The sequence below is a fragment of the Rhinolophus sinicus genome, linkage group LG02 (assembly GCF_036562045.2).
Source record: "Rhinolophus sinicus isolate RSC01 linkage group LG02, ASM3656204v1, whole genome shotgun sequence".
Lineage (NCBI taxonomy): Eukaryota > Metazoa > Chordata > Mammalia > Chiroptera > Rhinolophidae > Rhinolophus > Rhinolophus sinicus.
Window position 1 is genome coordinate 77,363,040 of NC_133752.1, and position 121,896 is coordinate 77,484,935.

Below are 121,896 nucleotides of genomic sequence, written 5' to 3' on the forward strand. Positions count from 1 at the left end.
TAAGAGTTGTATTTGTAGTGACCTGTGAATCACTCCTGGCTTGGCCCAGAGGTCAAATGGAAATACCAACTGTAAAATGCAATTGTTTAAGAGAACTAGGCCACATTTTATGATAGTTTTATAAGAATTCGGCTTTGATTTTTAACATGATCTTCATCTATCCAGGGAAAATAAATCAAGTGGTGTTCTTTATGTTTACTATGCTCTGTATTCTGTATTTATTATAAATATAGCATAGGCTATCTGCTGTTATTTACAATGAAATAGATAGAAACATGAATTAATATTTTTTTAAAATGGTTGGGGCAGTAGAGATGTGATCATTTGATGATCTTCAAAATAACCTAAAAATTCCAGTAAAACTTAATAAAAAATGATGGTGGGCCAGATTTGGCCTGCAAGTCATATTTTCTATACTCTTATTGCACAGTAACTTTATAGAAGTTTGGAAAAATGGAAGCGATACATCTAAACTTTCTTGACTTCCGAAAGCTGAACTTGATACTTGTCCATATCCTCATTTTTCCAGAATCTAGCATGGCTGTCACCTGACAATGTCTCGAGATCACTTTTCAGCTACTGAAACTGATCATTTCTTTTGTACAAACTATAGACCAGAAGAAGTCCAGAAGAGGTCAATTGGTAGCCTCCAATTTTTGCTTTGTTTCTTCTTTCCCTGTGTTGATCCCTATCCACCATCTCGCTACCCCACTGTTGCAGAGAATAGAAATTCAATACCGGAGCCTACATGTGTGTCTGATACACCAGCAGAGAGGAATGTACATCAAATGGATCCATTTTATTAAAATAAGTAAGATATAAATTAAGCTGTGCTTTAAAGTCTGCCACTCTGAAATATGAGGGAAAACCTCTCTGAAAATTTGCAGGAATAATATCTGGAAAATCATAATGGATCCTGAGTAGTAATAGTTCTTGGGACGAATCTAGCACATTTTATGTCTTTCATATATAAAAATGCACGAAAATATGCATTACTCTGTGCAGGTTCCCTAAGATTGGTAAACAGAATTTGGGGCCCACCAGCTGTGTTTCCACTAAGTAAAATTTCATTCTTTTCATACACAAGGATTTCTAGCTGTAAATCATTGACAGTATAATACGATTGCCTTATCACATGAATCATCAGCTTCATTTAATTAAACTCAAATCATAGAATAGTAAGAGTCAGCCAAGCATTTCTGTCCTTGTACCATCATTCATCCCTTGAAGCTCCTGACCTGAAGTGAGAAGTACAGGCAGTCAAACATCTCTTAAGGTTTACAATTACTTTTTATTTTCCTGCAGAAAAAAATTCCAAGTCTTTCTACATATACAGTGCACCTTATAGAAACCTAAAAAGAATTGTAAAAGATGATGTTGTCTAAGATTTAAAATTCCCTTGTCAAGAGCATCCAGAACAAAATGTTACTGCTGTCACAGAACTCTGAATATCTTGATTCTGCCTGACTTTTTTTTTTTTCCTTTTATTATTGAGGAAAAATCACAAGGCAATATAAGTATCTTTTTCTGACATGAAACTTACCTGTTTCATATGTATTTCTGAAATTGGCACTAATTTTGTGCATCACAAAAAGGGATACGTTTATTCAGGAGGAAAAGATTAGGTAGCTGTGGCATGATAAAATTTAATTCTGACTTCTATAATAATTGTAATAACTAATTTTAGTAGCTATCATATATTGAGTAACTTGTATATAACAGTGTTTGATATTTATCTGCAATAAAAAAAAAAAATCATGTGAGAGTACATTATCCAGATTTTACAAGTAAAGCTTCTGAGAATCCAAGTGTTAAATTGACTCGTTAAAAGCCATATAGCGAACTGTCAATGTCATATTTTAATACCAGATCTGTTTAGTTTAAAAGTATTCCACCTGCATATTTTTTATTTTTGTTTTTTCCTCCCATTTCATGCTTGGTTTGCCAGACTGGGGAGGAAAAAGAATCCCCCTTGGGCTTAACTTTTAAAGTCAAGGCCTCTCAGATTTAACTTTTTGAATCAGTCTATCTGAGTTAGACAAGGAAAGGAAAGGAAAGGGAAGGGAAGGGAAGGGAAGGGAAGGAAGGAAGGAAGGAAGGAAGGAAGGAAGGAAGGAAGGAAGGAAGGAAGGAAGGAAGGAAGGAAGGAAGGAAGGAAGGAAGGAAGGAAGGAAGGAAGGAAGGAAGGAAGGAAGGGAAGGAAGAGGAAGGGAAAATTTTGCTTATTTATTTCTATTTCTCAAAATCCCCATGTTTCTTAGACTGTCTACTAAGTAATCAACCTTTTAATTGCATATTATCTTAAAGAGTTCTCTTATTTTTTGAAAATTATTCGACACCTGGATGAAAGTTCTGCGTCTAACTTGAACAAGTGTTTTTATTAAAAATGTTTTAAATAAACTTTGAATACCCCTAGATTGAGTGCCCATAGAAATAAATGCAAAGTAATAAAGGACAAATAAAAGGGGGGGGAAACACATATTCAAGGTAGAAAATAATTGCATAGATCAAAAAACAATGTCAGCATTGCAGAACTGTAGAAATGTGTATTGTGATATATGAACATAACAAGAGAATTTAAGAATCATACCGATCACATTTATTTTTCTCTACTACACCCTTTTAGAGCAATGTTTAATGCATATATTCATACTGACTTTGGAATTATATCCCTGGCGCTGACAAACACTCTTTCCTACATAGGGAGATTATCTGAACCCTCATTTATCACAAGGTTCCACAGAGAATCTGGAGACCCATGAGTTGATCGGATATCACTTGGGCAGCATACATGCAGATTACAAGTATTTCTGTATGAACAGCACAGTTCTTTTTTTACTTCCCCATAGTTAAGTCTGAACGGAACTGAGAAAGCAACAGAATGGGTTTCAAATTTGCTTAACCAATATTTTCTGACAGTAAATTTTAAAGCACCAGAATGAGTTATTTAGAGATGCAATGAAATCCTTTTCCTCTTGAGAAATATAAGAGCAACACATTCTTGTCCAGATATATTTGAAAAACATCTACTAAGAGACAAAATGTTGGATTAGTGTCCTTTCTCCATTTTTAACATAGGATTTCTTCTTTAATAATTAATTTTTAAAATGCAGCATATCTAAATAGCCATTTTTAAATCTTGTTTCAATTTTTGTATTCAATTTTACATATAAGCTTTGTACTCAAGGCTAGATAACAATGTTGTGATTTCATGAATTTCACTAAAAGTGTTTAAGTCATCTTCAGAACTTTCTTGACTCTGTTTTGAAACAAAGTAGAATATAAATAAATATGTTAATAAAAAAGGAATATCCTTCTTTGGTCAATTTGGTTCATTTTAACTGGTGTTAGACATGTTTCTACATAAAGAGCTTGAAACTAGTGAAAGCTTTGAAGAAAACTTTTAAATACATGATACTTATGGATTTGTCACTATTTTGAACTGTAGTTATTTATGTTTAGTGGCCTTGATGGTACATTAAATTTGGTAGAACAGAAGAACATCTCAAAAGAATCTTGGAAACACGGTTTGGTTCAAACTTTTATCATTACTATGGGGCACAATTTCCTTTTCTATAATCGTACAGAAAATGTACTTTCACTGACTCAGTGATTGTCATCCTTTAACTAGTTGGCAAACAATAAAGCAAAGGAGGGAAAGATGAAGTGATTAGAAGAAAACTGAATTTAAATCTCTTAACCTACCAAAAGTTTGTCTGTGCAAATTATTAGAGAAGTCTTAATCTTTTCTGTCAATCCTTCCAATGTGAGAAGATAGCCAAACATAACTAACAAAAAAAGAAGCCATGGGATCTGAAGGGAGATATCCAGAGGTGTGCTCTGAACAAAGATCACACTGTTTGGTTTTCTAAAACAGAGTTATATATGGAAGCTCTCTCTGGCCCTGGTGTATTGTGCAAACTACAAGAGCCTCTTCCTTTGGCTCCCAGTATAACCTTGGTAGTTAGGCAAGAAGAGTTAAGAAAAGAAAAAGCCTGGTAAAACCAACATTCCCTCCCAAAGGGAGCATTGGCTCCAAATGTATGATTTATTCTACTCCTGATACAGCACCACCTGGTGGAACGATGGCCTAAATGAGTCTTAGATCAGTCCTCTAATAAGTGAAGAGAAGGAACAGGGTTTTTTAAGTTTCCATAAAGCTAAGAAGCCAGTAATCTCTGTTAATCCCAAAGTCAACCAGGGACACTGATATTCTCTTCAAGACATAACAAGACTGTACATTCGAGGACCTCTTCTTCAACATTTTACTCTTCTTGTTGATTTCTATGTTTTCAACTGGGAATAATAAAGTACACAATTCAGATCAACATTTTATGAATATCTACTTGAATTTACCCACAAAAAACAAAAACACTAACAGAAATAAGCCTAAAAGCGAATACTTTAATTATGCATTCAGATTGCAAATGATTATATCAGATATTGGTGTTATGAACATAGAAAGAAAATATTAGAGACTTTGCTCCTCAGTTGTATTTTAACTATTAAGTAAAACCTATTTGTGTCACAGTGAATCCTGTGCTTACTGATATATTTTTCAGGAAATAGCCAGGAGGAAAGTTCTCCATCCATTTTCAGTCATTGTTATTAATCCCATCATAAAATGATAGCTGTAGTTAGTATCCAAAATGGACTCCTAATGACCCATATCTCTAATATTCATACTGTTATATAGTCCCCTCCCTACTTTAATTCTGGTACTATGTACCGAATAAAATGTAGTAAAAGTGGCTTCTAAAGGAAAGTCGTAAGAAATCTTGAAGTTTCTGTCTGGCTGTCTTAGAAAGTTTACTGGGTGAAGCTGGTGACTTTACATGAAGTTTGACTATCCTGGACTGTCATGCTGTGAGAAAGTCAAAGCCAGTCATGTGGAGATGCAATATGGAAAGAAAGAGATTCTAGCTCGTCTCCAGATATTCCCTCAATTCCTGCTTAGGTGCCAGGTTTGTGAGTGAAGAAGCCATCTGGACACCCAGCACAGTTATACCTTCAGATGACTCCAGCATAAGCCTGTGGTTTCTGACTAAAACCACATGTTAACCCTGAATGAGAATTGCCCACGTAGATCTAATCAACCCACAGAACCATACCAAACGGCCATATAATATATATATATATATATATATATATATATATATATATATATATATTTAAGCCAGTTTTTTTTTTTTTCTGTAGTCTGTTGTATAGCAACATAAATAGAAATCATTTTCATGCTTAATTAGAAAAAACCTTGAAGAATGTGTCCTTTATTGGTTATAATATGCAATTAGAATTTATAGATACTTTGTTTGAGTTGTCCAAGAAAATTTAAGAATGTAACCAAATTTGACACAAGTTAAGAAAATAAATAAATACATAGGTTATGCTATCCAGGACTTTGGATATTATGACCTTGTTATGTACTAAAATGTGTACTGCTCCCCAGCCCCTGACTTAATTTCATAGGTTGAAGCCTTAATCCTCAGAACGTGAGAGCCTTTAGATTAGTGATTTTGTTAAAATGAAACCATGAGGATGGTTCTTAATCCAATCCAACTGGTGTCTTTATAAGAAGAAGAAATGCAGACAAACTGGGAGACACTATAGATGCCCATGCACAAGGGAAATACCACATGAAGACCAAACAAGAAAGCAGCCACCTGCAAACCAAGAAGACAGAGGCCTTAAAAGAAACCAATCCTGACAATGCTTTGATCTTGGACTTCCAGCTTCCATATTGGTGAGAAAGTAAATTTCTGTTGTTTAAGCCACCCGGCTTATGGTATTTTACTTTGGCAGCCCTAACTGACTAATACAAACAAGAAGAGTTAAGAGTTAGAATATTTTCACAGCTGATTAGAGGAGTTTACCTGACTACAGTCTCCAAGTTTCACGAGTGTCCTACTCCTGACCTGTATCAACTTGCACAGCCCTGGCCAGTAGGGGAATCCAGGTTCTACCTTGTCTGTAATGGTTTTGGTTTGAGATGTTCCATCAGTTCTAAGATCTCCTTGACACATTTTGAATAAATCTCCTGTCCTGTTAATCTGATTTGATTTCTGCAGTTTGCAACCAAGAACACCAAGAGAAATCTATGGTTGCATAGTGATATTTAGATAAATCACAGTAAACCTCAAGGAGTAAGGGAGTTCTCCAAAATACGCCTGCCATGTCCTTCCAGCAGGAAATGTATGTGGTTACAAAAACTCGCAAATGGAAGAAGAAAAGCATTACATTTAGTAATAATATGGGAGAGTGCAAATTTAATATAGTGAGATATTTAGTGCTACAAAATAATAACAATAATTGTAGCAATAGAAAGAATTATTATTACATTAAACAAGGAGTAGCTGCTAAGTGCATATTAATGGATCTTTGAGTAATAAACTATATGAGAGATCTTACCAAGTTCATTGTTTTAGGAGTACACTAATGACATCCTCTAGGGAAGGAGAAAGACAAATCTGTGTTTGTATTGTGACTACATTATCTAATAGATGTGGCCTTTAATAAGTTATTTCCCTCATCTACAAAGTGGGGATAACGTCTTTTATAGAGAATTATTCTAAAGACTTACAGAGAAAGAAATATATATATATGTCAAATATTAGCCATGAGATCCAACTAGCACATATTTTCAGTCCATATCTCTTTCAGAGGTGGGGAGACAATGTGGTTAACTTACCAAAAAAACTAAATTTAGTCTCTTCTGGATGCAAACAATCCCTCAATATAAAACCATCTCTTTGGGACAAATATTCAGTCAATTTAAAGTTAACTACCTAACATGGATAACTCTTAACTGATTACCCGTCTTCTCTCTGCGTACATTAGATAAACCTGGATACAAGTGAGCACGTAGGTGATCTCTTGGCAGCAGCAATGGGGCAGTTGGTGCTTATGCTGATGTTTGTACTCACTCGTCTACTGTCTTCAAATCCTTAGTCCTCAAGAAATGTATTATCTCCTATGTGGTCACTGTGCACATCCTCTGCTGCTGCTGTTGGCTGATGGTTTCCCCTGGGTGGAACTTGAGAGAACAGCTTTCTATAAATTATCAGGACCTAATGGTCTGATCCCCAACATCACTGACCGTAGTCGCAGCCCAGCAGTCTACTCCATTGTATTCTCTATCCATTTCTGTCCAGGCTATCGTCACCTTCCCCTCATCACAACAACCCTACACCAGGCAAGCTGGTGCCAGCCTACATTTCTTATTCCTCTACAAAGAGCAAGAGCAAACCTCTATACCTTTCACGCCACAAAGTACCAAGGAGAAGCAGTGGAGGCTGAGAGATGGTGGAGTGCTATCGTAAACCCTCTTTGCAATTGGACACAACATGCTTCCTTTCCTCCTCCATAATGTCCCTGGTGGAATAAGTGCACCTTTGGAAGTGATCTATACAACCTGAGTTCAAAATAGGTGATCTCAAGAAGCATGAAAAACATTTCTGCTTTTGACTGCCCTTCACTCCCTACTTATCTCTGTTTTTTCTATCATTCAACCCTCTTGAAATTCAACTGCAAATTGGGTGAACAGGAAGAATCGAAGGACTCCTTGCCCTTCTCTCTATCTTGTCTTCTTTCTCTCAAGGTCTCAAAAGTGCTCTTTGTTTTCTCCTGCAGTGTGTGAGAATTTCCTTCTGTCTCATCTTGACTCTTCTCTTCAATGAGGCTTAGTCATTATAAAAATGAGAACATGTTTGAAATTCAAAAATCCTTTGTGCCTCTACACAAGGCCTGTAATTTGAGGTCATTATCTTGCTTTGCACACACGCATAGACACACACAAGCACATGCACTATATTTCTTACAAGTTAACAGCTGGTCATTGTTCTTTTCCTCCCCTGTGCATTTCTACTATAACAATTCTAGTTGCTTGTCAGGCGTTGGAGGCCTCGGCTGAAATGGAAATGAAATTTTTATGTGGAAAATAGAGGGAGAGAATCATATTGACGTAATTTTAAAGATGTCATTCTGTTAGATGAATAGAGGATATGTTTATAATTGAAACTGTATCTTCAATTAATTCTTCTATTCAATGACAGAAAATATATCTGCTGAGCTTTTACTATATGCAGTCACTGTGTTAGTAGTTGGAAGATGTAACGGAAATAGTCTCTGGCCTCACAGGTAAGACAGTCATAGAACAAGTAATTACTTATGTGATAACGATCACAAAATGGGAAATTTAAGGTTCTATGGCACATCTCACAGGAAATATCTCAGTTTTTTCTGTTTGTTTTTTTTTCCTCCTAAGTGACTTTTTCTTTAATACTCAGGTAGACCTAACTAAAATTTAAGTTTATTAGCATACATTAATTTTGAAATAATTGAACATTTCTTTTAAAATTCTGTTGAAATCTATATATTTTAATTTTATTTTTACTTTTATTGCAAAGTCAATATAAAAATAATGACATGTAGGCATTTCTCTCAAAACTAGCAAACTGTTTTATTAATGAAAAATAGTTCATTATCTGAAGAAAACCTTAAAATAAAATTTTATTTATGTAGCTGAGTAGAAATAAGGAACAAAGACTATTTAAGGAAGGACTCCTCTGAATTAAACAAGACACACATTAAAATGGATTCAGTAAGTTTATTGTGATAAATGTCTATATTTGCATTTTTATTAACACTGCCATTTAGAGTGGTAGTAATTAGTCCTATGCATTAAGGAATACCTGATTTGCAGATTTATATCCCACCAACTCTATGATTTCTTTACCTTCGGACAAAGTAAAAAATCTGGTTGCATTGCAAAAGTGTTCTCCAAGGACAAAAATAAGCTGAGAAATGAGAGGACCAAGGCATCTCTCCTCATTCAGAACAAAAAAGTTCTTGTGTTCCAAGCTGTCCTTTGTCTAACACCATGCAAATGGAGCAAACATATAATGATGAGGTAGATTATAAGACCATAGTCTACTATGCTCCATCACCTCTACTTGACTGACAATGCAACAGTATGATAAATAATATCAAAGGACAGAAATAATTTTATGCCTCATTTGTTTGATTATAGGATTCTGAGTCCCAAAGTGCCCTAGCTCTCCAGCACACAGAAAGCGTTCTAGTTTAACTTTGATGTAATATTTAAAATATGTGGGACTTTAGTGGTATTGAAAACATTTCTATCAAGTTGAAATGTATACGTATTACTCAGAAAAAGAAGAATTCCAGCTGCCATTTACTAAGTGCTCATACTATGCAAGGCTTTATGCTGAGCATATGTATACATTATTTCATGGAAACATCACCAAACTTATGAGGAATGATCATAACCATGTTTTTCTAATAAATAAAGAGAATTTTCAAACATTAAAGGAATTGCTGAATATCACAATTAAGTTAATAAGTAGTGAAATCTCTCTGATTTCCAAGTACATGCACTTAACTGCTGATTTTCCTACACACACTTTGATTGTTGAGGCCATACTTCATTGGAAATGCTCCTTGTTTGTTCAAATTACTTCCATGTTCACCATCTTATTAAATTGCCATCAAAATTAAGTGAGCTTAGGGAGAGCAGGTATTTTATTCTCATTTATATAGATAAGAAACTTCAGAATCAAGAATTTATATATATTATCCACAATCATATAATTTATTAAGTGGTAGCAGCTAGACAAACTCTGGTTTTCTAGATCAAAATCTAGTGCTCCTAATCTAATGCTCCTCACTTCTTTGTTTGTTTATTTGACTTTGCTTCCAACACGCCCTCTTTGGTTAGAGGAGAGAACTTCCCCAATCTAAAGGCAGTCCCTGAAGCAGACTTCCAGATTTTGAGCCAGGGCACTTTTCTTTTTTCTGTTTTCTTTTCTTTTCTTTTTTCTTTTTCTTTCTTTTCTTTCCTATTCCTTTCTTCTCTTCTCTTCTCTTCTCTTCTCTTCTCTTCTCTTCTCTTCTCTTCTCTTCTCTTCTCTTCTTTCTTTTCCTTCCTTCCTTCCTTCTTTCCTTCCTTCCTTCCTTCCTTCCTTCCTTCCTTCCTTCCTTCCTTCCTTCCTTATTGCTTGTTTTTTTTTGTTTGTTTTTTTTCTTAGTAGGATAATTCTCAATTGTTCTGAACATATTTTAAGCTCTTAAGAATGCACTAAAAATAAGGGGGCATTGGAAGGAGTTATAGAAGACAAAGCACTGTCATAGAGACATCCCTAAAGAGCAGCTTTATCCTCCACCTGTGGAAACCTTTCCTGGGACTTTGTCTCACTTTTTAGGGTACTGGTCCTGCAGTAAGAGAGGTGACCTAGTCGCCTCAATCTAAACAAAAAGGGTCTTTGAGTAGGTGACGACACTGATAGCAGCATTCAGCAAGTACTCAAACTTCCTGATTCACCACCATACACCCAATTCCTAGCACAGTCCATGGCACAACGTAGGAGCCTGACTGAGAGGCAAATAGCACAACTGGTAACAGCGCTGAGACCAAGCTGCAGAACAAACTTAAGGGAGATCAATCCATTGTAAGATGGCCAGGCACCGAAGATTCATGTTTGGGGTGATTACTCAAGAGATGTTATTTACTTTTTGGGGTTCACTGAGCATGTAACTCTACCCACAAACTCCACCACTCTAGTCCATGATTTCTTTCTTAGTCACATTCCTGGAAGGCACTTTTTGGAAAACCAACCTTGGAATAGGAAGAGAAATGGCGTGGGAAGATGCTCCTGACTCCGGGAACATACATTTATTTATTTATTTGTTTGTTTGTTTGTTTGTTTGTTTTACCTGGAAGTGTTTACTGGAATAAGGACAGATGCTTGTGAGCAGACAGATGGTTTAAGATCTTTCCCCACTTAATACTGACTGACCCTGGTTTGATCTCACCTTTCCAGGAAGGATCAGTGCAAGTGAGCAGCCTCAAAAAGGTTTGGATGGGTGGAGAGCCTGTACTGACTAGATACGAGGATAAGCAAATATGCAGGCACCCCACGCCAGTTATAAGGGTTAATGAAAAACTGAGGATGTTTTCAGTAGGAGCTGATAAATCATTGATATTGAAAGAGGTTTCAGTGACACAGTAAAACATATATTATTTTTACTCCAAATGGAGTAAACTAGCCATATTCCTTAGTAAATTGAAGATGATGATGATAGTAACAACAGAAAAACTATTAAAATCCTGTAACTATTAATCTTTTAAATTAGCATGTTGTTTTTCCATTTCTAGATATGAATATGAAAATTGCAACTGGCTATGAATCGCTGTATCATATCAATGTTATAAGCAACCTCAGTGCCATTTTGTGGTTTTGACCTGATGACAATTTTATTTCAGTGGCTAAACATAAATGTGTTTCTTCATTGAAGTTTTCTTCTTAACGTAAAACTGTTTTGACTTATTATAACAGATAATGAAGAAAATATAAACATTTAGTAAATTGGCTTTTGACATTTTTATGAAACACTAGCAATCATTTTTGGTGACTTTTTAAACTATAAATATATATTTTTCCTTACAGTCTGAAGCAAAAAGAAAGTAAAAGTTGACATCTATTAACTAGTTTTTTTGTACAATGAAATGTTTCTGTATGTGAGGCATCTTGACGAAATCAAACTAAAACTTAACAGTCTTAGCAATTGGCTAAAAACATTTTTAACTAAAATATTTTATTTGATATAGGAACATTTGTGACAACATGGATGGATCTTGAGAGTGTAATGCTGAGCGAAATAAGTCAGACAGAAAAAGCAGAGAACCATGTGATTTCACTGATATGTGGTATATAAACCAAAAACAACAAAAGAACAAGACAAACAAATGAGAAACAGAAACTCATAGACACAGATAATAGTTTAGTGGTCGCCAGAGGGTAAGGGTGGTGGGGGATTGGGGGTGGGAGATGAGGGTAAGGGGGATCGAATATATGGTTATGGAAGGAGAACTGACTCTGGGTGATGAACACACAATGGGATTTATAGATGATGTAATACAGAATTGTACACCTGAAATCTATGTAATTTTACTAACAATTGTCACCCCAATAAATTTAATAAAATAAAATTTTAAAAAAATAAAATAAAACATTTTATTTGATTTTGACCAAAGATAACTTTTTCAATATATATCAGTTATAAAAACAAAAACTGATTCACTTATAACCAAACTCAATATTCACATCATGTGTTAAAAAATGATTTAATTTAAAAGTATGTAGTAAATGTACTGGTTCCATTTATATTGTTGAAGTCACCAAACTGCCATGGCCTTTACTATAGTTAATAGAATTTGTTTATTTTTGTTTTTATTTTGTAAATGACTTTTCAGGAACTAAGTTGTCTTCGTTCTGTTTCTTAGTAGTGTTTTGGTTGTAATTATAAACACACTCAAAATAAATATTTAAATTATCATTTAAACACACTTTGTTTAAAAGTCTTCAAAATAGATATATTTAATTTGGTGAAAAAACACTCAAAGAATTTAGTAAAATGTTGCTTTACTGTTTAGACAGTATCACTATATTGATGTTTATAATTCAGAGACCAATAAGAGCTAGGCATTTATTGTGGGGTATTTTAAACATAAATGCTGGACATTTATAAGAACTAGATGTAGATGTATGTAAACAGAACCATACACTTTTAAAAAGGAAAGGAGTGTCCTTTACTGTCTTGACTGAAAATCAGTGCTGTTAAGGAAGCACCCTCAGAAGCCAGATGGCCTGCATTTGAAGCCTGACTTTTCTAATTTTATTATTATTATTTTATTTTTTTTTTTTTTGGAGAATATACTTAGTCTTTCTATGCCTATTTCCTCATGTGTAAAGTAGCAGTATTTAACTCCTATGACTATTATGAGAACTAAGTAAATTAAATATTAAACCCTTAGATATCACTGGAAATCATATGTTAGGTTAAACCATGTGAAATTGTCATTTTATAACTGAAAATGATTGCGTATCAGCAATATTATACATCCCAACCTAGTATTACTATTATCATCTGCGTTGCTAGCTACTATTCATTAAGATTCAGGGCAATGATCACTTACTTCCTCCCAGAGCTTTCTCTAACCACTTACCCTCTCCATTTCATGACTAAATTCAGTTCCATATCTCTCTTTTCTGCTACCACAGTATGGGGTATATATCTCCATTAAACATTAAATTTTCATGATTATACTTTTTTAATTCTGTAGCTCTATTTTTATTACTTATTTCATTATTTTAACAAATCAAAATTATATTGGAAGTGTCAGTACCAATAGAGCACAGATTTTTTTTTTTTCCTCACGTTGCCATATGTTTCACAACCACCCTGTTGAGCCCCCAGCCCAGTTGGTAGGCTTCTCACTGTACACTCAGGGACTGCCTATGAAGCCACTTGAGATGCAGGGACATGGCAAAAAAGCAGCACAAGCACCTGTTCTAAATGGAGAGAAAGAGAAAATGGAAATTGATACCACCCTTAGAACTGTCTGCACAACAATCCACCAGAATGAATTCACTATTTTCAAAAAGTAATTTTCCGTATGTAAAATTATGGCGATGGTAGTCATAGGGGATTTGATGCAAGTAGAGGGAGCTCCGATTTCTCATACAGATTTATTGTTATATAGTGAAAGATAAACACAGCAATCCTACAGACTTCTAATCTCGAAGATTACATGCATTCTACTCTTAAAAGCAGAAAAAAATGAAAGAACAAAAGGACACAAGGAAAAAAGACAAAGAGAAGGCAGATGGAAGGAAGGAAGGAAAGAAGGAAAGAAGGGGGAAAGGGAAAAGGGAAAAGGGAAAAGGGAAAAAGTAAATGTAAAATTAGCACTAGAAAAAATTGTTTTTTGTTTGTTTGTTTTTTGTTTTTTAACCATATGTGCATTTATCTCACCATAATATAGTACCATGGCCAGTGATTAGACACTTGAGTCATTAAGAACTTAGTTTGAATTTTGTCTTGACCATTTATTGTCTACTTCTCTATATCTCAGTTTTCTCACCTATAAAATAGGGATTATAATTATAGTGTCTGCTTCATAGTTATGAAGAGTAAATAAAGTAATGCACATAAATGACTTAATGCAATGTCTGAAATGTAGTAATAGCTCAGTACAAATATATTACCATTACTGTGTGAAAGAGGCAGTACATTTCACAATTACATACGCAGTGTATATTTCTTTTACAATAAAACAATCTTGAATAAGAGTATTTTAAGAGACTATTATTCAAAGGAGATTTCAAAATGGTGGTTTTTAAAAGTCCTAACAATTACTTTAACTTATTTTATTATGTACAATAGTACTTATTTTAGAAAATGTAAACATCAATAATTTAAATTCAGATTTGGTGAACAACTCTTGAGGTACTATGCAACTTCATGTATAAGCCCATCAATAGGAGCCTAAACAAGAAATGTCTTTATTTCTCTCTTGCCTAATCATATAAGAAATCCAATACTGATATGGAAGCACTGCAGTGAGAGATCCAGTTTCCTTCAACTTCATGTTCTGTCTTTCAAAGGATGTTGTTCTATCCATTTGTTAGTAAAGATAAGCTATTTTATATCAACAAAATAACTCGTAAGTCCCAGATGCTTGATGTAAGAAGGGTGTTGTCTACTCTCTGTGTAGCATACCATCAGCAAAGGGCTCTGCTCTACAAAGCTCTCAGGGATGTGGGATAATAGAGATTCTACCACCTTGTAGCATCATCAAACGGAATATGAAGTTTTCCTTGTCACTGTGACAGAGGAAGAAAGAGACTGCAGACTGGTGCCTGGGCTTCTCCTTGCCTAAGCCAGGAAGTGATATAGGTCACTTTAACTTATAGAAGTAGTCATTTGGCCTCACCTAATAGTCATTGGCCTGGGATATGTTGGAGATTAATACAATATTTGGCAAACATTACTATCTGTCACAGCCTACATTTCTAAAATAGCTTAGTACCATAGCCTCATTTCAGCCAGAGGGGAGAGATACAGAAGAAAGTATAGGGTAGTTTCCTGGCCTTCAAAGACAAGATCTTGAAGGTGTGCATATGTGTATACTTCTATTCACAAGCCACGGACCAAACTTAATGAGGTGGCTATGCCTACTTCAAGGAAAACTGAAGAATATGGTCTTTATTCTTAGAACCATGCATCTTGCTAATATTTAACTGTTCTGTTACTTAGAAAAGGAGGAGAGAATGAATATTTAAGTTAAAAATTCAGGCTCAGCCACAAACTTGCAGACAAAATTATATCGTAAGGTCAGTTCATTTTAAGGAAATATTTGAATTCTGGGTTCTGATATAAATAAAAATTCAGAATTCAAAGAAATATTAAAGTATTTCCTATGTGTCACCAAAACAATTATTTTAAAATCAATAGGCAGTCTACTGATGTATTGAAATACCGTCTTTCCTTTTACTTACAAAGAATTTTTTCAGAATTACCTGAGTAGTCTGCAGGCTTCCAATGACAAGAAGTCTTGTAGAATGTCAGTGAACTAAGGTTGAATACAGATTAAAGAATGAAGAAACACAGACTTATGGTTCATTGTTATATCTTTCTTTGCAGTTAAACAAGGAGAAACAAGTCATCCATTAACATTGCTCAGCAGAGTTTTGATGGCTTCTTTTCTCTCTCAAGAAAGGCCGAATTATTTAAAAGATACCTGTTTGACAGTTCCAAGAACTAATATTCCAGTCCTAAAATTATATCAAAATCAATTTAAGGGAGACAGTCGCCGGTTGCTTTCTTCTTTTGACATTATTATTATTTTTTTTAAAAGACAAGATAAGCATTGCCAAAATCCCTATGCCCAGTAGAAATTCATTCCTATATATAATTTTCAAAAACTTCTTATTATTGGCCATGTAAGGATTGCATACAAGCTAATTGGTGGAAATGATTTTATTATGCTGACCCTTACAACCTGAAAGAGTATTTCAGGTAGTGAATATGTCCTGCAGTGAATCCACCTAGTTATCAAAGACAGCTGTTGTTTCCTGTCTTTGCAGACTGACAACTATTTTGCAGACTGATTTGTCATAGATCGACTTCCTTCAGAATGCCACCTATCATCAACAATTGCAAAAATCAGACATTAGTTAATAAAAATGTTATTATAATTCTAAGGCAAAGTATAGAAATAGAGAATTATTACCCCTGTGTGGTACTTAATTTATGTAACTCTCTAGGTTTGCTCAGCCATCACTTTCTGCCATATGCATGTGATGAACTGCTAAGAAGATCATCTGGAATCATTTTCATGTTGATCAATTTAACCTTTTTGGGGATGATGTCCCTCTGAGCTCCCATGCCACCTTGTTGTTAGTCCCATGTCCTCATGGAAATCCACCTGCTTCAGCAGCCAGACCCTCAGGCTGGGGCTCCTGGTTCACCATGTTGTTCATTGATATGACTGTGCAGCACTTCACCTCACACATTTAGCTATGGGAGTTACCTTCTATGATGGGTTCTCCTATTGTCTGTGAGACATGAGGCACCACTGAAACTTTTGGAGGCTGCTTTGAGATCAGCTTCCAGAGGATGCCTAGTAAGACAGAATGGTAAAACCTAGAACTCTGTGTGTAGGTAACTTTATGGCATGAACTTGGCTATTGGGAGATAAGAAACAGAGCAACTTAATACAACACAGTGGTTCTCTCAGATGTCCCTCTCACTGAACAATTGGTTGTTTTCTTTATATAGCTACAGCCAGCTCAGAAATATACTTCCTTGTGTGGGGTCTTTCTCTATCCTCAGCTCATTTTCTCTGACTTCTATTTTCCTGAGATTTCACTCACCCATAAAATATTAGCATTTAAGTTTTCACTTCAGGGTCTGAATTTTAGAGAACCATGGTAAAAATATGCATAACTTCAATAGTCTTAATGGAGTCAAGAGTAACTATATTTCTCCCTCCTTGATTCTTCCTACATCCTTTTTCTTTCCTCCTATATTTCTTTTATGGCTATTTTTGTTCATTTCTTAAGATTTTATAAGCAGTCTTTAGGGTATTCTATGAAACTGGCAAAAGCCAAAAATAGTTTACATATATTTGGAAGAAATATAAGTTATGCTGTTTTTTTGTTTTCCTTAAAATGGAGTTAGTATCTTAAACAATCTCCAAATTAACATATATTATTAGTCTCGATATAAAAACGCATCTGGAGATAATTAGGGAGAGTTTCTGTCAAACTGTAGGATATTGCTTTGAGGAAAACTTTGGTTATGTGGTCTTGGTAAACATGATAATTTATAATTATTGTAATTAACACATTAATCTGTTTTGGGATTTTAAAAAATTGTTTTTGATCACATGAATTTAGCTATAAATGTATAAAATTTAATTTTCAATGCTGAAAAGATTTCAGTATTCTCCTAGTCATAACTTTATTATGTAAGGCAATTAATTCTCGGAGAGATCAAGTGACTTTTGGAGACACACGCTTCCTAAATTCAAAGACTCAACTAAGATCAAGGTCTTCTGAATCAAGACCCAAATCATGTAAGTCACTTGTAGTCATCTTGCCAGTGTCTCAGCTTTAGTGTTCTCTCTACTTTGAAGTTTTGAAACTAGAACTAGAAGGGAAAAATTAAAAAAATAAACAATGAAAAAATCTAAGTGACTGAACACTAGACTTTGAAACACCTTGGTAGTGTGACAGATTTTATTTATTTCTCCCTTTAGAGAAATGGCCCATAAACTGTTTCATAACTATGTACTGAAAAAGAAAGGGCTATGGATTCTAAATTATTTAAACTTGTCTTTCCCAAGGCATGCTTTAAACCATAGAGAATGAGGCTATTGGCAGTACTGAATATTTTCAGACTTAGAGTCTTCTAGAATATTTTAGAAAAGTATTCATTTTTAACCCATGCTAACATGCTGAGTGATAGATGGTTTTCAACAAATCTGCCATGTATAGATAATAAATCACAATTAGAAAAACTACCAAGTCCTGTTTGTTAGGCTAGTGCATGTTCTCTAGCTATAGAGCATGCACAGTAGCCATATTTTTATCTAATTTAATTTTGCTTATTTTTTCTTTAGAAAACTAAATTTTCTTTTTTGTATTTGAAAAATAAATCATAGTAAAGATGTGAAAAACAGAGAATATAATTAAGTAAAAAGATGAAAATAAATACTAATGTCACAACCCAGAATTAACCAATTTTAAAACTGTGTAGTTTATCTTTTGAGACATTTTTCTGTTCAGATATATTAATAATTTTTACAAATATGGGATATAAATACAATTTTTATCCTGATTTTTCCTTTAATATATATAGAATACATATCTCCACGTCTGAATATTCTTCCATACATTTATGCTCAGTGTTTCAAAAATATTCCACTATGTAGTTCACACCAAAATAGAAGTAGAAAAGGAAAAATAAAATATAAATACTAAAAAATTAGGAACTAAGCACCAGGCTTTGAAAATTCTTGTTAACCTGCCAGATTTTATTCCTTTTCATTGTATGGACCAAAAAAAAAAAAAGTTTAATTGGTTTTCTTTCTTTTTTGATTTGTCAAAAGATGTATACATTTATAAAGTCTTCTTATATATCAGTCTTTTTAAAAAATAATAACAATAACAGCAGCTAATATTGATTTTATGCTTATTGAGGGCGAGACCCATAACACTCATGACACTCAGATATTTTTATTATCTTTACAGAAAAACAGCAGTTAAAGTCACTTGCTACCTGGTACAATGGTTCAGATTATTTTTTTTCAGATGATGTATTTTTCCTGCCTTAAAAATTTTGATTCAAGTCAGGTTTAATATATACATCTGTATGTATATACAGATATATATAGAGATATATACAACTATATGTATATATATATTTATATACATATGTTTGTGTATATATGTTTTATATATTTATATGCATATTCATACATATTTTATATATTTATATATGTATACACACACACACACATATATATATATATATCATACATAACATACTATATATAAAAAAATCCACCCCTTTTAAGTATATAATTTGAGAGATATTTACAAATGTATAGGGGTCATATCAACAACACCATATCAATATGTAGAACATTTCCATCACCCAAAAATGTTCCCTGTCCCAGTCTAAAGTGAATTAGAACTCCAGGCAATCATTGAGAGGCTATCTCCATAGTTATGCATTTTCAAAATGCCATATAAATTGAATTACACAGTATGTAGTCTTTTGTGTTTGCCATTTTTACTTAACATAAAGCAGTCATCACTCATATCATTGCACATATCAGTATTTTATTCCTTTACATTACGTATATTCCACAGTATGGATGTTCCACATTTTACTTATGCACTTAATTTTTCATGGGCAGTTTGTTTTCAGATTTTGGTGATTATTAATAAAGTTGCTATTTTTCACACTTTAAAATAATAATTACAAAAGAGGTATGTTGAAAACTCCAACTGTAATAGTGAAATTGTTTATTTCTTATTTCAATTTTTATTTCATATATTTTTAATTCTTATTATTAATATTAGATATTAAGGATTATTTTGCCTTTTTGATAAACTGACACTTTTATCACTATGTAACATCCCTCTTTACCATGACTATTCCTTGTTCTAAAGCCTGCTTTATCTGATAATAACATAACCACCCTGGCTTTATTTTTCATGGTACATCTTTTCCATTCATTTTACTTTTAACTTATCAATGTATTCATATTTTAAATTAATTTCTTCTGTACAGTAAAATTTCTTCTGTGCAGTGTTGCTTTTTCAGCCAATCTGACAATCAATGCCTTTTAATGGGAACATTTAGACAATGTATGTATTTAAATATTTCATCTTGCAATTTGTTTTTATTTGCCCTATCATTCCACTCTTTTTCCTCATCTCATGTCTTCTTTTTGGTTATTTGATGAAATTTTTGTTCCATTTTATCTCTACTATTGGTTTATTATTTATACATTTTAACTTATTTTAGAGTACATTTGTGTAATAAAACATACTTAACTTATTATAGTCTATCTTAAAATAATATTATACCATTTCCTGAATAGAATAAAAAGCCTACAGCAGTATGTTTCTACTTTTTCCCTCAAATCCTTTTGCTGATAATTTCAGTTTTATGAGTACATAGCCTATAAACCTCACAATACTTTAATATTTTTCTTTAAGTAGTAAATTATATTTTTAGAAGATTAAGAATAATCAAAATTCTTTATATTTGTACTTATTTTTACTATTGTCAGCACTCTTCATTTTTGTGTTTGTGTGTATATCCAAATTTCCACTTAGTTATCATTTTCATCGGCCTGAAGTAATTCCTTTAACATATTTTTTAGTGCAGTTATGCTGGCAATAGTCTCTTACTGTTATTTTGTCTGATTTTTGAAGTCTCTGATTATTGATTTCTGTATTGAGAATGTATTTCTTTCTTCAATATTTTATATATATTTCTGGCTTGCATAGTTTCTGAAGTCTCCAATAATTCTTTTTTCCTCACTAATACATTTTTCTTTTTTCTGGCTTTATTCAAAATTTTCTCTTTTTCTTTGATTTTAAGCACTTTGATTATGATATATCTAAATGTGTCTTTTTTTAAATTTTTATCAAATTTATTGGAGTGACATTGGTTAATAAAAATTATGTAATTTTCAAGTGTACAATTCTATAATGCATCATCTATATATCACATTGTGTGTTCACCACCCAGAGTCAGTTCTCTTTCCATCACCATATATTTGACCTCTTTTAGTAATTCTAATAGACCTCTTTTCAAGCTCACTTATTTTTCTCTTTTGCTCTGTCCAGTCTTCTCATATGTCCATTGAAGAAATTCTTAACCTTTGTCATCAATAACTGGATCCATAATACTCCAAGAAAAATGTTTGTTTATGAGACAAAAATCAGGCAAATATTAACACCTATAAACATGAGAAAAAAATACTTTTCATCATATTTAAGTTTGCCCCAGTGTTTTTGGTAGATTTGTTTTATGAGTCAGAAAATTCTCTATGTCAGTTTAATCTCTTTTAGCCCCTTTACATGAAGAAGGTAAACTGTGTTTTGAGAAACCAAGTTCTTCTACACTCTCTATTAAAAAATAATGATCAATTCTTAATTATAACCAAGAAACCTTATAAATTTTATTTTCTCCTAATGAAACATTATAAATTTTGAAACAGCAATAGATATACATGAAATTTAAAAATTCACAAAAATGTTTTGAAAAAAATGTACATATTATTGTAAAGCAAGGTACTAAAGTGTACTTATGTTTACACATACGCAGAAGAAAATTTTTTGGTTTTCAAAATAACTACTTATTGGACAATAATGAGGTTACAGTTATTATAGCAGGTATAACCAAAGATACCCAGATAAGAATAAAGTAGAAAAACAAATTGCAGTAATCTTTAAACATGACCCAAACCTACCTGAAAATTCTGTAAAACACATTGCACAAGCACGTACTCTATTAATCATCAGTTATGATATCATTACATTACATATGCGTATTCTCTAGAAAACTTCCCTTACAAGAGGACTAGAGTGAGAGTGAAAAAAGTAAATCATGTCTTAGTATAATTTTTTTTAATCTCAGAAACCCCATGAAACATTCTTAGTGATACCCAGGGGTGTATGGACCACACTTTGAAAACCACTGTCTTACTGTTGCATTTTCACTGTTCTGTAATTTTATGATTTTTAAAACCCAATTCCTGGTTACCATTATTTATGCTGACTTGTCTCGGCTAAAATAGCTGAAAGGATTTTGCTTGATTGATATCAGTCCAGGAGATCACTGTGAAGGGGAGCACACTTTTTGCTTTGCTTCCTCAGAATACAGGCATTGTGTTTGGTTATCTATCAATTGGGATTTGTTGGATTTAGGTCATACGGAGATTGCATGCACGTGCTACATTGTCAAAGTTAATCTGCAAATTTTCCTTCGCTCAACTTTCTCATAGACCCCATGACTGAGTAATTCAAAACGGCAAAAATTGTTCTGGGAAAATTAAGATCTGGTATCCAGTGGTATCAGTATTTCAACTCTACAATTTAATTTATTTTATTTCTATAAGCCTCAGTTTATCCCTTTGTGATGTGGGAATAATAATACCACATTTGAAAAGATATGTTTGAGTTCAATGTGCTAGTATTTTAAGTGTTTCATAATTTTCAAAACATTCAATGTTAAAATGGTTAGTTAATGATTTTTGCTCACTTTTATTAAGAATTCCACATCTTGATCAATAATGTAAAATAAATAAAAATATTCATTAGAAGTTAATTAAACTTTTTACTTAAATACATCATACTAATAAAATCAAACAGTTGATTAGTTGAAATTAAATCACATAAGCACAACTTCACAGTGAAGGCATTCATTAACTCAGTAAACACTTCTTATGCACCTCCTAAAAGCCTACCACATATTTTTCTTAATTTGATCATTGTGCACATGGTACAGAAAAACCTCTTTAGAGATATGGGTTACAGTCAAATATTTTACTTTTAGCTACATGAGCTTTTTACATACTAAGTTTAAGAGATATATTTTGTAAAAAATAAGTCTTCTTTTAAGAACTGTATATGTAACAAATATGAATAAATTATTTCCCCCATGGAAACAACGACAATTGCTAATTTTACATTTTTACCATATGGCTAACATTGTGCTAAGAACTCGAACATGCACTATTTCACTTATTCCTCAAGCAACTCAATTATACATCATAATTCTCTCTTTTTTTTTATAGATAAGGCTATTTAGTCTCAAAAAAGTTATTTTTCCACAAATCAGACATTTAGAGATCTAGAATCTGTTAGAATTTGCATACAATTACAGAACTCATATCACTCTATAACTCAAGCTCTTAGTTATACACAGCTTCTAATTAATAATAGTAATACTGATATTATCTCTTGTCAGTCAAGATCTACTACCTTTGGAATTATTCATACCACCTCCTCCTCTCTCAACATTTATGAATAGGATTTGATAGTATAATACTTAAAGAGTTGTAGATAAAGCAAATAAATCCTTAGGTTAATTTAGTGAAAAATAATTAAAATTATTGGTACTGCACTAATTTTACAATCTGGTTTTACTGCCAAAAAGGAATTTTAATCAACACAAAAACAATATTTCAGAGAGGGCCTTTTATTTTGCTTTAAATACGTTTATACCAATAGCTAAAAAAGGCAGTGACCTATTCTTACCTTTAAATACGCAGTCCTAAAATTTGAGTATACTGGATGGTTTCAAGATGTTTTTCATTGCTGTGAAACAGAGGACTCATCACTCTTTATCTCAATAGAAAAATGTATCTTAGTTTCCTTTATTAGTAAGGAGTAGTCCTTTATCTTTGGAGAATTTGAGCCAATCTGGTATAAGCAAAAAAGGGAAATTTTTTGGCTCATGTAACTGAGAAGTACAGAGGTAGGGCTGCCTTCAGCTACAGCTTGAAGGACTGGCATAAATAATAACATCCTCAGCATCTGTTTTCTCCCTACCAGTTGGATCAATTTGACTTCATGTTTTGGTTCTGCTCTCCAACAGGCTCAGGGGAAAAAAAAGAAAAAGAAAAGATTTAAGAAGCCATTCTTTCAGCTTCAGTTGCCTTAGGAAGAGGCACTGTTCTCTCCCATAGGATTCACAGGGAACTCTCCATATGTCTCATTGGTTTATATTGGATACCAACCTAAACAGAAGAATGTGGCAGGAGAATACAAGGTCAAGGTGACATGATCCACCTGTATCCGAGGTCAGGTTCTTCAGAAGCTGACCCTGAGACAATGATCCCTCTGTAGGTGACTAATGCAGTTTTCCTAGGAGAAACCAGAAAGGGGGACAGGGATGGGAGGAAACCAAGCAAGGGTGTGATTTTAGGCATAGTCCAGAAAAGGGTGTGTTTCAAGCACTGTCGAGAAAAAGAAGTCGTCAACATTTTTCCTGACGGGAAATCTGGTTTATAATGTACTTCTACACTTTTCAGTTACTGCACATGGATAAACTGCAGACCTGTACATGAGGGTAGGGTATATTTAGGGTCCTGAGGACAGTCTTTGCAAGGAGTCTTAAATACAGGCCACTGGAAACGAATGCAAGGGGAACGTGGGCAGAAGCACACAGAGACCAAAAGGATTGGAGTAAGAGTTTTTGCTCAAAATCTTAAAGTCAAGTGTTAGCTAGCGATCTCACCCTAATGAAAACCCAGGTGCAACTACCAGAATATGGGTGAAATGAGTGCCGTGTGGCACAAAGCAAGAGATGCCCACTGCATTCTCCCAATTAAATGTTAGGAACAAATCAAAATACATATTTAGTAAAATATTGGTTAATTGGTTAATATTGGAAATGTTGGTTTTATATTTTGAAGGGTAGTATTAGTATTAGTATATTAAGCACCTGATACGAAGTGGAATGAGAATAAGATTTAGGAAGCAGTTCTGGTTTTAATCTGTCATTTAGAGTGCACATTTGGACAAATTAATTAACCTTTCTGAGCCGCAAGTTCTTTACCCACAAAGTGAGAATTAAAGTAAGACCTCCATCACTAGTTGCAATGAAGAGCAAATGAGACAATAAAGGCAAAAGATGTTTTGTGACTGTAATACTGCTCAGAATGTTAATGGATCCACCTTGCCTATTAGTGTATCAACTTCTGAAGGCCAACAACTTATCCTCTTCTACTATTCTCAGTGTTTCAGTGTTTAACCTAATACCTACACTTAACTTACACTCGTTGGAGATTTAATAAGAAAATATGTATTTGGCAGGCAAATTTTTTACTTTTGTGGCCATATGCTCATGGCATGATTGTTCTATAAAAAAAGTGTTTTGATAGAAATATAATAAACTATCTCAGATTTATTGAGGCTGTCTTATACACAAGGAAAAGAAACAAAGACTATGAGGCAAGCTTTTTTTGCCTTCCCTGTCCTAAAGCTGTATAACGTTTTATTTTATTGAGCAGGAATTAGCTAAGCATAAATTCCGAACATTAGAAATACATAGCAGTATTTGTTGTCAGTATAGTCTGCTTCCTTCAGAAAACTATGTGTCTGGAATAAAACTATTTGTGCTTTTCAGGATCAAAAGTGTTATCAAATTTTTCTTAAGGAGGAGTGGGGTAGGGAGAATGAGAGAGAGAAAATTATAAGTAGAGGAGATTCAGAACGTAATTATCTAAACTTAGAACCAGGCTACCTTGAGTTATTATTTTCCTTCTGTGTTAAATTTCCTCATCTCTTAAAAGGGATAACAGTAGTATTTCTCTCATAAGTTGTGGTAAGGATTGTTTTAATTCTTTTTTTTAATTAAAATTTATTGGGGTGACAATGACTAGTACAATTACATAAGTTTCAGGTGTACAATTCTGTAATACATAAGCTATATGTCACATTGTGTGTTCATCCCCCAGAGTCAGTTCTCCTTCCATCACCATGTATTTGACCCCATTTACCCTCATCTACCCCTCCACCTTACTAGTAACCACTAAACTATTGTTTGGGTCTATGAGTTTTTGTTTCTTTATTTGTTTGTCTCGTTCCTTTGTTGTTTTCAGTTTTATGTCCCACATATCAGTGAAATCATGTGGTTCTCGACTTTTTCTGTATGACCTATTTCGCTTAGCATAATAATCTCCAGATCCATCCATGTTACTGATTGTTTTAATTCATATAAAACATTTTATTAATGTATATGCCTTGTTTTACACTAATATGTTTATTGTTAAACTAAAATTACCAATGGACAAAAAGCACTCAGGACATTGTAGAGCATCTGTGAGTATTAACTGCAGAATAAATTAGTTTCTGTAGGACAAATGCAAATTAAAAATAAAAGGCTTAATACTCTGTTTAAAAAAAAGGGAAGAGATTTTTCTCTACTCACTTTTCTTAGACCATTTACTTTAGAAAATTTGTAATTGTAAGTTCTTCCTCTATCTCTTTGAAAGTATATAAATCCTTTTACAAGCTAATGAAGCCATTTGTTGGCCCAGGGATGTTTTTGTCAAGGATTGGGGAGCCATCTGATTGAAATGAAAGCATCCAATGAAAATAAGATCTCTATCTCCCAGTTTCTGTGGGATGATAGGAGCCTAACTTCTATGGCTTGAAGTTATGGAGTTGCCTCCTGTCATAGGGATATGAAAAATGATGTTTCCCTTTGAATAATGCCAATTAATTTACACAGATTGTCCCCCAGTTACCAGGTGACTCTAGGATGAACACTGTGTGACCTATGATTCTGTCAAATCCTCTTACTTGAAGACTACATATCGTTCATCTTGAGAACATGTGTGCAGGGCTTGTATCTGCTTGGTTATATAAAGTGGCAAGATTTCTTTGGCTTTGCAAGGTGTTAGCAGATAGCCTGTGATGCACACCACATTTTGATTTAATGCTTACGCAATAATAACCCATTTTCTTTCTGCGCTACACTTATAGAGAAATCTTTTGGATTGACAGAGATATCGTGTGCAATTACATTTTGCCAAAACACCTTTTCCTTTATACGTGGGCCAATATATACTACAGAGAGAGGAAGAGTGGCAACTGGAAAGAAGTTCTTGATTTCTTTTATAGTCACACTTTGGTAATACGTTTTTCTCTCTGTACATAGAGCAGAAGTCATGAAACCTTAACAAATGTAGGGTTTAGATTGACAATCTTCAAGTGTTGACAAAGAACTAAATCCATTGACAAATAACTAAATCCAAATCACGTGTTGTGCTGTTAAAAATGAAGATTTGGGACCCAGGGCCCTCGTACTATTGACCTTCAACAACCCATCCTATGGAGAAGTAATTTAACTGCTGTAAATTTCAGTTTAATCTTCAATAAAATGGGGATAACAATGCCTACTTCACTGGGTTGCTATGCTTCCTTTACTTTTTGATGTAATATGTTATTCTGTTTTCACTGATGTGTTGTGGATTTGCTGTCCCTCTCATTATTCTTTTGTTTCATAATAATCTGTGATTATCACCAAACTTTTTGGTTCCATTAAGGACATCTGTCTGCAATTTGATTGTGATTGTGACTAGATCAGGTAACCCCCAAACTGTTGATAATAATAATAAAAAAGATCAAAGGGATTTAATAGTTTTGAACTATCAATTTACAGAAAATGAAACCCCAATGGCTAAAACTATATATGAAAAGACAATTAACTCTTCTAGTAAACAGAAATGGCATATTAAGCCCACAATAATAAACCCTGAATCAGACTAGCAAACATAGATGCATATCAAGGGTTTAGTATTAGGTGACAAAATAATAACCTGAATGAATTTGTGGGAAAGAAAACTGACGACTATTTTGGAGAGTAAATTAGGACATGATAAAATTTAACATGCGTATGTAGCATGACCCAGCAAATCCACTCCAGAGAATTTTGCAGAATGTTTACTACGGTATTGTTTATAGAAGCAGAGGTATTTCTAATGAGAACAGTAAAATAAAATGTAGTTAATATATACTATAGAATGGGATGCAGCAGGAACAGTTTGAGGCAAAAAATAAATAACATTTATACACTAATGTTGACGGACCTTAAAAATATAGTGTCAAGTAATAAATTAGGACATGGAACTAGATCTACAGCAAAATCATATATACATAGAGGCAGCATAAATAAAAAGCTGGTTAAAATTTACAGATTCTGGAGCCAAGACTGTGTCTGGGTATAACTTCTTGCTAGCTGCGTGACCTTGGAAAAAAATCACGTAAACTCTCTGTGCCTCAGTTCCCTCATCTGTAAATGGAGAAAATAATACTACCTACACAGTAACATTGTTGTAAGAATTAAATGAGCCTCTATATGAAAACCACTTTGAAAGTGCCTGGCTCACATTAAGAGATGAATGATTCTTAGAAATGTTTGTTATTTATTTTAAAATGTATTTAAAACATTTACATACACCTGAAATACTGTGTATTTTTAAAAGATCTATATATTTCTCTGAAGATGAATAAAAGTGAGAATCTATTTAAAGGTAGGATGAGTATAAAATAAAATGTAGTAAATAAAGAAAATATACAAAATATGAAAAAGAGCTTGTAGTAATTGATGATGATAGAGTCCCATGAATGGAAGAGCATAATAACTAAACTATCTTTGGTTGTAATCTAAACAAAACTGATCCATTATATGCTATTTTAACTTGGACTGTATTCAGGCTTTTTCAGGACAACCTGGCATAGTAAGTTGGAATACAAGTTTTGTACAAATCCTTAACAACAAAATTCACATTTGGTTATGTATATAGAGAACTATATCTTAAAACCTTATAGGAAATCATATAAAATGACTCCCTTAAAATTCAGTATTCCTCAATCTCATCACGACCATATATACAAATAAAACTCTGATTGCAAACTAAATTATTCTCTGCGTTATAGAAAGGGAAAGGGAAATTGAGTTTGCCCTGCTAGAGTGGAAGCATCTACCATGTTTTAATAGCTTTAAGCCTAAACCCCTATAAACATGTCTGACACTTAGAAGATTCTCAATGCTATTTTAAAATTAATCAACAACTACTATAAGCAGATATATTTACTCCTCCCTCACTAGTGTGTTTTGTTTGCTATTTAAGACCTCGTTCTCTCCTAGGAATCCAATAGTCACCACTTCACAGATAAGAACCGTAATCATAATGCTTGGTGATCTCACGCTCTCCATGCCTGTGCTGAGTTGCCCAGTGAATGAAGCCTGGCAGATGTGCGTGCTTTACCTTTCTGTCCCCAGGTGAATGAAAATGATTCTGGTAGCATATTAGAAGACTTTAGATGCTATAGATTCAGTCAGCATTTTGTTTTCTGTTTTAAGCCCGTTATGGAAAAAGAATAAATTGAGGCCTCAGGCCTGGTTGAGTTTCTCCCCATTCCCTCCTCTGCACAGCGGGCAAAGTCAGTGTGACAAAGTTTCTGGAATAACATTTCAATTTTGCGTCATTTCATCCTCAACTTGTCAGGAGCTATAACAACTTGATAAACCCTTATCAGCCTCTTCTTTGTGGTTTAGAAGAACCTACTAGCTAGGACCTCAGTGGGGTTCAATCTCGCCATCCCCTCATTTATACTGCGAGACTCTTATGGCGACCATCACCTCCCACACCAGTGCCCTTAGATATTTAGTCGATGTGAATCAGACCAAACCTTATTTCACATTGGTTGGTGCAGGGGTTCTTGTTCCTTGTCTTACCAGTTTCTCAAATCCTGGCCATGTCAATTCCCAAGCCCCTCCCCTCTTCCTCCAGGCCAGATTCCCACGCTGATCTGCGACTGGGTGTCTGCAAGCTAACATGATAAATGGTGAAAATGTGTTTGCTAAAGTTTTATTTCCAATTATCAAAGATTAGCAACCCTAACAGAACTTTTCTTGTTAATTAAAACAGAACATATGCCAATGAATATGTTCATCTTGATTTGTAATTTTAATAAGCAGTGTTATTTTTCTCTAATGACAGGTATCACTGTCCCCAGTATTTGAAGGAGAGAGAAAACTTTAGAAAGTCTTTTCATTAAAAGTCACTGCAATAATACAAGATAATAAAATGTTGTTTTGTACTGTGTAAAATATGTCAACGTGAGCAATCTCTTTATCGCCTCTTACTCTTAATGCATTTATTAAAAATTTTAAAAAATGGTTTTGTAATTACCTTACTGCATAAATCTGACTTAGTAATTAAATTTACCACATGTGCCTTCAATATGTATCAGTTACTAACTATGGAATGATAGCATATGGAATGATGAAAATACAGTATCAGTGGTAGGTTTTAACATTGGAATGTTATATCAATATGAACAGAAAGTGTTATGGGCATATCTTAAATTCTGTCACAGTAGAGAGTAGCACCACCAACCCTTATGAATTGCTATGAGAATTAAACTTGGCACATGTTAAGTGCTCAATACATGTTACATATGATTATCAATATGTACTATGGTGCCATGTAATGTGTAAAAGAAAATACTCAGCACAGGTTTTTGTTAAAATATGACAGCAAAAGAAGTGTAATGTAATAGTAACTGTATTCATTTGGGAATTACATTGTTGATAACAGTAGAGGAGAATATTTGCAGCTTCCTATGGGTTTTCCATGAAGCTGGCTGATCTAAACAGTTCTGTTTATCTGGGAAGACACTACTTGAGGTTTTAGAGCTGACATTTCAGAGCAAGATCTTCTTCTGACATGTCCTGTGTAGATGTTACCACTGGTCATAAAACGCAATGTCCATCACATCATGCTATGGAGAAAAAGAAATGACACATTGTTTCCTACATTGAATACTTTAATACAGTTCACCTTTTAATTCAAAACCAAAGTCAGCATTTTCAGTAATCAGGACAGATTTTGCTTCCATGTTGGTTTGTTTGTTTCCTTTCAACAGAAAGCTGTAAATAGTATATTTTGTACTGATATTAATTATATAGCCTTTGTTTCATAAACACAAATTCAAGCTGGAAGTTTTATTTTATGCATTCCTTTGTTTATTTAATGTGCATTATAAATTATTCTGCCACCATATGATTTAATAAATCATATTGTTTGGTGTTTATATAGTACTTGCTATCTCAAGATTGAAAATCATTTCTCAGGTAACTCATGAGAAGTCAGAGAATCTCCATGAAATATTACACCCAATAGTTATGAATCATGACATTTCAAAAAAAAAAAAAATACCCAGTTGTTATCTTTGAATTCCATTCTCTTTTTATTAAATTTATTGGGTTGACATTGGTTAATAAAATTATATAGGTTTCAAGTGTACAATTATATAATGCATCATCTGTATATTGCATTGTGTGTTTACCACCCAAACTAAAATCTCCTTCTGCCAGCATGTTTTAGGCCCACTTTACTCTTTCCTCCCCCCCACCCCCTTTCCCTTTGGTAACCAATAAACTGTTGTCTGTCTATGAGTTTTTGTTCGTCTTTTGTTCATTTGTTGCTTTCAGTTTTATATCACACATGTGAGTGAAATCATATGTTCTCAAATTTTTCTGTCTGACTTATTTCACTTAGAATGATAATCTCAAGATCCAACCATGTTGTCATAAGTTACAGTATTTTATCTTTTCTTATGTCTGAGTAATATTCCATTGTATATATGTACCACATCTTTTTTTAATTAAAGTTTATTGGGGTGACAATTGTTAGTAAAGTTACATAGATTTCAGGTGTACAATTCTGTATTACATCTTCTTTATCTAATCATATGTTGAAAGACACTTTGGTTGTTTCCAGGTATTGGCCACTGTGAATAATGCTGAAATGAGCATAGGGGTGCATATATCTTTATGGATAAATGTTTTCTGATTTTTGGGGTAGATACCCAGGAGAAGGATTGCTGGAGCATATGGTAATTCTATTTTTAATTTTTTGAGAAACCTGCATACTGTTATCCACAAGGGCTGTATAAATTTCCATTCCCATTAACAGTGTATAAGGGTTCCTTTTCCCCTACAACCTCTCCAACACTTATTATTCTCTTGTTGATAATAGATATTCTAACAGGTGTGAGGTTGTATCTCATTGTGGATTTGATTTTCATTTCCACAATAGCTATTAAAGTTGAGCATGTTGTCACATATCTATTGGCCATTTGTAAGTCTTCTTGGGAGAAGTGTCTGTTCAGGTCCTCTGCCCATTTTTTAAATGTGTGGGTTTTGTTGTTGTTGTTGTTTGTTTGTTTGTTTGTTTGTTTGAGTTGTACAAGTTCTTTATAATTTTTGGATATTATCCCCTTATCAGAGGTTTTCTCTTTGTTTTGCTGATAACTTCTTTTGCTGTGTAGAAGCTTTCTAATTTGATATAGTCCCATTCATTTATTTTTTGCTTTTACTTCTCTTGCCTTTGAGGTCAAATTCTTAAAATCCTCTCTAACACCGAGGTTCATAAGTTTAGTACCTATGTTTTCTTTTAAGCAATTTATTGTTATAGGTCTTACATTTAGGCCTTTAATCCATTTTGAGTTAATGTTAGTATATGATGACAGATAGGAGTCTGATTTCATTCTTTTGCACATGGCTTTCCAATTCACCCAGCACCATTTATTGAAGTTTTCTTTTCTCCAGTGTATGGTTTTGGCTCCTTTGTTCAAAAGTGTCTGCCCATGTATATGTGGTTTTATTTCTGGGTTCTCAATTCTATTCCATTAGTGTGTGTGTATGTTTTTCTGCCAATACCATGTTGTTTTGATTATTGTCACTATATAGCATAATTTGAAGTCAGGGAGTGTGATACTTCAGTCTTGTTCTTTTTTCTCAGGACTGCTTTTGCTATTTGGAGGTCTTTGTAATTCCATACAAATCTGATGATTTGTTGTTGTTGCTCTATTTAAAAGAAAAATGTCATTCAGATTTTGATGGGGATTGCATTAAATATGTATATTATTTTGGGTAATATGACCATTTTAACTGTGTTGATTCATCCACTTCATAGATATGAAATATCTTTCCATTTCTTTGTGTCTTTTTCAATTTCATTTAGAATACCTTATGCTTTTCAGTGTATATGTCCTCCACATCCTTCATTAAGTTTATTCCTAGGTATTTTACTATTTTTATTGCGATGGCTAAAGAAATTGTTTGGTTTTTTTTTTTTTTTCATTTCTTTTCCTGACATTTTATTGTTAGCATGTAGGAATGCAATGAATTTTTGTACATTGATTTTGTATCCTGTAACTTTACTATATTCATTTATTGTTTCTGATAATTGTTTGGTGGAGTCTAGGGTTTTCTGTATAAACAATCATGTCACCTAGACTGAATCACGAAGAACTGGAAAATCTAAATAGACCAATCAACTGTAAGGAAATTGAAAAAGTATTTACTGAGCATAACTTGCATTAGCTTGTGCGATAAATACTGACATTAAAAAGTAAGTAAAAAAAGTGAGTAAGTCATCCCTAAATCCATAAATCTTGAAGCTATTCGGGTGACAAGCATAAGAACAAATATAGAAAATGTCATCTTGGAAGCATGTGCCAATTATGTGTAAGAAAACTCATCTTGGAAGTGTGTGCCACTTGCAATGACAGTACAGTGGAAGTCAACCTGAAGAATTAGGGAAGGTTTCCCAGAGATGGTGGTCTATGAATAGGATTTCACCAGGTTGAAGAAAAAGCAGAGGAACAAAGTCACTAATCACGTGGCACTTTAGAGGAACAGTAGGGGATTCTAAAAACTGGAACCAGTGTGCTATAGGGGCAATAAATGAGGCTGGGGTCATGAATACACTAAGACTGTCTGTCTGGAATTGTAGGTGATTCAAGTGAGATTAAACAGATGGGGTAGTGGGAAGAGCATTAGACTGAAAAGGAGAAAAATTAATTTCCAGTTTTGACTTTGTTTTATAGGCGGATATTATGAGTCCTTTATGGGCTAGACACTGCTAATTGCAGAGGTTACAGCAATTGGGAAGAACTAATAAAAACCCTTCCCAATAGAACTACTCACAGTCTAGTGGATAAATATGCATTTAAAAGTATTTACAATGCATATCATAGTTATTAAGTGGTATTTGGTGTGTGTGCGCACGAGTGCGCACGTGCACGCAGGGAACTAAGCAATATGGAGGAGGCATTAACAGCATTCGAGTTCTGACCTGTAGTCTTGTAGGCGTTAGAAGCACAGAGAAGGTGGAAGTCCATGCAGAGCAAGAGCTGAGCACTTACAAAACCAAAGGCAGGCAAGAACATGCTGAGGTCAGTATAGCTAGAGGATAATGCTTGAGAAAGAGAGGTGAACAGAGTTCAAGCTGGAATTTAGAAACTGCCAGGTCAGTCAGACTTTCAATGGAAATTAAAGGGTTATTTTAAGGCAATGGGGAGCCTTGGGGATTTTTAGGCATAAAGAGTGCATTTTTCAATGAGTACTCACTTCCTAACATGGAGAGTGGATTGAAGAAGGCAACTGCAAAGGCAATACCACCACTTAGGTTGGTGTTATAGGAAGCAAGGGAAGAAATGGTGGCAGCCTCGAGTTGCGAGGGTCAGCAGAAATTCAAAAGTCAATTTCACTTAACCTCTCTGAGTCTCAGTTTCATCATTCAGCAAATAAATATGTTGGGCTAGAAGGACTCAGGTTAGCTTTCTGATGAAAAATTCAATCCAGAGTGTTCAGCTCATGAACTGCAATGAAAGGAGTATCCCATCGTCCCTATTGGCATTCAGAGAGCAATGCAATGAAAATCTGACTTAACACATAGCTATGAGGGATGAGGCTGGGTGAGTCTGAAAGAGAATGATTAAAAGCAGCCACAGGAGGAAGAAAAGGAAAGCTAATAAAGTGAAATGCCGGCTGGGAACTGCTCCACACAGTCTCATTTGTGAAGATTCCTAGGGGAAACAAACAAACTAGAATGACATGAAAACTTCATCAGAAAACCTCAAACCACACAAAAATTGTCTTCTTCCCGGTTTATGCACACATTTCATACCAAACGGATTTCATTTAGCTTTGCGGAATGTTTTCTCCTTAGCCCAGGAACCTTTCATCGGAGCAAAAAGACCTGTTACCCTACCTACAGAGGGTACCTTTCTCAAGGTTGATTGTTCAGCTCTGCTCTATGTGCTTGCAGTTTAACAAGGAGTGGAGATGAAAAGGATAGGTGTTTGGCTTTCCCATGTTACTGCAAAGAAAATCAGAACCAGGTTCCTGACATTTTTAGTGGAAAAGAAAAGGAACTGGATAAGACTCCACCCCCAACTCTGTCCTTTCCCCCACAAAGAGCCAATACAATTTTGTTTCTACCTGTTTGTCAGAATATCTTCAGTCCAGTGACCTAATGGGCCAGCGACCTGTTTGGACATTCCTCTTTCATATTCTGCCCTGTTCATATTTACTGGAGTTATGATTAGATACATAAACTTAAACTTCAAAGGCATTTTAAGAATCATAGATTCCAACATCGTCATCTTGCTGCTAAAGCAAATGAATTGTAAGTCTATGGACTTCTCTGCCTTCTCAGCCCTGTCTGAAACAGGACTAAATAAGTAGGAAAAAAGTGCCACTTACCAAGTCTCACAATATACATCAAGTGTCCTTCCAGTGCATCAGTCCTTCTATTACCAAGGTGGAATCACCTATTCTACCAATCTGAATTTAATATAAGGAAATGCAAAGTTATTCCTATTTGTGACATTTTCTAGTTCACATGATAGTGTTGTCCTCAATTTAGCCTGTGTGGTAGGGTGAAATTGTTGATGAAAATTAATTCAGAAAAGCATCTGTTTTTACAAACATTATAGGTGCTCTCAACTCTTCATTCTCTACACCACATAATACTTAATCTATATTCCTTTTATGGCTCCTCTAACAGTGTCTACTCATATATCTCATTATATGTTCCCCTTCTTTTTATTCTATAAGCATCTTTGTGAAAAAACTCATGTATTCTTCATTATTGTATTCTAAGCTTCTAACAGTTTGCCTGACAAATAGAAAGGGCTGAGCGAATATTTGCAAAGAGAGTTAAATACTTCTCATAAAACTGCAAAGACAGTGTTGCCTATATTAAATAAAGGCAATATAAAAGTTATGCAAAATTACATATATCAATTAATTAATGTTTAGAATTCTTAATTTTAGAGTTTCTGTGTTTATTTACAGCTGAGAGAAATTTGAAAGAATGATTTATGCACTTTTTAATATGTTCTCAATTTCTTTATATAAAACCAGGAGGGAAGACAAATAGCGAAAAAAGCTGAATCACTAATTTGTGTATTCTATCATTTATAAATTAAGGCATTATGTAGTTTTAAGAAATATTGACTGGAACTGGTTCCTCATACCTAAAAACAGAAACTATATGTCTATCTAGGATATGCAAAGAGTTTTAATTTGTATAAGACAATAATGAGCATAGTCTTTAGCAATAATTATATAGACTAACTTCAATTTCTACAGTTCCAACTATCCTTTATTCGTTCAAGGCTGAAATACTTTTCAACAGCAGAGGTGGATGTGTAGTGAATGCAGCTCTTAGACATAGGTATATAATAACATTCGTCGTATTGTAATTCCGAGTATTCTTACACTGAAATCATTACTGTTACATAAGGAAAGACAAATGCTTCAGGATTGAGGAGGCAGCTATTTTTCTGTCTCCTGAATGTTGTGTTAAAAAGAAGTTTTGTATAATGATTTTTAAGCCACAGTCTAGGGCTGCCTAACATGCATTGAACCACTCAAGAACACTTTCTGTAGTAACAATCTAGAAGAGCATTTTTTAAAATGTATCTTGTATAATACCAGTTTGATTGAATTTCCTTTTTTAAAAGGGGCAAAGAATTATGTGAAGAAATAGTTTAGGGAACCAGTCTATACAGGCTGCTTTAATGTCAGACGTCTCAGGAGCCTTAAAATGCTATCATGCGTCTTCTATCTCCACTAGATGATAGAAAACACAGTATTTTCCAAACTTAGTGACTATGAAATCTTTATTCATCCTTAAAGCATCTTGTGAAAGTAGTGTTCTGTTCAACACACTTGCAAAAATCTCATTCATGTCAACAGGAACAGAAGGGAAAATAATAGTCCATGAATTGGGAAAACTGATGTATCTGACATTTTCTAAAAAACTGTTGCTTTCTATTGACAAAGCTAATGCCAACTAAGTACAATGAGAGTTTTCCTTCTCCCATTCTGTATTTATTTATCTTTTCTCCCATAGTAAGAATCCTGACTCCCAACAATATCACTGTGCTTACTTACGTGTTCAGTCCTACAATACACTTAACTCCTACCTCTACATTATGAAAGGATATAGGAACAAGAGAGCTCCTGTCAAAGTGAGCACACTTTGCAGCTATATCCTATTTCCTAAACATTGTTCCCTTTAAAGGCAAAACATAGATACTTAGAAAAATGGCTGATTCCAAGGAAAGTAAAGATAATTCTGAAATATATTATTGTGGTACAAAATACTAGTCATTCGGAAATGAGCTGTCTTGTACAAATGACAGAACCAGTTTGACAAATATCACACGGACCACACATGGGAAAGGCAATCTTCAAAATAAATAATGACAGTTGTTAATTAAAACACAACAAATATTTTTAATAAGTGTTGGGAAGAGCAGGGATATGCAGCAGGACAAACTATATGAAGAACGAAAAAGCAGCTTACACGATCAAGTTAACATAGGGAGTATTTTCTTGTAACATTAAAAATAACAGGAAAATAACATTTGTTATATTATGTACAGTATGCTAAATATTTTAAGAGTATGAACAACTCCATTATAGTTTTCAAAATGATTATTTTATTTTTACCCAAGTATGCTATAAAAACACATGAGGAGAGATCTGGTCAATAAAATTAAACACACACACACACACACACACACACACACAAAATAGCAAACATAAAAGAATTAATGAGTTGCATAATAACACCAAAAATCAAGCCAACAAATCAATTCATGGGGAAGGAAAAGTTTTTCCTTACAGTAGAATGCCCACTCATAATTGCCTTAAGAATGACGGAGTTAGAAAAAAGATCAACATTCCACAAACAATGTAATAATAATAAATTCAGGCAAGAATGATCTTTTATAGAGTTTTTCTTTTTTTCTACACTACCTATGGCTTAATACTTTGTAAGTAAAACCATGAAAAATAATTATAAAGTGTACCCTACACTAATATAAGAATAAGGTTTTATAGAAAAGTTCCATTGAAAGTCTGAATGTAATGCTGCTTGTCTTCTTTTTCTTTTTCTTTTTTCCAAACTATTTTGAATTTAGTGTTGTGACAGTATTCTTAGCAACATTTTGACCTATTATCTAAGTTGGGTAGCTTATTCTCCATTTATGTCTCTAGTCTTCAGAGTCATTAACTTTCTTTTCTTGAATTGTAATGTACCATATGTTCTTTTCCAATTTTCTTTTTTGTATCATTTCAGCAAATTGCTGATAATATCAAAGTATAAAATTGATTATTTTATCTACATACTCTGTCTTTTCTTTTTTTATAGTTGTTTTGTTATTTAGAAATAGTGTTATTTCACAATTTGGTGAAAATTAAGGAAAATAAAGAAATGCATAAGAAACAATAGGAATCTGATAAAAATTCTTAATGGCTGTTTTCTGAATTTATCAATTGTTTTTCCCAAGTTGAAGATATTTTTCATAATACTGCCTAAAAGGATCATGTATTTTTCACATTCTAAAATAATTCATAACATTTTACCTGACTTTGTCATAATAACTAACAAGATTGTAAGTTTTCTAATTAATGGACTTTGTTACATTCTTTTCATATATCTTCTTCCTTTCTGAGTTTCTGGCAAGGTACAAGTATGCTTTATAAGCCTTAAAAGGAGATTATTTTGATTTGGGATTAAAAACTAAGTTAGTTTTAGAAATAGAAAAGCATTTGGCAATTTTTGGAATCATATATATATACATATATACATATGTGTATGTGTGTGTGTGTGTGTGTGTGTGTGTGTGTATCCCGGGCTTATAAGGCATACTTGTACCTTTCCAGAAAATGGAATGATGTGATTCAAACCTTGGTGTAGTCAAGCATCCTCTCATAATGAACATCTGTCTCACCACTACTTAAAAATCTGATTTGAATAGTATTCCATTGTGTATATATACCACATCTTCTTTATCCAATCATCTATCAACACAGTGGTATACTGTTCTGCTATAAGAAAAGATGCAATAATACTATTTGCGACAGTATGGATAGATCTTGAGATTATTATGCTAAGTGAAATAAGTCAGACAGAAAAGGTAGAGAACCATATGATTTCATTGATATATGGTATATAAAGCTGAAAACAACAAAAGAACAAGACAAACAAATGAAGGAACAAAAATTCATAGACATAGATAATAGTTTAGTGGTTACCAGAGGATAAGAGGGGAAAGGCGTGGTAGATGAGGATAAAGGACATCAAATATATGGTGATGGAAAGAGAACTGATTCTGGGTGGTGAACACACAATGTGATATATAGATGATGTATTACAGAATTGTACACCTGAAATCTATGTAACTTTACTTACAATTGTCACCTCAATAACCTTTAATTTTTTTAAAAAAGAAAGTGAACATAGTGAGAAAAATCTAATTTGAGATAGTTTTGATGTTGCAGACATAAACTAACAAGTTAAAAATACAAAGAAATTAAACAATTTATTTCAGTATGCTAAAATTGCTAGATCATTCCCTGATTTACCAAATTGCCTTTGGTTCCCTGAAATAGGAATGCCAGCAATCAAGATATTAGAAAATAGATTCTATAGTACTAGTACTAGAACAGGTTATAAAAACCATTTAACCTACATAGAGAACATCATGTACTTATAGATCATCACTAGTATTATGTAATAAAATCATTAAGAGATATCACCGCTTTAAGGAAGTCCTCCATGGGGAAAACATGGAAAATCTGATTAGCAAACATTTTCTGTCAAAGTCAACTGAATACGATTTAGTCCTCCTTTAAAAAAATAGTGCAAATTGTTCTGTACTTCATGATTTAATAATCACAGCAAATACTGTGTAAATTTAGGACCTTGAAATATGAATGCATATATCCATGTTCAAATGATATAGGTAGGAGATATTTATGCCAGTTAGCTTGACAAGGTATTGCAAGAACAAGTTAGTCTTCCTCTAAATGACCCCAAAGTAGTTTCTGGCAAGGGAGAAATATAAATGATAATATTAAATTTCACTGAGGTGGGATTTGAAAATATCTGAATTTCTGAAAGATCAGAATCATTTGGAAATCATTAAAAGACAGTCAGCTTTTACAAAGAACATAAAATATGAAGTCATTTTAAAACATGTTTCCACTTAAGGATAGTATATCTGGGACTCCTTATTGATTAGATCACAATTATTAGATTAGACAACCAAGTTCTGGAAAAAGTAAGGACCAAGAGCTATGCTTTATTTATTTTTGCATATTGGATGGCTAATCCTGAGCCTGATATATAACATGGAACATAATGAAAGTTTTTTGCATATGTGGTTGAATGAATGGCCGAATCAATGAGAATGTTTGAGTTTATTTCACTTGAACAAAGTATGTCACAAATTACTTTTCCCTATAATATTAATTTTACATAAAGGTAAACTTTAGCCTCATATATTGACTTGCTAAGAAAATTAGATGGGGCTTCATCTGTAAAAATGAATACTGAAAGAGCATACTTTCGAAAGGATTTGTTTAATACCAGTTCTATTTTTTAATACAATAGTTATATCCATTCAAAATCTTATATAAAAATACCTGTAATTCTTTAATAGAAAATTTATACAAAGAATCTGAGATTAATCATTTAGTTTGTTCAAACTTGTCACCAAAAGCCATGGAGAAAAGCCAAGCAGAGTAAGGGATTATAAATTACAGTTAAAGGAGAGAAGAGGTTGTTATTTTATGTAGGTTAGGTATCTTTGATAGGTCGATATTTGAACAGAGACCTCAATAAAAGGAAGAGGCTTTTTTATGAAGATATCTGAAGGAGGCCTTTCTAGGCAGAAGGAACAGCAAGTACAAAGTGTGACCTGGAGTGTGTGCCTGAGCACACTGCAAGGAAACTAGAGTTGCCTGAGGTGGGAAAAATGAGGAAGGGAGTGGAAGTAGATAAAGTCTGGAGGGCTGTGCCAAGTCATATCATATAACCTTGTAGGCTGTTTTAAGGATTTTGGATTTTTATTTGAAAGAGATGGTAAGCCATTCAAACATCACAAGCAAATGATGGGAATTATCTGATTTCCATACATTTCAAAAGGTTCTCTCTGACTGTGATGTGGAGAAAGGAGGAAACAAATGAAGAGTCTATTAAATTAGGCAAGATATGATGGTAGCTTGTTCTCATGTTGAGATCTTTGGCAGTGCTAGGAAGTAGCCATAAACTTGATATGTATTTTAGAAAGAGTCAACAAGATCTGTGCTTAAATCAGGGCAAACAACAAGGTATTTAGCCTGAGCAACCACCTAGAAAGATGAAATTATCTTTTATTAATGTGGAAAAGACTAAAGGAGGAGCCTTCCCTTTTCATCTCTCAATAACTTTAGTGTCTTTGCCCATTTGCTTCCTTACTGCCCACCAAGCCTAATGACCTCACATATTCCTTTATCCCTCAGATATTAAAGGGCATTTGTTCTTGTGAGCCCAGTCCCTTCTTTCAGCAAGAACCCTTTCTTTTCTTCCTCACATCCCACAGAGCTAGATTATCTGGACTGGCCAAAATAAGAGCTCACTAATCAGAAAACACTGGTGTTGTGGCAGAAGGAACTCTGGAATTAGACCTAAAAGAGCTCAAAACCTTGGTCTTAATTTACTATTTCTTTAACTTTCAGAAAATAGCTACCTGGTTTCTTAACTGTCTAATGAGGCTAGTGATACTCTTTAGCTACCTCTTAACATTATGAAGCTCAAATGAAAGTTTCCCAACTCAGAGTGTTTAAAGTCAGACTTAGACTGACAAGGTTTTTTGTTTGTTTGTTTTTGTTTTTTTTCTCTGTTCAAAATTATCTTCCTAGATTGTAGACACAGTTCTCACAAGTTGCTCTTAGCCAGTGATTGAGCATAGGGAGGATGCTAGTGTAGGCTCCTTCTTAGGATTCCTTTAACAGGTGAATTAGCTTGAGGACTCCCCATTGGCCTGGCCAAACCTTTTCTGTAATTGTGTGCTGCCATCCAAAAATCCTCCACCCAGTTCTTTCTCCTTCCCCGTCTCCTTCACAGGTGTCAGGCCTGTGGTACGTCACCGTCTCAGGTTCTCCCTGTTTTCTCTGGCTCTGTTCCCTTCATCCTCCTCTGACATTACCCCTGATAAATGTCTTGCATATCTGATCCCCTGTTGGCTTTCTCCTTCTTGGAGAACCCAACTATCCTACTGCACATTTACATGTGCTGCTCCACCACTGCACATGCACCGAGGGAATTCCCTTAGAGGATGAGCTCTAGTATTCACTTCAAGAAGTTTACATTAAAAGAATGGATAAAATATTTCTATAGTTTTGGATTCAGTAACAGAAAAAAAAATATTAGCCTTCTGGTGAGATGAGGTCTTCTTGCTGTTCCTCTCAGTAACATCAACTGTACTTAAAATTGCTTGATAGTTTTTAATTTTGAAAGTTGGGTCTTATGATTCCAATTGTTTCTACACTAGTTCTTAAGACTAATAGCTATCGTGCTGCATCTGGAAGAAGTTCCTGAAACCAAAATGAGTACCAGTTTTTCATGTATCGGAAGGAATTTTGATTCAGATATTTAGAATGAGATTCAAACTAGTGGGACTGTATCCAATTGTGCTGGAACTGGTAAATGGTAAACTCTAGTGTGATTGGATATGGTAGATGGATAGTGGTCTGTTTTACTCTAACTGTACATTTTTTTCCCTGATTTTTATGAAAAATCTGGGTATAATAAATGTCAAATGATTACCTTTAGTAGAAGTATAGTCAGGGTTTCCTAAACAAACAAAACAACAACAACAAAAAACCACTTTAAAACTTAAAAGTAGTTAATATAACTTTGGATAAATGTCCATCTAAATTCAGTGTTCAACATGTAGAGAATATTTTTTTATGTTGAGAAAAACTGAAAATTAAACATAATCAGTGGAAAGATGGTAGAGGCAAAACAGAGAAATGTTGAGTCCAGAGTGTCTGTTTACTTGCTTGCTTGTCTGTTTTTGGTGGTTTGTGACCATTAAAAATGGTTGCTGAAGAAATTATATTTAGACTGCAATCAATTTGAATAAGAATTCAAACGAAAGCAAGATTCCTCAAGCACTTTGTGATTACCACAATTGATTATTTCTATTTTTTACAGTTTATTAGAAAACTTTAAGTTTGTCATTACTTGTTATTTTTATAATTTTTTAAAAGTTTTTTTTTGTTAGTAGCTGTTCTCATCAATCCTGGGGGCAATTGGCTTCAATTTACTACTTTGTTAATATACTTTCAAAATGATAGTATATTTATGTTTGTGGAATTTCAGTAATTTGGATATAAAATATTATTCTGAAGCAGTAACATTTGGAAAAATAATCCATGATTATGTTTCACATTGAAAGCCACAAATGCTAATGTTTATTTATTTTGCTTTTTATAGAGGTAACCACATTTCTCTTATCATTCTCCATACCAAACCATGAATGAAGGAAACACACACACACACACACACACACACACACACACGCACACACAGTGTATTTAGTCAGGTAATCTAAGTTCAAGTCTTGCTCTGCCATTTACCAACAACATGCCCTGAACAGATAATTCTAGTACCGCAACCTTTAGTACCTTATTTTAGAATAACTACCTCATAGGGAGACTGCAGGAATTAAATGGAATATTGTATCAAGCATTTCCACTATCTAAGCATACATTGACAATTTTCTTCCCTGACATGAATCCATTTCCAACTTTTGCCCTCCTTGCTAGCCAGGGATTTTTCAAATAATATAATTAAAGCATCCTAAAATAATTTAATACGATTTTCAAGTTGACTGTGAATAAAATGTTCTCCATGAGATTTTCTTGTGGGAAAATAAAATTAAAGAGGAAGTTTGTATAAGATTAGAAGACTGTATTATTTGACTGAATTTTAATTCCATACATTTTCTTTTTTCTAGTTGATAATGATAGCATTAAACACTGTCCATTTGCCTGATTAAATATATATTGCATTCCCTACTTTTTTAAAAGGACTTTTTTTTTACATTTGTTGTACTGTAATTATGGTATAATTATGACTTTCTCATTTAAACCATTATTTCAATGATTCTTTTAAGTAATACTTATTAATTTCTTGTTGTGTGATAGCTATTTTGGCCCCTGACTTTCTGAAGTTTATAACAAAAAGGGCATATAATCAATCAATCAACATGTATGGATATATTTATAAAAATTACTGTTTATCATAAGGGCTATAAAGTGAATAAATGGGGCACAGATCAGTCAGACAGAATAGAGAATCATTGTGGAGGTCCACATTTTTAGAGTAGTCAGAGGATGCCTCCTTAGATTACAATTAAGCTTAGATATAGAATAGAAGTAAGGGCCTAGAAAGCAAATTGTAAGGGAAAGAATAGTCTAAGCAAAAATAATAAATTATGCCAAGGTTCTTGGCTGTGAACATTTCAGGTGCTTCGAAATAGCACTAGACAAACTTGTAAGTCCTTGCTAGTGCAGAACTTTCTAGGAAATAAGAAATTGAATAAATTTGTATTAATAAAAAAACAAACAAACCTTAGACTTCCCTGTAGAGAATAGATTACAGTGAATAAGCGTGGAAGTGGAGGTAGGTATTAATTCAATTTAGGAATTCAGGAAAAATAATGAAGATGGTATTCACTAGCTCCCAATGGAGCTAGAGAGAAAAAATCCTGAAGGTAGAAACACCAGGTCTGTAATATGTATGTGTTTTCCCAGAATATTGAAACATACAGTAATTTAAATGCTTACTTAGAATACATACTTTTCAGTTTGCTACCCTTTCTACCGATCCCCCCAGTCTTGGGTAGGTTGCTTCAGAAATTGTATGTTTAGAAAACCTACTTGGCCTAGAAGACACTTAAATCAAGGGATAAATACATACCCCTGCATTTGTGTAGGTCACATTTATTCAGAAAAATTGGAGGGATGATACAGTGTAAATATGTAGATTATGGCATTACTAATCACTAAAGAATCCTGGGTTCCATCACTCAGAGATCCTTAACTTTTAAATGAGAAAAGTTGCAGTAGTTACTGTTACTGCTTAAAAAAACCCAAAAGATACTGCATGAAGCAAGCATGTTAATTTCTTCACAGTGTTTGTAGATTAATAATTCCCATATGGTACAATGGGAATGGTTTGTCTGAATTCCACCATGTCTGGGGTCTCAGCAGAGAAGATTAGAAGGTTAGGAATGATCTGGTTCCTGAGGATTGAAATTATCTGGGGTTATCTTCACTCACATGTTGAATAGTTTGATACTGGTTGTCAGCTGGGACCTTAGCTGGCCTAATGTCTAGAATACTTGCATATTATCTCTCCATGAGATTTCTTTGCATAGAATATGTTGAGCTTCCTCACAGCATACTGGCTAGGTTGCAGGAACAAGTGCCTCAAGAGAACCAGGCAAAACTTGTGTTACTTTTTATGATGTAACATTGGAGTGCTCATATTACTTCTACTAAAGTCACAAGCTTTCCCAGGTTATCAGGTTATAATGTAAGTCTTATCCTTCAATTGGCGGAAGGTCAAAATTATATTGTAAAAAGTCCATGTGTTGGGAAATGTTATAACCATTTCTGGAAAACACAATCTGTGCAACTGGTTCAGTAAATAACAAAACTCTGGAATTAGGATTTGATTCATACACTTTCTTTCAGAGAGCCAGCCACACATTTACTTCATTGAATGCATCACTTTAGTTTAATGTTATTTTAATTTTCATCTTGATAGTTTAAGGAAAGCAGGTCATGGTTGAAAACTACGCCATTTAAAGACCATTAGGAAACATACATTTTCCAGAATAGTAGAAAAGGCGTTTCAACTTATTAGCTTTTCCTATGATGAATCACAAAATTAATCAGCTTTACACTAGGCAGTCGGCATGGCTCAATAAATTAATCAATGAACTAAGGCTTGAGCATATGCTATACACCCTGTACTCCCCCCAAGATATTTTAAGCTCATTAAAATAGTTCAAAGCAGATGCACATCCAATATTTTTAATGCAACAGTGAAATCCATAAGAGAAATATTATTTTTGCAAACCCTTTGGAAGTTCTCACAATATTCTTACACACATTCTTGGCTGTCTACTTTCCTCTCTGTTCAACTAATCTGTCATGTTATATTGAACACTAGCTCTGTAAAAGCTGAGGAAACCTGCAATACAATTGCCTCTTCACAATCGTGTATTTATTGTCAAAGGTTAAGAAAGTGATAAATATTGAATCATGACATGCATGTAGATGGATATCAGTGCATTCTTCCTTTACCATAGTGCTCAACATCATAGAATATGAAATAGAAGGGTGATGAGATTCACATTCAACTAGGCATACACGTCTGTCAGTAATAATCTGCAGCAGGAAGGTCACTGTGCTAAGTGTTTGCCTCTATTTGCTTTCTTTAATGCTTGCAATAAGCCTGCACGGTGTCTTAAAGAATAATGTTTGTTTGTTTGTTTGTTTTATCCATAAACACAAGAAATTCTGAGGTCTAAGGCTCAAGAGGGAACTTGGCAATGGTATAATGATTCTTATTCTTCCCATACATTGACTTTTGAACCTCAAGGTCTTGTATCTGAATTCCAGGAAAATGGGGAAGGCTAACAGCTGACTGGCCTAAAGATTGCGCACATCGGCCTAGTATATTTCTTAAGAAGAAAAACAAAAGCTTGCTAGAAATAACATGCAGGACTTCCTTATCTTTAATTAAGGAGAAATGCATCACTAGATCTCCCTTAAATTATGAGACATTGGAAGACAAATACATGTTTATTTATTTATTTATTTTGCCTCTATAATAGAGAAAGGCTAGGGGGAAGAAAGGGGCTACACATACATTTTTTTAAAGCACTCCAGTGTCTGCCGAACATCCTAGAGTCAGTGAATTTATTGTCATCCATATTTTACAGTCGAGATAAGTGTGGCTTGGAGGAGTGAAGTAGATTTCCCAAGTCCATATGGAGATGGGCTAAAAAACTGACATCTGAAATCAGAATTACATTTTCATACAATGCTGCTTCCTAAGACAGTCCTGGGTCAAAAAGTCATTATTTCAAGAAATCTCCCTTTGATAAGCCTTTTCTTTCACATAAATATCAGCGACACACATAAATAATTTTGGAGCAGCTACAGGATGCTAATTGTTTCCATAAAATTTATCTTTGTTAAATTCTTTAAAGTATATGTTAGCCCAAACTTCAGATTAGAAAAAAATCCACCAAGGCTTATAAGTTTAAGTAATTTGTCTATGGCCACAGGGAGAGCTAGGATTTGATTCGAATTCTTCATGATTTCTAGCTGTTTCCTGTTTTTACTACACGAGGCTTATAATTTTTCTAAATATAATGGCTGTTCCTGATGCTACCCATCTATACCCAGTCTGCAAAGAGGAGTTTAGAAGTAATTACAGTTGATCCTTGAACAGCGTGAGGGTTGGAAGCACCAACCAACACGCAGTTGAAAATCTGTATATATAAATTTTGACTTTCCAGAAACTCAGTCATCCCTCGGTATCCGTGGGGGATTGGTTCCAGGATCTCCTTGGTTGCTCAAATCCACAGATACTCAAGCCCCTTACATAAAATGTCATAAAACAAAGCATACAGTCTGCCCTCCGCATCTGCAAATTCTTAAAAGCAGACTGAAACTACTGTTTTGGATTTGTATTTGACTGAATTTGAAACAGTGAAAACCAGGGATAAGGAGGGCCAACTCTATATTTATTGAAAAAAAATATGCATTTAACTGGACCTGTGCAGTTCAAACCCATGTTGTTCAAGGTTCAACTGTTTATAGCTATAGAGATATAGAGATAGAGATGATAGAGACAGAGATAGAGATAGAAGCAGAGATACAGATAGAGATACAGAGATAGTGATAGAGATGTAATTGTGGAAAGAAACACATAACAAAAGTTATCATCTTATCCATTTTGAAGTGTACAGTGCAGTTGTGTTAACTATATTTACATTATTGTGCAAGAGATCTCTAGAACTTGCAAAAACTGAAACTCTGTACCCATTGAATGACTCCGCATTTCTTCCTCCTCCCAGCCCTTGGCACTAAAATTCTGCTCTCTGTTTCTGAGTTTGACTACTTTAGATACCTCAGATAAGTGGAGTCTGTAGTATTTGTCTTTATATGACTGGCTTCTTTTACTGATAATATTGCCCTCAATTTTCATCCGTGTTGTAGCATGTGACAGAATAGAAAAAATCAATATACACTATTTTCCTCTAGTTTATAAAAATTATTGAAGTTAGAAACTATGTCATATTCATTGTTGTAATCCTAGCAACACAGAAAGAGCTAGGAAGGCCCACATTTTATCTTTCTTGGCCCAGCTACTTTTCCTTCATTGAAATTGTCAAGAAAAAGAAGTGTGTGATAGAGACCAAAAAAAAAAATTACACTAAACTGGTACTTTGGCAACAAATGCCAATTTTTAAACTTCTAGTAAACTAGTCCTTTTGCTCTTAAAACAAGCATCACTCTAGAAATTTACTGCACCAATATGCCAAAATTTTAGCTGCCAGTATCAGCCAGAGAGGCAGAGAAGCTCCTGTGATGAATAAATCAACTTGCCAATGTTTCCTGGTGCAGCGTGGTGATTAACCCTGCGATGAGATGCAGAGCTCAGAGCTGCCAGGGGCTGCTTCTAGCTCTTGTTTTCCATGTAGGGAGAAAGTAACCATAGGACCTTAAAGTGCATTAAATGTAATTAATTCTGAATCTCCTGGCAGTTTCCTCAAACATTTTTCTGGGTATTTTCTGTTTCCTTCCAAATCTCTCCACCCTTCTGCTCTCTGTGTCTCAGACCACTGACCTGTATAGATCAGATCAAAGCCTCCTCTTGCTCTTTGGCTTCCAGGTAGGGTTTGCCAGTGGAGAGCACTGCGGAAGATCAGCGAAAGAAGGGAAGCAATGTCACTGAGGTATTTATTCCATAGGTTCCTTTCAGCAGGGTTGCCACAAGTTGCCTGTGTCCTTCAACTGAAGGTCACAGTGCCTGATAAATTTCGTTTGGCCCACAGCTGATTTTTTCTAGCTTCCCATGACCTCTCTTTCTTCATTTGGTCCTCTAGCATCAGGTCTCACTTCTGGAATTAGTTTAAGGATTCTGGAAGATACTTGGGGGCTTTACTATGTCCCATACTTTTGTAAAGTGTCATTCTATCAAATCCTTCTCAAATTACACAACTGAATATCCCATCATTCTCCTGGGCCCATGACTAAAAAACACATCAAATACACTAGAAGGTAAAAATTTTTTTTTCTTACTTTCCTTAATCATCCTTGAGGAGACAAAGTCAGGGAAAAGGAGAGGAATTATATGAGCTACATAAATAGTGAAAAAGAAATTATAATATTCCTTAAAACCCAGAATTTATATTGTAAACAGCATTTATCAGCAAAAAGCTTGAGTTTGAGATGTGTTATGTTGTATAAGTCATGCAGACTATCTGGCTCATTGTTTTCTTGTTTGTCAAATTGAGTTGCTTGCTATTGATTCTAAATGGAGTTGCTTACTATTGATTCCTCTTATGCTTTGCTACTTATCAGCTGAGATTATTAATAAAAAAGTGCTTGTATAGTTAAACAGTATGCTAAATGTTAATTATTCATATTAATGTGAAGTGAGGTTTTCATTGTTTCTAAAAAGATAAGCCTGAGTGAAGAATTGAAATCTTAGCACCGTAATTTGAAGGTTAGAAGCTAGAAGAAAATTAAAAATGAAAAATCTAATCTTAGAATAAGAAAATTATAGTAATGTACTTGAATCCGTATTCAAAGATTTGATTTATGGTAAGTGTTCAGTGTATCATTACAAAAGTTACCTATTGCATAGTATTATCTTAAAGAAGTTTTCCTATTTTAGTCAGAGTGTGCAGTTCTTAACAAACTACTTTTTGTGGCCATTAGAAATGTTAATTTTAATAATTGAAGTGCATATCCTGAGATGAAGAGGGAAAGCACATGAGTAATGTGCAAGATAAATTAAATATATTCCAAAGAAATTATTCATAAAGGGCTGCTTGGATTTTAATACTGTGAACAATGTTAAAAGTAAGATTTTATGTTGACACAAACAGGTTTAATGAGGAAACATGCTTAAGGTTGTCCCAAAGAGAAAAGTATTGCAATTATTTTAATATTTGCATTTATCACTTTTCTTTTACTTAACACTTATGTCAATTTTAGTGATAACAGCAATATTCTCTCTAGATTAATCTACTTTATTTACAAAAACGTTGAAATAATTATGAATCATGTATTTTAATTAATGTAACAGCTTTATAATATTTTTTACAGATTCTAAAAAAGAGAAAATAGTGTTGACTAATGTCTCTTTGAGAGAAATTAAGACTATAAAACACAGTGAAGAGCAATTACTTGTATTATTTCCGATAAAACTTTTCACCCAAGATATTTTTCTCTTAAAATTAAAGTAAAAAAAAATTTAAAAGTGGGTTCTAAAAAATGTGGTGCCTCTTTAAGTGGCACAGTAGCTATTTCAAAACAGGTGTCAGCAAACTTTTTCTAGAAAGTGCCAGAGAGTAAAATATCCAGACTTTATGGGCCACTTAATTTCTGTTGCACCAACTAGGTCTACCATTATAGTGCAAAAGCAGCCACAGACATATATAAGGGAATGAGTGCAGCTGTGTTCTGAGAACCACTGCTGTGGCCATAGTTTGTTAGTCCTCTTTGTAAAAAGCCAATAGTCTGTATTATATTTGATTGGCTAGCAGGAGTAATTGTTCAGAACATTTTAAGTATATGTTTAAAATGTTTCAGATGAAATTAAGTTAACATTGGAAAGAAGGAGATAACAAAGATTATGCTTTTACTGAATGACATACCTTTACATAGAATTGAATGGGTTGTTTATTAGGTCATTTACCAAAATAGCATTGAACCTGAAGAAAAATTTGTGTGTGTGTGTGTGTGTGTGTGTGTGCACTGTGCTATGGCAGAAAAGGGAGAACAGAATGGATAATGCAAAATATATCCTCTTTCCTGATTTTCTGGCTTTTAATTTTCCTTCTCTAACTGTCTGCTCAAAGGAAATAAGACATTTTATAATACAAGATTTTGAAATGGCTCAAGTATTAACCCTAGCTAATATTAACCCTGCCTTCATTGACTCATCTGGGGGAGACTATCTGCTAATTCAGATTAGGACAAAATCACAGATTTTTAGAATAATCCAGAAATTCACAGTCTTTGAGGTGAAAATCATACATAAACGTTAACTGTCTTTACCTAACCTTTTATAGTTTATTTTATTTTCAGGACTCTCAATCAAAGAGAAACTTAAATTTATTTTCTTAATTGGAAAAATGTGAAGTAACATCGATTAGAAATGTACTTTGATGCTAAAGTTATGATTACATACTCTAAAAGAATAAAGGGGCATAGCTATATAAAAACTATAAAAAAGACACATTTTAAGAGAGTGTAACCCTCTATTTTGTAACAAGTTACTGAGTTTATTTGCAGTTAGAATCATGAATGTACAGAATACTTTGAAACTTTGAGATACCTTTGCCACACACTCACAAAATGCTCCCCAAAATGATGAAGCAGAAGCAGACAATAAAAGCCATTACAATCACAAGGCATAAAACTTTATTTTATAAAGTGACGACATACATTTAATGGACGCAAACAACTGTTACAACACTGATTTACTGAGATCCAAACTATTTCTATTTAGGTCAACCATGTCGTAAAAGTTTGTTAATTAGTCCTTTCTGCTTAACTGCAATACAGTTATCAAAGTCTCTCATCTTACCTATTCACAGATTAAAATTTTCCAGGTACATTTCATTGTCCAACAGTAAAAACTAATTTATTTTGAGACAAATATTTGAGAAATTGTTTGAGAATCTGAAAACATCTGAGAATCAGATATCAACTTCCTGCTTTTGCTGGGTTTCACAGCAGCCTATTTCTATTCACAGTTGTCTTCCCTTCCACTCTTTGTCCAAACACATTATTATGATTTTTGTCTCAGAAAGAAGAGAAAGTCATTTGAAGAGAATGCCCTTTTAATAAGAAAAAAATATATATTAAAAATAATCATCTGGTGTATTATTTGTACTTCAGGAGGTCATTTGTTTTCTCCATCTCTAATATGGGAAAAACAGATCAATAGAAAAACATAAGCATTTGATTAAAATGTTCAAAGTAGCAGCAAACAAGACTGCAATATATCTAGAATTTCCTTATAGTGTTTTAGTGTCTATTTACACACAAATACTATTCATTATAGAATCCCCTCTCCCCTTAGGCTCAGTTAAGGTTGCCTGTTAATCACACCTTCATGTAGGTCACTTTTTTATTCAGGGGTTATCTTCCCCCTTCTCCACTGAACTTCTATCACCAGAGTACTGCCCTTCCTCCTCTCTCACCTCATGTGTTATAGCAGCTTCCTAACTGAATTTTCTTACTCCAAACATGACACACCAATAAGAGGAAACTTCTGCAGTATTTATAATGGCTCTCCTATACTCAAGTGTCTTTGTGAACGCTTCATGAGCCTCTGGAAGTTTATATTCTTGCCTCTCCACCATAGGGCTCAACCTATCTCTCTATCTTCATCTTTGACTATCGCTGTATGAATATGAACTTTCAATTAAAATAGAATTTTTATTTGAACCCATGCTTCTGTTTCTTTATCCAAGCTGTTTACTGAACTGGAAACTATGATCTCTGTTAACCTCACCTACTGACATATTCAATTCTCAAACTCCCATCTCTAAACACATATTCTCCAAGAAACTTTCACAGAGTTATCTTCCCTCCCTTAAATTGTTTAACTAATCCTCCAATTGTATTGCATGCTCCTCGAGAGTTCATTTTTATATATTCCCTATTGTATCTAAATCAGTACCTTCCTTATACATAGAAAGTGCTGCATAAATATTTGAATTAGGTTATGTTACTTTCACAATGCAAACACAAAAACGGCAGAACATTTACTAGAGGAATGTGGTCAATAGTGTTTGAAAAACCCATAAGGAATGTTTTTGAGGGAGACTTTGTAATGGTTTGTGATTTGACAGTGACCTGTCAGGCGCTCCCCAGCAGTGAAAACAATGCAGTACCAAGTATGCCTTGATTTCATATGGTATGAGATTGAGGAGTTTATAAATTTGGTGAGGTAAAGAAAAAAAGTTTGGTCAGAAATTAGTTCCAAGTATTTTTGGTGAGACAAATGCTAAATCATTAAATGTCTATTGGATCATTTCAACTCCAGGGCTATGATCAACAAAATAATTGCAAATGTGGTATCCCACTACATAAAATTTTGCAAGAGTGAAAATTGGCAATGGTATAGAAATTTTATGTATGTATTTACTCATTCATTATGTGTTTATGCAATTATTGGTACATAATTTAAATTGTACTTAAACAAATAATCCTATCTACCTCATGTTGTATAATCTAAGTACAAAATACATTTCGTCACAATACATTGCTTTGGAATACTTCACATTTTACAATTATGGGCCCTTTCATGTGAAAGTGCTACCAACCATTCTTTTTGATCCTGACTTGTTGGCAAACAATGCAGCCCTAGATTTTGGCCTTGCTCTTAAGCAAAATATATATATTTTTCATGACTATTTATGTCAGAATATGAGAACACTAAAGAAAAAAAATTCTGATGATTGTCTTTCTATTTATACACATTTACTGTGCCTTACCCTAGAGTTAATAAGTTTTTAAAACTCCTCAACAAAATCTATGTCTTTAATTTAAAATGTGTCTAATGAATTATCTACTACCTACTTATTTTAAACCTTTACTGAATGAATTTACTGAAGAATTTTTGCCCTTTCCCTACTGAATTCTCAGATAATCTACGGTTTTATTTATTTATTTTTTCAGAAACTACTTGATATTTTAGGAATTAATTTCATGTGAACCTAAAATTACTAGGCAATTCAAGGATAAATTATTACCATGCAATTGTACATTCCAAAGACTAACATTGTGCTAGTCATAATATTCCTTCATGGAACTTCTAGATCCTGGTCTCTTATTTAGAGGATGGGTGTATATGAATCATTTTCCAAATTATTCTAAATCCTTTTGCTTCAATTATCCTTCCCATCCTTCATGTTCATTATTTGGTTAGTGTTAAAAACATTTAGAATAGCTAGGAAACACAAATTTCAGAATCCAATAAATTAAGACATAATTCACTGGAGAAAGAGGAGGACAGAACTGCACACACGCACACACACACACACACACACACACACACACACACACGCGGTGCCAAAAAAAGTATACTCATTCTAAGAAAGGAAAAATCTGTATTAAAATTATGCTGATGATAACCACTTTGAGCATCTATTGTTATCAGTATATATTGAGTATTACAATTTTAATACAGTTTTTATATATATATATATATATCTCCAGATGGCAAAACTTCTTTAGAGAAAAACAGGAATTAGAATGTGTTCCTTTTGCAAATCAACTTCACTTGATTTCTCGTAAAAAGAGTCAAACTGCACTTTCACCTTTTTATTCTCATTTTTAGAAATAATAATATTTGTACACCTTTATTTCTGACCTACATGTTTAAATAAAACTGCTCAAAATACCACTGGCTTTGAAAACAAAGTTGTTGTTTTGATGGTATATACAATGAATTCATATAGAAAAACATATATTTTTATTAATTTTATTTGCACTTGTAAATATTGCCAACACTTAAAGCCAAGTTAATGGACCACCATTGAGAACATCCAAGCTATTTCTATTAAGCATTTTTAAGTATTTTAAAATATAGTCATGCTCAGAGAGACTTGAAAAAAATCTAAGAATTTACACTGTCCCCATGATAACATCTTAAAACATGAAAATGTTTTAGTAAACATTATAGTAAAGTGTTTTATTCTTCATGGGTACTTCATTTTTCATTTATCCCTAAATGAATGTTCACCTTAAGAATGGCCATCAATACTCAGTGTTATAAAAATGACTGCATGAATAATTTGTAAGTTAATATATTACAAGGCCAAAGTTTAATTTGGCTCTCCATTCAAAAAAAGCAGTGTCGGTGGATATTCTGTCATTGTTGTTCAATTTATGATTACTTTTTTCAAAGGTTTCTAAGCAAAGTGAAAAATTCAGACATAGCTGGGAACACACAATGAAATACATTTAGATTTTCTAAAACTGCATATTCTAAAAACAGGTTTAACCATGCTAAAGCCTCACTCATATGTTTACTAACTATGAAAGTAATTATTGTATTAAAAGCTAGAGTGTCAAATGCACAGGTCATAGCTTCTTCCACATGAGATAGGCCTTGATCATAAAACTTCATCCTAATCGTTGCTCTGGGCAATGGAAACATTTTTTTCTTTTTTTTTTTTTTAAATTTAACCTGCAAGATGACTCTGGAGATTTTCCAGGAAATTAGGTGATGGTGAATTAATATGAAGTTCATATAAACAATTGATATGCCAAACTAGTTACAGGAATATAATGATTCAAGCATAAATTTAAGTCTCTTAACAAACGACACATTTTGGAAAACATTACCAATAGTCAAACTATAGTGAAACTTTCAAAGCTCCTGGCTCCACAAATTTAGAGAACCCCCACACTCAATGTTCATCAGAAATGCCTCTTAACAGAACGCCACCATGACTTTTGAGCCTGCTCTCATTTCCTAGGAAAAAGAACATCGGAACAATTTATAATGAAGTTGTAAAACTGGCAGGGTCTAAACTTAGGAAATGGAAAAGCAATATATGACAAATGTTTAACAGTGTGTTTCCAGAATATTTCTAGGCTGAACAATGTTAATAGTTCATATTAAGACCGCATCCTCAATATGAACTATTATTCAATTTGCTAGGTAATAATTCTTTAACCACAAAGCACTTTTCCTCAAATGCTTTTGTTAACTTGAGAAATGTGACACTTCTGTAGAGCATAAAGAAAAAAATCAATTCTCTCTGTATTTAATTTCAGTGCTGGTAGAGCCAACTATTTCAGTGTTAAGCTCTTCATACTACATACATAATTTTTATGGAGCAGAGAATAAAATGGTTACATGTACCATCCTTATTTCTTTCACCTTGTATTTAAAAGAAATTACTTTGATGGTTTCTATCATAGTTTGTAAATCATCAAAACTAAATATAACTGGAGTTCTATTTAATATTGTGTCAGGCAATGGACTTGATTAAAACACAAATAAAAACTGTCCTTTTAGTAAGGTAAAAATAGGTCTTTTCTTCATTAATTAATAAAGAATTTAAAAATAAATCAATTTCTTCTTGAGAGTAAAATATCTTGGAAGTCAATCCCAGGAAAGCATGGCTTTATGTTTCCATCTATTTCTATTGTAATCAGGGCATCCAAGTAAAGAGCAAGAAAAAAATCAAATTAACAATATTTTCTAGGCAAAAATTTACTACATGAATAGTAGTGATTGTATCAGGGTCTCAATACAAATAATGATAGACTATATTGAAATAAAATATATCTTTAAATTATTCCAGTTTTAATACGTGAATCAAGGAATTTAAAAGTTCAAAATCCTAATGTGATATAAGTAAAATAAATAAAATTCAAGTAAAATATATAGTAGTACTTTTAGTATACTGAATTTTACACCTAATCTGTTTTACATAAAGTTAAGTAAATTAATATGAAAGCTGCTACTTTACTTACCTATGAAAGCCTTAAAATGGTTACCATACTATTCACATTTTAACCATTGGATTTTCTGCATTTTAAATTTAAACTTCCTGTTACCAAAGTGCAGTAGATTATACTGAATTTAGTTAAACTTATGATTTTTTCCTAGTGAATAGAACTTATAAGTAAAGATAGCCAACCCAATAAACCAGATTGAACAGGGCAAAAGCTGTTGGGAAAAATATTCGAGAATAGGAATCAATTTTGGCAATGCGTATGTGTATCCTTCCTTCCCTCCATGATCCCGTTTTGCAGTCTTCAAAGCAGCAGAAGAAACTGGCACAATCTTTGCCCTCCAAACACTGATACCCATAATCATCTTCTCCTTGAGGCAGAGAAATGCTATTCATTGGAATCAGAGTGGATCCCGGATGGAGTCCAAGGGATATCTGAGTAAAATAATGAATGAGAAAGAAAACAGCATACCAAAGATCAATTTGTCCCCTCAAGGCAAACTCTAAAAGAGTGATAAACAGAAAAAATAATCTTGGGTCTAAAAATCAAAGAGGTATTCAACCCAAATGTTTTTTTTTTTTTTTTTTACATTATAATTTACTTTGTAACATATAATATCATTTTATAATCCAAAGGTCATGCAGAAAAAAACTTCCCTCAAAAATGAAACATGTTTTATACCTTTAGAAAGATGATCCACTAAAATATTGTCAATCATGAATCTAATTCTAAAACAAAAATAAACTGTATATTTCTATGATGTTTTACATTAAACATTTACAATGCCATAAGTATGTTTGCTATTGTTATATTATGTAATTTATTTATTTTTTTTAGTAATAATGAGAACAAATAGCAAAGATGACATTTTGATAATGCAAAAAAACTTTGAGAAGCCATAAATGAATAAAAAAGATATGATGGGGTTTGTAGTTGTGGCTAAGATCAAGGTATTATATTTGGGAGAGAGAATATGCAGGAGTTTAAAACTCAGGTTTCACAACAACTCATTCTACCAATGTCGCTATCCTCATAGATGGAATTACATTAGCACTTACCTATTGTGATGTCTGTGATCAGTAAATTTTGTAACCACATAAAATGATCAGTGCTCCAGCTTACCCAGTAATAATAGCTACTATTATTATCAGGATGATTTGAGACACATATCAAATAAACTTTTTTATGACACCAGATTCTACTTAAATAATAAAAATAATTTTTTACAATATAAAAAATAATCAAGCAAAGCCAGGATACCATGTAACTTTAACGCAATCACTTAGGAGTCGGACAGGCTTGGTCAGAAATTCCAGCTCTGCCCAGTATAGTTGTGTAAGCTTGAACAGGAAATATGACAGCTCTTCTGCCTCTGTGTCTTTTGCTGTACAAAAGTCACAGTAACAATACATGGACCTGTTTGATGATTAAATGAGATGATGCACATAAAGCACCAAGCAAAATATTTGAACCATATTAAGTATTCAGCTGCCAATAGGCAATACTTATTGTTGATGTTATTGTCATTGCTAGTGTTGATTCCTGAAGAGGATATATCACAATTGGCTATAAAGTTTGTGTTAAAATAAGCAGCAACAAAATAACAAAAACTTGGACCACAACAAAAAATGTTACCAGAAAAAAAAAAAAAAAAAGTTACCAGGAAAAGAAAAAAAAACACAAAAAACCTTGAATAAAAAAATGGCAAGTAAAAAATGAATGAAGATTGCAGTTCTAGTAACTCTTCATCCTTCAGAACTTCTGCTTATTTCAGGGGTTATCTGAAGATATGACTTTACAACTTATTATAATCAGTGGTTTTATTATCAAAACAGTAAATACAGTGATTAAAATTGTTTTAATCTGATCTTAAATTCTTTCTAATGAAAATGTTTATAATTTTAACCCTAAATTTTGAAATAAATATAATTCAAAGCCATAAAAATTAAATACCGTATGGAAAATGTTTTAAATATTAAACAAAGAAAAATGAGAACATCTAAAATTTGGACTTATTTTTAAATACATTTTATTTCTAAAGAGGAATGTAGAATCCAAACCACAAAATATTAAACATTCAGTAGAAGCAAAAAGAAGAAAATAATCACATTTTGTGATATTTCAAAAAGATAAATGCATCACACGAGTCATAACATCCATATTAGAAAGAAAACGTGCAGCCTGAAGATAAGGAGTAATGCCCTAAACACAAATAAATTCACGACTCCACTGGCTTAGATGTATCAAAAAGCAGAGGCAGTATACTATTAAATGTTAATGATAGACTTTTGAGATTGACACTTGGGGTTACTTTACTAGACTCCTGAGTTTTAGTGGAGCAATAAAATTATGTACAAAATGAGAAAGTTGGTATTAATTTCCTTGTCACTTATACTTAAATTCCATAGTTCAAATGCTCATCAGAAAAGTGATTAAAATACAAGTTTGTTTGTTGGAAATTTCAAGGTTATATGGAATAAAACACATTCCATATTCTACTCAGAACTGCCATAAATGGAAAGCCAATGTGTTTGTCCGAAGATATCAACTCTGCATAACAGAAAAGATTAAACATTAAAGTACATAAAAATTGCAATTGGTTCATTTTTAAAAAGTGGACTAATTTCTGGTGCTCAAAATCATGGAGAACTTCTATTAAAGTGACAGTTTAAATTGGCAACTTTCCAGTTGCCTGCTACCACCCCCAAAACACCACAAATTCATAAATTGAAAGAAACTATACTTTAATGAATGATAAATGTGAATGGAAATAGACTTTATATGTACTGAGAAAAATAGTCAAAGAGCTGACACAGTATCAGTAAAATATTTGGACTGATAGACTAGTGACTTGGAAACCAGTATGACACTATACACATTCCAAACCGTATTCATCTGAAGTGCAACTATATTACCCATCTTGCAACTTTTCAAGTAAAGATCCTGCTACCCCTCAAAATAGCAAGCATTGAAAAAATAAATCAGTTTAAGTGACATAAAAAGAATCATCAATATTAAATAGGATTGTCTTTTAATTTAAATGATAGTTTAGAGAATATACCATATTTTGTAATTTCAAAAAGTCACTAAGAATATAGCAGAACTTAACATTTTAAAAAATCGATTCCATTCTCTGTATTACATATTCATATGTATCTGGTTGTATATTAAATACTATATTACATTTAATAATATAGTTAATATACAAAATATATTTTAAGTACCAAGACATACTAATATCAAATAAATACTATTAAATAGTAAATAAAACATGTATGTACAAATTATGTTTATATATTTATTTATATAATCTTATAACTGTATGTCATATACTAATATCATTAATGCTATTAAATATTAGTAATGTAAATTGACAAAATATTAGATCATGTTATTGATATTAGATAATACTAATATTACTATTATTAAATTTCCTATTTAAAAAGTTGCAAGTGAAGCTGCCAACCTAAGCATAAGTTTTCTCCACTCTATTTTCACAAAATCCTATAAGTACTAGTCAGGATTTCAAAAATTTAAAAATGCACATTAGTGTCAAAAACAGATAATGAGGTGGCTCTTCATGATGTTGAGCCACCATTTAGAAGAATTTGTGATGCGTTATTAAAAGACAAAGAACAGATGGAAATAGGCCAATGGAAAAAGTAGACCAAAGGAAGCCACATTTCAGGAGAGGCTCAGAAATAGGTACATGAGTGTGAGAGTTGTTCTTCCCATCAAAGCTTCAGAGAGACTCACTGTAACGTAGGAAGACTGGGAATGATAAAAGGGATGAAAAGCACGGCATTAGTCCATCTCCAGAACAGCTGCCCTGTCTAAAGTACTGCTCATCTACCATACATGCAGAGAAATAGAGATGATGACAGGTTGGTGTTTGCTGAGGCTTAGAACTCCATAACTTCTAAAAATAAAAATTTTAAACAAACAAACAAACAAATAAATAAATAACCTCATGCCACCCAGAGGAGGATTAGTGCTCCTGAAGTTGGTATTGGGATGTCCTAGGAATAGTTTCATCATTATGTAGTGTATGGGTGTATATTTGAAAGCAAACAGATGCCATGCTCCCCATACACACAAATGAAAGTGAAATCTGACAGTTGCAAACTTAACAGTTATGTGCCAAGCTTGCAGGTGTCTATTGGACAAAAATTTCCAAGAACTCTCAATGTAAACCAAGAAAAAATAATGATGATGAACAGTTCGAATTACTGATTCCAATAATCCAGGAAATGTAAGAGAACATTAAACTTTCTAATTAGTTCACTCAGAAATACTTGAAGAGCTATTGTGTCCATTTAATTCCAAAAGGTGGAAGAACAGTTAGAAAATAAGAGTTCTCAGAAAATCAAGTTATTGTAATTAAGAAACTCTAAAGCATTGTAAAATACAATCTTGAGGAAATTGACCACAATATGTAGAAAAATATGTATCTCAATGAAAAATATGATAAAAAGAAAATCTGGAATACATGTATAACTAACCTAGGAAGTTTAAAATTCATCTAATAATAGTTTTAGAGAAGAAAACAGAAATCAACTGGAATAAAGAATGAAGAAAATTCTCAGTTATAAAAGATAAGAATATTAAGCAACAAGGAAATGACTGAGGTCAAAAAACAGAAATTACACTGATCCTTAAAAATCTTTTTATACCATGGACAAATAGATGATGATGAAAATGTCAAGATATATATATATATATATATATATATATATATATATATATATATATATATATATGTATGTATATATGTGTATATGTGTATATGTATATATGTATATGTCTATATGTATACATATGTATATATGACACAAAAGAAATGTCATATTCTCATTAGAATTAGTCATAATATGACAGAATAATGAATTAAGAAGTAGAAATTTAAGTGTACTATTTTTTAAAAAAATAAATTTTATTGAGGTGACAATTTTAGCAAAGTTACATAGATTTAAGGTGTACAATTCTGTAATACATCATCTATATATCACATTGTGTGTTCATCACCCAGAGTCAGTTCTCCTTCCATCACCATATATTTGATCCCCTTTACCCTCATCTACCACCCCCCTCTCTCCTTATCCTCTGGTAACCACTAAACTGTTGTCTTAAAATAACCAATACAATAGCTATTAAAGGTAAGCTAAAATATTGAAGATGAGGATAGGAAGGAGACAATGAGAAAGCTATAGTTTTCTATCATTTATACAAAAGAGTTATAAATACTTTGAAATTTGGTACTTCAATAATTACCTGATTAGCAAGAATATATGGCTGAACACAGAACCAGGCAGGGAGTCAGATTTGATTACTGATTCCAGTTTTTCATTTAAAGTGTCATTCAGTAGTAAATAGAGCTCATGAGTCACATAACTGAAGAGAAATAAAAGCCTATAGAACTTTATTGTGGGAGGCTCTAAAGAAAATATTTTTTTGTACCCAGGTACTCAATCATAATACGTCAAATTTAACTTTTGATATTTGAAATTTAGTGCTTCAAAGCCCGCATTTACATTTTATTCCTTATTTTTCATCTTTAGTATTTTGCTTCCTGGGTTTGATGCTAAGTTTTAAATACTCAACATAGAGATTTTTTTCTTAAATAATTATTCTAGAACAGTATTTAGAACATGGGTGCCCTTACATATTTGGTGAATGAATGATTAAATAAGCCATAATTTTAAAGTTTTTACTCCATGTTTTAGCTTCCTGAGTAAATGTGACATGTACTCATGGGGTTGAGCGTGCATGATCTGAAGTCAAACTGATTAGCTGTGGCCACTTGTTGGTTGAGTATTATCCATAGGTGTTATAATAATATTACCTACAGTATACATCGTTTGGATGAAATTAGAGAATCCATGTGAGATTGCACACTGCTTGGCTTTCATTCACTATTTCCAAAAGTAAAATTTTCAAGGCAGTAATTGAACATAGGTATGGATGAGTAAATGATGAAATGGAAAATCCAGAGAGCATGCTTGGCTTTGATTAAAGGAACATAGCAGAAAACCGGCATTTTTCTTTACCTAGAATTTAGCAAATAGATATTAAAGTTGAAATCATTGCCCTTTGATGGTTTGTCCATTTAGGGGTCATAGTATGCCCTATGAATAAGTTCAAATAATGTCAACTTGAGAAAATCACAGGCTAGTCTATAATATAAGTTTTCAGATATGTATTGGCAGCAATGTGCTCTGCTGAAAACAAATTCACAAGGATTTTCTTCTTGGAATATAACATGAGAGTAAAATATAATTTATAAGTATGACAAAGTTTTATAAAGAAACTAATGAAAAATGCAGGGAGGCAGAAGAAGCATTAAATCTTAGAACGTACAAAGTCAGGAGATAATATGGGAAACTCTATGCCTCATTATATACACACTATGGTAGGATATATGCTTGCCAACCTTGCATAGCTATTTTATACAGTGCTCATTTATTTGGGTATATTGGAACAAATATGCTTTGAAAACATTTTCTGGAGTCAGCAACGAATTGCCTTTTTTATTAATATTGGAGAAACACATGTTTACTTTTCTGAGTTCTATGAGAACAAGAAATATAAAGGAAGGATTACAAGCTGGAGCTCTGGCACCAAAAAAGACATGAGTTTGGGTCTTAGATCCTTTACTTCCTAAGGCTGTCCTGGTACGAATTACTGAACTTGTACTCTCATATGATCATAAATGAAATCACACGGGTGAAATACTTAGAGGAGTGCCTGGCATACTCAGAAAGTGTTAGATATTATTTTAAGGTTTTATAATTGCCATTATAACAAGATATTATACTCTATCACCCAAAACTTATGTATTTTAGAATCAATTATAATATATCAACTAGATATAATATAAGTTAAGGTAGATATATGATTGGTAAGGGGGTAAAATAGTACAATTATACAGAAAGCAAACAGAACTTTATAGCTACAACTTTCAAACAAGCTGAATACTAATATTAAAGAGGAATCTTTACTTTAAAATTTAAATTAATTTTCTGGGCCACATGTTACTAGAATTCCAAATCCTCATACAAACATAGAATCTCTTTAAAGAGTGATCCTAAATAATGTTTTAGGTATAAGAAACTACCACTTGGGGAAAATTCACAGCATACAAAACCACTCTTTAGAAAGATTATCTAAGAGTTTTTTCTGTAGGAAAATATAAACACACTTTGCTTAGTGGGCAATGTTAGGTACTCCAGTTTCATCATAATTTGATTTATCTCTTGTCAGGGTACTTCAAGCATCCGTATTAGTCTAAGCAACTATGACATGAGTATTCAAAAGAGCTCACCTCCTCTCATGACCACATCAAAATTACAACTAAACTACAGAACAACCATCATTGAGAATCACCTGAAGTCTAGCTGAACAGAAGTTCTAATAACTAAGGATATACAGAAGAAGCCAAGTCAAGACTGGTGAGAGGGGTGAAGGTGCTGACAGGGCTGGTGCCACACCCTCATGCAGTAGTTAAAAACAGGGAGGTATATCTCAGATGCTGAGGTCTCCCCTGAGGAGTGAGGAGTCACAGCCCCACATCAGGCTCCCTAACCCAGATTTCCATGGTAGGAAGGGAAGTCCCCACAGCTTCAGGCTGTGAAAATCAGTGGAGATTGTGGCTGAATGAGATGGCGGACAGTTGGAGTCCCAGGTGCCTCTCTTAAAGGGCCTGCACCTGGATTCCCTCGCTGATGGACTCACTAGCTCTGAGCTCCAATGCTGGGGCAGCAGCTTGAAAGGCACCAGGCACATAAGGGGAAGAAATGAATTGTCTGGCTTCAAGACAAGGACTGGGGGGGGGCTGCTTTCTCCTAGACAGAAGTGCTGGCAGAAGCCATTGTTTTTCCTCCTCCAACCCAGTGGACAGACGCAAATGGAAGCCACATCTTAGTCTCCATTAACCTGGCTAACAACATTTACCCCACCCTTGTGATTCCCTGAGACCCAGCCTCACACACATTTTGGGCCCACCCAAGCTGCTTCCAGTGGCTTTTCCTTAAAAATGGCCTGTCTTGACTCATACTGTGGCATTTCCTAAAATCTCTCAAACGTTCACAAACCCCAAACATGCATTATTTAACTTCAGTGCACCCTGCATCTCTTGCTAAGTAGTCCCAAGACTAGCACTAGTAGCAGCCAGCCTCAGTTTGCAGCTTAGCCTCTCCCCGGCACCTCCAAGCCCAGCACAAGTGGCACCCCTCTGTAGATCACTCTTTAGCTCATATCAAGTGGTGCGGGACAGGACAGAGGTAGCAAATGACCTTGGCTTGCAAAAGACCCTTCCCAAAAGGCTCAAGAAACAACACACCTGGTGGCCAGCTTCAGACCACACCAGAGAACCACCCAACTTTCTCCATTAGTAACACACTCAAATGGCAGACTGGGCATGCACCAGAGCCCCATTAAAGTGAATCATGCTCCATAGGATCAGCCCCTACACAGCACCTCCTCCACTTTAGTCACCACCAGTACTTACAACCAATCTGCCTGAGTATCAATCCCTCCTATTGATGTGCAAAGAGCAACCAAAGATCAAATACAACAGAAGGGCACATACAACACACACAAGGGACATATTTGCAAAACCCAGCTCAGGTGACCAGAGAGACAGTGCCACTGGGCCCCACAGGATAAATACTCATAAGGCTACTCTACTAAAACTGAGAGACATTGTAGATCTACCTGATACATAAAAACAGAAACTGGGAGGCAGCCAAAATTGGGAAACAAAGAAAGATGTCCCAAATGAAATAACAAAGCTCCAGAAAAAGCACTAAACAAAATGGAGACAAGCAATCTACCAGATGCAGAGTTCGAAACACTGCATATAAGGATGCTCAGTGATCTCAGGGAGAACTTCAAAAAAGAGATAGGCAACATAAAAATGGAAATAGAAAACATAAAACAGAACCATGTTAGAAATGAAGAATACAATAACTGAAATAAAGACTACATTAGAGGGAATAGATAGTGGAATATATGAAGCAGAGGATCAAATCAGTAATTTGGAAGATAAAGTAGCAGAAAACACACAATTAGAATAACAACAAGAAAAAAAAATCCCCCAAAAAAGAATAGTTTAAGGTGCCTCTCGGACAATATCAAGCATAACAACATTCGTATCATAGGTCTGCCTTCTCCAGAAGGAGAAGAGAAAGAGCAAGGAATTGAAAAACTACTTGAAGAAATAATGATAGAAAACTTCCCTAACCTGGCAAAGGAAATAGACATACAAACTCTGGAAGCACAGATAGTCCCAAAGAAGATAAACCCAAAGAGGCCCACAACAAGACACATCATAATTAAAATGGTGAAGTTTAAAGACAAAAAGAGAATCATAAAAGCAGCAAGAGAAAAAGCAGGTAGTTACCTATAAGGGAGCTCTCACAAGACTATCAGTTGATTTTTCAACAGAAACTTTGCAGGCCAGACGGGATTGGCACAAAATATTCAAAGTGATGAAAAGCAAGGACCTACAACCAAAATTACTCTACCCAGCAAAACTATCATTCAGAATTGAAGGACAGATAAAGAGCTTCCCAGACAAGAAAAAGCTAAAGGAGTTCATCACCATCAAACCAGAAAAGTTAGAGACTTTTTTAAGAAGAAGAAAAAAAGGATCAAATTATGAATAAAATGGCAATAACTAAATATCTATGAATAATTACTTTCAATGTAAATGGATTAAATGCTCCAATTAAAAGACATAGGGTGGCTGAATGAATAAGAAAGCAAGACCCTTACATATGCTGTCCATGAGAAACTCATTTCAGATTAAAAGACACATACAGACTGAAATAAAAATGATGAAAAAAATATTTCATGAAAATGGAAATAAAAGAAAAAAGTTGAGATAGAAATACTACTACCAGACAAAATACACTAAAACAAGGCTATAACAAGAAACAAAGAAAGACCCAATAATTCCACTTCTAGGTATTTATTTGAACAAAACACAAAATACTAATTTGAAAAGACATATGCATCCATATGTTCATTGCAACATTACTTACAATAGCCGAGCTATGGAAGCAACCTAAATGTCCATCAATAGATGAATGAATAAAGAAGTGGTATATAATATATACCATTAACATTACTTAGCCAGAGGGGGGAAAAAAAGAAGAAAAATGCAATCTTGCTATCTGCAACAACATTGATGGACCTAGAGGGTAATATGCTGAGTAAAATAAGTCAGACAAAGATAAATACTATATAATTTTGCTTATATGTGGAATCTAGACAAAAAAAAAAAAACACAAAAAAAAACAGAAACAAAATAATAGAGAACATTTTGATGGTGCCAGATGGGAGGGGGCTTGGAGGGGTGAGTGACAGGGGAAGGAGTTAAGAAGTACAGATCAGTAGTTACAAAATAGTCACGGGATGTAAATATAGCATAAGAAATATACTCAATAATATTGCAATAAGTATGTATGATATCAGACAGGTACCAGATTTATCGAATTGATCCCTTTATAAGCTATATAAAGATCTAATCACTATGTTGTACCCCTGAAACTAACATAATGACGTCAACTGTAATTTGAACATACAAAATAAATATATTAAAAAGAAAAAGAAGTGTCCCTAATAGTAAATTGCTATTTATAAAATAGAAATTTTTTAACATACCGTTGCCTTGTCTTTCAGCTTCCTGTCTCTAGCAGTCTTTGTTTTTTTGTTGCTGGTAAAATAATGCAAGGTGCCATATTCCATCAAGGCTGCAAACACGAAAATGAAACAAACAGAAACAAAGAGATCCATCGCTGTTACGTAAGAAACCTTAGGCAATGACTTACGGGCGATTGTACTCAGAGTTGTCATGGTCAGAACTGTAGTAATACCTGTGGAGGGAGGGAAATAATAAAAAATGAAAAATAACAGATCATTTTTATTATTTCATCTCATTTGGCAATATTGTGGGCGGAAATAAACAATGGAAACAAAAGGGTATGATAACTGATTAACAGGAAAAAAAAAAGAAATACTGGTAACCACAGCTCTTCGTGCCTGTGTTTTAATCATCTAAATTCTGTGGACTACAAGTAGTTGACTCTCCGTACCCATTCTTCCCTTCCTCCATAGTGACAGACTATACAATTTTCAGTGGGCACGAGGCTGCCTGGAAGAACAGCTTTCTTTGCCACCTTTTCTCAGCTATGTGTGGACACAGGCTGAGATCTAGCCAACGAGAATTAAGTCAAGGGTATAAGCAACATCCAAATGATCACATTAAAAATGGGTAAAGGGAGTCAAAATGTACAAACTTCTGGTTATAAGATAAATAGGTTATGGGGATGTGATGTACAGCATAGTGATTATAGTTTACAATGCTGTATTGTATATTTGAAAGTTGCTAAAAGAGTAGATCTTAAAAGTTCTAATCACAAGAAGAAAGATTTTTGTTAACTACATATGGTGATGGATGTTAACTAGACTTATTGTGGTGATCACTTAACAATATATATAAATATTGAATCATTATGTTGTATACCTAAAACTAATATAATTTATATGTCCTTTGTGTTTCATTTTTTTTAAAAGATGGCATTAAAGAGACAGGAAATGCCCTTCTTTCTCTCTTCCTCACAGTTTTCTACTCGAATACACTGGCCAGAGCACCAGCAACCATCTTAGAATATTAAGAGATCGTGAAAATTAAAATTACCCACAACACAGCAGAAAGATCAAAGAAGACTGAGTACCTCACATTGCAATTACCCTTTGATTACCTATCTCTAAACTTTTTATATGAAAAAACAAATACTCTTCTACCAGTGATTTAATCTACAGTGATTTGAGTTTTTTTTTTGCCATAACCAGTTAACATTAATGCAACTAGTAGAGTGTTTTCTGATACGATAACTTGAATTAAACCTATATGTTAATTTCAAAGTTTAAGTAAAAAATACAGGCAAAATTACATCAAGGGGATGCTTTAAAAGCATGGAGTAAATCTTCATATTTTGAAGAATTCAGCAAACACAATTGGATATCACCCTGGGTCCCAGCCCTACATATGTATCTTCGGGGATGTCTGTTTTTCTTTACCCCATGACCTTTTGTGGTTGTTACAACTGCTAGTCTTAGGGCCCCTACCTCACAGCTGCACATGCTATTAATCTCTTCTTACTTAAACTGGCCTAATTCTCATTAACATTTATGATTGAAAAAACATTAAAGATGACACAGGTATGATGGATTGGGAGTCATAGAGGGAAAATTAGGTTCAAATTCTGACTCATCCATCTCTTAGCTCTGTGACTTAGGGAACTTTCTTAATCCTCTATGCCTCTCATCTAAAAAAACTGTCACAGTAGTGTTTTGTACTTGTAATAAATTTATACAAAGATATTTATTTTATTTAGTTTTCCTTATTTAGTATTCCTTACTTAGAATACTGACTTTAAATATTTCTTCCTTTCGAACATTAGCATTATAAAGCTATAATTTCCCCTTTAAACAATACTTTAGCTGTATTTTACAAATACTTATATATTATTTATTAAAATTCAGTTTGAAATAGTTTCTAATTTCCTTTTTGACCCAAGAGTTGTCTAAAACATCATGCTTAAATTTCCAAATATGAGGCCTTTATTATCTATATTATTTTTATTATTTTTTTATTTACTTCCATTTTGGTCAGAAAATATGTTTTGGAAAAAATTAGTCTTTTGAGTTTTATTGAGGTCTTGGTTAATGTTCCATGTACAATTAAAAATATAGTGTAGTCTATAGTTAGCTGTAGGGTTCTATGAATATCAATCTGGACTGGTAGTTGATAATTTCATTCAGATTTTCTACATCATGATTTATTTTAATGTAATTGTTCTATCAATGAGTAAGAAAGGGTGTTAAAATGTCCAAGTATGGTTACAGATTTTTTCTCCTTTTATTCCTGACAGTTTTTGCTTCAACAATTTTTAAATCAAAATTTTATTTAAAAGGCTTTGCATATGGTAAGTGCTAAATAGTTTCAATTAATATAAGTCTTTCCTCTTCTTCACTTTATGTACTTTTTCTTTGGTAACTTATTAAATTACAACATTCCCATAGTCAGACAAAGGTAGATTTCCAAATGTATTCCTGATTTCCATAATTATGTCCCATCCCTACTAAAAAAAATGTATCTTAAAACCTATCTAAAGTGTGCCTTGATTTCATTATCAATTATTACATTAAATTTTACTTTATTAAACTATTACATTTCTATTCACAAAGAAACAAAAACTACAGTAAAATTTAGTTTTCAGACATTTATTTTTATAGTTTACTAATTATTACCACAGTAGTCAGCTTAAAAAAAAAAAAAAAAAAAGATAGTGGATTTCCTATTAAAACATCTCTGAGTCCATGATAAGAAAAATGTAAGCTATTAGGAAGATTCATTGGTATTTCCTCCATGGCTTTCTCTACTCAAAATGCTATAATAATTTCTGATCACATTTGGAAGAAAACTCCAAGTCCTTAATATGACCTACTAAAACTTATATAATCTTACTGGCTCCTCTCTAATCACATTTTTTACCACTTCTCAGTCAGCTCTAGCCACAGTTACCCTCTTTCCAAACTTCAAGCTTGGCATGGCAAGGAAGATCCCACTTCAGAACCTTGAGTCTCTCCTTCCCTGGACTGTCTTTCTACCAGACATCCACCAAGCAGCTCCCACACTCCCTAGGTCTCCGCTGCCGCCTCAGAGAAGTCTGCTGGACTCCACAAAATAAAGTAGCAAATATTATATCCATCCACATCCCCTGCCATTCTCTAGCCATTTATTTTGCTTTCTCCTTTATTACTGACATTTCATTATATGTGTTTTATATTTGTACAGTAGCTGTATACCCCACTAAAACATAAATGCCATGAACATGAAGATTTTATAACTATTGTTCACTATTAATGCTGAAGCCCCTAGAACATTGCCTGTTTCATAAAAAGCACTTGATAAATGTTTGTTAAAATACAATGTTGATTATATTCCCCATACTGTATTTCATATCCCTGTGACTATGTTGTGACTACTAATTTGTGCTTTCTAATCCTTTCACCTTCTCCCCCATCCTCCGCCCCTCCCATCTAGCAACCATCCGTTTTTTTTTCCTATATCTCTGAGTCTATTTCTGTTTTGCTTGCTCATTTATTCTGTTCTTTAGATTCCACCTATAAGTGAGATCGTATGGTATTTGTCTTTCTCATTGACGTATTTCACTTAGCATGATATTCTCTAGGTCCATCCATGTTGTTGCAAATGGTAAGATTTCATTCTTTTGTATGACTGAGTAATACTCCATTGTACATCGGGGGATCACTTCATAGACTGTGTAGATGCCTGACCACTGTGCTATATACCTGAAGCTGAAGTAGAATAATATTGGATGTCAACTATAAATAAATAAATAAATAAATAAATAAATAAATAAATACACACACACACACACACACACACACACACACAGTCACGGGATATAAAGTACAGCATAGGGAATATAGTCAATGGTATTGTAACAGCTACATAAGATGTCAGAGGAGTATTAGATTGGGGGGCATTCACTTTGTAAGGAGTGTAAATGTCTAACTATTACGTTGCTTTGTACACTTGTAACTAATTTTTAAAAATGCAATGTTGAATAAATGAGATCAGGAAATTGTCCTTGATATCTATCTATCTATCTATCTATCTATCTATCTATCTATCTATCATCTATCATCTATCGAAAAATATATGAATACTTTCAAAAATAAACCTTGATCTTCCAACTACATAGGACCCACACTTATTAGAGATGTTCTTCAAGTTAGATCTGGCTATCACTTATCTTTACAGTTGATATGCTAATATTAAAAAATGTGAATTCATGCAAAAACACAATTCCACAATTGGCTCTTCCCTTTCATGACACTATGGCATACTGTTTTTGGCTTCATACAAACCTAACAGTAGAAATAATCCACTCAAATTCTCTGGAAAAAAAAAAACCCTGACAATAACATTTGAAAACAAAAATATACTTTTTCAATCATATTCAAATTACATATAATCTAAAACTATTTCCCTTGGCACAAAAAGTAATTTGAAATAATAATAATTGTTTAAATAGGAAACAAAACTCGGGTACGAGTGCATTTTATCCACTGGCTATGTCTACACTTTTGTTTAGACTCCCAAGGGAACTACATTTCCAAGTATAGAGCTAGTTGTCTTAGGCTTTCTCTTGCCACTTTTATGTGATTTGCAGTTTACTGTATTTATTAACTGGAGTTATTCACCAGATATCATAGAAATCACATGAAAACCTCTTTGCTATTGAAAAAAGAAATGGCCCTAACTTTCTTTATGTTTTGTAAAATGTAATTATGAGTAACGTGATTCATGTCATCTTGCACTAATCTTGGGAATAAATCGATTGATCAATAAGTTGTCTTAATAGTTCAGTACATGAATGTAAGTTATTATCTTTTAAACAAATCTATAGTAATTAGATACATTTTCTTATATGATTTTGATTATTGCAATAGATTGCTAAAGAAAGAAAATAAAAGTATTTTATCAAGTATGAATTACAAATTACCATTTTAATCAGTGTTATTGAACAGGCAACTCTCAAAATATTCACAGACTAATTACACACTTTATAGATTACAGAAGTCTAGAAGCTTCTGGTTCCTTTCAGCGACCTGCCCTTTAGAACAGCTGACTGTTCATTAGCACCATTGTAAGAGCAAGGCACTTCAAAGCCTTCTAAACACACACCAGTCAATAAATGCTGGCTATTAGTGTTTCAGCTGAAAAACAATAAAATCTTGATTAAAAAGTGATTGGAGATGTTGCCTACATTAAGATTCGGGGATTATGTATGATTTTCAAGCGTTAATTTTTGCTGTGTATTTATGCTTTCCTTGACCTCTATGAGCAGGAAAAATAAAAATATTTTCTGAAATGTCAACTTATTTACACTTCTTCTATTTCCTACTTGTTTTTCACACATTTATTTCAACATCATATTGCACTAAAGTATCTGTTCATCTTTGATTGTAATGTAGAGGAATATTCTAATATATTCAACTATAAACTTTTACCACATTAAAATATTTGTAAAAGTCCCATGATACATGGCATCATATAATATGTCATACCTAGTGAGGTTCTTGCAGGTACTGCATCTTTATTGATCCAGAAAGACACCCAAGAAAGAACAACTGTCAGAATACAAGGAATGTAGGTCTGAATAGTGAAATATCCCATTCGTCTGCTCAGGTCAAAAAAGATTGTCATGATAACATAATCCCCTGGAAGAAAAAGAAAGGTTTTACTTTGGCTATAACAATATAAGTATAGAGTCCAACCAATAGATTTACATATACATGTCATTTAATGTTAACATCATTCATTACTTTGTGTTTCCTTCTTACCAGAGATTGTGTGAGAAATTTCAGTTGAATTCCGTAACCCTACAAATGCAAACTGATATAATCTCCAATATTTAGGATCAGCCACTTCTACAGAAGGCTGTTTCCACTTATACTCAATTTCATTTTTAGGGTATCCATCTAGATAAAAAATTCAGATAAAATACATAGATTACAAGATCCAAATCTGTTACTTTTGCAATACCAACATTATCCAAAGACAATTTAAAAAAAAAAAAAATCTTCATTTCTGTATTCTAATATATGTCAAATATAGAATATACTGCATAAAATACATGTGTATAGTTTAAGAATAATCACATAATGATCAAATAATGATAATTCATGTAACTGCACTTAAATCAGGAAATAGAACCTTGCTAGCAGCCAGGAAAACTCATGTGTCCACTCTCATATAGTAGTTCCTCTCCCAACCAGAGGTAACCTGATTTCTCTGATAATTTTTCCCTTGGTTTCCTGTTATAGATTTTCTGATATAAATTTCTGAAAAACATAGCTTTATTCAGTTAGTTTTCTTGTGTTTTTTTTTAACTGTACTTGATAGCTGCTACACAGGATGAATTACTTTATATTTTATTCTTTTAATATCATATTATATATAATAGAAATCCCTGCTGTTCTATTTTAGCTATAGCAAATATGTTGCATTGTAAAACTGTACTAAAATTTATTTATCTGTTTTATTGTTGTAGACACTTGTAATGTTTCCTGTTGGCTATTACTAACATTGCTGCTACCGTAGTATCATTATTTTGCATGCCTCACAAAAACGCATATATGCAAAGCTTTCTCTTAGATATATATCTAGATATAGAACAACTAGGTCATGGGTTACATATAATTTCCATTTTATGATATAGTGACAATATTTTTTTTCCCATAAAACATATACCAATTTTTCTCACCAGCCAGAGTGTGAAAGTGTATGTGGATCCATTGTCTCATTAACTTTGATGTGGACAGTCTTCTTTATTTTTACCGGTCTATAGGGTATATTTTACTTCATATTTTCCTGATTATGAAGGAAACCTAGCAATTTTTTTCATGTTTTTATTAGATTCTTGGGTTTCTTCATTAGATAATTGCTTGTTCAACTGCCCATGATTTTATTGGGTTTTGTCTTCTTTTTATTCCTTCCCTTTTGTCTAACTTCTTTATATATTCTGAATGCTAACTTTTTGTTAGTTATTTGTATTGAAAATGTCTTTGCCTTCTTTGTAGCTGTCAAAAATGGAGGTACATTCACTCAGAAAGGATATATTTTTGTCTCTGCCACATGTCAGGAAAATCCACAAGGGCTTTTTGGGCCAATCAAGTGAAGAAAAATTGGGTTGTAAATCCATGTGAGAGTGGGATTGTTATTACATCCTCTCAAGGAGTTTTTCACCTTGGTATGCTCATTGCATAAACAGTTTTCCTTTTAGACTTTAGTGGTTGTACAGTGCGTGTGTGGTAGTGGGCAGAGCGGGAGGGTGGGGGGAACAGAGCATCTTCATGTTACCTTAGGTGCCCAATCTTTTGTAACCCAACTATAGGTAGAGATTATGTTCTATTACATTTCCAATCCACAATACTGTCAAAATCAAAACTCAAATTTACCTTGCTTGAGCAAATGTTTTCAGGTCAAAATTGGCTACAGACTTTCTTATCTTTCTGGCTTCGATTTTTTGTGTGGATTTTTGTGGCTGACAATTCCTTCCTAGTGATCATTAATGTGTTTTTGAGGCAATTTCAATAATATAAAGTTTGAAGTTGTTTTCAACCGAAGGGTTGGTCTACCATATGACAGGAACAAAACTCACTATCAACTTGAAACATTTCTGAAACATTGCATCATTTTGCACCAGGATACCCTCATCAGCCATGCAGTGAAGAGCTGTCACTCTCTGCAGGCCTGTTTAAAAATCCATTCTCTCTCCTCTTTCCATCTTTTTCTCGCTTATTCTTAAGAGCTCTATCCATCTTGCTTTTCCACATTGCTTTATTCCCGGTAATTATCATTATAGAGGGAATATAGTCATAATACATAGACGTGTAAGCACAAACGAAAACAATGAGCTAGTTACTTTACACAAAATCTCATGATATTGATTTCTAAAGTGGGGGCTGTAATAAAATCTTTCAAATATATTTGTCGTGAAATATTAGATGTAGAAGGCTTAATTCTCTACTGGACCCATTAGAGAATTCCTGAAAAATACATTATGTTTATGTCAGCAACCCAATTGCATTTTGGATAGATGATTAATTCCCAATAATGGCAATCAAAGCCAAAGAAATAGCACAAAAATAATTTAGGCATGGTACCTACAGTAGAACATAATAATTGTTAGCATCTTCAAATATGTACATATCAACTATCGCTTGTGCGTTTGGATTAACCAAGTCTTTGCTGTGATTTGGCTATTTTATTCACTGAGAAGCTAATATTAGAAAATCAAAGCAGTGAGGTATACAATCATGAATTAGAAAGGACATTTTAATGAGCCAAAAATCATTAAGAAAAGTCAAGAAAGTCATTAATAAAAGCAACAACAGATATTTGAGAACTTCATAAGTGAGGAAGCAAGATAATACTTATGAATACTTATAATCTACTGTGAAAGATTCTAGAATGTGCTATATTTAAAACATCAGATTTCAAAAGAAGGAAAATGGTATTAGCCAATTTGTGGATATACGCAATAACATTTTAAGAAGTCATTTTACATGTTTTCAACTTGCTCAATTACATGTTATCTAGAAAAACATTTTAAATAAAAATATACATGAGGATAAATATTTTAGTAAATATGAAATAAAATTGATATTGATATATTGATATTCTAATTATTTCCTTGGAACAAAACACTAGGTTTTTGTATCCAAATTATTTAGCTCTAATCATTTCTCTATTTCATTCTTCCTTTGAAAAAAGTAAATTTATTTCTACCTTGGCTTTTCCAACTCCTTAAAGTCTTTGTAATTATTTTCTATTCATGTAGTAAATGACAAACCAATCCTTGAAACATATTTTAAAATCCAATGTAACAAAGTTAAACCTTGCCTTAGGAAGATAAAATATGAATCAACTTTTTATTCATGGCAATGCAAAAGCATTTTAACAGAAACCTATCTCAAGTACTCTTTAACTAATCAAAATACAAAAAGGACACTTGGATAAAACCAAAATTCACAAAGAATGGAATAATAAAATATGTACATTCATTAAGCATTTATTGTCACTTTTTAATTTAAAAGAAACAAATATGGCATTTGTAATTATTTTATCTAATTGTTGAAACATATCCACATTTCTGAAAATTGTATAAATTGTATTTTATCTCATTTCATTTTACTTTTTTTTTTTAAATAAACAGGGTCTGTGGCTAAAACTCTATGAAATTATCAAGTATTTAATCACTTACAGCTTGAAAATTCTAGTGGACAGGAATGTTCATCCATTGGAAAGTTATGAAGCTGAAGATAACATTCTGCATTAATTGTCAATCTATTTGGATGGAAAAATAAATGTTAAAAACATGACAAATAATATCAAGCATTGAAAATCTTTTCTCTAATTTTCTAATTTAGAGAAATAGTTTCTCTAATTTTCAAATCATTATGTAGGCCAATGGTTTAGTCTACATAATGGACTTTGCTATATTAGAAAATAATAATTCTAAAATCTCAGTCTTAAGTGGTAATATTATTACATTTATAAATGAGTGAGAAAATTCTAACATTTTCCTCTCCAGCCAACTAAGTGAACTCTGTGTACATTTAGTAGAATCTCTGTTTACAGTTCCAACTTTGTACTTCAGAAGCTCAACAAACACACATGTGCATGTACACACACATACAGCAGAGGGTACATGATTAAGTATGGCCATTGTTTTCTCTTAATTTATCATGAACATCTTTCCATTAAGGATTACTCTTAATAAGCAGATGTGTTCAAGACAATGTATTAAATATACTTGAATGTTACACATCAACATTCATTTAATCCTTCTATAAGGATGTTTTACTACATTATTGAAAACCACAGTGTTACTTTGAGCTTAAGCAAGTGTTTCCAAAATATTGCACCATTTTATTTGGATTTTAGAGTATGAAACCAGGTCCATGTTTCTTACTTTGCAACTTTCAAAAGGGGAAATGTTATGAGTCGATCAAATGTTAGTATGAAAAATAAATTAAAGCAACAACATTTTTTTAAAAAATAGTACTACCTTAGAGTATATAGAACTCGTCCATCATTCCAAATTCGAAGTAGACGATTGGGAGTTGTTATCCAATGAGCATCAGATTTTCTTGAGTTTCTGAAGAAAGTGTCAGGAATCCAAATTTTTCCAACCATGTTACTGTTAAGCATAAGCACTTTCATGGTACTATTGAATTTTAAACGACTATCAAACCAGGTTTGAGCAAAAATTATATCAATCGTGTATTCCTAAAAGATAAAAAGAAGAGTAATAACTCATAATAATAAAGCCACTATTTTAGTTGCTTTCTTTAAACATTTGAATTTTTATATTATAAAGTTTCTGTAAGTAGATGGCACTTAAAGTCTCTCTTTGGAGAAAAATGTATGCCATAATCTTAACCTTTCTTTTTAAATTATTTACATGAGTCATTTAAAAACAACCCAAGATTTCTAGCAATTGCTGCTGCCCAGTATGGCTTTTTTCTTTTTCTTTTTTTTTCTTTTTTTGAAATTTCATTCAAGATTTTATAATATATAGAATACAGTTATTAAAAATAAAAGCAAATTATATTAATGTTAATAATTATATTAATTTTTATGAGTGGTGCATGGTGCTTAAGTTGCAAGAAAAACTCACAAACAAGCACAAAATTCAGATGCTAATACTCACCAAATTATCTAAAAGTCCTTACATTGTTCTTTGTCCAAAATATTTATTCTAATTACTTAGATCCACCATTTTCCAATGTTATAAACCAGACACACACACACACACACACACACACACACACACACACTATTGTTGGGCAGACTCACAGGGTTATCTTTCACCTCTATGCTGACCTCTTGCTTCTCAGGCCAGATGTCTTTCCTTTGGAATAAATTATGCTTTATCCAAGCAGCCTCTTCAACTGACACACAAATGATTAACCACTTAGAGTCTAACCTGCGTTAATGACATGGTTTCTGGTCTTAATAGTAAATGCAAATAGAAGGAAGGTTCACAGTAATTCTGATGAGTAGATCACCAGCAGACACGTAGGTCCTAGGAAGAGTATTTAAATGACATGATGTGCCAGCACTACATTGTACTTTTGTATGGAGTTAGAAACTGCTTAAAACAAAGGAAGGGGTTTACATACCTGCCAGGATTGTGGTTTGGCCAAGATCCAACATTGGTTGGCAGAGGGAACTTCATGCTACTTAGTAGGTATACTTGGCTGCTGTATTCCAAACAGGGCATTAAAGGTGGCATTTGAAAACTAACTTGTCTAGGGGTGGCATTTAGCAAGTAGTTATGACTGCTGCTTAGCAGCCGACAGGATCTTCCTTAGAATACAGGAAGATCCTGAAGCTGAATCTTATAAAAGTGTTAGTCACTGTTAAAAGATCTATGACTTCCAGAGAGCCACATTCTCCCAAGCAGAGCATCCTGGGGAATGTGACCAATTTTCTACTCAAAATTATTCCGTCAATCTAAAATCATGAAGAGAACGATAAAAAGATGTCTGGATAATCTGTCCTTCCCAAACCCTTTACAGAGGGTTAATAATTCCAAGCTCTTTTAAATTGCTAATCCTTAATAAATGTCTCATTCAGATAAGAAGGTCATTCAAGTTTGTGCCATTTTATATGTAATGGAAAAAATCCAATTTCATTTACTCATTTGTTTTAGTGTAATTTCCAAAAAATGATCAAACTGTGTTCCTGTACTTCATGTTCCCATTTAGAGGCTATAATAATCTGCATAATAAATAAGCAACAGAAATATGAAAAGGAACTTCCATTCACCCAAAACAAGTGCGATAGCTTCTAGGGTAAACATTTTGAAATAACGAGCAATGTATTTAACATTTGAGATCCAATACACATTATGAGACTTTGTCTCCTTCCAAGTTAGCCGAGAAAACAGCATTAGTAAATCAAGGTGAAGAAGTGAGTCATCTTTATTTCTAACTCAATCAGATCAAACCATAATGGATGAGAGTGTATGTAGTGTGGTCTCCCTACTACACTGTCAGCTTTGCAATTATGCAATGTGTCTCACACTTAAAAGTACTAGGTCATTCAATCTGACTGCCTTTCTAATAATGGAAGAACTTTCGCACAGAATGCAGACCTGCCTACGTAACTATTGCAGGTGTACAGTTTCATCATGGAACTTGGCTGAACCTGATGTGATCATCCCACCTTGATATTAATCTCTCCCTAAACTATTCACTTGGCCAAAATAGTACAGTGGGCTGCAGAATGGTTAGCAGTAAATCAGATATTAAGGTGGTAGACTTGTAGAGAAAAGATGCAAGTATAGTTTGCAGAGCAGGCTGGCAGGCAGAAGAACGAGGGAAAAGTTAAAGTTTCAACTTGAGTCAAAGGCAGTCTGGAGACAGAATCCCTCTCCTTTCCTCTTTTCTCTTAAAGCTTTCATCTGATTGGATGAGGCCCACCCACTGTATAAAGGATATTCTGATTCACCCAAAGTCTACTGATTTAAATGTTCTTCTCATTTTTTAAAAAAAGCTTTTACAGCAACATCTAGATGTGTGCTTGACAAATATCTGGGAACCATAACTTAGCCAAGTTGACACATAAAATAGACCATCACAGCCACAACAGTGCAACTACAGACATTCCTGAAAGAGGACTCCCAGGACTGCTTCAGAAAGTGGCAAGAACAGTGAGGATAAGTATGTTTGAAGCGAGGGGGAGTATTTTGAGGTGGATTAATGGTAATATGTCTTTCACTGTAATATTTTTTTTTATTTTATTTAAACATTCACTGTATTGTTTGATCACACCTCGTATCTAGGCCCTCATTTTGCCACCATCCCCCTCAAGCTTAGTCTGGTGGGGCAAAACTACCAAACAGTATAGACCCATTCTACAACATTCTATATTACTGATCCATAAAGGATTCAAAACTGTAACTAACCCTGGGTGTCTATCTGAGGCATATCATTAGAAAATAATTCAAAATTGACACCTCCGAAATCTGACCAAGTTGTGTCAAAGATTTCAGAGGTGTTTGTATCCATAGCCTAAGAAAATAGTTATGGGTAACTAAAAGGATTTTGATAACATTACTCTTAATCACAACAAATTGCAAACATCCTAAATGTTAAATAATGGGTTATTACATATATGCTGTACAAGTATATCCCCTAATATTAGGCAATATGTAAAGATATTTTTCAAAAAGTAATTAAGTGGAATAACAGTTATGATATAAGTTATCAAACAATATAGCATTTACTAAAACTATGTGCATAAATTTATTAAAATGGTAGCAACAATGGTGAATACTGAATGATGATACTCTAGAATATGTAAATTATCTTTGTCTAAATCAAATTTCTAATTTTCCCATATTGTAGATGTATTTCTTTTATAAGGAAGCAAACTACTTTTATGATTTTTTAAAGAACAAAACTGCACAGGGTCACCATTTGCAGCTTAAAATATGTATGGGTTCACACACAGCCTTTTTCCTGGCCCTTCCCCTTCTGTGTTGATCTAATTTTCATTTTTTAGCCATCCTCCACAATAGGTTTTATGGTTCTTTGAAGGAAGGAGGTCATATCTTTTAGTAGACATTACACCAACTGCTACAATATACGTAGTGAATACATACAAGACAAACAAAATCATGAAATAAAATTAAAATATATTTGTGTACATAAAGAAATAAAATTATTTTGGTGATTTTTGGAAATTCAGGGGTTAATTTAATTTTAAAATTCTAAGATCTTCAATGTCATGTTTATGAAGCAAATGAGCATACTGAGTCAAAGAAGCATAGAGATGAAAACAATACTCATTCATTTATATATTTTTTTTCTGTTAGTGTTGAATCAAAATGTACCTACATTTTATATTGCTTTAAAATAAAACTGTGAGTTTTATATCCCACATATGAGTGAAATCGTAAAACTGAAAGCAACAAACAAACAAGACAAACAAAAACTCATAGACACAGAAAAGAGTACAGTGGTTACCAGAGAGAAGTGTGGGGGTTAGAAATGGGTAAAGGGCATCAAATATATGGTGGCGGAAGGAGATTTGACTTTGGATGGTGAACACATGATGCAATATAAGAGGATATGTTATAGAAATGCACACTTGAAACCTATATAGTTTTATTAACCAATGTCACCCCAGTAAATTTGATAAAAAATAAATTAATTAAATAAAGCCTGTAAAAAGAAATGGATTTTAGAGTATCTAGTACCCAAAAATAAAAAAATGTTAACATAATATAGAAAAGTAATGACATTCAAACTATGGTCATGAGCTTTAAAGTATTGTACAAACCAAGCAAATAAAGTTAAAACTGTTAAATGTAAGTGCATTTCTTCAAATACTTTAATTCATTACATTCAGGAAGACTAAACTCCTTCTCTTCCCCCCCATTAGCATATGCAGGTCAAATATCCAGATAGGAAAAAGAAAATCGTGTTTCCATGCTTTTACTGTTTTCTTATTTTTCAATTTAATGTACCTTAATATAGTAACAGGACTAAAAAGGGTTTCTCTGATACCTAGGAGCTATGTTTCATGCTTTATTTCCTTAAATCTATAAACAGCAGTAACAAAAAAGAGAGGGAAGAAGGAAGAGGTGCAAGTAGAGAAAAAGAGAGAGGGATAAACCTATTGCACATTAGCACCAATTGCACAAACCACGCTGAAGGAATGTGTTCCTTGCAATGGAAGAAATTCATGGAGAAAAATTTCTCTATGAGCACCAGCTTTTTCGATATATTTAGAATGCTTTCACACAAGTTATATGTCTGGAGAATTTATTATCAAATATAAATTTAAAAAAAAAACAAAACAAGATAAAGTAAAAAACAGTTAAAAGTCAATTCTCACCAAACAGATTATTTAACTATACCCCCTCCCCTTCACACACACTTGGCCATTCCACTTGAAAAAGCTATCCTCTTGCTTAATTACACTCTAGTCGGCTTGCCTGATTACACTCACATTCAAAGTAATTTTGTTCATTTTATGAAAACTGAATTCTAATTTTCTTGTATTGTTTAGTTAAAACAGACTCCTATGTAAACTGCTCCTTATTAATCTCTAGTATGACAATGTTTCTCTTTTAATAAACACTATCAAATATCCCATTTTATCCTGTATGTGTTTTAGTATCACCAGTTTTAATAGAAATTTCATTTAATTAGCTTTTAAAAAACTATCACTGTCCAAGGTTATAAGTGTGTACTTTGCTTCAGTGGGAAAATGAAATCTTTAATACCATGAAATTTTTATAAAGTAAGCTCATCATAAAAGCCTCTTGGCAGCCATTATTGTCAAAATATCTCTGGAATATCAATGCAGCCTTGAATCCTATTTCTCTTTATTTTAATTTCAACATTTTCTTCTTTAATGAATTCATTCAAATTGCAAACAAAAGCCCCAAACTAAAAAATATACAGTTCAGGAAAATATAGACTTCCACATGCTCAGATTTATCTTCTCCAAGCATTGGTTAATTAAAAACTCAACATTTGAAGATTCTCTTAAAAATAAAAGTAACATTTTAGTAACATAGTACTTCACGGAATCTAATATTTGCATATTTGTATAGAATGTTTTACCTTTCCAAAAATCAACTGGTTGTATAAGATTTTAGATTGGGCACAGCTAATACTGAAAAATTCATTGAAACCTTCTTTTTCCTTGTTTCTTTTGCCACTGCATTAATCTTCATTTTCATGCCAACCTTGCTGTTTCATTTACTACCTCAGCTTCATCTCACAGGTCCTTAAATGTACATGTTCCTTAAGGTCTGATGTTCATTTCTTTTTTTTTTTCTTCTCTTTAAGACAGTTTTCTCCATCTCTCAGAAGTTTAGCTAATTACTGACGGAGATATGCTCCAGAGCTTTCTCCTGAGAAGTAGCCCCTAATTTCAGAGTCTCGAATCCAACTTATCCAGAGCCAATTCATACTCATTTGAAATACGGAGACAAAGATGTCAGAAATGGTGTGGCCCAAATGCTGTCAGTACAACAGTCAATGCAGGCAGCTGTGCAAGTTAATGACAATCACGTGGGCATCATACTGAGTAAGACAAACACTGAGCCTGACTGTAATACTATTGGAATAAGCAGGCACAGGCAATTGTTAGGTATTATGGTTATTCAGGTATAAAGTGAGTAAGGCCTGTAATAAGGAGACAATTTGACTGTTGTTATGATGATTTAAAAAAGGGAGAAAAATTTTTAAAACTCTTGAAGAATTATCTTCAGATGGTGTTATGGACTGAACTATATTCCTCCCCACCCCCGCAAATTCCAAAATCAAAGCCCCAAACCCCAGTACCTCAGAATGTGAAATATTTGGAGCCAGGGCCCTTAAAGAGAAGATTAGGTTAAAATAGGCTATTAGAATGAACCCTAATTAAATCTGACTGGTGTCCTTATGAGAAGAGAAAATTTAGACACACAAAGAACACCAAGGATATGTTTGCACAGAGGAAGATTCACATGAAGAAATAGCAACAAAGCAGCTATCTTGAAACCAAGGAGAAAGGCCTAGAAAGAAACCAAACTTGCTGACACCTTGGAATGCACTACTGTCCTTCAGAACTGGAAAAACACATTTGTGTTGTTTAAGCCACCCAGTCTGTGGCACTTTGTGATGGCAGCCTGAGAGACTAATACAGATGACAAACTCAAAGGAGATGAATATAACACGTTAGTGAGCCCATTAAAGGGGACCTAGTATTAGTTTGATTTAAGGAAATGGGATTGTTAGGGTTCGGGACAGAACGTTTTTAATAATGTCTTTTGGTTATATCTGAGGTGTTAATTATATCCTTCAAGTAGTAATAAAATATTTTCTATTCTATGGATAAAAAATAAAACATAGATACCACAGTTTATCATTTTCCATCCAAAATTACCTTCCCTTGACCATTTTTATTCTCTCTCCTTCCAGTGTTTCTCATATATTCTCACTCTCTCCTCTCTCTACCATGATACTCTTACCTCATTCTCTTCAAAGCCAGATTTCTCAATATAGTATTTCATAAAGTTAACTTGCATTCCCACTTACTCACCATCACATTGAAATAGGCACATGACTGCATGTCTACCCCTACAGAACCCACATATGTCTTTAGGGCTCTGACAAGAAGTTAGTTGGATATAAGACCAATATTGAGGATGGAGGAGGGACATACAATTCAGCTGTTATTTCTGTCCTACCTTTTCCATTCCATTTTCATCTTGCAGACCTAACCAGTACTATCTAATTGCCAATACCAGTGGATCCAATTTAATCCATTTCTCATTGGATTCTCATGTATATTTACAATGGATTATTAGTTCCTCCTTCGTCTTCCTCTTTAATTTATCAAATTATATAATATCATCTTCTCTTGGTTCTTCTCCTAATCCTCTGACTTTTGAATATTTCCTTTTCTGCACCTCTCTTTCTTTCACCCATGTTTTATATACATGGGTCTCACTTTAGCATCTGGTCCTTAGGTTTGTGTTCTTCTTAATCTGCATCTTCTCTTGGATCATTTCATGTATTCTTGAGGTTTTAGGCTATCTTATATGCTGCCTGTCTCTCTTCCATTCCCCAGTTATAACTTCTTCCCTAATTAGCAGGCTTAAAATCCAAATAATTGATGGACAGCTCCTTGAATGTGCCTTTAGCCTTTGGAGCACATGGCTCTATTCTGAATTTCAAATAACTCTACCATCTGCAATGTCTCATATGTATACATTGGAGTTAGTCTATGCACAAAATGAATCACTAAATTCTGAAAAAATCATGCATCTAAAAAAAATGTGTTATTTATTTTCTTCTCCAGCTCAATTGCTACTGTACTAGGCAAGGCCTTCAAGATCTATTACTCCGACTAATGTGACAACCTCTTAACTGGTCTCTCTAACCCTGGACTTGGCCCCTTACAGCCACCTTCTATACTGTTGGAAGAATGTGATCTATTAAAAATATAAATCTGCCTATAATATTCTCCTGATGAAAAGTCTCCAGTCACTTCTCTTATCCAAGGGGATATGATTCATACAATACCTAGGTTTCCTATTATGGTTTACAAGACCATCCTTAATAAGGCAATAAGGCCTTAAACCTTATTTCAGCCTTAATTCCTCATCTTTCACTTTATGTTCCAGTGTTGCCAAATTGCTGGAAGTTCTCCTGACCTTATCAAGCTGTTACATTTCTCTATGACAGTGCATGCTCCTTCCTCTACCAATAAGTCCCTTTCCTTCTTTTACTATTTTCCCCATAGTCCTTCTTGTTACCTTCTTCAAGATTTCTTCAAAGATCTATTCTTCATGGGTCAGGTGATAAGATTTTATGCCCTAGCAGAAAATCACAAAAAACACAGCACATTGGAGTAACAGGCTACACATTCTTAGATATGGGGATATTTCAGCTCCGGTTCCTAATACCTGGCACATAGTAATTGCACATGTTGCCCTCAACTCATTTAGAATTAGCTATCAGAAATTACTACATATTCATTCTATTATTGAGATGTATAGTCAAGAACTTTATGCCAGATAACTATTTTTAATATTCATTACTCACCATATTTATGGGATCAACTGGTCCAATGCTGTTTACATAAACATCAGTTTCAATTACTGTTGGCCTCACTGCAAAATACAAACACACACACAAAAATGATCAAAGATATGACCAGAGGTTGTGTTAAATATATCTTAGTTTTAAAATAAATCTAAATGAGTTATAATATTTACCATTTAAATAATAAAACATTCCTCATTGGAAATAAAGAAACATAGCCCATTACAAAAATGCAAACAACTTTTCAGTTTACAAAATTTTTATACAACTAAAAATTAACATTTTTGAGTGAAAACATTCTGATGTACAACCTAAAACGTGTTAGAAATACCTAAATCATCCAATAAAACTAAGGAAGTTAATTCAGTAAAAAATGCTAGATAACTTGCTCAACAATCATCATAGAATTTTCGAATTTGAATGAAATTTTAGAGCCTGTTATTTGTCCCTACCTCATTCCTCCCTTGTTAACAATATTCCTGTAGGTTGTTTATAGTTGGCTCCATTGTAAGCTGGATTTTTATCTAATTTTCACAGAGTATATGATATGGATGCCACTATAAACTTCATCTATTGTGTTTTACACATAACCATTTGTGTTTTCCCAGTTAGTCTTTAAATGGCATATACAGTATTTTATGTTCTATAAAAATGTATAGCACAGGTCAGCCTTTTAAATATGTATAAAATGATATGATTAACCAATATCCACAATCATGCCATATTGGATTGTAACTTAGGCTTTCAACCTTTGTCAGATATTTTTAGTTCCTATAATGAGATTTACCATAACAATAATGATAATTTATACTCATAAGACTTTTTGTTTGCTATAAAAGTTTCACATAGTTTCTCTTATTCTCCTGACCCCACTAAATAAGATATAAAGCTTTAATTTATTGGTTTAGCAAATACTTTTTGAGGAATGTGTATAAAAGGTTCACAAAGTGGACATGAAAGAAAAACCCATTCCAAGAAAAAAATATCATATATCTCAGAGAGATTCAGAAAGAGATAATGCTAGTAAAATAAAGCAGAAAACCAACTTGTAGGTTTATTATAATTCAACTTGTAGGGTAAAAGTTTCTAAAGTAGCATGTTTTTAATGATATTTACTCAATTCTCCTTTCTAAACTATCAGATTTCCCTTTCTGGCCTAGTATTCATTACTCTTAAAATTCAGACGCTATGTTCCACCTGTCATGATAAACCTCCTCATTTAATACACAGCTGAGTCTGCTTGTCTGAGTCTGCGTCTCTATTCAGCCCCAAGTCTCCCTGTCTTGGTACCTTCCAGTCTGGCAGCAGCCCCCAGACTAACAAGCTACAATGGAAAACTTGAGTCATTTTGAAAAACAGTACCTGTATAATTTCACAGCAGTATTTAATTTAACCCTTTACAATAAAGTAACAAAACAAAACACTACACTTAGAAAAACATTTACTCGCACATAGTTTCTTTAAGCAAAGATTTCATTGCACGGTATGCACATTTTCTTGGACAGAAAAGTAAATAAGATGTGTTAGAAATGGTTTTAGTATGCCAAACTGTAGGTTTTTAGACCTACATAATACATAACACTGTAATTCGATCTGCTAGCCAATAATTAAATTTCTTAAATAAACACGTTATATGATTTATAGAAAGTTTTATAATTTAACTTCAGCTGATGACTTCTGAGGTGATTGATTTAACTTTCTTTTTAATGTTTGCCATTTGTTTATTTATATTTTTATCAATTTCAGGTGTACAAAGCAACATAATAGTTAGACATTTACACCCTTCACAAAGTGATAAACCCCCCAATCTACTGCCCTTCTGACATCATGTATAGCTGTTACAATACTATTGACTATATTATCTATGCTGTTTACTTTTGACTAGCTATGAATTGTAGCCAAGAAATATAATTAAGCTAATCATACCTAGATTTACAGAATGATTTTTATGAAAGTCATTTAATAACAAGACAATAGGTTATTAGTTTTATTTGTAAGTGTATTTATCACCACTTATAGGCAATTAAGTACAATGTACCAGTCTTACTTAATTAGTTTTTTGTGTGTTTTTTTCAGTTCATTGATAAATCAACAGACACTGAGTATCTGCTCCTTATTTCATAATGCTAAGGACTGAACACTGTCTATGCGAAGAAGTAAATAATTCCTGAAGACTTTTTTTTATAGACAGGACACACTTTTTACAGTATAGAAAGTTCTAGTTATGAGTGATCTATCCTGGCTTCCTGATATCAACATTTCCTTAGCAAATTATAAGATAAATATGTGTCTGTTAGAAAAATATTAACTCTTTAGGGCTTTAGGCCATGAGCCACACTGTAGTATTCCATTATTAACAAAAGTCAATTTCACCTGTGATGGGACAAAAAAAGAATCACATCTGTCATATGACTCACAGTATTAAGAAAGGAAAGAATACCAGACAGGGTAATGTCTTGGTAAAAGTTAATTGTTTTTAAACACTTAAAAATAATAATAATAATAATAATAATAATATTGTCTTTTGGTATTTCAAAATATAGAATGCAAATACATGGATATAATAGCAAAAGCAGGACTAGAGTTTATGTAGTAAATGGTTCATGATGTCCTTGAATTATAATAATGTTACTAGTATATAATTAAATTTAATCAAGTAAAATGGATATTTTAATCACTAAAAATGATGACTGTTTATTTAATAAGAGTATATAAAGATAAACTATAACTTCTTGATGAATCCAAAAGAGGGAATAGAAAAAAATAAAATACAATGGTATATAGAACAGATTAGAAAAACAGGAAACAAATATAAGAGCAGTAGATTACAACAATATATACAATAATTATCCTAAATACTCATATATCTGCATTAGCCACTCCATTTAAAATAAAAAGACTGTAAAACTTAACACTAAGGGAAATAAAATGCAAATATAAAACTGCTATCCAACAGTAAGTTTATAGCAATCCTGAATTTATGTTTGTATGAAAGTTTCAATATATATAAAGCAAAAACTGACTGGACTTTAAATAAAGAGATAAATCAATGTTTGTAGTTAGATATTTTTAACACACATTTTTCAGTATATATGTGTGTGTGTATATATATTTATATACATTAAATATGTATATATGTATATATATATATATATATATACACACACACATTACTTGAGCAATAAGAAACTTGACTTCAGCACGTTCTCTGAGCAAAATAGAATTAAGCTAGTTATCAACAACAAAAATATCTAGAACAAAGCTATTTTTTAAAATCAAGCATTATTCATTTGCCTAGTCCCTGTGTTCATGGAATTATGACAAAGGAATAAATTATGAAAGGCTAAAGCAATGCTTAGAGGACATTTATATAAATGTCCTTTGTCTTAATCTCCTTGTATGTCTTCCAAAAAAGTATAGAACAAAGAGGGGAAAAAATAGAAGTGCCCAAAAACTATGGCCGCAGCATAATTTGAAGACAAAGTCCAAATTTCAAAATGACTGTAAAAAAAAACCAAAAAAAAAAACCACTAAGTCATGACAAGAAATCTCTCAAATACTTCCTCACTTCTGTTCTAATGCAAGATTTCATGCTGAGCAAAACTGACTGAGATTAACTGAAGAAGAAAGAAGATGGCAGTTAGTTACCTAAAGCAGATCTAAAAGTACAAGTAAAATAGTTAAGTGTACTATAAATGTGAAATTATTTTAAAATGTATCTTATGACCAGATCAAAAAAAAATAATAGGAAAGGGATGTACAAGTATACATGATGTGAAACAGCAGTCTTTAAAATAAGGAGTTTTGGGGCAAACATAAATTTCAAAAAAGGAAAACAGAGATGGGCTTAGGAAATCAGGTGGTAAAGGGGGGAAACAGAAAAAGGAGAGGATTTCATGCACCTGCAAATAAAGAGAACCAATAAATGGAAAAATCACATAATTCCTCCCAAGCATAAAACAAATACACGACACCAATAACAACAAACAAATTTAAAGTATCCGGGCTTTGCTATAATGACATAAGGGGATATCAATGAACTAGGAATTTTGCAAAAACACCCATGAAACACAAAAGACATAGGAAAAAAGAAAAGAAGAGATCCATACAAAGTTGTTACAGTCAAAATTCAGCATAAATCAACTGCGGAAAATCCTCTCAAAAAAAATTAAGCAACAAAAAACAAAACGAAACTATAAGGCAACACTACAATCCATTAAACGTATTCAAACAATTATTTGGGGATAAGAAAAATCCCTTTGAATCAGAAATTTAGAATCTAAGTAAAAAGTGCCCTTCCCCTAACACACACATGAACATAACAAACAGGGAGAAATCAACAGAGAACTGATTGAATTTAGGAAAGAAATGGGGGAAAAAAACAGACAAAAGTCAATTCTAAGATGACCAAAAATACATAACCTAAAACAAAATAAAAAGTAATAGGCCGAGGGGAAACATCAAGAGAATATACATGAAATAAAGAGAGAATTCAGAGAGAAAATTTGGCAAATTATGATTAGCGTGCATGTAATTGGAACCCAATGAAAACAAAAGGCAAAACAATGGGAGAGAATTAATAATATCCAACACTATACTGTAAATCAATCAATCAATCAATCAATCAATCTTTCTAGAGATGAAAGAAAACCTGAAATTTTAAAAAGACATATCAGTTACCAGGAAGAAATGTTACCCAAAATTAACAACTCTAAGATATATCTTATTAAAAGTATTCAATTAAAACATAAAGAAAAAGACAAAAGAAGTTCAGAAAAAAAAAAAAAAAGATGAAATAAACTACCAGAGGAAAAGAATTTGACTGGCATCAAATTCCTCAAAAATGGCACACAAAGAGAGTCAACTTTGAAATATCTTAATAAGAAAACTCAGTGAAAGAAAGCCTGAACCGAGGATTTGACATCCAACCAATCTGTCCTTCAAGCAGCAAGTCAATGGAAAAAAGTTTTTGACATACAAAAACTGTTTGAAAAACCTACCCATGTAAGAGATGAGTGGGAAAACTTCAGAAAAAAGAGTAAGGGTGAGAATTTTAACATATATTGAGGCAGATTAAATACTAAAACCAAGATTGAGACCAGGATGTGAAACTAATTTAAAACTGCTATATGTTTTTGCAAAGCAGAAAATAAGCTAACTGAAAATAATAAAGTAACTTTAAGAAACAGTATTTTGATTACATACTGTAAAGCTAAAGACAAAAATAATTGTACGTAGATATTTTAATCTAGCTAATTTGTTTTCACAGACGTGTTAAAATTCTAAAACTACTTTGTGTATTTACTGGAATTGAACAAATAAAAAAATATACTACAGATAAATGAGAGCCAGGTATCTATCTTTTGCAAAAAGAAGTTGCAAACAAATAAGGAAAGGGGAAAAGCTAGACTGAATGAACTCTGTGGGGTTTAGATTAGAATCAGAGCTCTCAGATTGAACTCATGGTTTATAATACATGGACAAAGATATAGACAGATAGATAGATAAATAGATGATTGATAGATGATAGATAGATAGATAGATAGATAGATAGATACATAGATAGATAGATACATAGATAGATAGATACATAGATAGATAGATAGATGCCTGGGAATGTGTGTGTAGAACATATATTTCCTACTTTAATGAATGCACCTAGTGCTCAGATCACGGTTCCTTGGAGATATGGTGAATTCCTCTGCTGGAATATTATATGTGTTAGAAAGTAAGGATGTGCTTAGAAAATGATGGGGACATGTAAAAGGATACAGCAGCCAAATTATAGGAAGTTCCAGTGACCAATTTATTATTTTGAGCAACAAAATAAATAATGAAAGTAATGGGTTATTAACTATATAAAATAAAACATATCTGTAAGTCTACACTGAGTAAATAAATGAGTAGACAAATAAATGGGGGAGAGCCACAGTTCTTCCATATGGTAAAATGATGATTAATATTTGTAGAAGGAATGATGATGATATTGAGTCACTATTTGGCAAACAGCACGGTAATACTGTTGCAGGTAAGAATTAATGATAGCTACTAGCTTCACAATGTGTACTGAGAAACATTTGCATAGTTTCTCCCATGGCAGTATCTTCTTACAACATATTTGTTAATCAAAAAGGGGAAAATAAATTTATACTTGGGGAAACCTAGAAGAAACCGTACCAAGTGATCAAATTTAACATCACCAGAAATTTGGTATATTAACAACACATACCTCCTGATACAATACACTGAAAGGGTACAACATCACTTCTGTGGTTTCTTGGAAAAAACGAATCAGCTCAGACTAATGAAATATCAGACAGGATAAGGGGCATTCTACTGGCCAGTGCACCTTAAAATTATCAAGTTCATGAAACAAACAGAAAAACTAAGAAATTATACCAGATTGAAGGAGAATTAGGAGACAGAAGAATGAAATGCAATGTGTGATTTTTGTTGGCGTACTGAACCAGAAAAAACGACCCCAGTGATGCACCTGCCATAATTTGAATAGGTTTGGAGATTAATTAATAGTATTGTATCAATATTAATTTCTTGATTTAGATAAGTGTTCTATGATTATGAAAAATGTTAACTTTAAGGTTAAAGAGTTTGTGGGATTTCCAAGTATCAACATTATTTTACTAAGTCTAAGTTTTATTGTGAAAATAAATAAGTAAAGCAATCTAGGAAAACAGCAAATTTAACCCAAGGACAGTAGGTTAACATAAAATACCAAGGATTGTAAATTAACTAAATTTAAGATAATTTTTCAACAGAGAAAATTGACTAAGCCAAAATTTTATTTTATAATAATCCTAATAAAATTGAAATAGTCTTTTAAGATTGACGCATAAATGAAAGACTAGATTACCAGTATCAGGAAAGATGAAAGTGAAAACCTTCAGATCCTAAAATATTAAAATGTCACAATTTAACACACGTAAATTTGAAAATTTAAATTTCTTGGAAAGTCCAACTTACCAAAACTGACTATTAAACTAATTGAACTGTTAAAAAGCAAACTCTAGGCCAACATGACCTCATCAAATGAGTCTTCCAAATATTTAAGGAAGAAACAGCATCCATTTCAGATAAACTCTTTCAGGGATAAAAAGAGAAGGAAAAGGTATCTTATTTGCAGATGCTAGCATAATCTTGATTCTAAAACTGAAAAAGACATTACAGAATGTGAAATAACTATCTAATGTCCTTCATGAACAAAGATGTAAAATTCCCTAACAAAATATTATCAAACTGAGTGCAGTGATATTTTCTAAAGGTTACCAAATCAAAACCAAGTGGCATTTATTACAGAAATGCAATTTGGTTTAAGTTTCAAAAGTCAAAGTTACTTAGAGAACAAATGGTAAGTAGAATAAAAGGCAAAATATGATTGATATGATTATTTCAGTAAATGCACAGATTATTTGAAACATTATGGAGGGAAAAAGAACCCTAGCAAAATGAGACAAAGAAACTAAAACGAGTATCATAAAAAAAGAAGCCCATACCAAGTATTATATCTAATAGTGAAATATACATTGTTATATATCTATATATATAGATATATAACAATTAAATTTGATAAACTTATCAAGACTCCTGAAGACAGAGTAAATACGCAATTATCTATTCTATTTCTATACACCGCTAATGCAAAATTAGAAAATATTTAAAAAATCTCTTTACACTTGCATCAAAAACTCCATATATATAGAATTAAATTTAGTAAAATATATTCAACACTTCTTCACAGGAAATATTAATTAAAATGAATATATAAATTAAGGAGTATATGATACTTATGAATTTGGAATGGTAAAAATTCAATATGGTAAAGATTTCAAATTCCCTATATTGACTGTAGATTTAATGCAATCGCAATAAAAATGTTTGCTGATTTATAGTTTTTGTTTGTTTTAAAGATTCATAGCAGGGGGGCGGAACTTGAAAGTTGATTATGTTATAAAATGTATACATAAATGCAAAGGCCAAGTATAACCATCCTGATAAAGAAGAGCAAAGTAGAATAACCTATCCCTAAATATACTACCAAGGCTTATAATTCTACATTAATTAAAACAGTGTAGCATGGCACACAATTAGAACTCCTACTACTTATCTTTCAAATACTCTCTTTTATGAAATACCTCTCAGCTTTTCAGATAGTTTCATCAGAACTTTGCTGTTGCACCTTTTGTTGTAGAAGTTGTAAAAAAGTTACATCAATAAGGTTTATATGCCTTTCTTCCCATATTGAACTGTGAAGCTCTCTAATTAGTGTCTTTCCAATTAATAATTATCAAACCCAGCAGTCTCTGATGTATATCAGACACTCAAGGAATATGAAATCTATGGTTAAAATCATATTAGTAAATATGGTTTTCATAGTCCCCCAAATCTCAAAAAGAGAACTCAAAACTTACCTCCTATATCCGGGCGAAGCTTATTGTCATAGCCTTGAAGCAATGAGTTGAGAATTTGCGTTATATCTCCTTCATGAATCTTTGGTGCCAACACCCAAGTTTTGTTCACTGTTAAATCCTCATCATCTTCATCATCTGCTTTATCAACGCTAAATAATTCCCCCCAGAAAAGGATGACAGAAAGTTTTCAACCAAATTGTGTATTTAAAAAATAGTTTAAGATTATTATAATTATTATAATTTTGTAGGGAGTGGTAAGAGGGGAAAAAGGTATTACAAATTTGTACATTTAGCAAGACTAGCACTTTCATCATATGAACTGTCCTGATAGAATACTCAAAAACTAAGAATTTAGAAGAAATATAACACATAACATCAACAAAATAAATCTTAGCCACCACCACAACTGTCATTAAAGGCCATCGGAATTATGCATTGACAATGTGAATAGTGGCCCTATATATATGCACTACATAATCTGCACTACCACACATGGAGACTCTAAAACACCACACCCAAAACTTAAAATTAAAAGGTAATTAAATACAGGAAAAGTTGTAATAATTAGTCTGGTAAAAGTACAAAAACATCATTGTACAAAAGAAGAATTAAGGAAAAAGGGGTGAAGAAAAGTTTGAGGGGAAAAAAAGTAAGTATTGAACACATCTCTGTTTCTTTCTTTTTAATCAGAAGAACCCAGACTTCTTATTCTAAAAACAGTGTCAAAGATTCTTTTATCATCAAAGCAACAGTGGGTGACTCACCCTCCACATATTTTGGGGGAGGCATGACTATCAAATTTTACGACTAGAAGTTAGAATTTAGGGATCAAATAACCCACTGCCATTATATTGTAAATGAGAAAAGTGAAGACACTAGAGAACTGATTAAAGTACAACCCTTTTTATTAGCCAAACTGAGAGTCAAGTTCTAACCCCAGGAGTTCTAGCAGGGAGCTCCAGTTAATGCTCCCTGCTACAGCTGTGTGCTTAACAACCATAAGGATTCAAATTACTTCTGGATTGTGGTAGAAAACACGTAATACAGATAGTCATCCACGATTCATCAAAAGTAACCAGCTTCTCTTACTTTATTACCCATCAGTACCTTCATCTTCATTTGTCTAAGATCATTCTAGATTTAACACACCCTACTTTAGTAAAAATTAGTCCTCCAGTGAAAAAGGGTCAAAAGACTAAACGTTTACATGAATAAAATCAGGTAAATCCAGAATATAATAGTTATTTATATATATTTCAAAGATTTTACAGCTTCCTACTAATAGTAAATATGCAAGTTTATCTTCTCTTTAATTACTCTTTCTACACTATCCATTCAGATCTATTTTGCTTTGGATCTAAACATCTTAGCTAATGCAGCACCCACACCCTTTCTATTAAAAAATAAAATCCAGTTTTACTGAGATGTAAGTAACACATAACATTGTATAATATTTAAGGTACACAATATAATGAGTTGATAGATAAGTGTGTGTGTGTGTGTGTGTGTGTGTGTAGAAAAAATGATTACCAGAATACGTTTAGTTGATATCCACCCTCTTTATCCTTAATGAGTATAAATTAACATTGTAAATTAAAACTTAACCTTTAACATATTTGCTATCTCATCTTCACAATAATTCTACTGATCGTTATTTATCAAAAGATAATGGAGTACATTCTTATTCTCATTATTTCTCCTCTCTTTCCTGTCATAGAATTATACTTTTCCCTTCACTGACTTCTAACTGAGACATGTGACCTGAAATTCTCCTTCCTGCAAGAGCATTATATACCCCAGTCCAATTGAATTCAGGTGTGGCCCTGTGATTTGCTTTAAGTGATGGAAAGTATGTGACACGTGTCAACACCAAGCAGAAGATTTAATGTCAGTGCATGGTTAACCATATCTTTCCTATCCTCTGTCAGAAGACCAGCCACACTCAGACAGAGGCTACTCCGTCACTTCACTCCCAGAGGGAAGGCAACATGGACATAGCCTGAGCGAGAAATAAACATCTAGGGTAAGCCATTGAGATTTGGGAGTAGTTTACTACCATAGTGCACAACTTTTATTTCTATGTAAACTACTGGCTAACAGATTTTTAATGAAGTGCTCATTTATATTAATTACTGTGCTGTATATAACTTCAAAAAGTGTATACTACTAGCGGTATGATTTCCTTCAAATAATTTCCTATTATTTTCTCTCAACCAAATATGTACATATATACATAAATGTATGCATAAACTAAAGCATTGAAATTACTGAAGCATTATGGTGCACCCTCTAGGAAAGTTTTCTTTTCTAATTAGAATTATTGAGATACTGGCAACAACCTAAATTTTAAGGCAGCCGTTTAGCTTGAAATCCCAGTTTCATAGAATGAAACATCTGGTGGATAGAGGCAGGCCACTGGATATATAAGCAGTTGATCTTTCTTTGAAATAGGATTGTGGTCAAATGGAAGTTTCTAGAAAAAAATAAAAGTTTTTTGTTTTTTACAGTAGTAACATCCTGGTAATCCAAACAACATATGTTCACAGTGACTTATATTCCCCTTTTTCTCAGCTAGCTCAGAGGAAATATAAATGCTGACCTCTATGATATCACAAGGCTATCTTTCCTCATTTGGGGAAATAATAGAAAAATTTCTTAAGGTTAATTTTTTCCATATCTTCCTTCCAAGCTCTTTAAATTATATTCAGACTATTCATTAATTACCTTGAATATCACACTGGTACTATTTTGGTGATTCAAAAATACTTGTCACCATTTTAAAAATCGTTCATATAACATATCTGATGTCTACATGTCTTTTATAGACTGGGAGATTTTTGTAACATTTACATATGTTGAGTGGCTGTTCATTTGGGGAAACCAATTATGACTTTAAGTAATACTCTGAGAAGTTCTAGACTCATGCTCAAGCACTTCTTTTAGATAATTTGAATATCTAAAATTTTATCATTAGTGTAAATACATTTGGACCCTTGAATACATAAATTTACTGCTTGTTTTAATGATTGCTATTTATTGTCATTATCTGCTATTGGGTGCCTATAATGTACCAGTAAGTGCCTACCATGTTTCAGGAACATGTGCTAAGTTATTTCCACATGTTAGTCAATTAATCCAGAGTAACTCCATGAAACAAATATTAATATTCCCATTTTACAGATGAAAAAAATAGGTTTATAGAATTCCTAGAACATACACTATTATATAATAGAGCCAGGATTTAAGAAAATATTGATTTAGTTTGAAGACTCATATCCTCTTTCCTTTGAAGTTTCTATGGTATCACTGCATTTTACCTTTTATTAAATAACCCAGTATGGTTGGATTTTGAGTTTTCTAATTCATAAGATAAGAACACAGCAATACTTATGGTAAGTAATTTGAAGTGCATTTGGATTGTGCAGAGGAGGATGCTTCATCTCTGCCTTTGAGTTCTAGGAAGTTAGAATAATAATCTCAAGGAATCACACACACTGATGAGAAATACTATACTTTCTAATATGTGTGTTCAATATCCAACACTATGCTTTAATTTATTTATAGAGGGACTGCTATGTACGAATGTGCTAAGTACCGAAAATACAAATATAAATAACATTATATTCTTGATCTAGATGATCATACTTTCTAATAAATGAGAAATCTAGTCAAAAAAATGATACAGAAAACCATCATACTCATATGCAAAGATGCTTATCATAGTATTATCTATGGCAGCCAAATTTTAAACTTATTAGAGTATGTTTAAGTAAATTATGATTTAGCCATATGATGCAATGGACGCATCCATCCATTTGATGATTGTGAAGAGTCTGTCAAAATCTAAAATTACTTTAATAATTGAACGTTATATGAAAAATACATACTAATTTGCTTGTATTAAAACTAATGTATAAATGGCTACAGGTTTAATGGGAAAGCAGCATAATGAATATACTTAGTAAGCAAAATAGAGTGTTACAAATTTATTTTTGTGTATAGTCATAGTATACTATAATCTTTGTGTGTAACTTTATGATAAAATACACCAAAATGAGTTAGTTTGACATTAATACCTATCTTTTCCTATACACCAGATAGTGTTATTTTCTAATCATAAAAAAATAAACAATTAACTAGAGCCTTTCATAGAGAAGTAGAGCTTTATACTCTGCCAAGAAATAAATAGTGGGAGCACAGAAAATTTGCCACTCAGTTCTCCTGCGGGAACATAGTTGACTGACAGCCCAGTTGCCAGTCCTCTGGAACAGCACTGTGTTTGCACCAATCCCGTAGTGAGTCAATCAATTAATATAAACTATTTTTCATACATAGGGTGAACACTCGAGATTTACCCAGAATGGCCTGGTTTACACCTGTTTTCCTGGAATAACAATTAATTGCACATTCTTTCACTGGTAAAGTGACCTAATTTGGATGATAAATTATGTAGTCACCCTGTATATAGTTCATATTAAAGTGGCTGTGAATATCCTAGTTCTGACACCTGGTGAAGACATTTCTATTAATCTGTTAAGAAAGAGCAGATGAAATTCCAAAGACAGGCCTCATCTGTGATCTGTTGCTCATGCCAAATTAAATTGTGTTTATTTATAAACATCAGCTTCTATAAGCCTAGTAGTCAAATGACAAGTTGTATGACCAAAAAAACCTATTATAATGTTTCTGCGTAGAAGATGCCCTAAAGTCAAAGCCTACGAGAACTAGATTTTAGAGAGTAGATATAAGCACTGATTTTAGATTTGGAAGTAAAAAAAAAAAAAAAAAAGTAAAATAAGAAATTAAAAATAAAAAGTTATTTTCTTTTCACATTTATACTGTGCCAGCCATAGATAGATAGATAGATAGATAGATAGATAGATAGATATAGATATATAGACATATAGATATATAGATATATAGAGATAGATAGATAATGTGTAATAAAATAAAAAGAGAATCTATTATGAAATAATAAAATAAATTATGATTCTTCTATAGTATAGAATACTACATCATCGTTAAAAAGGAGGTACACTAAGTATGTACTAATCTTGAAAGATATCTCTGATATGAGGTATCTGACAAAAACAAGTGTTAGATTTCATTTATATAATAATACACACAAATGTATATACACATACCTGTCAAATCTTAAGCAAAAATCTGGAAATATAGGCTCCAAATTTCTAAATAAATTTGAGGACTGGAATGAAATAAGTGACTTTATTATTTACATTATAGGATCAAAACCGTTATGGCATTGGGGAAAAGTTTTATTTTTTCCATATATTTCAACAAATACATATATCTATATACAAAACTTGGAAATTAATATATCTATTACTTGGAAAATATTTAAATTAGTTAAGAAAACAAATAAATAAAAATAAAGTGTAACCAATTTGTGGTAAAAAACTTAGAATTTAAAATATTTTAAATCCATAGAACAGAATAGAGTTTGGATTATACATTAATGATGCAGAACATTGATCTAGGAGAAAAAATAAACTGTGACATCTTCATCCATTGTGAATTTTACGTAGTTTCCTTGGTAAGGTAGAATACATAGAACCTTTCAAATTACATTAAAGTTAGGAAAAAGCAGCAATAAAAAATGCTTTTGGCATTGACTGCTTTACTATTAGCTTCAAAAAGGGGTCTGCACAATTCCTAAATCTGTTAGAACATACTCGTAATCTGATCTAGTTAGATTAGATATGAGAATATGTAATTTTATAGTTAATGAGAAAGGGACAGATTGATATCAAAATAGTTTTTAGAAGATCAATTGTTATAGTGGCATATGTTTGGAAAGTGAAAAAACAGACAACTACAAAATAAAGCTGAGATTTTTTTCTTAACATCTTTGGTCATAGATAAGGAATTTCTGTAGATTAGTGATTGATTCTTAATATCACAGCAATACTAGTAATAAAAAATGTATTTTGCCAATTTTTGGAGTATTGTTTTTGTTTCCTTCATTTGCTTTGTTACACAGGCCAACTCTGTTCCTTAAAAAAGTTTAGAAATTAGGATTCATTACTCCATGAATAATCCTCAGGGGTATGGTGAATATCCAAAGATTATTAATGTTCTTTTGAAACCATTTTCTTGTATTTTTGGGGGAAAGGGAAAGGAACCATAATTTTCATCACAGCCTATGGGAAAAAAAATGACAACTGTGTTGAAAGTATTTTAAAATGAACACTAACTTCCACATTGTTCTAATTTATATCCACAGAAATGGACAGAACATAAATTAGACGTAGAAACAACTCTTCACGACATTCACATTCTCTCATTCTTTGATGTTCTTCTACATCAGATAAATTCTACAAGGCTGCTAAAATTTTCATGGAGTGCATAATATTGAGGCTTATTACATTATAAAGCGTATTAAAAGATCTTAAAATTAAATGACAGAAAGAAATGGGAATTACATCTTCTGAATGGAGAAAGATATACCTTTTTTTCCGAAATCTTGGGATTATAAAATGAGAAACAGAATGTTTTCATTGACATAAGGATCCTCTCAGATCATTCACTTCTAAAGGGAGAGAATCCAAATGCGTATAACAGAAACAACCAAATAGTAGTAAATTCTAATAGTCAATTCTACCTATGTCAATTTGAAGGTTTTTCACAAAGAACAGTTACTAAGGAAATGGCAGAAACAAATATACCCTGAAAGGCCACCTGCACAGAGTAACAAATTAATTTGTAGAAACCATGTCTGAGTAACACATTAAATTTAATCCAGCAAAATTACTACTTTGTGCTAGTCAATATGGGTATCTTGTGGAAAAGGTAATCCTTACGCAAAATGCTCTGCTACATGTGCTGGGAAATTATTCTGATAATTATATACATTTAAGATGAGAGGTGAAGTATATCCCTGTATTATGTAATTCACAAATTGTGCAACCATAAGTGATGGTCCTAGAAATGTACCCAAAGATTAACCTTTTGGCCAGGACCCTGATTGTAGCAGACTTAAAGCTATCTGGAGAAGCAAATCACACCCAGATCACACCAATAGTGAAACATTCATATTAAACCCATGTTAAAGAGGAAAACCACAAGTCCAAAATGGTATCACTTGTGCTAAAACCCATAGTACCAAACCTAGATTTAATCCCTAACCTATTGCTGTTTCAACCTTTCTAGGAAAATAATCTTAATCACCTAGTCTGGAATTTCCTGGTCAACATGAAGGAGGTAATCTGTCAAGTGAGCCCTCTGCATCCCACACAGAAAGAAGAGGTAAACTGCATGATAAAAACCTTTGTGTTCCCTTCCCCCACAAAAAAATAAATAAATAAAAAGATGTTTTTGTCTAAAATTAATCCTTTATTTTCTTTTTAATAATTCCTTTGCCCCACCCTTCTTCTTACAAAAAACCTTCCATTTTTACAACCCCTCAGAGTACCTTCCTAGTTACTAGATGGGATGCTGCCTGATTCATAAATTGCTTAATAAAGCCAATTAGATCTTCAAAATGTCCCTGTTGAATTTTTTTATTTTTTTTTAACACTCACTATATCATAGACTTACTGATCTGCTGATCCAGCTACAGATTGGAAAGCAAGGTCCCTGTTAATGTTACTTCAATATCCCTACAGTTTAGCATAGTCCCTGCTACTGTGTTGCTCAATATATTTGTTACTTAATGTGTTTGTCTAAAAATAAGGAGAAATGGTAAGTCTTCTGTGTGTCTGGGAGGAAAAGATCCCTACAGTTCAGAAGTTCAGCATTAAACTGAATTCTGTACCCTCTAATAGGATTTTACCAATTTAATTCCACATGTTAGATGACCAGAGTAAAGCATCTCCTAGAAGATACAGGAATATTGTTTTCAAGAGGCTTATCAAATTTTGAAACTATAACTTTGGCCACATAATAGTAACATTACCTCTCTTCCTCTCTCCAATCTTCACTCTCATTGACCCGAATGTATACCCATGACAGCTGAGAATATTCAGTTTTTTTCCCAGAGTTGCAATTGATGCCACCCTCCTCAGTGTCCCCACAATAGCTCACCTAGAATTTTGAGTACCAATCATTGCATTTTGTATTTTTTTATATTAATAAACTGTGTCAACATAAACTTCTAGAATTTAAGTTCACTGGGAGCAGGGACTCTGCCCTCTTTGTTTTATGCAACTAGCATATATAGATATATATAATCCTACATATACCCTATTCACATTGCATAAACATTATTAGGGCAAGGATTATGGTTTGCTTACCACTGTATCTCCAGGTCTCAGAACTCTTAACACGTAGTAGGCAGTAAATGAATGCTAATGCTCAATAAATGTTTACTGAATGAATAGCTAAGAGCATTTCCTAAAATATGGGGCTTCCATTGGTTAAACTATTTGAGCACTGATAAAATTAGATTTTGAGATATTTCAAAATAGAAAAAAAATAAAACGTATATTTCATTTACCTCCCACAGAGTACAAAACTCTAACAAGCTTCTGCTTGAATAAGCCTAGTGATAAAGCACCAATTATTTTGTTACAGAGCTTTTGTATTGAAAGTAAATCCCTTTAAGTAGTTTTCACTATGTGGTTATGGCTTGGTTGTTACACCTACACATAACAAAGTCAACTATGATTTTATATAGCATCCTGAAAATAAGTAGCCATCTGATTTCTCAACAAAACTTTCCTAAATTCCAAAATTCTTTCAACAATTTATATCACAATGCTTTTTAATACATCGAGTACTCCTGTTTGTTAAAGTTTGCCCCCCAAATAATTAATCTAGCTCCCAGTGAACTTAAATTCTATAAGTTTATGTTGAGACAGTTTATTAATATAAACAAAACAATAAAATGCTTTATTTGGTACTCAGAATTCTAGCTGAGCTATAGTGGGGACGCTGAGGAGGGTGGCATTAATGGCAACGCTGGGGAAAATTCTTGCTTTTAATGCTTGAATTTTATGATTTTTTTTTATAGATCAAGTACTCCAGTTTGTTAGTTTTCCCCAAAATAATTAATCTAGCACTGCACATAAGATTTCAGATTATGTGTTAGGTACACAGTAGATTTATATACTTACTGTGCTTCTCTCATTGTACCATCCTCCCCTCCCATCCCCTCCCACTCTCCCCTTCTTCCTTCTCTCCCTTCCTTTTTGTTTCCTTCATCCACAGTCATGTTAACTGTTTTGACTTATACAGCATTTGTAATCTGAGACATGCGGTAGTTTAGAATGGACACTCTGGGCATAGAACACATGGATTTGAGTCTTGGATTTAGCACTTACCAGCAAGATGATTTTTAATCAAGTTCCTAAAAATCGCTGTGCCCCAGTTTTCCCATCTGTAAAATGGGGAGAATAACAGCATATAGGTTTTATTCATCTTTAATATTTGATTGTAATTTGGCTAAGTGTAACCTTCTAGTCTAGAATTTTGGAGACATTTCCCCCATAGTCTTCTGGCATTGTTGAGACAAATCTCATGGCTCTCTAATTCTCTTTCCTTGATTGTGATATGTTCCATCGGCACCATCTATCTTAAAACTTTTGACACCTCTGTTTATCTTTAAAGTACTGAAGGTATATTTTCTTATTTTGAGTACAAGATGTTTTCCTTTGATTACCATAAATCTAGGTCTTAGCAGTGAGTATAAGCTCCATATAGAAGTAATCATATCTAGTCCATTCAAGAACGAATGATCTTTTTACAAATCCAAATGACATTTAATAATGCACAAGAATCCAAGGAATTCACTCTACTGCACTTAAAAACTCTTTCACTAGAATAAATGATACTAGAATCACTGTGATTCCGTAGAGTATCTGTTATAAGTTATTTGCAGTTAAATTTTTAAATGCTATATTCTTTCCACAAATGTTTTATCTTGGTCTTAAAACAATCTAGAAAGGTAGATGTAATTTCTATTTTTCACAAATGAGGATGCCCTGCCTCAAATATTTGCCTGACATCACCCTTGTGGGAAATGATGGAGCTGAAACTGGAATTTAAATCTAATTGTAAAGTCTACGATTCTCAGTTGGTACCATGCATATATGCATGTCAATTGTTTTCCTGAGGTCTGTACATTCAATTTATGCTCACTCCTCCCCCTTTCCCCATGGCAGTGATTTATCATGTTTTGATAATATCTCACGTCATTTTTTTTTGTTTTCTACCTTGTCATGTCTCCTCTCCTTTGGGACTCCACCTTCATTATTATTTTCTTACACAAATTTTAATCACCTTCATATAAATGTACAATATTAGATTAGTCTATTTTAATGTTTGAATAAAAGGTCAAATATTTCCTTTTGTTGCTTAGTCAAAAGTGTGTCTCATAGTATATAATGAAATAAAATGAAAGAAGGGTATACCTAAAATCTCTGTACTCAGGGGATTTATCAATTATAGCATTTGCATTTTAGCTCCAAAAATTATTTTCTTTCAGTCCTTCGTTGAATATTTAATTATCATGGACCATCATACTTAGTTATTTTGCCCTCAAGTTTGCATGGTCATCATTAATATCTTATTAGAAATTTAAGCCAAAAATCTAGATGACTTAAATATATATATATATTTCACTCACAAGTACCTCGACAAAATATATCACTGAAATTACTTGAAAACAATATATTTTATAAAGCACGTATATTTGCATATTTTCATTTGGACAACAGAATGCTAAATTGTATATTATATTACTGATTCATAAAATTGTTTTAAAATAAAAACAAGTTATTTTCCTTGAGCTCTCTCAAAATATAACTTCTTAATCAAAGCTTATCATAAATTACTTATTAGAACAGCTACAATCTCAAAGCCCTTTCAACTCTTTTTAAAAACCTGATTATAATTAGATTTTTTTTTGCAACATTACAAATAAATCAGATCAAGCTCAAGAGATTTTAAACAACTTGTTAAGATGCTATAGAGCCTCATGGAGAATGAAATACAGGAATCATGACTATAGCTTTTAGTTACAACAATGGGATAGGTTTTAATATTATAGTTTAGCAATACAAAAATCAATATAGTGTCTCTCCTTTGTGCTCTTGAGGGAAACTAGTAAGAAAACAAGCTATTTTCCCTGCTTATGTATAGGAAATAATAGTTTCCAATTTAGTAAATCTTAAAATAGATGACTTTGATGACTTGTTTTAGAAACCAGCATAAGATATCAAAATTCTTATAAACACAACCATCTAAGGTGAGTTTTAGAAAGGTTCCTCAAAAGAAGAAGAAAGGGAAAAGGAAATATGAATATAAATGGTTTATACATGTTGACATCAGTTATCTCCAACTAAATATTAAAAAGATAAAAAATTTCCCATACTGTCACTACTTTCAAAAGACATGAACTCTTGTAATTGAGGCCCTAAAAGCTCATTATTATGGCAACATATAGCTTTATTTTTTAAATATTTATCCACTGGCCAGAATAACCCAGATAATCTATAGTACTGTGATAAAATGAATTATTATCTATTTTAACTGCATGTCACCTCTCTCTCACTCATATGTATGCTGCAAAAAGTACATGGCATTCCCAATTAGGACTTCCCTCTTGAAAACCACTAAGAAAAGCCAGAGAAGCAACTATTGAGTTATTTTATGTTTTGTTCAAATCTTAGCCATATTGCTTGTGAAAAGTTGAAGAAATCATAAGTGATCTGCTACTATTCTTCATTTCCTAGATGAAGAAACTGTTCAGAGGTTAAGGACTCTTGACACATAAAATCATGTCTTCAGACTGCCAGAGCCCATTTCTGTCCACTACAACACAAAACTTTTTAATTCTGAGCAGCTTGAAGAGAATTCCGGGGCCAATTATGATAATCATAGTGTAAATATTGTCAAAAACAAAAGATATTATTTAAACCCAAACATCTCTTTATGCCCTATAGTAAACATGCCCTTTAGTAGGCAGCTTTATATTAGATTGCAAGGGCAACTTGCACTTATAATGATAAAGGAGCATACAGGTTGTTATTTCAGAAAACCACTGGGTAATTGTTTTTTATTTATTTGTGAGAACACAGATTCATTTGTAATACTATAATATGAAGATGCATGAGAACACTGATGCATGCTGTACCACAATAACTTCTATAATTTTATGACACATTCATAGAAATAAGCCATTATTACCCAACTTATACATAACATAAGGAATAATTAATCAAGTAGTATGTTTGTGCCCATGCAGGACATTGAAGTTCTAAGAGAAAAGGGTAAATAAACTAAAACTATTAATACTTTTAAAAACCATTGAGTGTCAAATATTTTCTGGCAAGTCTAATATTACTTAGCATACTTTAATCTATTCTCTATTTTCAGAGAGAAAACACAGTGGTTGTATCTGGTGGTATTCACAAAAATATTCACTTTAGCTATATACTGAAATTAATCATAATAATAATTCATTTAGTAATGACACAACTAGTCTTCAAGACATGCTTCCATCTGGATAGTGATTGTGCTTTATTCTTGAGTTCTAAGCAGGATCATATAATACAATAATATAATTTTAACTGCACATTTATATAAAACACAGTTATATGATATGAGTCGTATGTCCAAGACCTTTATAAGGTCTATGCCTTAATCCATTTGTTTTAACTCCAGTCTCCAACTACTACTATAGCCAGATGCAGTACCTGAGAATTTTATGATTTTTCCATGATGATTTCAAAGTTTTATTGAAAGGTATTGCAGCCCAAGCAGCCCAAGTCTTGTTCCTGTTAAATTGGAGGCAATCTCTCGCTCTATCTATCTCTCTCTCCCTCCCTCCCTCTCCCCCTCTCCCTCTCCCTCTCCCTCTCCCACCACACACACACACACACACACACACACACACACACACACACACACACACACAGAGCCAGGATATTTATATCACATACTTTTTATCTGTAGACAATCAATTAAAATAAAAATCATTTGAATCTGGCTCAATAAAATATACATAGTTATTTCTAACTTAAATATAACCCACAACCCTGATAGGTTTTTAGCCATATTTATAATCCTTTGATATAAAACTTTGTTTTCTCCAGAATAGCAAAAATAAAAGGGGATAAGGTAAACGGCAATATTAGTATATAGAAAGCATCATAATACTATGCCACTAAACTTGGTAGTTTCTAAATAACTGTCTTTAAAATCATCAGAAACGTTATCAATGGCATTCATTCACTAAATTTAGTAGCAAAATAATTTCTGCTCCCCACCGCCACTCCCAGTAACTGAATCTTTACTAATCTTGACTGCGCTTCAAGTCAGAAACACCTGAACTAACTAACCTCCGGGCTTCACACGTAGGCTAATTTCATTTTATCTGAAAATGGCTAAATCTAATTAGAAAAAAAATGATAGTAAAATATCACACATGTGCACTGGGAACTGCAAATTACTTAACTTACAATGAGTTTTTGAAAGAAAGAGAAATGAGGGGGGGAGTGTGGATAGATACTAAAGAATAGTCTTAAGTCCTTGCATTTACTCACCAGTTTCCCAAATGCAGGGCCAGTAGCAGGAACGTGAGCCTCACCCCTCTACTTTGACTCCACAGAAGAAACGGGGAGAAGAGAAAAGCTTTCCAAGAACCCATCGGGATCGTTTCTTCCGCTAAATTCTCAGAACCGGGACTTTTTCGCCCACCTCAGCTGGGTGAGTACAACAAGGGAGAGTGTGGGAAAGAAATACACCTCCCGACCAGGTAGGATGCGACTCTCGGCGGAATTGAGCCTAAGAGCCAATCAAACCGAGAGGATGCGGGCATAAATTATCTGAAAAAGAGTTGGTCCAATCAACGGCCCCAAGGGGCGGAGCTCCCCCTACTAGAAATCGAGCCCAGTAGGGAAAAGGGCTCCGTCTTGCTAAAAAACAAACCTCTCCTTTCTCGCAGCCCCCGTGGAACCTTTGAGTGGCCTTGACAGAGTCTCTCCCTAGGAAAATGCGGTCCCCCTGTTCCTCCCGGCCTTCTTTCCCGCCTGACTATTTTAGGGGCCACTGCCTCTTTCCTCTCCCGCGTTTACATTCGGAATCTGTCTTCTGAGACCCGTGGGAAGGTTGCAGTGCCTAATTGGTTTTCCCCGGGCTCGCGAAGGTTCCGCTAATTTTTGTTAATTACCGTTAATTTTGAGTGTGGGGTGGTGTCTCATTTCGCTTTGCAGCCCCAGCACCTGGCACAATGCCCGGCACAAATGAGTTTTAGAGATTTGGGGCTGGCTTACTGCATTCCTGGTAATTCCGTTTCCTAACCCCTTTCCTCTGTCTTTATGAGTGAGATGTGCAGTCTTCTTCTTGCTCCTGTCAGCAGAAGATAATACTAATGAACAATGCCTGGCAAGAACTATCTCATTTTACAAAAACATAAACAAAAATCCAATTTTAAGAAAGGTCCTCTGAGCCATAGCAGTTATAGAAGTACGGTGTTTCCCCAAAAATAAGACCCAGCCGGACAATCAGCTCTAATGTGTCTTTTGGAGCAAAAATTAATATAAGACCCAGTCTTATTTTACTATAAGACCGGGTCTTTAATATAATATAAAGCTGGGTCTTATATTAATTTTTGCTCCAAAAGACACATTAGAGCTGATTGTCTGGCTAGGTCTTATTTTTTGGGAAACGGGGTATCACATAGGTAATTCTTCTCTTCTCCCTCCCCAGTTGCCTTTGTATATGTTGAGCTCCAGTGTTTGGTACCTAACTTCAGAGGCTCTGATTTGAGTTTGCAGCAGAACTCAACAGTTGCCATGGCAACCAGAAAGCCTCTGGCAGCTTGAACAACTGTACATGCAAAGACAGTGGTGGGGGTGGGGGTGGGGGGTGGTGGGGGTGGTGGGGTGGGGGTGGGGGTGGTGGTGGTGGTGGTGGTAGCAAGCTCACTCTGCCCAGCCATCTTCTGCCTTTATGCCTTCCTAAATCTCTGTTTCCCACAGAAGCTGCCTGGGGTTGGAGTCTTTGGTGGTCTCTTTAATCACTCCCTACCACCTAGAATTGGTCAGATTCAGAAGTGAACTGCAATTTACCATCTAGTAACCTGAGAGCATGTCTCCCAGCAAACAGTTCAAGGTAGAAGTAACAGTGTTTGTGCTTGATGGTAAGGTAACTGTTGCTACCCTACCTTCTGAAATCACTTAGAAAAACTGGATGGGACTAGTCAGGTTACAGGTATTTTCTTACCTGGAATGACAGAGGGTGCCCTGCTGGGCTTTTCTCCCCTCTCTTTGAGTGATTCAACATCTTTTAAGTCTCCAATGAAAATAGTATTGATCTCCTTGTTTTTCTTCTTCTAAATGTTAATTAGGCAGCAGTAATCTCTTCCACAAAGTACTTTTTAGTCAAGGTAGCTCATACCAAATAATTTATATAACAATAACGTTTCCTTATAATTGATTTTGAGGCAAATAAATTTAATTAAAAGTTGATGTCAATATTAATCTGGATAGTTTTTTTGTTTGTTTGTTTTTTCTGCTTCAAACAAGAAAGTGCTTTGGATAGCTATTTAATTGTTTCATTGGATGCACACACTAATTCACTGATCTGATTAGCCAGTGAACTAGAAATCAATTCATTAGAAGTATGTAGTGAATAATAAATGCTTATCCAGTTACTCTTTGCATTTTGGTAAAGTAAGGTTTTTGCATATATTAATGGGAATATGATACTGCCTAATGTTGCATGACAGTAGTCGATGGTTCTCCCATCAAAAATAAGATTTTACTCTTATTGTTCTCGTATGCAACTGAAAGATACTAAGAACAGTTAAAATAAATTAATAGAGAAGAAAGGTGAAGGATATATTCCCTTGGGTAGTTACATGTTGCCTGTTTATCCTTGTAAAAGATAAAGGATGGGAGTAATATCCAGACTGGGAAATTCCCTGTGTTTTTCAACATCTAGTGTTTTGCCAATTTTGTGATGAAATATTTTCAAATTTATTTATTTTTTTTTTCAAGCACTTTTATCTGACTATTTCTATGTCTCTTCCATTGATTTTTCTTTTCCTTTTTATAATATTCTCGTATGTGTTCTGGGAAACTGATCTTATCCTTATAATTCCCTGAAAACTCTGTAAAAGAGATCTGAGCCCTCAGGAACCTGAAGAAGGAATGATGATTTTAGATATCAGCCATGTCTTGACCCTGACAGTCTGTCTCGATTCAATAAACCAGCTGTGTGTGGGGTAGGGGGCGCTGGGGGGAGGGATGGCACATACTTGAGTTCTGAAAAAAGCCAAGAAGGTACTCTACTCATCAAACAAACTATAGTATCTCACAGAGAAACACTCATAGGGAATCAGATCAGGTATCTTACATGATTCTAGATTAGAAGGCCAGAAGTTGCTGGTAAGGAAGTGATGGAAGAAAGCTAGCTCTCGTTCATTACCTCACTGCATTCCAACTACAGGCAATTTGACAACATGGGACATTTATCAATGTCTGGAGATATTTTCAGTTGTTGCAACTTGGGGGATGGGCAAAGCTACTGGCAAATAGTTGGTGGAGTCTAGAAGTGCTGCTACACATTCTAAAATGCAAAACAAAGCCATCCCACAAGAAAGAATTATAGGGTTCAAACTGTCAATTGTGTCGAGTTTGAGAAGCCTTGCAAGATGGATGGGTAGCCAGATTCCATTATTACAGCTGATGATTTTCTTTTATTGTAATTGAAGTTACCATTTCTATCCTTCTACTTTTGAAAGCTGAGCCACAGTCATTATCCACAAGTGTTATGTCTAGCTGTAATGATTATCAACTGATAGAGCACAACAATATCTTGAAAAAAAAAAAAAGAAAAAAGAAAAAAACTTGTCCAGGTATCACCTTAGAACAAAATGTTTGGGGTACTCTTAAAAATGCACAGTCATGGACTTCTCTTCAGATCTAACAAATTAAAATGTTCATCAAGAACCTCGAGAGATTGTGATGCCTCCGAAGGTTTTAGACTCATTATCCTATGATCATCTCACAAAATGCTGAGTGAGACAGTGACCTGATTATGAATGTGCAACGATGGCCCTAGAGACTGTGATGTCAGACAGTAAGCCTAGGATTAGGAATACAGTGGTGCATAAGGTTGAGCTCTTTGTGATCAGTTTCTTCACCTATAAAAAGATGATGAGAATTCTACTTAACTTCAAGAGTTGTTTGAAGGGTTGACTGGATTAATACATGGCGATCACTTAAAACAGTACATGTAGAAGCCCAATTACTCAAAACATGTTAGTTGTTATTGCTGTTAACTTGTTGACAGTAGATTTCAAATCTAACTTATTCTCTCTAACTCTTAGTACAGTGTCTGTCACAGGGTAGTAATTTCTAGCACACACAGTTTAACAAGAAGGATGGAGAGGATTAAGGGAGAGTGGTATTCTCACCCCACCCTCAACACCGCCCTGATAATGTTGGCTTCTTCAGAGCAAGAAGACATTTTGAGTCATGTTCTAGTCTCCCCCTGCACTTTTCTTTTCATGACCACAAACCCTATACTTCAGTCAAAACACATGTATGTGTTCCTAAACTCATCACTCAATATCATCCTTTTTGTCTTGTCATATGCTACTCCCTTGGCTTCGGAGGCCCTTTCCTCATCTTCATCTGCCTAGCCTCTCTCCATTCCTCCTGATTAAGTTTAGAAGTCATTTGCTAGTCTGTGGTACAGATCTGTCCTATAATAATAGTTAATATTTGTTGGGTGTTCACTGTGTGTCACCAAGCATTATTCTTAATGGTTCCAAATTATAGGTGTATAATTTGCCCACCTATAAGTGGGTCCTATGCCCACTTAAAACAGCCACTTTATATCATAGAACATATCACCATTTTTGGAAACTATCTGTATTCCAAACTGACAGTTCTGTGTTTTTAAATTTTATGTATCAAAGATGGATAGTGCTTATCAGGCCTGGTATTATATTATATAATAATAGTATAATAATAATATATAATAATATAATATGTATATATTTAATATTCTGTGTATTTGATCAGTACCTTTCTCCCCCTAGAACATACACCATAAAGGCAGAGATTTCATTTGTGTTCATCACCTCTTTTCTCCAAAGCAGTGTCTAGCAAGTTATTGTCACTCAGTAAACATCCATACAACCACTATATAGTCAATGTATAATTTTAATGAATAAACACATTAATATCTTTCTGGAGTCATTAAGTGATCTCTTTCAATAGCATAGGTCTCAAGTGCTCATCTCTAAATAGACAAAATCCAGGTCTTATTGCTTGACTTGTTTCTTTCCATCAGACCATGGGAATTAATTATTTTTCCGATTTACAAGTTGCCATGATCAAAACGAACAAACCCAGGCACCTTAATTTATACAATCAAACTATTATTTAAGTTAAACAGAAGAGAGGGCCAGCCCAAGGAGATTTTTAAAAGACTGAAGGCACATACCCATTTTTGTCAATCTTTTCAATGTCCTTAATCCTGTACTTGGTCTCTAGAGTGCAGCCAAGAGGGGCAGTCCAGAAGCTCGTCCTTGGTAGAAGGCAACAATAGGTCTAGAGAGTCTAACACTAAGTCCACCCTGTTTTGTTTTTTGTTTGTTTGTTTTTTGTTTTTGTTTTTGTTTGGGTTTGTCTGTTTGTTTCTGTATTACAAGTTCTGAATCTATCCTTTTACCACTGGTTACTTCCACTCTTGTATTTTCTGTATGTTCCTTTCTATCTGATTTTCTCATCAACATACAAATATGCTCATATGTAACATTAAAATACACACATACTGGGGTTGCCAAAAAATGTATACACATGGCTTGTAGTTATCTTTTGTTATTAACATATATTGAGTGTTACAATTTTAATACAGCTTTTTCCTTTCTTAAAATATGTATATATTTTGGCACCCTCTGTATACTATATTAACCTCATTACCCCTCTATTTTCCATGCCTGTCACTTCCTCCCATTAATAGCCATTTTTTCCTACTTCTTTACCACCCATTCCTTCACCAAACTCTATAGTCTGACTTGTGTTTCCTTGACACTAATGCCTTAATGTTGCTGAATTCAGTAGTTTTCTACATTCACCCTGTATTATCTTTCATCTGCATTTGATTCTGTTGAACATTCCCAAAATACTCCCAAATTTCATGATACTACGCTTTCCTGTTTTTTGTTTGTTTGTTTGTTTGTTTGTTTGTTTGTTTTTTCTCATGCACCTTTAGCAAACTCGTTTTAGGCTTCTTTTTAGGCTTGTTCTACCTTACTACAACATTCTGGAGTTCCTCAAATATCAGTTCAACTTCTTTTCTTTTTGCATCACACTCTCACAGTGGACAACCACATCTATTTCCCAAACTATAATATATGCTATTTTAAAAACCAAAATATATCCCCTTAAATCATATTGCAAGTCCAGGAATTTCTGTTGGGCTTTAGACACAAATATTCAACTAATACCAGCCAGTCAAACCAGTACTTCACTATATATATATATTCTATTATGAACTGTTTTTAATATTTCCAAATCTTATCTCCAATGTATCTAGCGGTAAGGATAAAAAGCTTACTTTGCAATGTCTTATTTCCCATATGATTGCTGTGAAAACTAAATTTGTCAATTTATATAAAGCTCTTAGAACAGTGCTTGGCATATAGTAAGTGCTCAGTTAACCTTAACAATTATTAATGTTGCTGTTATCATTACCCAACTTTCTATCGCTACTGCCAATTAAGCCAAGCATCTATCATATCTTACTTGGATTACTACAATACCTTCCATTTCTAATCTTGCTTATCTCTAATTTATTCTTTATAGAAATATCACAATGGTCTTTAAAAAGTGGAAATCTGATTATGTTCTGCTCAAACCATTCAATGATTTCCTATTGTACTAAGGACAAAAATGTAATATTATTATCATGGCCTTTAAAATGCTCCAGTTTCTAACCCCACCTGTCATCTCTGTTCTGTCTTTTTTGTTCTTCCTTTCCCTTGCTGTGTTTTCAGCCAGAATGGCCTTTTATCAGTATTGTCATTGCCATGACTCATTGATACTTTGGAGCTTTGCAGATGGTTTCCCTATACTTGGGTTGCTCCATCTCACCTTTCACATTTAGTCTGGCTATTTCCTTGTCCCCTATTATTCTCAGCTGAACTGGCATTTCTTTGAAGAAGCCCCAATTTAAATGAAGTCCTCCATTATGTCACTTGATGGCACTCAGTATTTTTCCTTTCTGACACTTGCTGTATTTTGTAATTAATTGATTTATTTAATTCAAAAAATAGTCACTGAGCACTGGGGTGTCAAGCACTCTTCCATAAACTAAAGATACCATAATAAACAAAGCAAAGTTTTGTGCCCTGGTTGAATTTGCATTCTATGGAGCTTTCTATAACTCAGATTATATATATTTTGTTTCTTAAAAATTTTTTTTTTTCAAAAACATTTGTTTAATTATTGTCTCTTACCTAGACTGCCACCCCTTGATAATAAGGGATTTTGTCTTTTTTTTTTTTTTCTTCGTCCACACTGTCCTCAATGTCTGGTATACTGTTGTAGCCATTTGTTGAATAAATAAATGAATAAAGGAATAAACTACAATGTTCCTACATTTATTATCTCTATCTATAACTTTGAGCATTATCCTTCATGTCTGTATGCTTACATTTGTTTTCTATAAAAAATAGGATATTAACGTGAAGTCGTCTGAGTTGATGTAATATTCTTAGATAATATAAAAATGGCTAGCACATAATAGCCCTCAACAAATGGCAAGAATTTGGAATCAGGTGGGTAAATGCTTGAAAGCATTTAAACAAGTTATAAGCAAGTCAAACTTGAAAAAGTAAGGAATATAGTCAGGCAACATAGATTTAAATCCTGTCTACATTAATTATTTTTGCGATCTTTGGCCATCTGAACCTCAGATTTCTCAATTACAAAATGGAGATGACAATTATTCCTACCAAAATGGATATGGAGATCAAATAAAATAATCTTACTATAGCTGTTGTAAACTATTAAATGATACAGAAATATTAGTTATTGATTTTATTGTTACTTTTTGATGATCAGTACAAAATGACAATAATTAAAGAAGCATGACAAAGAAATACAAAATACCAAGGGCTAACATTATATAGTCCTCACAGTTTTCTAAACATTGGGCATCATAATTGAGTTGGGTATCTTAACTTATTGAAAGTCTACAACAATCCTGTGAGGCAGTTGCTATTATAATCCTTTATTTTACAGATGAGGAAACTAAAGAGCAGAGATTTAGTAATGTTCCAGGTCGTATAGCAAGTTAAGTGGAAAAGCTGGGATTTGAATTTGGGGAATCGGGTTTCAGTGCACATGTTTTGAACTGCTATGTGATATTGGTTTTTGGATGACAGATGAGTCATGATCTCTGCTTCCAAGGATCATTCATATCTCTGCCAAGGACAATTTTACCCCCTCCCCTCAGGTGAACCAACACTGATATTTCAGTGACTACATACCAGGCATTATTGTCCTGAAGACCTTTCATATTTTATTTTAAAGGGCCTTCCCATAAAAATGTCTAAGATAGGAAAGAGTTTTTGAAGAATGACCCGTAAGCAGCCATATTTCAGAGGAATATAGTCCTATTTAGTGTATGAGACACTTACAGAAAAGAGAGCCAGCACTTGAAGATTTATCAAAGCCTAACATTTAATGAAAACCCTAAAGGTCTCGATGAAGCTTTATTATATCAATTACTCATTTGCCTCATATAGCCTAATATATTTTATTTTAAAATGCCTTGATAGCAGCAGTGTCATTGAAATAGTAGCCCCCAGTGCATGCTTGAATGAGTGATATCCACACCTAACTCCCTACTCATCTGGTTTATAGCTCACAATGTGTCTATTTATGTGGTTTGAATGGCAGCTAAAGAATAATATAATTTTCTATGGTCACTAAGGTCCAGAGAGAGAGAGGGAGAGCCTCCTTCTTCTTGCATTTTTCCTTCCTCGTGTGTCTCACTGTAACTCTTTGTCCAGCAAAGAATACAGCAACTACGTGTAAATACCAAAAAACTATAGTCCTCAGGTCTCCTCAAGCCCCATGCATACCAAAAGAATTGTTTTTCACAGACATCTGGGATCCTTTATAGGAATTAATTCTAAGTCTGCTGGAAAAGGGTATAGGATTATAATAGGTTTTATAGTTTATACTTGTGAATAAAAACAATTAGACTAAGTTTCATGTATTAATTTTGTGCTGATATATTCATCAGGAGAATGTTTGTGTAGAAGATTAAGCCAAATAGTTTTTTCCTTTTATAGAGGCTGTATAGTAAGCAAAACACGACAATTCCATTAATAAAAACATCCTGTTTTTTGAATTGTTAATTTGTGCCATGCATTGTTCTAATACTGGGGGTGCCAAAAAATGTATACAAGTGGACACTTTGGTGAACGTTGCTCAAGCAGTAGTTCGCCATAATCAGAAGTGTCTGGATGCTGATGGTAACCACGTTGAGCACCTCTTGTAATTGCAGAAGTCAAATGTGACTTGTATTCATCTTGTGTCATCAGTATATAAGAAGTATTACAATTTTAATACAGTTTTCCTTTCTTAAAATGTGTATATATTTTTCTGGCACCCTCTGTATATTAAACAGAAAGGAATTTAGGAACACACTTAAGGCTAAGCCCCTTGGGAATGACTCCCTAAACGTCTGTCACAATTAGGAAATTAAAGGATCAGAAAGCTATCACTGCAATTATTAGCTCCAGGAGCACACTGGCTTGAAGTTGTAACCAGGAATTAGGAATCCCTCTCCAGAATGTTGGATTCAAACCCATGTCACTAATTCTCCATCAGCAAAATATCAATCCCTTGAACACTTCTCATCCCACTTAACTCATTTCCAAATTCAATTCTCATACTAATTCATCTGGTTGGCAAAGCTGAAATCAGAGCCAAGATCCTAGCTCCTATGAAATCTAGGGAAGATAGTTTTAACACATATAAGGAGGTTGGAATAGGGTTTCAAGGGGGCCCAGCTACTACATCCAAGAACACCAAAACTGCTTTTTTGTGATGACTGTACATTATTTTACAAGTTGAGGTTGGTTATTTCAAAAATTAAATCAAGACAGAGGATCGTGAAAACCTATATATCTCCTCCAAGCCTATACACCATGAATGGGCATAAATGTTATTTTTGTGAAAGGAAAATCCTTAATAGCCATGGAAAACAAAAGTGCACCCTAAAGAAGACAGGTATTTGGAAGATCTTTGAGAACATGAACAATCTTTAAAATCATAACAATGAAAAAATGAGATTGAAGAAAACCTATTACTACAATGTAAAACACATATAAGAGCAAGCTGCTGCAAAGGTTATCATCATTTCATGATATTCCAAAAATGGTGTCAAGAAACAAGTGATCAAGAGGGACTGTTCAGTCAATTTTCAGTTACTATTTAATTAAGAATACATCTTCCTCTGGAGTTAAATTGATTACAATAGCACAGCTGTCTAAATAGGTTTATTAGTGTGTATGTGGGGGGAGGGGGGGGAGTGATGGCTAAAAGAATATGTAGAAGAGAGCTTCCAGAATTTTGGGACTCCCAACATAGTCAATATCCCAAGAAAAAAAGTCCTGTTTATTTTGACAATTAGGAAGGCACATAAGCAGGCTTCTTGTGTTTCACCCTGGTATTCTAAAGTGAAGCCTACCAGGTAACACTTTAGTGACACAGAAAATGAGGGCAGCTCCACCCATTTCCCCATTCTAGAATGAGGCTTGATTGGGAAATCAACTTACACTACTTCAATGGAAACCTACATTAGGTACTTATGTAAATAAACCTGCATTTTCATTCATTAATATAATGAGTTTTCTAGAATTCTGAGGATAATTAATAGACAAAAAAAAAATAGTGATCACAATAACTGAACTCAGAATAAACAGAATAAGTCAAAGAAAGTTCTAAGTTCTAGAAATTCTCAGAGCAGTTTTTTGGAAAAATTAATTCAGAGAAAAATGTGAAAAAGGAAAAATTACTAAGCAATGTGATACACTTATAATTTTAAAACATAAGCTAAGTAAGTCTCGACTGGGCTAAAAATAAAATTTATTTTCTAAAAAGAAAAATCAGAGAAATCTTCTAGAACCTAGAGGATTAGTCATAAAGGAGACATTTAGAGGCTCGTCTAATATGTTTTCCTTAAGAAGAAAACTGAGAAAATGGGAGAAATGTGTGTTGCTTTTATTGTTGCTTTTGTTTGGTATTATCCCTGACTTTGTTTTTTTTTAAAGGGGATAATTTATCTGGAACTCATTCTCAGATTGAAAGACTCTACCAAATTCTTTCATTTTGAATAAAATAATTATTTCATTATTTCCTTTAACGCTGACCTATTAACAAACTGGTAAAATTATAAAAATCTTAAAATAAAAGAAAATTGAAAAGCTTCAAGAGGGAAAGAAAATAGTAACTTTAAAGAAATAAGAATAAAAATATGCATCAAATTTCTCTTTTTCAATGAGGATACTAGAAATAGAATAATGTTTTTCCAATTCAGATAAATTTATTTTCAACGAAGAACTGTATTCCTGGTAATACTTTAAATTTGAAAGATGAAACAGATATTTTCAATTAAAAACAGAAGTCTTCAGACAGTGTTAGTTCATCAGTTTGTCATTTGGAGATTTTGAAAGAATTACATGAGAACGTAAAGCGTGTGTGTGTGTGTGTGTGTGTGTGTGTGTGTGTGTGTATATACATATATATACATATATATGTATGTATATATATGTGTATATATATATATATATATTTACAAAGTGGTTTAAATAAATGAGAACACAATAAACATTAGCTGTAAAATAAAATAATTAAAGCAATATTTAAAATCTAAATTATTCCTATACATAGTGAAAGTAAACTATCAATCACAGTTTGTATTTTAAATAGTTGATGTTTATAACATAAAATGTATAACTGATTAAAGTAATAATACATTATGATAATATGGTTAATTGTATGAAAGAAAAATGGTTCAATTTAATTATCTTTATTGATTAAAGGTGAAAAATCCCATGATAATCTTAATAGATTTTAAAAAGCATTTGAGAAAATCTAATATGCATTTGTAATTACAAAGAAATAAAAATAAATTTAGATTTAAAAATGAATTGGTTTGTTAGTAAAAAATCTATATCAAAAACTTCAAACTTAATGGTGAAAAATTAGATACATTTTCAAATATGGTCAAGGACTAGACAAGAATTATGCTATTATTCAGTACTATACTAGAAGTATTTTTTTATTAACTTTCATTTTTTAGAGCAGTTTAAAATTCACAGCAAAATTATGGGGAAATCTGGAAATATTTTGATAAGAAACACACACATTATATCTACTGAAAAGGAGGAATTGTCACTGTTACTAAATGCATCATACAAGCTGATGAGTAAACTTCTTAACAGCAAAGATTATTTTGTCCTCAGAGACTAGAAATTGCACTACCATATGAAGGTACTTAATACATAAATGTTAAATTGGCTAGACAAAATAATGGTGTATAAACACTGATAACTTTCCCATACAACCTACAGAAATTTAAATTTTTAAAAAAGCAACAAACTTGTAGAAAATCCAGGAAAAAGAAAATGTGTAGGGTCCATATAAAGATAATGCAGACACTAACACCATACAAGACAACTGGAATATATTTAGACTATTTCATATTCTGTAATAATAAATCTTTATAATATAAGATGTGAATACTTCTAAAATTGTTAAACTTGAAACAAAACAAAAGGACAAGTGACAGACTATGAGAAAATACTTGAGATACACGAAATGCATTTGTCGCAGAATGTACAAAAAGTTATATATTTTTAAAAAAGATGTCAAGGAATAGGGAAAATTCACTAAATAAGTAGCCAATAATTATACAGAAATAATCTCAAATAGAAAGGTAGTAAGAAAAAATAAGCAAATGTGAATTAAAATCACAGTGGATTTCATGTTTCACAGTTTAGATCGGAAAAATTGTTTGGAAGTTTGTTAATACACTTTGCAGATGAAGTTGTGGAAAACAAGAGTATAATCTATAGGTAAATATTTGTATAATCTATAGGTAATTATGTCAGATGTTATACATCAAGTAAGATGGAAGTTAAAAAAAGAAAAAGAAAGAGACAAACAATGACAGACAGCAAGTATGGCACAGAGGGAAGTTTGAGTGGGGGGTGGAGGTGGAACTAGACATGCCTAGAATAATGAAAACAGAAAAAAAATCTCAAAAATGCACATAAAAGAAAGAAATAGAAAAAGGTAGAGTGAACAGAATTAACTTTTTTCCTAAATGGAAAAATCTCTTGCACATTTCAAGGAAGCATCATGTATAATTAATATAGTTTAAGTAAAAAATGGCAATGCGTTACTGGAATCCAGGGGAAATAGCCTTCCTTTTCTAGATATCATCAATATGGCAGACCCATAGCATAACAGAAGTAAAAGTTAAATCCTGTGCTTCATTAATGCCAAGAAAAAGAGGGATGGTAGAATCGCCTTATAATCCCTCTCTGAAAGCATTTACTATTGTCTTAGATTTAGTTCTAAGTTTTGTTTTGTTTTTTTAACTACATTTGCTTTTGTTATCTCTTTATATCTTCCTAGTGCTAAATATTTTACAAATGAACCTGAAATTGTTATTTCTTAAAGGTAATCTAGAAAAAAGAAAGGAGCTACATGACCATTTGTAGGACTCACCTTGTAAACTCTAGTGTTTAAGTAGTTCGGTGGTTAGTCTTTGTAAACAGAGACAATTTTCTTTCTTCTTTACACTGGCCTCCAGATTCTTAGAAAAGTGGATTGAGTGGCTTGCTGCTCATAAAACATATGGGACTTTATAATTCCCAACTCTGCCTTTCTGTTCCCAGCTTTGTACACAAGAGAGGGGAAGGACTTATCCTCCCCAATGTGTGAATTTAATTCCCTACACAATGACAAAAATTTGGCTTAAAATTGTTTATATTTTTGAATTTTATGAATTTTCATCTTTTCTAATATTTATTTTTGTGTCTAAATTTACAACCACATGTCATTATTTTATTAACATGGAGGCATCATTTGCTCACTAAGAATGCAATCTTCCAACACTATCTTTGCTCTGTCAGAGCAGAGCTTTTTTTTAACCATATTTCTCATCTAAAAGATATTTTTATATTACTTTTATTCTCCTCCATCTCAAGATAACATTATCATACTAAAATGGAAGTCACCTTGCTCGGATGATTTAGCCAAAAGCTAAGTGCTATGCATTAAAGAAGAGAGACCGAGTCTCTTATTTAACTAATTTTCCCAAAAGGGGGTCTTGAAAGCAATTAAAACCATCTGCACATTAGAGACTATAAAATCTTTGTTTAAATCTCAAAACATTTTTATTTAGTAATTTTGTTTATTGTTTATGAGGGTAATTATCATATACATTCTTGCTAATGTGATAATTTTCCATGTTCTTTTTTCAGAAAGTAAAATAAGTGTATCAATTTTTAGAATCAAGTTAATAAATATTCATAAGTATTGTAGATATTTTAGGAGGATACAAAACATACTTAGTCCCCATGAGTTTAAAAGTTAGATACAGAAATAGCATGGATGCAACACAAAGGAATTCATAATACTGTGCAATGAATAATAAACACCAATTGAGGTTTATGGGATAAAAGTTATTTAGGGGTTGAATGAGGGAACAAATTGCTTACTGTGCATGTGGAGAGACAAGACAAGCACTTTCTGAGATACTGGTCAGCACTGACCACTCAGGTGAAAGAGGGGTATTTGGTTCATACTACAATACTTGTATAGAGGAATACGGAGAAGAGTTGAGGCTAGTCTTAAGAGTACTGATTCTTGATATTGTTATGTTTGTTGCC

At 33.2% G+C, this 121,896-nt stretch overlaps 1 protein-coding gene across 2 annotated transcripts; it reads right to left on the bottom strand.

Moving 5' to 3' along the window:
- Positions 1–55,035: 55,035 nt before the first annotated feature.
- On the bottom strand, positions 55,036–107,737 carry GABRG1 (gamma-aminobutyric acid type A receptor subunit gamma1). 2 transcript variants are annotated; one of them, XM_019741070.2, is made up of 9 exons: positions 107,504–107,737; positions 93,999–94,147; positions 85,573–85,640; positions 77,022–77,242; positions 76,215–76,297; positions 72,790–72,927; positions 72,514–72,666; positions 67,012–67,223; positions 55,036–56,780 (listed from the first exon to the last, which is right to left on the bottom strand). In XM_019741070.2, the coding sequence occupies exons 1-9, from the start codon at positions 107,605–107,607 to the stop codon at positions 56,511–56,513; spliced, it is 1,398 nt and encodes a 465-aa protein (XP_019596629.1). In that variant the 5' UTR covers positions 107,608–107,737; the 3' UTR covers positions 55,036–56,510. The 2 variants fall into 2 exon arrangements, with proteins under 2 accessions (XP_019596629.1, XP_074180731.1); XM_074324630.1 differs by lacking the exon at positions 93,999–94,147 and having other exon boundaries at positions 56,372–56,780; positions 107,504–107,618.
- Between the last annotated feature and the right edge of the window lie 14,159 nt (positions 107,738–121,896).

What these genes read in the sequence shown, in the direction of transcription:
- GABRG1 (XM_019741070.2), bottom strand. Translation starts at nt 107,607, where the DNA reads ATGGGTTCTTGGAAAGCTTTTCTCTTCTCCCCGTTTCTTCTGTGGAGT. An exon ending in CGAGTTCTATATACTCTAAG is followed by an intron (nt 76,298 to 77,021) that starts GTAGTACTATTT and finishes CCATCCAAATAG; the next exon opens with ATTGACAATTAATGCAGAAT. An exon ending in AATTTCTCACACAATCTCTG is followed by an intron (nt 72,667 to 72,789) that starts GTAAGAAGGAAA and finishes TTTTTCTTCCAG; the next exon opens with GGGATTATGTTATCATGACA.